The sequence below is a fragment of the Salminus brasiliensis genome, chromosome 2 (genome assembly GCF_030463535.1).
Source record: "Salminus brasiliensis chromosome 2, fSalBra1.hap2, whole genome shotgun sequence".
Classification (NCBI taxonomy): Eukaryota; Metazoa; Chordata; class Actinopteri; order Characiformes; family Bryconidae; genus Salminus; species Salminus brasiliensis.
This window is the reverse complement of record NC_132879.1, coordinates 36,659,247-36,803,425: the sequence shown is the minus strand read 5'-3', so window position 1 is coordinate 36,803,425 and position 144,179 is coordinate 36,659,247. Positions and strand designations below refer to the sequence as shown.

At 40.4% G+C, this 144,179-nt stretch overlaps 5 protein-coding genes and 1 long non-coding RNA gene across 17 annotated transcripts in view; 5 read left to right on the top strand and 1 right to left on the bottom strand.

Moving 5' to 3' along the window:
• Positions 1-36,677: 36,677 nt before the first annotated feature.
• Positions 36,678-38,468, top strand: lepb (leptin b). Its single transcript, XM_072673842.1, has 2 exons — positions 36,678-36,904; positions 37,792-38,468. The coding sequence occupies exons 1-2, from the start codon at positions 36,761-36,763 to the stop codon at positions 38,125-38,127; spliced, it is 480 nt and encodes a 159-aa protein (XP_072529943.1). The 5' UTR covers positions 36,678-36,760; the 3' UTR covers positions 38,128-38,468.
• Positions 38,469-52,732: 14,264 nt separating this feature from the next.
• On the top strand, positions 52,733-92,254 carry prrt4b (proline rich transmembrane protein 4b). Of its 2 annotated transcripts, none has more exons than XM_072673841.1 (4): positions 52,733-52,961; positions 58,375-59,606; positions 75,687-75,779; positions 89,261-92,254. In XM_072673841.1, exons 2-4 carry the CDS (start codon positions 58,460-58,462, stop codon positions 91,321-91,323), a joined length of 3,303 nt encoding a protein of 1,100 aa, XP_072529942.1. In that variant the 5' UTR covers positions 52,733-52,961; positions 58,375-58,459; the 3' UTR covers positions 91,324-92,254. The 2 variants fall into 2 exon arrangements, with proteins under 2 accessions (XP_072529942.1, XP_072529941.1); XM_072673840.1 differs by having other exon boundaries at positions 75,684-75,779.
• Positions 92,255-92,342: 88 nt separating this feature from the next.
• Positions 92,343-116,903, bottom strand: impdh1b (IMP (inosine 5'-monophosphate) dehydrogenase 1b). 11 transcript variants are annotated; one of them, XM_072672554.1, is made up of 16 exons: positions 116,868-116,903; positions 110,425-110,523; positions 110,267-110,344; positions 101,979-102,027; positions 99,169-99,270; positions 99,008-99,082; positions 98,573-98,779; positions 98,257-98,344; positions 97,589-97,788; positions 96,887-96,977; positions 96,687-96,782; positions 96,336-96,479; positions 95,684-95,828; positions 95,368-95,511; positions 94,512-94,595; positions 92,343-94,071 (listed from the first exon to the last, which is right to left on the bottom strand). In XM_072672554.1, exons 2-16 carry the CDS (start codon positions 110,520-110,522, stop codon positions 94,050-94,052), a joined length of 1,623 nt encoding a protein of 540 aa, XP_072528655.1. In that variant the 5' UTR covers position 110,523; positions 116,868-116,903; the 3' UTR covers positions 92,343-94,049. The 11 variants fall into 11 exon arrangements, with proteins under 11 accessions (XP_072528655.1, XP_072528664.1, XP_072528656.1 ...); XM_072672563.1 differs by having other exon boundaries at positions 110,267-110,341; XM_072672555.1 differs by lacking the exon at positions 116,868-116,903 and adding an exon at positions 111,655-111,914.
• A 4,584-nt stretch (positions 116,904-121,487) lies between these two features.
• LOC140550043 (uncharacterized) lies at positions 121,488-122,324 on the top strand. Its single transcript, XR_011979047.1, has 2 exons — positions 121,488-121,608; positions 121,710-122,324. It is a non-coding gene; the product is annotated as an uncharacterized lncRNA (long non-coding RNA).
• Positions 122,325-130,117: 7,793 nt separating this feature from the next.
• calua (calumenin a) lies at positions 130,118-133,804 on the top strand. Its single transcript, XM_072673839.1, has 7 exons — positions 130,118-130,194; positions 131,017-131,253; positions 131,358-131,551; positions 131,770-131,936; positions 132,121-132,181; positions 132,406-132,605; positions 132,714-133,804. The coding sequence occupies exons 2-7, from the start codon at positions 131,033-131,035 to the stop codon at positions 132,816-132,818; spliced, it is 948 nt and encodes a 315-aa protein (XP_072529940.1). The 5' UTR covers positions 130,118-130,194; positions 131,017-131,032; the 3' UTR covers positions 132,819-133,804.
• A 3,854-nt stretch (positions 133,805-137,658) lies between these two features.
• tnpo3 (transportin 3) overlaps positions 137,659-144,179 on the top strand; it is a 16,143-nt gene continuing 9,622 nt past the window's right edge. The window contains exons 1-6 of the mRNA XM_072672565.1: positions 137,659-138,088; positions 140,293-140,493; positions 142,151-142,224; positions 142,418-142,574; positions 143,409-143,552; positions 143,949-144,124. Of these exons, the coding sequence (XP_072528666.1) occupies positions 137,969-138,088; positions 140,293-140,493; positions 142,151-142,224; positions 142,418-142,574; positions 143,409-143,552; positions 143,949-144,124 (872 nt within the window). The 5' untranslated portion in view covers positions 137,659-137,968. The remainder of the gene's footprint in view (positions 138,089-140,292; positions 140,494-142,150; positions 142,225-142,417; positions 142,575-143,408; positions 143,553-143,948; positions 144,125-144,179) is intronic.

Below are 144,179 nucleotides of genomic sequence, written 5' to 3'. Positions count from 1 at the left end.
TCCTAAAATGTTTACCATTAGCACACTCAGCATTTCAGTAACTGTTCAACTCTCTGAACTTTTTTTTACTAAATCTGGACGTTGAACAGTCCAGGTGTAGCCGAACATGTATAGCCAAAGCACACCTTAAACAAAAACTCATTTCAGGGGAAACATTATCACCCTGCACATGGGTAGGAAGACCACTCCTAATCCAGTAATGCTATCATCAGAGATGTCAATTGCTATAATACAGCTATAACCATGTGAACAGTGCCATTCAATTATCATAGTCTTAATAAGGTCTTAATTGAACTATGATTAGACTAATTAAACTTGATAGGAGTCCAAAGTTTCAAGAGCCCAAAAGTGTTTTGTTGTCATATTCCACCATACTGGACCACTGTTGGTGGGCAAATCTGTAATGGAAATGCACAAATAGTGCAGAAATCAACTCATTTTTTCAACTCATTTTTGGTTTGTTATTTGTTTGCTTGTATGATTTTCTCAACTGACATGAGTCATGAATATGGCAAGGTTATTAATGTTAGCTGCCTTAGCATTTGTATTATTATTTAAAACTGTCTAGAAATAAGGGAAGAGAAATGTTTTGTCGGAACTGTGCTTATCTGCAAAAATGTTTTCATCTTTTTTGCTGCACAGTGGGACACAGCCCATCATGTACTGCATGATATGGCAGAACTCTCCAATCAAATTAACAGGATGCTGCAAGGCAAAGTCACAAGTGGATGTGTACCCTTAGATTGGTTCATGGCGTAACACTTTTGTGACACTTTGTGGAGTTTCTCACAAACTTTCAATGACCAATTGGAAGTGTGTTGCATTGATGGACTACTTGCAGGTTGTGGTGGCAAGCATGTAAATAGTACTCTGAGGATAGACTAAGAACCAGGCTGGACAACTATGTTGGGGTTGGGGGAGTTGCTCAAACAAGTAATTCATTAGAAAATGACTAATTAAGTCTCTCTTACTGTAATCCCTGATTACTTTACTTATTTTACTTTCTGGAAAAAACTAATCTCAATACTCATTATTTGACTTCTCTGTTATGCACTAAAAAGGAAACCAAAAATAAACCCAGTGCTTATACATAAATAGCTGCATGGCAGGTCACCTACTATGATCTTCCATACAATGAAAATATGGTCAGTGCAATATAAAGCTCTTTTTTGCTCACTTTTTCTATTTTGAATGTAAGCATGTTCCCACCAAAAAGAAGAGAAATTTTCAAATTGGGATTAAAGTAAAAATAATGACAAATAAAGTGAAAGGATGTGACTATTATCAACTATTATCAAAATATTTCTTTTTGTATATTTTTGAGGCCACTTTTAACAACAGTGTAAAACCATTATTATATTAGTACAAGCAGGCTTGGCAGGTAAGCAACATATTTATGGCTAAATACTGCATATGAAGTCTGTGAAGTCTAATGAAATACTTTGTTCACAGTTGACAAAGCCGTCCAAGGGCATGAAGGCAGTCAACTGGAGTTACTTTGAAGTTTTTACAAGCCTGTTTTATATAGTGTCTAAAGTGGCCCTGTAGAGATTCCAACACGGTATTCATCTTTCTCTCCATATTACCCTGTCCCCAATCTCTCCTCTCTTAAAATCATTTAACTTACAGCCTAACAAGCTGCTGGGTGGAGCTGCTCTGTCCTGGTCCCTCTCTCAGATGACACATTGATCTTTAAATCTGTCATCTGGCAACACTAAAAGAAGGAGAAGAAATGATACAAGAAATGCAAAAGTGATGGAATGTCCTTATAATGGCTGGTAAAGCAGCACTTAAAATAAAAAAAAACAACAGGCCACATTCAAGATTTTGACTCATAAACAGAATGTCAGGCAGTAAACAGCAAAAGCACACACTGATAAGACCTTTTAACCCCTTTCAAACTGACTTCCACACCCACTTCATTGAATGGTAAAGTGTTATTCCACTTAGGAGCAATGTTCACTGAGCCTTTTGAAAAAGAGCCCATATTTTCATAGAGACACTCTCCCCAGAACACAATGACATTATGTACAATAGAGTAATTTGCATTTAAAGAGCTCATGCATTTGTACACTGGCCTGAGTGTCTGAAAGGTCTAATGTTTAGAGTGCATATATATATTTCGAGTGTATTATGGGCTTATCTACGCTCGTAAACTTAAGTGCTGTGTACATTTGAAGCACTAGAGAATGTACTGGCATTTAGCCTAAAGCCACATACATCTGCAGTGTATAGGAAAACTAATGCCTGGCCATTTTTGGAGGAGACAGTTGCAGTACAATGTTTGGTTATGAATATGCATTGATATGGAGTCAGTAGTGGGGGCTCTAATTAGCATTTAAATGTGATACACTATAGGCTTCTAAAAACAATTCTGAAAGCAGCAGTAAATAAATATTGGAGAGTGTTTATATTTCAAAGTTTGGTTCTCGGGCTCCAGACCAAAACAGAAAATTATGTAGTTTTGTTCTTAATATGATATGTCTTAGTTCATTAAGTGTTCAAGCCAAGCCAAGTCAAGTCACAGTGGAACGAAATTACGTTCATCCAGGACCATTGTGCAACATATTTATGCTACATATTTACACTATATATTTGATATTTAAATAAAAGACAAATGTCATGTGAGTAAAAATGTCAAAATAATTGGACAGATTTAATGAAATATAAAAAATATATATGTATTTGGTAAGAAAATAATTGTGATAATATCTGTCAGCCCCTTGGTATCGCGCCCTCTCCCTCTGAGCAGCCGCCCACAGGCTCAAATAAGGACTTCCGCCTTGTTTGTTTTCATGTTTGGTTCATTGTGTTGAGTCAGTGTCATGTTTCATGTTGATCATGTTCATGTGTTTCACCTGGGATCTAGGGGTACTTAAGGAGCCTCAACACTTAGTTTGAGGCCGAGAATTGCATGCTTGGAACCTTGAGGTAGCCCGAGAGGTTCCCATTACTGTCCACAGTGTTTTAAGGCCAGCTTCTGCTCGACTTCCTCATTCGCGAGCAGGCCACCCGGTTGTTCAAAGACTCAGTGAAGCTCGTTCGCTCTCTGCCAAAATATACCCACAATTCTCGTTCCAGCTAGGCGACCCATGCTCACGCAGCAGTTCCAGGTTGGGTCGGCCTAGCCGTTCTTGCCTAGTAGCTGGTCCCCCAGCAGTTTGTTTTCGCCCTCTGGTTTGTCAAGTTTGTGTTGTGTTCACGTTTATGCCCTGTAGCTACTGCCTTTTGCTTTATTTTGCTCCTGTGTATTTTCTTCAGTTCAGTTCTTCTGTTAATAAACTACTTGCATTGGACCCATCTCTGTGAGTGTTCATCCCTCTGTGTCTGGCCTAACCCACCACAATATCCAACAAACTTTCTAAACAACATTGTACTGTTGACTCACTGAGTGCATGTCTTTTCCTGTGATTTTCATGCAACACCAAGCAGAGTGACTGGTAACTTTTTTATAAAATATTAAAGCCATGGTGCATTAATATATATTCCTAACAATTACATACAGTCATGTGTATGCACAGTCAGCCTGATCTTCTAATGGTCATTTTGTCAGCATGATGATGCACCATATCACAAAGCAAAGGTATCTTCAAACTGGTTTCATGAACTTGACATTAAGTTCAGTGTTCTTTAGTGGCCTTCCCAGTCACCTGATCTGAATCCAATAGAACAATTTTGAGATGTCAAAATTCAGGACATTTGCACCATGAAAGTAAACCTGAAAAATCTGCAGGAATTGTGTTATACAATCAAGTCACATGGACCAGAATCCTAAAGGAATGTCTCCAATACGCATTTTGTCGTGGTTTTGAATGTGGCAGGCTTGTTTTAAAAGCAAAACTATCCATTCTGTAATTACTAATTCAGAGTTCATGAGGAGATGATCACTCCCACATTTGACATTAGAATTAGAAGCTTGTCTTTTGCACATTCCAAACAACGTAGGTTGAAAGAAAGCAATGTGTTAGATTCAGTGTGCACCATTGGGAGTGCACCATTTCTCAAGACACAACATCTCCCAACTCTTTGTCTGTAGCTAATCAACATTCAGTTCTATCAACCAGACCAGCTGGATCTGGGGCCTGAGCTTATGCTGGAACATAATGCCTTTCTTATGAGTGTTAAAGACCAATGCCTGTCCCGTCAGTATCCAGATGATAGTCTGCATCATAGAATTCTGCGGTCTCTCCCTCCAGCATCCACTCATATCTAAATGAACTACATTTCCATTAGTCTATGAGCTGTCAGACACTTCAGTCCAACAGTGGCTATAACCATTTCATCTTTTTAGCAATCTAGCAATTGTAATAAGAGCTGAGGTACAAGTTGCATAAGCCTGTGGTAATAATACAGAGGTAAACTGCCTTAAACGTACAGTCATAATGCAGTAGGTTGAAATCCCTTCGTAGTATATGAAAGAAATTCCTGAGTACTCCATCACTACTCTGTCAAATAATGTGCAAGGACATTGACATGGGAGGATGCATTCATTGACTTTTTATGTATCGTCTGTGAGAGAGCTGTACCACAGGGGTTACAGGCATTACAGGCACAAGCTAAAGATCAATGCATTGCTTGTTGATGTTTAAATGACTGCAGCTTGCTGAAAACCTAAAATTCTCTACCAAGAAAGGAATGACTACGCCCGATGTAGTGGCAGGAGATGGACATATAAATAACACGGGGATGGGGACATTGCAGGAAGCACACTAATGAAAATCAGCAAGGAGCTAACACACTGTGTCACGACGGCCACAGTTACAGATCAGTGCCAGTGCTGTAACCATGGGTACAGAAATAGCATACTAACAGTAAAGCACTATAGCAGAACAGTGGTCTTGGAACAGAACCCTCATTGCCAGGTCTATAGAAAATGATTTCCTTTGCTCCCTCGGTTACAGACATGTCTGGATCTCTGAACTGTGGTCACAATGCCGTCCAGCTGTGCCTCTAAAACTGTCTCCCCTGTCCATCTCACAGCAACCGGGCAAAGGCAGCCAATAAAGAATACAGAAGACACTGACTGACAGGTTCTCACACAGTGGCACCGGCGAAGAGTGCAAAGTGACAGAGTGAGTGAGGCGGTGATACATAGAGACAGAAAGTGAAAAAAAGAAATGAAAAGAAACAAAATGAAAAAAGAAAAGAAAAGAAACCGTATGTTTGAAAGAAATTGTGAATTCTAGAGTCTAAGAAAGCCTGTTCCTTACACCCTGCTGTATAACATTATAACATATATGGTATAAATTGTCATGACAACAGACATTATAGCATTTGTTGTGACAATTACCAATAATGATGTCATGATTATACGATTATATTAATGGATATTGGACGATAAACAACCAAAAAAGCACAATTGAGGAGTCAATGGTTATGACAGTGTTATGTAGCAGGCTTCAAAAAAGGCATTACATCCTGTTCTAGATCTTGTGCTCTTTTGCCTTGATGCTATTGTCTTGTCTTCGGAGCTACGACTGCTGTGTTGGATGTGTGCTGGAACCTTTTGGGGTGTCCAAGGGGGAATATAAGCAGTTGGCACCTTCTTACATAAAAGCACATATCCCCATCCCCCACAAAAACCAGCAGGCACATTCGCACAGTTACACCCAGCACCCCTCCATACATGGACATACAGAGATAAAAGGAGGCAAGCAGTGTCAGCTGCACTGCCACAAACAGCATAGCTAAACACTATGAAGCCCTCACACATGTCATAATCATGGCTAAAGGCCAGCGGTGGTCCCCTTGAGCTAATATGTTCTGCGGCTTTGTATAGTGCTGCAGAGCTATGCATGCATCAGCAGGTGACAAGCAAAGAAAAAAGAGAGAGAAAGAAACGAGAGAGAGAGAGGTGGGTTGTGTTTGGAAGTGCAGCAAGATGATGCTGACATTTCCTTTGGATGTGCACTTTTTCAGACGGCCTGGGGGAGACGGGATTACCCGCTACGACCGCCACTGAACAGGGCATTAGCGCTGACGCTAACGACAGGAGACAGGCCAGGCGACGTGATGCAACACATTACACTTTAATACCTGTCCAAAACGATCTCGCTTTCTCTCTCTCTCTCGCACACAAACACACACTACAAAAATCTCTCACTGACAAATCCTAAACAGTGGCACTGGAGAAGTGGTTATTATGTAGGCTAAAGCAGGCCCTGACTCTAGCTGCGCTAGTTCATGTTAGCAACAGAAGATAATCACCACTGAAGAATGCCAGATCTAATGTCTTATGAGCTTTATCTTTATGATCATTAAAAATTAATGACCCCATTGAATTGTAATAGAATTTCAGGGGTGAAGTGGATTCCAATTTTAATGGAGAAAATCTGAGAGATATCTCATCGACAAAGTATCATTTCTTTATCGCTCTGTGTGAACTGACACGAAGAACTCCCAAAACACTCAATTTGGTGTGTACATCTCACATTAATGGAGTGAAAAAGGTTGCATAATAATGAATTATGACATATCTTGGCACAATGAGCCTCAGTCCCCAATATCTTCCTAAGAATTTCTTACATTTGTCATGGGAAAGTGTACAAACCCCAAACAACAATGTCAGAATCTTCATGAAAACTACATGAGTAGCCTTGAAAGGACTGTTGGTCCTAAGAATATAACTGGAACTGTATATTGGCCTTTTAAGTTGTCTTTGCTGCTTATAAAGCATAGGTTTAAAATGACATAAGGGGTGCAATAAACAAGTTAGATGCACCACTGGACCAGTGCAGGAGTCCTCACCAAATCAGGACATCCAAGAAAGAACTGTCCTGTTTAGGAATACTAATTTTTTCCTGATTTGCTTCATGTCCCTCCTTTACCCTCCCCCCACCAGCCCCAACCCCCCTTTCCTATCAAACCAAGGGCATGCTCACTGCAGCCCTTAGTTCCACAAGATCAGGGTCCTTTTTCTACCTAATCCCGCAATTAACAGGAATTAATTAATAATAGAAAAAAGGAAGTTGGTCGCAGAGGGCCTTGCAGATATAGTTCTGCCTTGTAAGCATTCAATTCCCCTCTCAAGGTCTTGAAGGTCTTTTGCGCCATGTTTTCTGATCTTTGAGCTGAGGGAGGCTGGAAAGAAGGAACTTTGATATGCTTTCTTTTTTTTCTCTCTCTCTCTGCCCTCTCAAACACATTAACGTACAACCTAACTGAAAAACCCATTAGAGAGGCTTTGAAGGTTGTGGCATAGATATTAATTATTGCACACTAACAACTTGCTCCTTCTCTAATGAGATCAGAAGAGATCTCATGATCTTTGCATCCCATCAGAAAAGATCTCATGATCTTTGCATCCCATGTTACTTTTTTGCTATGCTTTGAAAACTCATAGACCTATAAATATTGACTGCAGGACTGGGCCTTCTGGTTGAATGTGAATGTCACTTTCTTCCTGGTCAGGGTCTTTCCATATCAGTCATTAAAAAATTTTAAACAATATGAAATCCTGAAAAAAATGAACTATTACATTCATAGTTAAGAGTTCAGTACAATTATTCTAAGAGCCTTATAAACTCAAAAACAAATTTTGGCCACAGTGGGATTACAGGAGTTAATGAACACTGTTTTGGATCAGAGTCGTAATGCATGAGCCAATGTTTTTAGATCACAGATAGATCATCTGTTATATTTGCATATCATTCTTTAAAACTTTGATAATTATAAGCTATATAGGTCATCCATTCAAACATTTCCTCTGTATGAATATTTTATAAACACCAGTCTTATTCAGTCAGGGGCATTACTAGGCCAGTTTTACATTAGTCAGATTAAATGCATTTTCTTATCCTTTCATTATTCAGTTGGAGCCATAGAGCCTCCTAGGTCATGCTGTTGATAGCAATGATATTTTTTATTGCCCAACAAGATCTAAGAAATGAACCAAATCTGAGTTTGAAATAAATGCATAGCGATGTGTTAGTGTTAGTGAACACAGACGAGGAGAGGAGGTGAAAGAAGCTGACTAATAGGACTAAAACAGGTCTGATTAGGAGTCTGTGTAGCTGTGTATTTGAATAAGCTTGTAGAGAGGAGCTGCAGAGAGGATAAAGCACTCCTTAGTACCTTTGTTTTTTCTCCATTGGAGGTTGATTTAGAGCATTTAAAGTCATATTGGATCTGTGCCTAACATTTACTATAAGGAGTCAGATCTACAGACTCCTGATTAGACCTTTTTTTCAGATCAGATCCTCTAGTAAAGGCGTAGTTTCCATATCCATAAATGTCTAGTGGTAACTCTAGTGGTATTCAGTGATTTTCTTCTAGTAGATTCACTGACACGAGTGTAAGAGATCCTGCCATATAGCTGTTTCTCTGGAGTTCTGTCACTTGTTTGAGAACTGTATTGCAGATTGCAGATGCTCTGACCTTTACAGGACCCCCACTCCCAGAGGGTGCAGCAGCATTGCTGAAATCCTACTGTCTATAAACTTCAAGAAATAAAGAAATCTTGCTTTTTGAGATTTTTAGCTTTAACAGCTTTTCTTCTGTGGTTCTCTCGATTGGACTGTATTGCACTCTTTCTTAGATAAAGGTCAGGTCACATTATAGGATCCATTCAGATAGAAATACAATTCAATCTAAAGGGTTTGCTAACCACTTTGCACAGCTGTAATACCCTAAAAGAGAGTCGTCAAAACCTACTAAAGCAGTATTATATTATTTGCGGTGTCTTTTTTTATGTGTGTTTGAAATATGAGGAGAAAAAGACAGAAATTCAGGGAGAGAGAGGATAAAGCTGCTTCACTGCAGAGTATGCCAAGATGGGAGTTTGGTTGCGATACAGAAACAGCAGGCACACTGCTTGATGACCTCTCCTGCCCCCTGGTGTTCAACTGTGAACATATCCTTGTGCTGGATAAGAGAGAGAAAAAGAGAGAAAGGGAGAGAGGGAGGTAGAGGGCTTATAGGTTATGATGTATAATACTTTAGTTCCGCACAAACTCACAGTTAGCTGATTTTCCTGTTCAAACACACATGATCCAACTTAGCAGTACCTTAACAGCTTTAGTATGACCGTTTTATCAGAAATGACCTAATTGTGCAGGACTCTGTACATTTAGTACACCTACGACCTTTGCCTTCTTGACCTGCTCATCAGTTGGGCTTCAAACCACATCAGCACCAATGGCTCCACCCACCCATGGTCTCTGTCATTCGTCAAATGCCTACAGTACTCGGCAGATGCCTTTGTCTTGATCAGTCATGCTGAAACCAGAAATGGATTGAAGTTATTAAAATATTATTTTGCATATATAATAATTATGATTATAATTGAATTGGGAGTGGTTTTAGGCCTCAGTCACCCTTAAGGTTACAGAAAATGGTATTTCACTGGTTCCTAGACATCTTAGTTCATTCACCTCTTATAATGTATGTATTATAATACATAACAGAAGTTGAAAAACAGTAGATGTTTAAAAGAAGAGTGGTGTCAACAATAATGTTAGTTTTGTTAGATAGGTGCTAGTGAAATGTGGATCCAGCTACTAACAGAACATTGGGAATGCTGATAAGTGGCCTAAATACTACTCTAGTTTATATAAAGGAAACTTTGCAATTGACAATTGGACTAATGACTGTAAAGAATCCGGAGCAGTGTGAAGATGGTGATGCTGAAATGGAAGGGATAGTCTTTTAGCTTTTGGATGTGCAGTTTCTATCTGCTGCCAGTAGATGGCATCAACAGTTAAAAAGCAGAATACAGACAGCCATACAAAGCATACAGTGTTACTGAGAGCAATGTCTCAGCAATGCCACCCCCCCCCCCCCCCTCTCTAAAATTGCCATTTTCAGCATACAAGAATTGTTCCAATGGGGACAATATGCATGCAACGTCCCATGTAATCTAAATCTGCAGTCGTATGTGCGAGAACATGCAAATGAAGAATTTCTTTGTACAGGACAAGCTGCTTGTGTATTTGACAAAACTCCTTAAATCTTGAATATTTAGAATGTCCAGATTTTGTAAGAAAATCAGAATTACCAACAAACAAACCCAGCAAAGTGAACAAAGCAAGTTTTGTTGCATGCTGTATTAAAATACAAAACCATTTCTTTTTGGATGCTGTTAAATCTTTTTTTACTGCACAACAACTGGGGCAGCACTGCTCCTTAAGTCATGTCAAGTTCATATCCATTACTCTTCATTTTCTGTAGCTTATCATCTTCTCATGCGGTGGTTTCTAATAAACTTTAATTTATTATAATGACTATAATGACAGGAAGGGAAGGTAGCCTATATGCCCTTGGTCAAACAGTTAATTGCTATGCCTTTCTACATAATATTATCTATATATAAAATTTGCTACATAAATATTATCTGATTATTTTGCATTGGCAATATATGTTTATACTGATATGATAAAAATTAAAACGTATTAATGTATTAAAATCTATTTTAACTAGCAGAGAGAGTGCTTATTGTGATTCTCGCTCTACCATTTTATAGTGATCTTTATGCTAAGAGGCTTTTGGGAAACTCAGGCTTGGAGACATTACTCATTGGTCATTGTAAGAAAGCTGAGATGTGGACTAAATTGCTCTGGGGGAGAAGTGAAGTTCGGGATTGCTGCTTTTTTGCAGATGTTTGCCCCTCCCCCGTTGTGCTGTAGCCCAGGGATTCCTAGAGGTTTTCGTGCCAAGATCCACAAGTAGACACAAGTAAGTTTTGTGACCCACCAAATATTGTGTGGAGAAAAACTACGCATAAACTTTTATGGGGTTATGCTTCCAGTCCACTTTTAGTCAGTATAGACCTATAGTTTTTTTTTTTTTAACAAGCACAAAGAGCAAACCATGATGAAACATGCTTAGGCCTGCATCAATGCACAGTAAGGAATAATAAAATAAAAATGAGACATAATAACAATACTGATGTGTTCTGTATTTCAATGTGATCCATTCAGCTATAATCATCAATAGATCACTGTTAAATTGAAGATCAAGCAACACATGAACCACTCTCTCTCCCACTTAGTGGGACTATTAGAGTGGCGTTATAATTGCTGTTAACCACCATGTATACAGCCACTATGCAAGCAGCATTGATCGCATACACATCTGCATATTTTTTTGCCAAATTGGAGGATTAAAAGCTACATCAACATCAGGGGGACATTCAGGGCTATTAATGGAAAGGTTTTGAGTTGGAACAGTAGGCTACCCTGCACTCTGATCACCATAAGACCTAAATGGCCTTTTGCACAGATATGCATGTAGAATTTGCATTATGTGCAGTAACTGTCTGTCAATTCTGTCATGGCTTGCATTATGTAAAAGGCCGCATTGCTAACCTAACATGGGAGTTTTGATAGTGTGATGAATCAGAGTATTATTGTGCCTCATCATGAGCCTCTCAAAGAAATCCACAATGATGGGTATGAAAGCAATGCAATGGGAAACACTAAGGCAGGACACTAAAAATTTTAGAGTTACCATAGTGGTGGTCTTGAAGCATGTTGGGATGACTGCACTGGTCAGAGAGATGTTGATGATGTCCATGAACAATATTGTTGGCAAATCGTGGCAAATCTGAGCACTCAAGTAGGTATGTTGCCTGGTCCATTGGTTCACTCTATGTAGAGTCCTCATAACATCAGCTGTGGTCATGCTGAGTACCCAGTCACATTCCTCAGCATCATGCTGTTCTGAGCTTCAAACCAAATGTAGAAGTCTGGAAGTCCTGGATACCCTGCCACATGTATCACAGCGTCCTAGAAGTGCGTCACAATGTCTTTTCATGTTTCACAGTGTCCTGGAAGTGTCCATGGAGTTTTAAGTCAGTATTTAGTATATTTACATCTGGCCACAGTTGTAGAACTGAGTCTGTGTGGATGGGTCTCATCAGGCTTGCACATCTGGACACTGCAATTTTACTCAATTTCTCAGCAAATCTGGTCAAGCCCTGTCAGGTTACACAGGGATTGGGTGTGATGAGCCCTTTTCAAGATCCTACAGGATCTTGGAAACCCGACGCCATGCTTTTAAGGATGAGGTACAAAAGATGCTTATCGTGGGCAGAATCAAGTCATCACACAGCCCATGGTCCAATACCCAAACCCAAGCAGACTGAAGTTTGCAATTTTGCAATAACTAATGGTGACCCAACAAGGTGTCATGGTTTGACTTCTAGCTTCTGCCTCGAGTGGATGAGCGAGTTGGAGAGGCGGACCTCCAATTTACCATGCTGGACCTCACCAACAGCTGCTAGCAGGTGCCCCTCATGCCAGAAGCCCAGCACTAATTCACCAAAAAGGACATCCATGCCTTCCTGGGGTTAACCAGCTATTCCCAGAGATTTATGCCTGGCTTCTTCTTGATAGTCTCTTCCCTCTCGAACCTCCTGAATAGGAAATCCTGAACAAACATTATCTTACCACTGACCTGATCTAGTGTAACCCTGACTGGGATGCCTCTATTAAAGGTGTAGGGGGTCCTAACCCAGGAGTTTGAGGGGAAGAGTATATTGTTCTCTACAGCAAAGGAAAATTATCCCCTGCCTAACAATGCTACTTAGCACTGAACCGGAAGGCTGTTGAGAAGGCAAATTGTACCTTTGAGGTCTGACATTGGTGTGTCCTAGGTCAACTCATGGACACATATATTATATATATATATATATATATATATATATATATATATATATATATATATATATATATAATTACACCGCAGACATTTACATACACCCAGCCCTTTGCCTTCAGCATTGAGGGTTTTAAATGGGTATGTAAATATCTGGGCATGTTTTGCTTTGATCAATCACATATCTTCAATATAAACATCTTAAACAACAAAGCTCTCTATCAAAACAAGGTAAACCTCTCCAAAACCAAATGAGGAAAAGTTCATCCATTTGACAGAGGACTGTGAGCCATGTGGCTTTCAACTATGATGGATTTAGGCATGAAGCGACATGGATCATAGAAAGAGGAAGAGCCTTCGTGAAACTCCTTCTGTCTCAGCTCTGTATTTCTGGTAGTGTTTCCAATGTTGTTTTCATCTTGATTACAGTATCATCTGTAAAGTTTAAATTAATTTTGTACTTACATACTGTACTATGTAAATAAATGACAGCATATTAAACCACCTGGATGCGGTTTACCCCACATGAAGTTAAGCTTTCTAAACAGCACTGATTAGATATACTAAACTGCAATTAGAAGTATAGTGCCACACAAAGTCTTACTGCTCTCTCACTTCTGTCCCTCACAACTGTAGATCAAAGAGACAATGACAATAAGTAGTCAGGTTTTTAGGCTTTAAATCAACTACCTTGTCAAACTGTCATCTCCCCTTTCCATCCCATTTAAACTAATGTCATTATATCCCCTAAGATATCTGCTCCCTTTATTTTAATCTCATACATATTTGAAATTTACATACCAACAACACTGCACAAGGTTGTTGTAACATTTTTATAGCCAGCAGCAGTTGATAAATTAAAATGGGTAAGGGCTAAAAAAAAAAATAAAGTAAGTAAGCCTCACTGTCTGTTATCTCTAATACTTACTAGTAAGGCCATTACAAGGCATGTCTTTATCATCTGCTTCAAAAGCATCTGAACATCTAAGTCAGGTGCATAGAAATTAAACTCCAGGGCACCCTAACCCTTGAATCTGTGGAGTCTAAGCAGTTCTGTCTTTTCTAACACTACATAACTCACAGCAGGATAACTCATATGTTGGCAGAGCACAGATTTGTTTATTCTTTCTGATTGGTAAGAGCTTATTATTGTTCTTTTAAATCAGCTGAATGACAGCTGATGTTTGGAGCTTATTCATTCATTAACAGTAAACAGGAAAGTTAATATAAGGGCAGAATAGCTACATGTGTTTCAAAATATTGCTTTTTTTTCAAATTGGAAGAACAGTGTTATTAGTATAACTATAAAAAATCCTTCTAGGATTATATGTACCACATGTGAAACATTATTATAACATGTTTTATTCACCTCTTTCTGTTGAACTTCAAGGTAGTCATCATAATTCTAGATGCATGTTTGAAGTGTTGTAAATCTGCTTTCCAGTAGAGACCATAAGGAGATGGTCTGCAGAAGATTTGATTCTAACCACATAAATAATTACACATCAAATTGAACAACTATAATAATAAAAAAAGTTTAGTTGATGATTTTGATTATTTATTATTATTTTTATCAGGTATTTAAACAACATGTAATATTAGAAAAAATACAAAAATGGTGTCCAACACCAACTGGCACTGTATGAAAAAGTGATTACTTAACCTACAAACCAAAATTAGTTAATTAATGAAATTGATTAAACCAAACACACCTATTCTTGACATCCCTGTTGAATCTAAACATCATTCAAAAAAGCCCATGTCTAACACTTTCCTTCCTTTTAATATTTTTGTGTGACTTATATGTTTCAAAAATGGTCATAATGTAATTGTATGCAACCATTTTCCAACCTCTCCCTAATGCTTAGCAATGGCTGTTTCTGCTACTGTGTCTTTAAGACTGTTAGGACAAATGAGCTGGGTTCTGTTTGGTTGTCCTCTATTGTGAAAAAAGTACTCAGAGCTAAAACTCTCCTTAGAACTGCAGTGTGAATAAGCAGGGCTAAACTGTGGCAAGCAGAATAATTGGAGATACAGTGGTTATAGTTTTAAGTTTTAACCTTCTTGGGTCTTTTACATTTGTATTGATTATAATATATAATATATATTGGATTAATATATTCTTTTTTCAACATAAAAAGTGATGTCAAAGTAAAGACAGTCCACACAACTGAGTATAAATCAGGGGATATATATATATATATATATATATATATATATATATATATATATATACACAAAACAATTCCAAGTCATTGAACATCCCCTGAAGTTCAGTTAAAGCCATTAAGATTGGAAAGAATATGACACATGTATAACTTTACCTATGTCAGGGCGTCTTCACAAACTGAGCAAGAAGGAGACTAGTGAGGGAGGCCACCCAGATACCTATGACAACTCTGAAGTTTCCACAGCTGAGATGAGAGAGACTCTTCTATGAGAACTGTTGCCTTGGTTTTTCACCTGTCAAAGCTTTATGGAAGAGCAGTATAGAGAATACAACCTGATTACAGTTCACCTCTAAGACATGTGGGAGACTCCAAGGTCAACTGGAAGAAGGTTCTGTGGTCTGATGAGACCACAATAGAGCTTTTTTGGCCATCAGACTACACAAACACTGCACATCACCACAAACTCACTATCCCCACTGTCAAGCATGGGTGGTGGCAGCCTCATGCTGTGGGGATGGAAGGCTTGTGAAGATAGAAGGTAAAGTGAATGCAGCAAAATATAGGAAAATTCTGAAGCACAATCTGATTCAGTCTGCGAGAGAACTACAACTTGGGAGAAGATTAACTTTCCAGCAAAACAACGACCCAAAGCTACAGCTGACAGTGAAAGCTACACTGAAATGGTTTAATGACAACAATGTGAATGTTCTGGAGTAGCCAAGTCAAAACCCAGACCTCAATCTAAGAGATAATTTGTTTGCTGGACTTAAAAAGGGCTTGTCACACACAGCTTGAGGCGTTTTTGCAAAGAAATTGAGTAAAATCACAGTGCCCAGATGTGCAAGCCTGATCCAAGACCTATCCACACAAACACAGGTTGTGGCCAAAGGTAAATGTACTAGATACTGACTTGAAAAGGGGGTGGGTATTAATGCAATTCCAATTACTTTGCATAAATCATCTGTTTTCACTTTTACATGAAAAAGTAAATTCTATAAATTCTTGTCAATAATTCCTTTTTTTTTCATTTTTTACCATGATTTCTTTACATCCACAGCAAACTTAAATGAAAGGGAAAAGGGTTACTCGTCTGGGAGAGAACCAAGACAGGCATCTAAGGATTTGCAGGCCTGGCTCACCTGGATAATGTCAGCAATTATGGTTCCACTGTTCAAAAGATAAAAGGGGAAAATGGCATCCATTGAAGAGTTGTAAATTCTCACATTTCGGATAACATAATACACCTTGATGACCCCAAACCTTTTGAAAAAGCGTTCCATGGACTGATAGCAGTGGCAGTTCTAGCTTGTATGGCACCCTGAGCGAATTCCCTGGAATCCTGGCTGGAAACTGATAACACCTGGATACAGCAAGGTGAAGGCAGGAGATGGTCCAGTTATCAGTTAGAAGTGATCTGCAGCCTAAGAGCAGTTTGGTTATGCAGCAGGACAACAATAGCAAGTCCACCTAATGGTTCAAAGAAACTAAAGTGAGGTTTATGGTGTGGTCTAGTCTAAGTCCTGCCTTGAACCTCATTTGAAATGCTGAGGAAGCCCCTTAAATGAACCGTTCATTCTGGAAAAGTGTGGCTGAATGAAAGCAATTCTGCAAAGAATGAGCCAAAGATTTTCCCCCAAATAATCTGAATGAACGATCTCCAGTTATAGGAGATCGTTAGTGTTTGGTTGCAGTTCTTGTTGGGAAGAGTGACACCGTCCTTAAGTGAATAATGGAACGTGTGTGTGAACGCCATAGCTCACACATCCAGCGGTTGATTTGGAGGGGGGGTGTTAATGCTACACTATCTGAGGATCTTCTTCTTTAAACACACTCCACCCTTTCTTTAAAAACGTCCATGTGAAGCCTGCAGTTTGTGTGTGTGTGTGTTAGTGAGTTGGTGTGGGTCGGACGAAAGACGTATGTGCAGACGGGTCCATCTCGCATCACGAAGAGGCCAAACAGTGCGCGTGCTTATGTGTTTCACTCATCATCCTAACCCTGCATGGAAACACACGCTGCGTGACGGGAGACCTTCGCGCGCAGCTGGGATTCACGTGCCAACAGCGCGTTTCAGTCACGAGGCAGGGAGGGGCAGCATGTGTGCGCACGCTCATAGAGGAGGATATGCTGGAGAATAAGAAATATCAAAAATAGATGCACAAAGTATATATATATAGATAGATAGATAAATAGATCATGTATTAAATAATACATGAATAAATGTTAATGCAGCCACAGAGCAGCATCTGCGTGGGTGTGTGTGTGTGTGTGTGGTGGGTGTGTGTGTGTGTGTGTGTGTGTGTGTGTGTGTGTGTGAATGAATGAACGAGCCGAATAAATGAATGAGTGAGATCTGAATGACTGCTGGAGCTGGAAACAGTGCAGCACTGGGCGATGAAGGGGGGGGGGGGGGGGGGGGCGGTGGTGTAATGGGGTATCAAACAAAAGGCATGAATGGTGTGATGCTGAACAGACCACAGTGCGGGGCTCCACCAGGGTTGCCAAGTACTAAAATATCCCTCTCTATTCTTGTGCACGCTTTCATTAGTGTGTGTGTGTGTGTGTGTGTGTTTGACGAGGGGTGTGTGTTGTTCTCGTTTTTGTCCGGTCAGTCCACAGAGCAGCTGCAGCTCCTTCCCTGCACACGAACACCAGAACCTCGACTGCTTGTCTCGCGATTTTCCCCGCGATCACCCCCACCTTCCTCACGAGCGCCACTTTCTATTTTAGTCCCCACGCTGCTCGAGCTCTTACAACCGCCTCTCTCTCTCTCTCTCTCTCTCTCTCTCTACTGAATAAAAGCAAACATGTCTCCCTCTCATTCCCTCTCTCACTGCTAAATAAAGACAGCCTCCTTCTGCTTTCCTTCTCATTCCCCCCTTTCTATCTCCTGAATACCCCCCCCCCCCCACACACACACACACACACACACACACACTCTCTCTCTCTCTATCCCTGTTCTCTCTTTAACTCGGCCAGCTTCTTAAAATAGCCACGCGTGTCGTGAGCTGCCCGTCCTTGGGCGCTTCATCGTTCTGGAGAAGAAAGAGAGAGGAGGAGGAGGAGGAGGGTGGAGGAGAAAATGGATGAAAAAAGAAAGAAGGGTCGCTGGGCGAGGGTGGGCGGTGGGTGGGTGGTTGGTTAGGTGGGGTGGGGGGGGGGGGGGGGGGTTGCGATGAGAAGATCTTTCGGTCTGATCCATAGTGCGCGCGCGTGCGCGTGCGGGGCCGCTCCATCCCCGGCCGAAGAGCGGAATTAAACGGCGCTGCTATTTTTGGCGCCGCCGTGTTTCCAGGGGAAACCTGATGACGCAATGACGTCAATGCGGGTCAGAGCGGCGCGGCGCCCCGCGCGCGAGCACACACACTCCGGTGTGTGCAGCATTTTCCAGAAACCGCGCGGGAAAAAAATAAAAATGGGCCGGAGAGCGAAGAAACAGAAGTGGACATGGTTTTGCAGAACATAAACAGAAATGGAGGAGGATGAAGAAGAGGAAGAGGAGGAAGACGCAGTAGCACGCGCGCCCGTGCCATGCGCTCGGTCCGGTTCACGGCAATTGTGGTTAAAAATGGCCAAATAATGGTTAAAAATGCCGCCCCCACCCTCTCTCTCTTTCTCACACACACACACACACACACACATACGCACACACACACGCACACACGCACGGTGAAACCCGGGCTGGGTTCTCTCTGAGATCCTCGCGCCGCGCCTGTGGATCCAGGGTTGCTGGACGTTTTGCGCGTGACGTGACGCGATGGGTCCGTCTCTCTGGCGATCTCCATCACGGCAGGGACGGAGGAGACTCCTCAACTCTTCTTCTAGCCGGAGTGTGGCTGTGGGGTATGTGAGCAGCGGTTTATAAGACTCTATAGACGAGGTATAACGCGCGTGTCCGACCCGAAAAGGGTCTTGATCGGCGTCGCTGGGTCGTGATGTGTCCGAGCAGTCAGGTGCCGTGGCTGAGATGCAGCGCGCGCTCGTTCAGTGCTGACTCGTGACTGAATGGTGTGCCTTGAACTTGGCTAGATGGAACAGGCTCCATGCGCAAAGCCCTTTGGGTATGTGGATGGAGATGGAGATGGAGATGGAAGGTGGGAAAAGAGCCTAGCCGGAGTCAACGGTCGTGTTGGTATTTTTTTTTTGTGTGTGTGTGTGTGTGTGTGTTGGGGGGTGAATGGCGTTTAGCACGACGAGAAGGTAGTGATAAGCCGGTGATAAGGCAGGCATGTTTATGTTCATGCACCGTGACATGAAGCACAAGGAGCAGCAGCAGCGGCAACGCCGCGGGAAGATCGCAGAAGCGTTAGCAACAAGTACCGTGAGAATCTGCGGTGTGTGCCGACAAATTCAGAGGCAGTGCACGCACACAAACAAATGTCATGAAGAGCAGAGCGATTACACACCACACACATACACTATATTTTTGCATATATATATATATATATATATATATATATATATATATATATATACATACTTCTCTATCCACCCACCCACCCATATATATATATATATATATATATATATATATATATATATATATATACACACACACACACTGTGAGTGAGGTTGGACAGAGGAACACAAGTCATTACTATAAGTGACCTGAATGATTTTGTGGGAAGGAAACAGAAGCCTGTTAATAAACAGATCCCCCCCGTTTTACGTTCACTTCTCTAATCGGCACCAGCAGCTCGAGTGACAGCCCTTCTCCTCCACGTTCCACCATGTAAAACCATGAGCGGCTGGGAGGGCGGCAGGGCGTACACCGCGGTGGGTGGAGCGGCTGCTTTCAGCACCGCGGACAGTCCTCAGCTCCATCAGCACCGCGGACAGCTCCACAGACAGCTCCCACTGCCATTCAACAGCACATTCAACGGAGCCTCCAGCTTACACTCGTCTTTCATTAAGGTGCGAGTGTGTGTGTGTGTTTGGTGGGGGAGGGGGTGGTTCAATCACCAATGGATGGACAAACTGGACACAATTCATGGCGATTAACAAAAATCACAACAAAATAACAGTAAAGACGAAAAGGACTACAGGGCATTATGCGCAGGAGAGAGAGAGAGCAGCTGTTAAAAAGAAAGAAAGAAAGAAAGAAAGAAATAAAGAAAGAAAAGAAGAGAGATGTTGGCCAAGGCGCGTAGAGGAGGAGAAGGGAGGGGATTTTACACACATGACGCACTTGATGAGGTGAGCTGAACTCATGCCTACGTCTACAGAAGGCCTGTGTGAGACCGAGGGGCCGCTCAGGGCTCAAACTGAGGAACGCCTTTTACACACCAACACAAAAGACCTGAGACAAAGCGCGGCACTCTGCCCCGGTGACCTTCGTAAGTGAAATCTGCTCAAATCCCCAAAAACATGATTGTTTAGACTGAAAAAACGAGAAGAAACGAGAAGAAACGAGAAGAAACGAGGACACCAAACCTGTGTGAAAACCTGGTCCTCAAACACCCACTCTACACACACCTTCCGTGCCTTGTAGGGCCTCGCTGGTCTTACCACACTTTATATGGATATATATAGATGCAATAATTTGGTCAACCCTGGTCAAATTACAGTGTAAAAGAGCACAATACACATACTTTTTATTTGCATGATATTACAAAATGACATTAAATCTGCCATATTAAATAGACCTTTCCAATATGTTCAAATCATAAGATAAATTAGATTTATGTCTACAAGGTGCAGAAAAAATAATAAGTCAGAATCAGTTTGTTTGATGCCCAAACATTTGCATAAATCATCATTAAATAATTATATTTTTTTAATCTACAGCAATGATCTGTCCCCTCCTGAACACCTGTGTTTAAACAACTGGCAGGAATTCTCTCTCCATGTTGTGATCTGTGTATTACACTCTTAACAATAAGGATTCCAAAAAGACGTCTTTGGAGCTATGTCATATGCCATGCACTCTGTAAGTGACTTGGGTTTGGGGCTATATGGAAGGATGTTGCAGTTTTTTAAAACAACCCTATTCTGTAGGTTTTCGGGTTGTCACCATTCTGTATAGACCCACTGCCTTTACTGAAGAACCCTTCTATGACTTTAAAGGTGTAGAAGAAGCATTTTCAAAATTCAACACCTGTTTATGTAAAGGAGATATGGGAGCATACTGAAGCTATAAGTAACCTCCACATAATGGAAAGGTTCAGCATACTTCCAATCCAAGAACATTGAAGGAATTTTAAGGGTGTGTAAAATTATGCTGGTGTTTAACTCTGGTTTTCTCTCTTCCTCTATCTCTCTCTCTCTCTCTCTCTCTCTAACTAACTAACTCTGTTTATGTATCTATCTAATTCTCTCTTTCCTTCTCTCTTTCTTTAGATGGGTGAAATCCAAGTCCCTTTTTGTCCTTTTCAGGTCTTTTTGCGGTCTGGGCTTGCTGTTCCTTAAACCTGTAGCCAGGAAGCCCTTACCCCAAAAAGTATCTGCAGGGGGCCATAACATCCAAACAGATTGTCTCACAACATGTGCACAGTAAGAAAAGTGGCCAATATCTTTCTACTGTGATCGCATCCAGATAAGAGAAACCATGCGTTTAAATAACGTCAAGCGTAGGTCTACATAGTTTTCTTCAAGGTCCCTTAAAAGTTAAAGGTCCCTTTAAGAGTTGGCTACACAATCACAGAGAGCCTCAGCGTCTGCTAATTCACGTAAACAGTTAAAACTCCGGTTAGTGCAAAAGAAAGCATACACTATTCTAAGTTGACATGCTGCAGTTAAGCTTAAGCAGATATTTTCAGTTGTAAGATTAGAATGGAAAATGCGGTAGATGACATGCACAAAGGTAAAAGTCTGATTTAGAAAACTCAGTTTCATTTAAATGAACAGGAAATTATAATTATCCATTATCCCCTTAATTCAGAAAGGTTTATTACACACTAAGGTGTATTATTCAGTAACTACAGGGACTTCTGTACAAAGTGGTGGGGCTATTCCTTGGTCATAGAAGTTTGTCATAACACTTTCGGCCCACCGGCGGGCCATAGGCTTTTTAAGGGTATAAAGCAACAGTATTCACTGACCCTGCCAGAGAGAATAACAAGTTTACTTTCACTGCTTATCCTGGATTTAGAGATAAAGAGGCCTGCACTGTTAATGTTTCTATTAAAATGTAAAGAGTGTGAGGAAGGTGTCAGAAGATATTGAGTAAAAAAATCTCCTGTGCTATTGGACATAAGCTGAGCATGTAACACAGCGCTTAGCACTTGACAGACAGCAGTTGCAGCATAACAAAAACTGGATGGTTTGCTCCATGAAGGCAACTCATTTGATTAGTTTCTAGAATACCAACGATTTATCATAACTATCAACACAATTCTAAAACCAGCAGTGGATCAATAACTTATAGCATCTATGTAAAGTGTGCTCTAGTTCTAAGAACATAACCATGCTAAAAATAGAAATGTTCAGAATTTAGGTGATTCAAACGTGATGCATTGTGCCCACATGAATCAAATGTGTGACATCAACACAGTTAGTCACCTAAAGGACCAAGCTGGGTTGGTGTATGTTATTCATGTGGCTATGATGTTCACGTTTCTATCAAATACATTTATTGCATTAGTCCTTTCAGTGCACCAACCTTTCAAAGGGTTTATATTTGTGTATAATGCTCATACACACACACACACACACACACACACACTGCCTCTATTCTCAGTCCTTTATCTCCATACATTCCCTTATATGCAGCTACATGTTAAAGATATGAATGGTTCCATTTTGGGCCTTGAGACAGATGTGCGTTACGCAAGCTCAGTATCCATCCAGATCTTTAGCCTTCCAGCTATTGTTGCACGTATGCCTGGAGCAGTCATCCTTATTGCTTCCTGCCCTTTCAATGGGACACCAGCTGAGTGCTTTCCATCATGTGACCCTAATGTCCGCAGGCTTTCCTCCACATGCGTGCCCATCTGCTGTAAAAAAAAAAAAATAGGAGGACAAAAAAATAAATAAATAAATGAATAAATGCTAATGCGAATAATTGAGAATAAAATCACTGCAGCCTCTAAACTTTACCCATCATATTAGACAAACAAGCATGAGTGGTCATCTGAAGGCAGAAGTGTGCTCGCAAGCATGATCAAATTTACTCTGTTGTGGAGTGCCTATGAATTATGAACTATGAACATGGGACACAATTTATGTGTCACCATGTAGCCTTGGGAAATGGAGCAGCACTTGGTTGATGTCATCAGTGAGGGAGGTGCCATGGCAGAGGCAATTTTTTGGGGTCTCCATGTTGCTACTGATCTAATGTTGCAGCTGCAGTATGTCAAAGTAAGGCAAAGAGCATAACATGAAAGTGCTTTATGTAGCTGGTTGGGGATTTATGCTCATGTGGTTTATTTAGGATTTCAGTCTTTTTATGATAGAGATGTGCTCAAGTGTGCAGTCACATGCAAAAGACTGGGTCGAATCACATGTTTTCTAAGTGGAAATAAGTTATGCAACCTCTATGAAGACCACACAGCTGCATATTTACTGTTTGTTTGCTATTGGAGTGTGGAATGGATAACATGTGTACAGCACAGTATGTTTTGTTCCTGATCTGTTAAATTCAGCAAATAAATCCAGCAAATTTTTTTTTTTCTGCTCAGACGTGCAGAAAATGCCATATTTAAGTTAGATATTGTACAGGATTTATTCACTTATTTTCACAGAACATTGAAAATTGCATTAGACTGTACTTATAACAAAGCTAATTCCGTATATCGATTTTCAGATCATAGCTACACTTCTATTAAAATTCCTGCCTACTACTGCTGAGCATTTAGTCATATAACAGGCTACAACTGTAAGAAACAAACATTTGCATATGATATATACATGCTACCAAGGGGAAGAAGGCTTCTTTGTTCAGTAGTTGGAAATTAACCACCTTAACACTCCGAGCCTTATTACACACTAAGATGTATTATTCAGTATCTACAGGGACTTCTGTACAAACTGATTGGGCTATTTTTTGTTAATAGAAGGGTGTAATAAAACTTTCATTCTGTCGACAGGCCACTGGCCATTTAAGGAGTTAACCCCTTAGTTTTACAGCATATTGTCTTACTATAAACTCTTCAATAATACGTTAGTTATGCAGTTATAAGAGTCATAAATGGAAGAATGAATTCTAACGTTGCAGGGTTACAGTAAAATATGGTGAACTTATACTGAAAGTCGTTCAGAGTGCCGTTATTAGGATGCCCTAGCACTTACAGAATGTCTATCGGCCAATCACAAAGAGAGGTTAGAATCAACTGTGGTGTAATTATTCAGTAATTGGTGGAGTATGCAGTTATAATAGTGAGAAATAAAATACTGAATCCCAACAACAAATCCAGACACAGTGTAAAGGGTAATGATGAAGTGATCCACTAATTTCAATTAACTGAGAATTAAAGCATTAACATCTGACATAAGAACATATTCATTTCGACATTTGCTTCACAGGATTCACGTCCAAAAGCTCATTAAACACATAAACTCATTTTCTGTAGATTTTGCTGTCTATGCATTTGTAAAAACAATCAGCATTGACTCTATCAGTGCTGAAATTTGATTTCGAAATTGCTGAAAGTCATAAATCAATCATTTCCACAATGTCTTTAAGCTGTGAACTGATTGGTCAATCACTGATTTCATCTAAATGTACATAAATTGGAATTATTGAAAGTTGCACTTTGTAAAGGAATCCATACAATCAAAAACTGGACCAGGTGCAGGCTGAAGTTCTGAAGTCTGAACTGAATCAGCAACTGAAATAGCAAACTCAGTGCAAATAGTAAACACGTGCACTTGCTGTATGTCTGAAATGCCAAAAGTGTAATCTGCACTTAGTACATGTGAATCCCAGGAAAAGATTTTGAGGGAGTAATTTAAAGGAAGGTCAAAGGTGTCAGCGAACAGCAGAAACATAACCAGTATGAATGGACTTTTCAGTGATTTATTCTAAATGACATAAACGTCTCAAATGTGTGGCACTATCTGAACAGTATACTCATTGCTAATTGTGTTCTAAAATGCTTAGATACATTTGTACTGGTTTTGTAAATGTTAGAATCAACTTTAATAAACTTTAGTAAAGGCTTCTCTATTTTTTTGGCCAAAATAAAAATTCTAATAAAAACAATATATTTAAAAGCTGTATTGGTGTATCTTTGTATTTTCTATAATCCACTACATTAAATATGTTTTTCAGCTTATGTATTTATAAAAACATATCTGTAATAATTCTTACCAAAATGAAATCATGGTTAATTTGAAGCTTTTAGACACAAAAAAGTAAAACAATTAATTGTTTGAATATGGTGGTTAAAATTGAAGGAGCGGATGATAAGTGAACAGTTCACAATGAGACCAACTTTGTTAAAACAAAATCAGATTTAATGTTTATATATTGTAACCGATAAGATTACAATATATAAACTGAAAAGCTTTAACTTTGGATTCCCAACTCATCACAGCTACCTATCTGCCCTCTGCCGCATCACAATTGTCTATTTCTCTGTTTTTTCCTCCCTCTGTGTTTCCTCTACCTGCTACATTTATTCTCACCCATTTTAACCCTGAGCTACTGGATCCTCCTACAGGTCAAGCTGGGAACTGCACCCAAAACATGAGCTCTTTCTTTCTTTTCTCACTTTATGGTCTTAAGGTCTTAAAGACCAGTTTGTTTGTTCTGGCATCTACTATGCAAGAACAGGGTATTCTGCTGCATATATATATATATATATATATATATATATATATATATATATATATATATATATATATATATGCAGCAGAATACCCTGTTATATTATTTATTTTTGCTAAGCAAAAAAATAGATGTTCAGTTAAGGTAATATTTTTGCATGGATTTGTTTTTTTTTATTTTGTTGTTGTTGTTTTTTGTTTTTGTTTTTTTGCATTGCTTATTGTTTTTGCTTTTTTTTTTTACTTCAAAAGAACCCATATAGAATACAGTCTGACTGCCATACTGTTTGGTAGAGGAAAGTGGCTGTTATTGAAGATTCATTAATGTTCCAGCAGAAGTTACAGCAAAGCAGTAATATTAATAAATGATTATTAAGGTATTGCAACATTCAAACACGTTTGTTTTTAATAATAAGTGACGCCTTTATTTTCTCAAAAATGCCTTTATTTGATGTTACCAGCAACATAGGCTGGTAGCTTGTTACAAAAACAATCACATGCAAAGTGGATCTGATCCTTTTTATGTAGAATGTACAGATTACATGTTCTGAACTGATAGAAATACAAATATGAATAAGAAGTTTAATTAAATTTTATTTTTTTTAATGTGTTGGTCTCTTAATAATTTACAGCTTGTATTTTAAGATCAAGTAGCTCATGATCTCAGTAAATATACAGGTATAACTTGATTAACTTATGGATCCACATGACTACCAGATCGGACTGTAAGGACATTTCAGTTCAGATATTCAGTAGTGATCCAAACACTGCCTCACTGAGCTCCACAATGAAACCATATTTCTAAACATACAGACTTAAGTACTACAATATGCTCTCATTTACTTATGTACTGACTGTAATACAATTTCAGTTGAATATTTTTATGTCCCCCATCACCTGTTACAATGCACTGTGTGTTTTTCTTTATATAAAAATCTATATGTACTTGAATCTTTACAGATTCACATTTTCCACCATTCGTTCCTAATGGAAAAACCAGACAGGCATAATGAAATGTCATTTTAAAGACCTGTTAAATTTGTAGAATGAAAGGATACTTTAAAGGCCTGTTACATTTTGTAAAATGAACAGATCATTTGTTATGAACTGATACAAATACAAATATGAATAAGAGATTCAATATTAGTTTTTCATTGCTAGGAAAAAACTAGGAAAAAGGCTTATTACACATCAAGGCTTATTATTCAGTAACTAAACAGACTTCTGTACAAACTGTATAAACTTTAAAGACCTGTTAAATGTGAAGTCTTGACGACACCCACTTCCGATTCAAATGTAAATACAGATACAGGCATTTTCAGCACTAAACAAATACAAATACAGGTATTTTCAGCACTAAACAAATACAGATACATGTAATGGCATTGCAATATACCTCTAAAAAAAACATTTCCATAAACCGAGCTACATACGTTACAATAACAGTGAAGAGATATGAGGTAAATGAGGACACACGTTAAAAACAAATGGCTCTAAGTATGGGTCATACATCTCATCAAGCCTGAAGCCCCCATCATCACCAAGCATTTGCTTTTAACACATGCCTTTAGATTCATGGTTATAATAATCTAATGAAGATAAAAGGGGTATCAACAAGAAAGCAGTAAACAATGTGGGTGCTGGAACAGCAATTTGGAACCTTTAAAAGGGAAGGAAGAAACAGTGTGTACTTAGCAAATAGAAATAACAATGGAATATGTTTAGGACAGGCAACCTACCAGAGCTGTGAATAACAAAACTACAGTGATTCAATTTACAGTGGCAAGTAAACATTTGGGCACCCTTGGTCAAAAAAAATGTTACTGTGAATAGCTAAGTTGAACTTACTTATTTTACTTACTTAACTTACTTACTTACTTAAATTACTTATTTATTTCCATTTTACCATTTCAAAGAAGCAAAAAGGAAAAGAGCCCAGAGCAAAGGTTTGGGGACTCCGCATGGTCAGTACTTAGTAACACCTCTTTTGGAAAGCGTCACAGGTTGTGTACACTTTCTGTAGCAGCCATTCAGTTTTTGTTTGGAGGTATTTTCACCCATTCCTCTTTTCAAATGGCTTCTAGTTCTATTCTATTTTTAATGTACTGCTGTTTTAAGGTTTATCCAAAGATTTTTGATAATGTTTAAGTCAGGGGGCTGTGAGGGCCATGTCAAAACCTTCAGCTTGCACCTTTTCAGGTAACCCATTGTGGATTTTCACTGTGTGTGTTTGATCACTAGTGTGTAAGTGTGTGTTCACTGCATGGATGGGATTAAGGTGGAGGCCAAATTCCATCTGTGTCCAACGCAAATGGTGAATATGGTTGTCTTGTCTTGTGTTAAGGCTCCAGGTTTGCTTTCAGAATGTGATGCTATTTAATTGAACCCATTCATCCTTGTATCACTGAAATGTTCCACTGGCTACAACACCAGCCAAAAGCATGATAGGTCCACCCCCATGCTTAACATCTGGATGTTCTTTTCACTATATTCCACACCTTCTCTCAAATTAAATAGTAGCTTATTTAGCTTATTGCAGCAAAAATATATATATATATTAACTTCTGAAAATATATCAGTCTTTTTTATATGTCCCTTTAAAAAACTTTGGATACTGTGTTAAAGCTGCAGGGAATGTTGACTATTCCATAGCGGTCATATTCGTGAAGGTGTCGTTGCACAGTAGAAAAGTGCACCACTACTCCAGTTTCTGCATGAAATATTCATGAAGGTCTCTTTTAGTCTAACAGGGGTTCTGATTTGCCTTTGAACAACTCTTATGAGCGTTTTTCTGAGAAAATCTTCCAGAAACCTTGATTTCCACCATTCCTGTGAACTGCCATTGCTTAATTGTATTATACACAGAGAAAACAACTACTTGAACATGATTTGTGATCTTCTTATAGCTTTCTCCTGCTTAGTGAGCATCAATTATTTTAATTTTGAAAGTGCTGGGCAGTTGCTTAGGAGAGCCATGGCTTAGTGGCATGATTTAGTTTTAAAAGCTTTTCAGGCTTTGAAATTTGCATCGTCTTGCCTTTTCTCATAATGTTTGTAAGCAGAAAAAGATTTTCCTAGTCCTTAAACCATAAAATCATACTCTATTAATGATCATGGTTTGACTATAGGAGTAGGACAGTAGGCATGTTTGTAACAGTTATAGTAGTGACAGTTAAATTATTTTTCCTTGGCTGGAGAGACCCTTTAACATCAATGGACATCAAACCTGGAGAAAATCTACATAAACAAATGCACTATTGCCATACAATATAGTTAGGGCCAAAGTATTTCGAAAGTGACACAATGTAATTTGACACATTTTAAATTTTGCTTCTGTATATGACCTCAATTAACTTGAAAAAAAAAACAATCAAGAGATGGTTCAAGTGTAAACATTCAGCTTTAATTTGAGGGGCTTAACAAAAATATTGCATTAACTGGTCAGGAATTACAGACATTTAATGTAGTCCCCCAAAAGTGATTGGGCAAACTGAAATAATTATAAAGATTATACTGATACTTGGATGTAAATCATTTGCAGTGGATGGCATCCAAATGTCTGCAACCCATGAATGTCTGGAACCCATATACAGATTTCTCCCTTGAGCTGCTTTGTCGGGTCTTTACTGCAACTGGTTTCGTGGAGCAAAAGAAAAACCATGACATTTGATTTAGGAAATTAATAAACTGTGATAATTAATTTGTTAAAGCTAATTCACTACCATTTTGTGGATTACAGTGTATACTTGGGGATACATGCAATTGTCAAAAGAACAGCTGGACATATTTGTTTAGATGAACAATGAAAAAAGTAAACATAAAAAAAATGGGGAAAGGCCAGAGTTTATACCCACACAATTAAAATATTAGGCAGCCATAATGGCTCAGCTTTTCTTCCAGTGCTGCCCGTAACCTGGGCCTTTTGGAATGCTCATTTAACATTAAAGCAGGTCAAACATCAGACTGAATGATCAGAGATCACAGCCAGCTGTAGCTACAGACTCTGATGGAAATCTACTGCCAGCCCTTTCTTCCTGTCTACTGCTTAACCATTCCCAGATGGGATTAATACCTCGGTGAAAGTCCAACTCATAAAACAGCTCCTGCGTCTAAGCTGACTGTGCAAACTTTCAGTTCACCAAAACTGAAAAAAAGTTAGGACAACGTCCAAAAGCCAGACAAGTGAAATCATGTGAAAAATTTTGCGATGTTTGCTTCTTTCCTGGTGTTAAATCTGAATGAGTCGAGTGGTACAGAAATTGCATGCTCTAAATCAGTGGGATACGCACCATGGCAGTTTTTACATGAAATCTCTGTGTTCTTCCCATAACATTTTCAGTGGGGGACTTACATTTCTCAGCTATGATGCGTCCGTCTCTTCAAAATCATCCAATAAATGCATGTCTAATAGGCAGTTAAAAACAGGAAATTGCTGCTACTTTCTCTGCTTTTGTTGGCCAGTACACCAGTTGGTTAACAGCAAGGTAATGAGGGCCGAAGGCGTCCTTGAGGAATGAATAACATATTTGATCTCTTGTGAATGACTGCGCTAATTCCTGTAGATTCCACATTTGGTAGTCATCCCAAGACTGAGGCACTGTAAGCCAGTCTGTGAAAATGTAAGTTGGGCAGGAAGCAAGCGTGTTTAGAAATGGAAAAAAAGCAGAGGCTTTATGAAGTATCAGCTTACGAGAAACGCTTGAGACGTGATTACCATCAGTGACGTGATGTTACAGCAGTCAGCCAGAGCTTTGGACTGCCACACATGAGCTCATACACATTATATACACACAATTTAACAAAAAAAAAAAAAACACATGAGAAATACATGTTTCTAGTTATAAGCAGTATAAGCAGTTGCTTGGGGCCTCTGAGCCACCAAAGACCCATGACTAAGCTTTTTGTTAAATTATAATGATATTTTTAAAAATTATCATTAGTAGCTTTGCCCCCAAATCAATAACAAAATTACATACTTAAAACAGGCATTGTAATTTTTTGTTTATTTATTACTTAATAATACATTCTTTACTTATTTATTTATTTAGAGAAAATTATAATTTTATTTCCTCTTTAATTATGGTTTTGCTGTGTATTAAACTGAAACTATTAATTATGATATTTATTTATTGTTTTTGGTTAACATTGTTAAGTATTTACTATTTTTCATTCTTGTATAAAAAAAGCATTTAACTGGGGTGGATGTGGGCTAAGATGCTGGATGGTTGAACAGGAGTTATATGTTGCTCATGATCACTAAAGTTTAATAAACTGCCCTGGTACAGTAGAATGCTTCATTTAACATTCAGAGTATTACTGATAATAATAATAATAATAATAATAATAATGTTGTATTAAATATATTTGTTTTATTTAACAATAATTCTAAAATGAGAAGATTTAAACATTTTAGAAACCAGCTCTGGTTTTACAAGCTCCCACTACACTTTCACACTGTGGTCCTATGCTCTATTTGATGTTTGTACAGCTGTTTTAAGTGGTTTGAGTAGCCCTTGGTAAAGGTTGCAGTCCTTTCATACTGAATGTGCTACAGAGTGAAGCAGGAGTAAACCACCGAGCCTGAAAAATGAATCCAGGGGAAACTAAAGGCATGATACCCATTAAGACAGGATTCCAGAAATCAAAGCACTCCATAGCAAAAGGTAACTGTGGTAATTGAGATCGGCACATTTCTGGTGCAAACCGTGTAACTGTGCGCAAATGGAAGTGAGGATGTGATGTACAAAAGTATGTTTGTGCTGGTTTGGATTTGGATTTTACATACCGTGTGAAATGCCGCTGAGCCATGTGCATGACAAATTATGACTAGACGTGCACACAGACTCATCCTCACTCTCACTCGCTCACTTTTTCACTGGCTCGCTATACTGAGCACAAAACAAGTGACTAAGCTGAGCCAACTGCCTGCTAAACTGGTCAACATCTCTTTCACGTAACTAGGTCTCAACGAGGCATGAATCCATGTGAGAAAACACTGTGCCAGGCCGACTTACCGTAAGAGAAAGTAAAGGGTCAGCGCTTACTTTCTCATTATCAGGGAGATGATATTAACAAGAGCCCTAAAAAACCCACAGAATGGGGAAAAAAAGGGGGGTGTGGGTTTGAGCTGGTATCAATTAGATAAGACTAACTCATCAAGCTATTTGTGCAGAGAGGGCACATCCCATTCCAATAAGCATTGTCTGTGTGTGCATGCGTGTGAAAGCATGTGTGCGTGTGTGCAGTCATAATTCAGCCTGCATATGGCTCAGTGACACCTTACAATTGTCATGAGGGACATAAAGTCTGAATCCAGATCAAAACACACGGATCCCAAGGCCCCAAAAATCTCTCTAGCTTGAAACTGGTTTCCAGTAAAATAGCAGCACATGCAGGGATGTAGCCTGCTGCCTGACTGAATCTTTACAAAGGCAGTCGTGACCCGGCTTCTTCCAGTAACTGTTCTGATGAGAAAACATTTTGTTTGGCTTCAAAAAAAAGTGCAGAGTCATGCTTGTCTATCTAGTATAACTGTGAGTGACTCTTTTTTATGAATAGAGGGGTCTAATTTCTGATAACTGAAGCCCATCACAATCAGACCCATACTGTTAATAAGTAGTATTTATTGGGACTATGTATGGGACTATGTATTGGGTATGTAATTTTTACATTCACACCAGTAAGTAAATTAATTAGCTTTGGATTAATCACTCTTTGTCTTGTACTCTGGAACCCATGGCCATAACCAAATGCTAAGCTTCCTCGCAAATTGCTTTGCTTTGGGTCTTTTTGCTTGTTTGTTCTTCAGATAGTAAAAAGCGACGTATGATATTAATAGTCAGACCTACTCAATGTTAGGCAGGTGGCTGATCTGTATATATATATATATATATATATATATATATATATATATATATATATATATATAGGCAGGTGGTACTAATGTTATGGCTGATCTGTATATATATATATATACAGATCAGCCATAACATTAGTACCACCTGCCTAACATTGAGTAGGTCTGACTATTAATATCATATGTCGCCTTTTACTATCTGAAGAACAAACAATTATATATATATATATATATATATATATATATATATATATATATATATAAGGTCACATTTTGGGAAGGAGGTATTTTTAATTGCAGGAGGGAAACTATGAAAATGCAACTTTAACTGATTGGACTTGGCCTGGTTTTGTCCTGCAATGTGCAACATGTTTAAATTTTAACATCAAAAAGCTAAATGTTATTTTATTTTTTCTTTTGTTTATTAGTAAAAAGAAAAATACAAAGATGTTATAATATAAGTCCAGCAGATTGCCATTGTTACACTGCCATGTGATTGCACTGCATGTCATCATGCTGTAACTCAAACTGAAAATAAATATTATTTATATATATATATATATATATATATATATAGAGAGAGAGAGAGAGAGAGAGAGAGAGAGAGAGAGAGATTGACAGGACAACAGATCTTTTTTATTTTCAATAATGATTAAAGTGTTGAGCTTAGTTTACCATACCATATAGAGCTTAGTTTTTAACATATTTTAATAGTACTGGCCATGTACACCACATTAAACAGGCAGGCTTCCCCTTAAACCTGCAATGTAGTTTTATTAGTGTAGTTTGGCAGAGAGGCATAAACACTGACTGTGCAGGATGCAAAGAGTACTAGTCCAAACGACCAGTCAGCATTAGTCACAACAGTGATGTCCTTAAAGCTATGATTCAAGTACAAAGCCATCTACTCATGCTGTTTAAAAAAAAAGCCAAAAAACGTCATATACCTCACATGTACCTAATTTCTTCGTCAGTGTCAGAGTGCCATACTGAGCACCAGCATCAGCAAAGGGACCGTAAAGAGGCACCTTTCAGACACAGAGAGAGAGAGGAATGCAGAGCAGAGCCAGTGAAACCCAACACCATTTCCAGGATCTTACACAGAAGACTAACGTCGCACTCACCCCCCCACACACACACACACTTTATCATGCTGTATGTATAACCATACAGTTGAACATTTGCATCATAAAATGTAAAACATCACAAAATTCTTGGAAATCATCTCTCTAAAAAACATTTTAAAGATATTTAAAAGTTTTCAGACAGGAAAAATCTTTCAAGAATTTCAAAGGAAAATTCTTTCAACAACAAGCCCACCCCCCACACGCGCCCTCCCATTCCAAGCCAGTTTGTTCCAGTTTTTGCCTGCTGCCTTCATGTTCATATTTCTCCACATCACCCTTTCATATGCTCAACTTGCCTAACTTTCCTATTGAAATACACAGAACTGTCACACTAAATCACACCCGTAAAAAAAAGACAGCTCCCTTTGCGTAAATCCAATGAATCACTAAACACTAAATCAACTGCATTGCATTCAACAATGGGGCATCACATAGCATGCATTCACAGAAGATGAGCAAAAACAGAAAGCGTTACTGGATCAAATTCAACAATGAGGAATCACATAGCACGCATTCAACAGGGATGAGTAAAGACACTGTCAATGTAAAAGCATACAGAATTAGATCGCCTACCGATAATAAAATAAATACCCTCTATGTTTTGTTTTTATGGTTTATGATTTTATTATCCTTGCAAAAAAAGCTAAAGAACAACCTTAATATGATGATGAAGTCTCCATATAAAACCTAATAGTCTTTGCTATACATTCTTTATTAAATAAAGGACATTGAATTGTTTAAATCCTACAATGATCAATAAAAGATTCCATACATATCTATTATTCTACTATCTAATATATATTATTATTATTATATTAGATATTATATTAGATATATATCAGATATTATTATCTGAATTGATCTGCACATGTCTGAAAACCATAAGTGTTTGTCCTATGGCATTTTTTCCACAAATGTAATTTTAACTTATTTAAAATTAAATGGTTTTAAAAACAGAAAAAAAATCTAGAATTTTATTTTTTAAAAATGAAAGAAAAAAGAAAGAAAGGCAGAGATCATTCACGTACTTTCTAGAACATGTAAAATTGTGTTACCTCTTCTCCATCCTACTTCTGGTGTTATTTTAAGGGGAATGGCTGTGTGAGAGCGTGTCTGTTGGTGGGTGTTCTGGGGGAATAATTCCAAAAGGCCTTGCTAAGATTAATACTGAGCACTAAACAGTCTCCTCTGTCTTAAAATAAATATTTTCAGAACTAAAAATTAATATTTTGCATTAATACTCGATGGACTGATTTAGTCGGGCCCACATTCGTCAGTCTCATAATTACATACTTTTGAAGGCTAATTGCTGCTTCTCAGTCAGGTAAGGAAAATATATCTGTAAAACAATCTTCATGTTAATCAAAGTGTCTGATATCACAACAAGACAGCATCATAAACAATGCAGTGCTGTTTTAAATACTATAATAATGTTTATGTGTTATAATGAAATAAACCTGATTGGTCTTAAAATAGTAAATAACTCTTAAAACTAACCTGATTAGTCTTTAATATGTTATCATGCAAAAGCATTTTAAAAAGCAACATTGCAAAAAATACTGATGTTTGTGAGGGTGAAAGGTGATCAGTTAATAGCAAACTCTAATCAACTGTACATTGTCTGAGCACCCCTGGTCAAACTTTCTGTTACTGTGAATAGTTAAGTGAGTAGAAGATGAACTGACCTCCAAAAGGTATCAATCTAAAGATGACACTTTTTTAATAGCCTGAGTAAGCTCTATTTGTAGATTTATTTTTATTCCATAAACATTTATACACACATACTCATTGTAGCATTTTGTTAATGCTTGTTATTTTTGTTATCTGCCCAACATTAAATTATATATATATAACTTTTCCTAGTGCTAGTAGTTGCACCTCAGCTGATCAAGAAATAAATGTGATTTTCCCTTTATATTTTAGTGGTGGGCGGAAACCTTTAGAATGCTACCCTTGGCTCCCATTCTCTGCCTCCACATGTTGTTAACGACCTAAGGTGCATTTTTCAAATGGGCTGATCGAACGGGAGACCCACCGATATTGAGGGTGGACATACTTTTTAAGGTATACCTTAAAACACCTTTAAAATCATTGTGATGTTCCATTGACCTGAAATAGGTAGAATAGTATACCTGCCATAACTCTGGTCTTAATAAGCTGCTAAACATAGTATTTAACGCTGTTTAACCCTGTTTAAGTCAAATTTGTAATATTACTGTACCACATCAGTCCACATGCTTCTTTCACTTTCAGTGATGGCTCTGAATCTCTCAGCTTGTCTACAAATGCTTGTAGAATGTGCAGAATGTCTCTAACTGTCAAATACAAAGCATAAACTGGATCCTCTGACCTAACCATAAGTAAAAAATCTGTGGATAGACCTTAAAAGAGCAGTGCACACAAGACATACCAAGGATTTCACAGAAGCAAATGGTGAAAATCAATCAAACAAGAATTGAAAGCTTTTACAAGTTGTAATTTCTGGGGGTATTATTGTGTACTGACCCTACAGGGTGCCAAAACCTTTACTTCAGACCCTTTTCTTTGTTGCTATTTGGAAAACTGTGAAAGATGGAAAAAACCTGTTAAAGAAATCTTTAACGTTATGACTTTCGGAAATCATCTTTTACTCACTTAGCTTTTCACAGTAAGAACAAGAACTTTTACACACCACTGTTTCAGAAATCCATTCAATAAGCGGTTAACCTATGTCTTAAAAAGAGAAGCAAAAGAAAAAAAGGACACAATAATATCCATCAACTTCTTTTGATCCTATGTACAACTGTCTTGGCTCTTCTCCATCTTAGTACAGGTGTGATTTTACCTGCAGACTTGGGGAATGACTCAGGGAGGGTGTCTGTGGGTAGGTGTGTTGGAAAGGGTTAATCTTTACGCAGCAAAAATGGTGATTCCAAAAGGCCTTTCCTGGTGCAGGGGGTTATGCTGATTCACCCAGGCCGATGAGTCAATCACAGAGGGCTATAAAAGAAGGAGAGCCTGAAGTTTCTCCATGTCCCGTGTCCTGTTGCACAAATGAAGAGGTAAGCCGTTTTTCACTTACGCATTGTCAAATAGCACATGTAGGCTGAACTTGCACTGATATCTGAAGACTGATATTAGAAGTTAGACTTTTCAGGACGTAGTGATTTTTAAGTGATTTATTTTATTTTTATTTTTTATCGTTTTGATTTATAATGTGACTGCTCCCCGTTCAGAGGACTTTGCAGAATATTATGAAGAATTTAGACATTAGTGATTTAATGTTGTTACAAGTTTGATGTGAAAGAATGTATTTCATTGCAGAATGCAGCTCAATTCTTTGGCTCTTCTCTGCACCTTAATGGCAGCTGTTGTGGCTCTGACAGCCTGCTATCCCACAATCACCACCGACATGGTCCGGATCATGGCTAGAACGGCTGTGGGCAGAATCAAAAAGATCAAAGATGAGGTAAACCCTCTCAGATCACAGGAATCTCACCGCTTGTTCCTGTTGCATAAAAGAAGCACAGTTATTTATTTGAGGGTTTTCTACTTGCATCACTTGCATCTAAAGCATATTTCCTCACATAAACTTTAATACTGATATGTGGCTGCTGTTGCAATTTAGCTGATTTTTATAATCACTGAATATCTAGCTAACACAAGACTGAACTCTTTGATTAAGCATTTTTAGATTAGTAAGACCTTTTATTTACATTTTTTTAAGCTGTTCCACTCTGTATTTATGTTCGGTGGTTGTCTGGCGACCAGCATAAAAGGATGGAAGTTAATTCCCAGTGATCAGTGATTATCAGCTGTATTAGAACTTTTATTTTCTGTGGTTAAATATAAGTCTATGTAGCTGCTGGATGAGGTAGATTAACACTTTTCATGGAAAATATCTTAAACGTCTTATAAGTACATGGTACATGCTGTTAAAGTTGAGGAGGTATATATTATAGAATGTAAGAAAGTCTGTAAGAACAGACATAACGTCTGGCCAACTAACTAGGTGCGTCTGGTAAGCTTTATTAGCGGCTTTAACTGATCGATGCCAGGAGATCAAACGAGGCGTAAAATCAGAATCAGACACCCATATAATGCTTCATATTTGAACTCCTCATATGCTGCTAATTTAACCATATAAGTCTGATTTCTGCTCTTCCATATATGGAACACAAAAGGGCATTGTTCATTTATGCTATTATCATTCAGGGTCCAACGCAACACTCATGACATTGTAGGAACATCACAAATTCTCACACACAATGTCTAACAAGTGCACAACTTTTCATAAATATTATCCAACACTGATGTCATTTTTTTACCTAATTTCTCTTTGCATTGTCTCCTCAGCACTTCCAGATGTCCCCCGAGATTGACTTTGGCCCCAACAATGACACGCCTATCGAGGGCTTATCCTCCGTTCTCACACATCTCGGCTACCTGCGGACGAGGCTCCAGGTGCCACCGGCCCACCACCTGAGGCAGCTCCAGGCAGACCTTGAGACTCTGTTCAGCAACCTGGAGAAAATGGCCGTCTCTCAGGGATGCCCACTGCCCGAGCCTGGAAGTAACCTGCAAAAAGACGAGACTGCGTTCCCCATCACCTCCAACTACCTGTACCTGCTGGAGCTGCAGTGGTACCTGGAGAAGCTCTGCCTGAACCTGGACAAGTTAAAATCTTGCTGAAAGTCAAATGAAATAAAAGTAGCAGAACACAATGTTAAGCTTCGGAAGTACTCGAGGTACGCATAGATACTTGCACATGGCATGAATGCACAAATGCACACACATTCTTGCATACTGTAGACTCACACACACACATACACACACACACACACACACACACACACACAGACTGTATGCATATGCACACACACCACAGGATTAGTTCTCTACGTTGTGTGGTTAGATTTCTCCTATTGTGTATTTTTTTTTTCATATATTAATGAACATTAGCTTGTAATGCTTTACAAGTCATATCCCTTCAAGATTTCATTCTGAACTACATTCTGATATTTTGGCACTGAGATACGATTTTTTATATAACAATGTTTACATATAAACTATTGCCTTATTTTGTAATTTAAGACATATTTTTGAAGAGGTTTTGAGGGTTTTTTTATAATTGTTGAGGTGTGTTTCTGTGTTTGCTCCTAATATGAATTAATCTATGGCATGTTATGAGTATTTAAGTTGCATATTTTGAAAATGTATTAATGCTATCTAAATATTTTGGAACAGTTTTCATAGTTTTGTAAGCCCTGATTTCTTCTGAATAAAACATATTGATATGTTTCTTAAGAATTCTGCTATTCTATAAGATTTGTTGCTGACCTTCTTTTTAATGACCTTCATTTATGCTGGAAAACGTTTCCACAGCTGTCAGTGAAGTCAGTGGTCAATACGTTTTTTTTTTTAGGTTTTATGCATTTCTCATTATAATCACTATTGATTAATATTGAATTAATATTGTTTTTAACTAATACTGATACTTTTTTTCATATTAATGGGTTTAATTAATGAAAAACAATACTAAGAACATATGGTCACATTATTCTTATTGTTACTATAAATATACAATTAGGTATTACTAGTATTATTTGTTTTTTTTTAGTATTATTAATATTCTTTATTAAACTAATAGTGATATTAGTAGTAGTAACAGTACTATAACAATATTGGAGTAAGATCACTGCTTTCTGTTATTAGGTGGAGATTTGCAATTGCAATGTCACACCATGAAGATTCATATTCATATTTTTATATTAAGCTGTCTGTGAACATAGTCAGTGAATTACCTATGCTAAATTGGGTTGGGGGTACCCTGTCCAGTGACCAGCAATGAGTAGATCAGAAGAAGAAGAGATGGATAAAAAAATAAACAAAGAAAGAAAGCCTCATCCCTTACGCGGGGACTTGCCAATACCGGCACTTCTCCTATGGACAACTAATCCCTCTCAGGATTTGTCGGAAATAAAGTGGAGAAAAAAAATCTTATATATATATATTATATAATTATATATAATTACCCTTGATTTCAGAAAAAAAAAACACTGAATGAGCACATATAGTGTTTCTAAGGTAGCGACGAGTGTCGAGTGTATTGCGCCGCTGATGATAAAACAACAACCTCAACTGGAAAGCTGTTCATTCTCCATGTCAAATGTGTTCACTACTATTTCTGCTTATTACAAAAGACACATTATAGGGCAGAGCTGGCCCCAACAGTCTGTAGTACATGTGGGGGGATGTGTACAAAAATGTTATTACTTCAGTTCAGGCGATTTTTTTTTCCATGAAAAGAATAATCAGAATTCTCTCTCAAAACACTGGGCCTTATTCACCAACCACTCATCTGAAGAATTATTTTTTTAAACACATTTACAAAGACTTTGACATTTACCATTTTTTTTTCTCCGGTGGGTTCCATCTATATAAGAGCAATTCTGTGGTTTCATCATGAATCTGACATAGATTTTTCATTAGGACGTTTTTTTCAAGAACACATTTAAGAAAATTCATAGGAAGATATAGGTTAATGGGGCCCATTGGTACAAAGTGTTTTCAAAGTGGGTCTGTGTTTTTATAAAGGTTTTTATAGAAAGGTTTTATACCCAACTAAAAACATAAAGGTGTAGAATAGAAACTGTTTTTCCTTTTGCCTTCTCATTCTGCTTCTTATACACACAGACAATTGGTTTATATTTCATTTATCTACATATTTACCTATTTAAATAATTGTTGTTGAGATTTATTGGTTGTCATGGTTTTTTTATGGATTCATAGATTCTCCTTTTTACATGCACATACAGACGCTTAAAGATATTGATATCTGTGGGCGACTCCTGCACAACAGTCACCCACAAATGATCAAGGACTTTTTTTTATTATTCCAATCAGGATTTCTCAGTTAGCCAGATAACATAAGCTCAAAGTAGTGGATTAGTTTAACAGGACTTGAACTTGGGTCTGACTTTGGGTATAAGTTATCTGACTGGACTGAAAAATCCTGCTAATCTTAAGGTTTAAATCATGTTATGAGGCTTTTCTTCCTCCTTACCATACGGCTCTGTTGTGCCCCAGTATTGGAATGTGTTTTTTTTTTTTTTTTTTCATTTAATGACAAAAACACATGCACTATGGCAGCCTGTATTTCCTGAATACCCAGAAAAGGCCTTGCAGTTTGTTTTTGTCATTGCGAACGTTTGTCAGCAGAGGGCATTGTAAGCCTATTTTAACATTCATAGAAAGCAGAACATCTTCATAGAAAGGGTGCTTATTTGCCAGACTAGTCAAGTCAAGTCAAGTCAGATTTATTTGTATAGCGCTTTTTACAACTGTTGTCGTCACAAAGCAGCTTTACATAATTAGTACTTAATAAAGGACAGAGACAGAGAAGAAAGAAGAAATAACATGAAGGATCAAAGACCCCCTGTGAGCAAGCCAATGGCGACAGTGTCAAGGAAAAACTCCCTCAGAGCTGGAGGAAGAAACCTTGGGAGGAACCAAGACTCACAAGGGGGACCCATCCTCCTCTGGTCAGAACTATTTAAACATTAATGATAAAAATTACCAAAGCAGATACAACAGAAAGTTAATAGTGGTGATATTAATAGTGTCAGACAGGCACGAGTCCATCTAGGTTTCAGCACAGCCACCAAACAGGCATCAGCGGAAGGGCGGGAGAGCCACCGTTCCGCCATGGGTGGTGGCGGGTGGGTTGACGCAGGTAGAGGGGACCTCAGCGGACAATCTTCCAGCAGGTCGGGCTGGGTGGCCATTTACTCGGAGCTGTGCTATTAAATGTTAAATAGACCAAAAGGACTAAGAGATTAGCCTAGTTACAGACTGCTGCAAAAGGTTTTTTGAATAATGCCATAAAACAACCACTTTTGGTTCCATAAAGAACCATTTTTGTAATTGAGATTTGACCTCCAAAATTGATTAAGAACCTTTGCATCAAGAGACACTCACACATCTCTATGACAAACATGCTTCTTTATGGAACCAAAAGTGGTTCTTCTACGGCATCACTCAAAGAATCTTTTGCAGCACCTTTATTTTGTAGTTTTGGCTTAATCTTTGTCTGGGAAACCAAACCTGCATGTAGTAATCCCACTACACCAAACACATGCACAGTAATTTGTAACTGTATATTGTAACTGCATGACTGCAGCTGGTAGACAAAAATGAACTTGTATAATACTGCAGATGGAAACCACTTCTGGCATTCAATACAACACAGCTATTACAAGAAATCCTTGTTCTCCATGTTCCCAGTTGTTGTTCATTAGATGCAAGCACAAAAAAAACCTCTCCATTATGCAACATTTCAGCAATGCAGCATTTGAAGCAACAACAGTCATGTGACACTTCTTCATTTTTTCCACAATATTTCAAAACCAGAATGTTGTTTAGTTCATCTGATGATAATTCACGATGCTTTGCTGGAAGACTACGAGAATTATTTGGCGAGCTGACCTGTGTGTGTGTGTGCATGAGGTCCGCTTCAGCAATTTGACGGAATGAAATCCAGAACAAACGGCCAGGACTGACCTGAGGCAAACAGTAGACATACACACACACTTTGCCAAGGCTGAGGAACACAATGTCCACAGTGCAGCTAATAAAGTATGCTGGTTTAGAGATGATCATTATAAGCGGCCAGTCTATAAACATACACATTCATCTGAATCAGCGCCTGTTACCAACAAGGTAAAGTTACAAGGTGAAGGCCAAGACCTCCACAATGGCATACACCCAGTGTAAGACTTATTTGCACTGTCACCAGAGACAATTGACCTTTGTCAATATATTAGCAGGAACCACAAAAACATTATACTAACTGGTCCTGACGCCACATCAAGCCAGCACCAAACCCAATAACTGCTCCTTCCAGACCATTCCTGTCTAAGCAGCAGACATAGCTGCGAAACTAATATCCAATGCAATGCAATGCAGACTAACAAATTAGGAGTGCAAACAAGAATGAGGTGTGAGGAGGCAAGGTCAAGAACATCTCAAGTCACATATTTACTGACTCACGATTTGATTCAACCTGCTTCTAACCGACTCTGAACTTGCCTTGGACTTGAATCATTTACATCTGTAGTAATTAGACAACAATCTTCTCCCTATTGACTTCCAATAGTGCTTAGCCATTCACTCAGAAAAGATCCCTAGCTAGTGTGCATATCTGAGAGTCCAAAGTTACGCAGATGCGATACTGCCAGACACAAAGGTCAGTGATGATAATTAGACACAAAGATGCTCAACACCTGACAGCAACGCAATACCTGTAACCACACCTGATACAGTATGTAGATGCAATACAGGAAATAAGACATTTTTGTCCTTGACTTGGGCTCATATACAGGGACTCGACTCTGACTCACATTCAGAGGCTCAGACTCATACCCAGAGATTCAAATCTCAACTTGGGCTCATATCTAGAGACTCAAAACTCGACTCAGACTCACACAGAGTCTCAGAATCTCAAGCCTGTGTCTTAAGCTTTGACTCAAGAAAGAATCAAAACTCAACTCAGACTCAAGACCCAACTCAACTCAGACCGGCATAAGGCAACTTGCTAGCATCTCTGGAAAACAATAAGACACCATAAGGTAGATACTCTGGATTAGACAGTAGATGTTCACTTTAGATGATGAATATTCAACAAAAATGACTGAATAGTTTGTAAGTTGACTGTCACTCCAATTCTAAAATACTGAAATATTTTATTCTAAACAGAAAACAAAATGTCCTCCTCACTGCTATGTCATTATCCTTCTTATCCATCCCACTCAACTTATAACCAGGCCCCTTCAGAATAAAAGACAGGCCTCAGTCCGGTAAGCTAAAAAATCCTGTCCTTGTGTGTTTACACCTGGCTTTTCATGTCAAGTGAAATATATACATGATCCGATCACCAAAAATGCTAAAATGTGGAAAGGTCTAAAATGTGAATTTCTTCTACACCCCAAGCTTGTACATTAAAGTGAATTCTATCATTTTAACAAGGCATTACCAAAATAAATCATGCACTCCTGGAGTAATTACTCCTGCATGCCGCATGAGGTCAGCCGAGACATTCTCCTGTTCCTTTTTTCTCTCCATTTTTCCACACTGACGAAAGTGCAGCCTTGGCAGTGCATTGGATTCTAATGTAGCAGTCAGCAAAATCTACTGTGGAGCCCAAGTCTGATGTATGTTTATTTGTATTTGTGAATGAGGGCGTAAAATCCATTAAGGTGTATTAATGCAGTTTTTTGAGAGATGCTCCACCAGCGAGTCTCAGTCCCTGCTTTGAGTCAAAGTGTGTGTCTGTGTGTGTGTCGGGGGTTTCGTTCTTTAAGAGAGACAGCACTTTGCTTTGCAAGCAGGTTCACGTTGAGAGGCAGTGAGGCAGATTAACGTGCATTACAGAAATGAAGAGCCCCATGCTCCCAACGCTGACCCTGGGTCCCCTCGACCATCCCACAGTCATTGTTCTTCTTTCGGCCTCCATTGTCCAACACTGGGGCCAGAAAACGAGGGTGGGGTCAATCTTCCTTCACTGCTTCCTGCTCTCTCTCTCTTTTGCTCTCTCTCTGCTCTGATGATCAAGAGTTGTGGGTTTATGTTTAGGACAGGTTTTTGGACTGGGCTTAGGTTTATGGTTTGGTGTAATATGTAGAAATTGTCTCAGTCCATTTGGTACATATGTGGAAATTACTGTGGAAAGAATTTCTGGTTTTGGATACTTTGTTTTTGTGACATGGAAGTCATGAAATCCTTTAGTAGATACTTGCAAATCATGTGGCAAACCAATGGCTTCATTAGTTGTATCAAGTGTGCTTGAAAATGCTTCAATATAAAACAACTGGACTGGCTAGATGTTTGTTCTGTGTGGCATTTGCTTGCATGTTAGAAACATGGCCAAGTCAAGAAGTTGTCCCAAGAGAGATGACTGCCTTGCACAAACAGAGAAAAGGGTACTCAAAGAGATCAAAGGCACTGAATGTTTCTAGAGATACAGTTAAAAGAACACTGGCTACACTACCTGGACGTGACAGAAGGAGGAAACTATCACCAGATGCCACCAAATTCCTGAGGAGGCAGGTGGTCAAAAACCCTCAAGTGACTGCAAAAGACCTGCAGCATTCTGTAGAGTAAGGAAACAGAACTGGACCTCTTCAGGCCTATGGACCAGTAGTATGTCTGGAGGAGAAAAAATAAAGCACTGGCTTTAACACCCTGTCTACAGTGAAGCATGGTGGTGACTCAGTGATGCTCTGGGGCTGCTTTGCTTCCTCTGACTCTGGAATCCTGTCTGGAATGTCTGAAGGACAAGATAGATATTGAAAATCATTGGTTGGATTTAAAGATAACCCTAATTTTCTTTGAGGGTTGAATAGTTTCGATTGCAACTGTACGCCTTTAAAAAAAATCAATGTCAGAAATTTACATACAGCACATTTTATATTTGGTTAAATGTCCCTTAGCAAGATGCACCTTGTCCAGGCACTTCTACAGCATTCAGGCTTCATTCCACAACCTCCCCTGATGTGGGTTTGTAGTCATTGTTCTGTTGGAACACTCAATTGTTCCACCTTTTTCTTTATTTCCTTCACTTTGTGCAATGTACTAGTTCCACTGGCAGACCCAGAACATGATGCTACCATGCTACCAGTGTCCTTGGGTTCGAAAGGTTAAAGCTGGAGCTTCTTTTGTGAAAAGCAGCTTTTCAGTACATTAAGTTTACCTAACTATAGACACTGGTGTTCAGGCAGCTTCCAGTTAATGGGTGGCCTGTGCCCTGGTGGTTCTTGATTCCCTGGTGCCCTGGTGGGTTGATTCTGACCATTCAAACCAATTTTTCTATCAGCTGAAAGTGATAGTTTGGGTCTTCTTCCAGACCTTGGAAAACTGGATATACCTCCTAATAACTTGTACTTACATTTGCCAACTTATGTTTCAACTGATTATCTTGGATTCTGTAATTATTTAGAAAAGGCTCATTCCTGACATCTGTTATCATCCTTCTCAGACCTGCACCGAGCTTCTTGGCATTTGTTGTTGTACTTTGTGTTTGTCAATTCAGTTGTATGACAACCTGCAACAATTGTACATAATACATATATTCAGGTTACAGACATTTTACACATAATTTACAGCCTGGCAAATCAGTTTTTGGTATCGTCATATGGACTACAAGGCAATAAATCGAATACATGACAAGTTTATGTGCCCGTTAATAGATATTTAGGTGAACAACAAAGTATCTACAAAAAAGCTACAATGGATCATCTCAATGAAGTGTTACCCCCTCATTGATATAGAAGAATCTCCACCAAACATGATAAAATGGTTAATGACAAAAGAAAGTAAGTAGCCATGAACTGGCATGATGTAATTATAATTATTCTAATTGCTGACCATACTATTTCATTTGCAGCACTTTTGACCACACCCTTTAATATAACACATCTCTCTCACCTATGAAATTCTTACACATTACAAGTTTACAGAAAGTCACACCTCTGTGTAATGTAGGTATGTGTTCTCCACATTGATACTTGCTCATGTGTATATTGATCCTGCACAACCAGTATGGCTGTCAACTACCACAGACAGCCATCCTCATTAATATTAAAGCTGCAAATGCATGTTTAAATATAACACATAGGTACAAATACTGCCAGTGTCGCCTCACTCCCATTTATGCCTAAAATATGTAAATATATAATATAATTTTTTGTTTTTAGTTTTTGAGAAGTTTGAACATTAAGTACATAAAACCTGTGAATAATTGCTTTGTCTGGCCTTTGTTGTAAACCTGTGTTGTAGCACATTTATTTTTCTTGTTTTTAGTCATGTAGCCTTTAGTACATTCAACATTCATCCAACATTTTGGGGGATTAAAAGGGAAATGTGGAAATATGATTTCTGGAAAAGTTCTGCTTCCAAAGTTGTGACATTTGTGTTCACTAGATCCCTCCCCTTTTTAAGGGTCCATATAACTAACCTCACTCCATCTAATAAAATAATTGAATGGCCTCTCAAGAACAAATGGAGTGGCTAAGTGGACAAGCTAATTTTATAACCAGCATTGAAATGCAAGGCTAGATTTTTATTGTCATTCATTTAGGCCTTTAGTTTGATAAGTGTTTGTTATTTTAAGCACCAGATCTTCAACCTCCATGTTGAGTGTTCCTAGTGAACTAGTGGAGTGAAGAGGTTCTGTGCCTTACAGTGGATCAATACTAGTGATATTCTTGGAGAAAACTTAAAGTACTGCACGTTATGAGTGTGCGTAATTCTGTAATCATCAAATCACTAAAACCGATTGGTTTTACTGTCTTTAATTTAGGCACACAGTCCTGGCAGAAAGCTGCCGCAGAACTCTCTAGGGGTTTTCAGATGCATTAATACAACATTTCCACACGCCCACTCATGAAAAATGTACACGGATGCACACAATCACATGTGAGATCACACAGACACTCAGGTTTTACACTCACCAGCTGGTCGCCCACAGGCATGGTAGTGGTTACATATACATTCTGACATTCAAATGCTGGGGGTAGAGGTCCATACACACACATAAGGAGCGCACAACCTTCCCTGGAAAAGCACCCACACACACACGCATTCAGCCTCTGCTTCAAAGTGAGCAGACCATCCAGGGATCATGCTGGATATTTTTAATATCTCAGCTGAAGTTGGCTGCTTTTCTTCATACTCCATCTGCTGTGAGTGAACAGACAGCAAGAGAGAGGGAGAGAGAGAGAAGAGAGGGTGATGAAAGTGAGAGAAAGAGAATTTACTCTGGGCTAGTGGCTGATGTCCAATGAGCTCCTTACTCTTACTTCACAAGAACTAAAGAAAAAAATATGTATTTTATTTCCAGCCAGAACAGCTCATTGTTTACAAGGTATTCAGTAAAAAAAAGTGAAACGACATATTTAACAGAAAAATTAAATAGAAGCCTCAACAACTAGACAAGGTTGCCTTTACCTTTATTACCTGTATTTCTTCTCTTCTTCGCAGAAGACTCATTTTCAGTTTTTCTGTTCAATTTTTACACACTTCCTTAGAAAACAGTCTTTGAAAATTGGGGCATTTTCTGCTTCTCACCAACCAAGTGATCCCAAACGTAGTCAACAGCGCTGACTCTGATGGGGTCACTCGATTGTTCTGAGAACAGCAGCAGCTTCAGTTCATTGATTTGATCAGTTTCTTGATCAGATCCTGTAGAGAGTGTAAGCTTGATTTTTCCTTCTCTCAAAACTGGGACAGTGTTGATGGTCTACCAGGTGTACGGTTTCTAGGGGTTCCATTTTCTCAGTATTTTTTTTGGAAGTGTCTTATATTTTATGTCTTTATATTTCTTTTAACTGTTTTAAATGTACAGTTTAGCAAGAATTTTGCTATTGTGAATATTAGTCTTTTTCAAGTTTTATGCAGTAATTGTCAGGCCCTCGTTATCGTACCCTCCCCCAGGGCGATCCCGAGCCGCCGCCCACAGGCCCATATAAGGATTTCCTGGTTGTTTGTGTTCATTCATTGTTCATGAGTTGCACCTGGGACTGGGAGCATTTAAGGAGCTCCACAACGGCCACTCCTTGCCGTAAATTGAAGCTCATTGAATTCTTGGATCTCCAGGTATCTCCTTGACTCCCCACGCATTGGTGGCGTGTTCAGGTTGGCCATTTGTTCACAGAGCGTGGCTCTGGATATTTGTGTTCTGTAATTAGTCAAGAGATATAGTCTGGTTCAAGCGTGTTACGTTCGCTTCCTGCTCATGCTCCTAGGCGACCCCGGCTCAAGGCAGTTGCTACATACTCAGGTCAGGTTCTCTAGTCATGCAGCTGGCTCCACAGCTACCCCTGTACGTTCACAGAGTGCGGCTCTGGGTATAGTGTATCATTACCCAGTTGCCCAGGCTTGCAGGCAGCTGGCTCTTCAGCTTATAGTCACCCCTGTTGCCTGGCTTTACATTCTAACCCTCCTTAGTTTACCCTCTCTTTATTATCCCACTCAGCTTCCTGCTCCTCCCAGTCCCAAGTTTGTTATGTTCGCCATCTTGTTTGCCCCGTTCTGTTGTGTTCTCAGTTTTGACCCTTAGTTGCTGCCCTTTGTTTTCTGTTAGCACCTGCTTTGTGTTTCTGTTACATTTTAATAAACGTTCTTGCCTTATTCCATCTCTGCAAGTGTTCATCCCTTCTTGTCTGGCCGTACAGTAACATGACCCATGACAGTAACAACTTTCGAGAACATCTTCTGTGGGAGGAAACAGCTGGGAGATTAAGGTTAATAATTTTTTTTTTTTTTTTTTTTTTTACACTGTGATTTTAAAGCGAAATCAAATTTTGTGTAGTCCAAGACTAGGCTTGATCCCTTAAATTATTAGATGTAGTTAAAACAACAAACACCAATTCAGAAGCAATATCTTACTCTTATGTTCTTAGATGAAATGTTGAATATCAATAGGAATTTTACACATAAAACTCAGTCAAACTTAGAAGTCCAGCAAATAAAAGCTTGCCCTTACAGCCTTCAGCAATGAGGCCAGGCAGTTAAACCTTATATAGAATATAACTGAATACCTAGAAGAAGGTAGCCTGGGAGGAAAGAGTCCACACTGATGGTGAGTGAGGGAGGAGACACAGCAAGAGTGCAATTTGGTGGTGCCAGGAGCCAATGGTAAAGGTGTGAGTTTTACTCAAAGATGTTGTGTTGCACACTATCCATTTGCAACTAATATCAACTGACTAAACTCAATTATCAGTAGTTAATTCAAAGCGAATATCTAGAAAATGATCACAAATATCCACCTAATTCAAAATAGATGAACAATTTGTGGTATACATCTAGTTTTGCGTACAGCCATTAATCACAGTGTCAAGCTCATTACAGTACTGGTCAGACTTTTTTGGCCAGATGTCTTGATAATGAGCTTAGAGGATAAAGTACCAACATACATTAATGAAGTCTTTTAGATAGCAGTGCTTATGTAAGTGGTCAGAGGCCATTGTTCCCCACAGACAATGCAATGCAAGTGTCCATTGTCAGCATTTCTAAAAGCAAAAGGACAATGAGCACAAGGTTGTGTAATGAGGACAGAAGCAGCCATGATTGTCCAGCATAACTCGCCTTATACTCTACTTATACATAACATACCTGCTACATTTGGTACTCATATATGGCGTATGGGTGATGCAAATAAAAATGCCTTTATCAGCTCCGCAAGAAAAAAAAGGAAACTCTGGACAGTCAAACAGATCTACATTTTAAAAAGATGTCACTGTATGGAGTCTGTATGGAGTATGGAGTCCCTCTTATGCCCCACTCCAACTCCCACTGTCCAACTACAAAAATAAGTGATCATCAAAGAAGCTCCTGACACATTAAAATTTCCGTTTTATGTTGGACAAATGAGTGAAAGAACTGAGCTAGGCTTTGTGCTCTGTTGTTGAGGAAACACACTGAGGGGAACTGGAGAACGTGCAGACAGAAAGTAGGCATGCAACACGCTGCCCCATGGGAAATATTCAAATATTCATCAGAAACAGCAGGGTTTGTGCCGAGCTGCGCTTAATGATAAACAATTTCCATCAGCCCAGGCACTCTCTGAGGTGCCATCTCATGTTCCAAATTAACGTCCTCGGTAAAGGCTTGTGGAACAAGAAGATGTTTGCTCTAATGTGATATCAAGAACAGGCTGTGGGTGTCTAGCTGGCAGAATGATCATAATACAATGATATTAGCTTTAAATAATAAAACGGGAAGCACTGTCAAAAGCTGTGTTTATTAAGGGCTTAATGCATTAAGGTGTATTACTCAGTAACTACAGGGACTTCTGTACAAACTGGTGAGACTATTCTTTGGTAATTGAAGTCACTTTCAGTCCACCGGAGGTCTATAGGCTTTTCAAGGGGTTAAAACTGAGGGCAGGCCAGATTTGTCCTCACTCAAACATGAGAAGGTGGACATTAATGTGAGCAGTGGAGCTGTGTTCTCTGGAATGATGGATGGAGCTCCATCCAGTACTCTTAGGATGAGTTGGGGAGTTGGTTGTGAGGTGGGGTGGTGATCACCCAACATCCTGACCTCACTAATGATCTTGTCACTGCATTCAATCAAGTCCTCACAGCAATGTTTCTCTAAAATCTAGCAGAAAGCCTTTGCTGGACAGTAAAGACAATCCCTTCAGTGAAAGCAGGATAAACTCTTTTTTAACACACAGTGAATGGGGATGTGTCCCAATACTTTTGCCTGTATTGTGTATCGAATTATTCAACCTTATTATAGATTTTATATGGTTAAATTGTGGAAATGATTATTACATACAAATGTAAATATTTCAAAGAAAGGAGACAGGTTAGACTCAGATGGACTGTCAGGTGACAAACTGTAAAATAGATTTAATAAATAATGTTTAATATGTCTACTGAGGTGCATTGCCAGAAAATTAAATTTACCCAACCCATGTTTTCAGACAATACCCACCTAAACACTTAAAGCTCACAAAGTACTCTTAGTCCAGCGCCTTTCCTGCTGTCTACTGATCTAAAATTAAAAAAAGAAGAGGTAAAAACAGGTGTGTGTATCGACTGTGTGTGTGGGTGTGTGTGTGAGAAAGATCAAACTAACCCACCAGCCTCATCTAGTTGAACAGATGAGGTAGGAATTCAGCCTGAACGCAGCACACCCAATCAGGAAATTACATTTCCTTGGGCTGGGGTGCTTTGGATTGTTTCTAAATGTGGAGAATTCCGGGGATCACAGATTCAGACATGATCTGCAACTTTCCCTTTCAGTGGGAACAAAGTGAGCTAAACGTGAGATCTTTGAAGGCCCAGAGACAAGCCTAACTGGGACTTAACTGTGGCAGAAGGGTAAGAAAGACCATGGTATGCAAATCTTAGTGGGTAAAAGTGTGTTGTTTCTTGTTACTCTGGCTCTGGTACCTGGTTTCCTTAGGCCAGCCGTTCTCAGCAGACCAACAACCTGTTTACTGAGGCGTAACCTCTGCTATAGGAAGGCTGAAATCAATGCTAGATTACAGATGCAAGGGCTAAGGGGAGGGGTGTAGAGACACGAGCACTCAGAATGTCAACAAGCATTGCTTGAAACATTGCTTTTTGTAATGATCACTGATCCGAACAGATAACTATGAGTGTCTTATCAGCATCCTGTAGGTCTTCTGTCTCGATGACTGCCTCAGACTGCTTTGTTATATATCTTGGTTTCTTAAAATGATCTCAGTGAGATTCTTCTTCCCACACACCCTCCTGTAGTGGCAAGGTTTTTTTCCTTCTCTACACGTTTCCTAACACAGTCCTACAAGCTCCCAGTGCTGTTTAAATCTGGTGGTTGTGTTCTTCTTGACCTTCATCACCTGGATTTCCTCACTCTTCAACCCACGCTTTCACTTGATGAGCAGTGTTGGTGTTTTGCATTGTCTTGTTGGTAGATAAAGTCATTATTTATAGTGGTGATATATACAGAAATACCTTGTGGCTTCAATTTCTGCCATTTCTCGTACTTTTTGACATAATCTTTAAATAATTGTGACACACTTTAATGACAAGTGGATGAATAGAAATATTCAAATATTACTGGATTAAAATCATTTTACATTGAATTCCAATGAAGGTTAACCTTTTAAACTTCTCTAAACCATCAGTGGTTCCTAGCTTCCCCACACTGTTTAATACTGTTTAATAATCCTTAGGATGTAATGGAAGTCACAGAGCATAAAGGGGTCTTTTCCTCCTCCTCCTGTAAAGCTGCCATATTGGAGATATTGAAGTTTTTTGCAGTGACCATATCGTCATCAGTGCATATATTATACATTGTGTGTGCCTGCACACATTTTCCCACACAGTATATTTACTATATGATTCATTTTTTCCAATGAATGAGAAAGAATGCGTTCCTAAAATTATTACATTATTAAAAACTACATTATGACAACGTTATAATTACTATGAGTTACTTATTCAACACAGACCTTTTCATGATGAATGGATCCAATAAACAGGCTCCAAACATTTTGTTAATTTATGTACATTTAAATTATGAATTTTACTTCAACCTGTTTTGTGAGTGTATCAGTGTGTGTGTGTGTGTATGTGTGAGCGAGAGAGAGAGAGAGAGAGAGAGAGAGAGAGAGAGAGAGAGAAGGCAGGCAGCACAAGCACAGCTCCTGCAAGGGGGAGAGAGCGAGCAAGAGCTACAGATAGGGAGAGGAAGAGGGAGGCGCAGGCAGTGAGAGTGAGCAAGGGAGAGAGAGAGAGAGTGAGTAAGTGAGTGAGAGAGAGCGTGCGCGTGCGAGAGAGAGAGAGAGAGAGAGAGAGAGAGAGAGAGAGAGAGAGAGAGAGGGAGCAGAACTGAGGCTCAGTTTCTCTCCCACAGGCACAGGCAGACTGATCTCTCCTGCAGCTGAGCTGCTGTTGCTGCTGCTGCTGCTGCTGTTTACAGTACAGGACTCCATATTCCCTCCTCTGCTCCTTCTTCTCGGCTTGGAAAGGGTGAGTGACCCACTGTCTTTCTGCGCTTTACTGCTGCAGAAGATCTTGTCACTGGGGATGGTAACACACAGACACAGGAGAATATAGAGAGACTTAGATGGAGAGATAGAGAAGGAGAGAGAGAGAGAGAGAGGGAGCACAGCCAGCTGATGTGTTCCTCTTCTCAGAATGATCAGGTAGGGTTAAATCTGCAGATGTAAATATGTACTGGCAGCAGTGTATAAGCATGTGATTGCACCTGCTAATTGCCACCCACTGACATGTCTGTCAATGTTATGTCTATTATAACCCCTGCACCTTTACGAGAAGCAAAGAAAGCAGATAATAATGCTTGTGTAGGAGTATATATATATATATGTATATATGCATTAAGAGAGGCAGCCGCATGCTTTAGCCAGACATATTCTGCTCTGCCGGTAACCATGGTGAAGGCAGCCAGTGGAGCAGACTGGCTTTGGAAGAGAGCATTTAAAATAATCAGGTGATGCAGAAGCATCGAGCAAACGGCCAATAAAAACATTAACGTGACAGTTCATTAATCACACTTTCACAGCCAGGCATAATTGACACACTTGCTGTGCTGTGGCACTGTGTGGCTTCATGTGTATGTGTGTGTGTGTGTGTGTGTGTGTGTGTATAAGGTAGAAAACACTACATGAGTATCGGGTAGAGGCTCAGCTAAAGCCTGCAGGGTTGGTGCATATTAACACAGTCACCCAGTCAACAGGTTACTCTGTACCACTAATGTATTGATGCTTTAAAGTCAATGGTGGATGTTTGGTCAAATGTATTCGGTCTCAGTCTAGCCGTGACCTTCGGGGTCCGTCTATGCACTGTGACGCTGCAGAGCCCAGTGTGAGATAAACAAGGACAGCCAGCATCAGTCGATGGACTGAGGGCAGTTTGGGCCAGTACAATATGCTGCCTTCAACAACACGCATTCAGAAACAGACACAGAAACGGAGACATAATTGGATTCTATGAACAGATGACGTGATTGCCAAGAGCTTACGGGTGCCCAAGTCTTAATGCAGTGTAAAGTACTGGTACTGGTAGCTTCTAAAATCTGGGACTGTAATCAGACAGATAGATGCCTCCTAAGTGATGACTTAGTGTCTTAGAGAGGAGGTGTCTAATGTGTAGACATACTAATATGTTAGCCAGCAACAAATCTGGTTGGAGACAACCCTGGGAAATGAAATGATGCTAATACCTTTTGCCTGTGGAAGGCAAAACCTGTTGAAATGCCAGTGGGTTCTGTTCTTGTCAAATGATCTCAAGAGGTCTCAGCAACACCAATCACAAACGCAGTGCGTGATTTAAATATTGCGTCATGTCAAATTGCTAAAAATGAGGGTGAGAAAAATGTCATTGGCTCTTTTCAGTGGATGGTTTATTGATAAACTACACTCTTAACAAAAAGGGTTGAATTTGATTGGTTGCCATTCATTTAATCATACAATCAAAGAAGGAAACAAATCAAGCAATCAAAATTATTCTTCGAGATGCCATTGTCCACATATTGTGAAGGCTATAGGCAGGAAAGCCATATTGGGGGGGGGGGTCTGTTGTTTAGAGCAATTCTAAGAGCCTGTGTAATACCTTTAATGGGGCCCTGGCTCTACAAAAAACCCTAAAGCGTTACATTATGTGAGGGTTCTTTAAACCTTCCTAAGTTCCTTTACTCTAATCTCTTTTTCATACATGGAACCAAAAGTAAAAATGGTTTTATAGAGAACCAGAAGAGGAGTTCTTTCATTCGTAAAAAATAGTGAAACCCTTTTTGGTGAAATATAGAATCATTGACCAACCACCTGCAGGTTTTCCTATGCCTTTGCTCAGAGAACTCTTTGGGGCACCTTTATTTTTAAGATTGTGGAGTCTAAACTGAATATCAGTTTAGGCCGAAAGGGGAGCCCCCTTACACGGGTATTGTTTAGGCCGTAAATGTCCTCCTATGCCTGCATTTATGAGCCAGAAGCCACGCAAAAAGAAAGACTCGCTGCCCATAAATCAACCCATTACTGAGAGGCGTCAGCCATTGATTGCAAACGCCTCCATGCACTTATAGAAACACGTTAGAAGTAAGCCGTGTTATAACAAGTCAATCCATCAGCATTTAAGATACACCTCAGTGTTAGAAATTCATTTGGAACACTTCACATAGTGGAAAGCCACACTTGAATTCTCCCAGATGCCTCCGTCTCTCTCTTCTAATGATTCTTTGTGGTATGCGTTCCCCTTTTTTTTCTTATTGTGATCATCATTGATCGGCCCATACTCATTAACGATTCCCTCAAACCCAATAAACATTGATTGGCCCTCATTAAAATGCAATTCAACAAGGATGGTGAAGCACTGAATATAGCAGCCACTCCGAAGTTAGAAACTGAAGTCTATGACTCTTGCCAGAACAGACCACATCATGCACTGAAATCACTGCAACCGTGAGGCCGTTTTTTTGTAGGCAAGAGAAACGATACTGTAAGAAAAGAGCTGCTAATTCATAACACAAGGAGATGACAAGGGTAAGAAGGGAATCTAAGACAAGAAAAAGAACAAAAATCAAAGGATACAGATTTTCTGAGGACAAAGACTCTGCTATGCAACATAAGGAGACAGTGTGAGGGATTACATCTAAGAGTTCATGAAAGAAATTTCAGTTCTCTCTCTTTTTTTGTCTATTCAAGTTGTTTTGCATAGTCTTTTTCTACACCACTGTTTCTACACCCCCCTCCATCATGCTCTTCTTCTTCGGACTGTCCCTGTTTCTACTCAAGTGAACACATCTCATTATGGCAGGGCCGGTGACACTAAATGACAGTGAAAGCATGAAAAGGCAAGGAAGAAGGGAGGGAGGGAGGTTGAAAGATGCAGTAGTAATTGTTACTCATTCAGACTCTATTTCCTCCGCACCACAGGCAATATGATATCGTAATCCAAAGTGTTCTGAAGTCATCCAGATATCATTCATACCTTTCCTGAAGCGCATCCCATAAATATTACGCTTCCTACAGTGATGAAAAACTCTCAGACCGCCGAGCTCCCTGCTATACTCTATGTTTCCGGGTTTGAGAGTCAATAAGTAGAGAACTACAGGGAGTATCTGACTCTGACTCACCCAGTCTGGCAGACATAGCACTCAAGCATTATGCTGTGGTTTAACAACACTGTATCTACAGGTCTAACATTACAACACCACCCAAAATAGAAAATGACACCCAGCTACTCCATAGACTAAAGCCTCATATTTTAAAGGCTGTGACTATTTATTTGCTTAAAGAAACACAAATATTATCAAAAATACAAAATAAATTGAACACAAAAAGTAGTGATTGTATGTATGTCAATTTTGTTGCTTGACCATTTACAAACCCAGGGGCCTGATCATTGGAAAATCAACTGTTTGGTCCCCTGTCATGCCACAACTATTCATGGCCAGGAGTCCCAAAGAGCACAACTGGCCTCCCTCTATCTGAGTAGGATATGGCCCTCCCTCTCCCCTCAACTCCCCTAAACAGATGCTAGTCAACAGGATTTGTCTGGCTGGCTTCATGTAAGGAACCACTTCTTAGTTTTTGCCCTCCAGCACTGGTAGTAGTGTGAAAAGGGAAGTAAATAGAAATCTGATTGGATTGGAATTGGAAAGTTCATCAAATAATTTGTGTAAAATCTGTGCAAAGCCTGAGGGCATTTAGAAGAATGCCAAAACCAAACCTGTGTTCTAAGTAACTTACTTTCTTATTGTAGTAATGTTTGTTTGTACACAAAAAGGTGCCACAAAGAGTTCTTTAAGAGATGCCGTAGACAGACCACATTTTTTCAATACACTCACATGTCTGAATTATGAAAATGGTTATCTAAAGAAGCATCAATTGAATGATTTCTCTTTGGCATTGCACAAAAAACCCTTTGTGGTTGAATCTGCCATATTTACTCTAATGTGATTTTTACAGAAATGCAAGCATTAGAACAATCATTTAAACGAATGTTTTTAAACCTTAGGTACAGATGCACGGTTCTGTTTATGGACACACCGAAAAAGAAAGAAGAGAGATACACTTTAAATATGTACTAGTTGAATTGGCATCAATTGAATCTTTGAACTACACAAAATTTGTCTCATCCATATATTAAAAAACAAATGTAGGCTTTGTAGCAGTATCACCTTGAACCTTGATAACTAAATAATTCTGTTTTAAGCAGAAAGGAGAAATTTCTAAATTTCTGAATTTCTGAAGGGCATATCAAAATGTTTTATCTAAAGGACTAAATATCCAAACACCTTGAACTGTTCCACTGAACAGCAAAGTGAAGCCGTCGCAAAACCTTATAGCAAAACCATTTTGGGACAGTTCAGAGAAAAACAGAACTCCAATCTGTTCAACCAAATTTGCCTCAACCTTGCTAGAGCCTTGCAGGTTTTTTAACCAGAGCTGAAGCTTCATACATTCACAGTGATCAAAAAAGTTTAAACTTTAAGGCGCTTGAGGAAAGTCATCTCTGAGATGAGGAGGATGATAAGAACTAGATTATCCATCCATGCCATAAAAACAGTGGAATTAAGCCCAACGGTGCTGGCTGAATTTCTATTAGTGAGGCCACCGAGGGAGCCAGAGAAAAGAGAATGAGACGGAAGGAGAGACGAAAGGGGTGGGGGAGAAGTGAGATTTAAAATGGCTACTCCTGAATTGGCAGACTGAGCACAAACTGATGTTGTTCCCACCGGGAGAGTTCTACAGTTTATCCTGGATTAAAGAAGAAATCAATCATGGCTTTTTAAGAAAAAGAGAGGAAGAAATAGAGAGCACAGAAGATGGAGGAGGCAATTTTGGAGAGTTGGAAGCTCACTTTAGCACCCAGGTTTCTCTCCAGGTTCTGAGAGAAATTCCATCAGTGCTCCACTCACTTCACTGAGGCAACAGCCTCATTGGCTTTGAACCCCTAAATTACCCCGTCACTCCAAAAAAAGCCCCAACCCAACCCAACCCCCGAATTCACATAGGAGCCTCCATTCCCCATTCACATTCTCAAAGAGCTCCCTATAACTAGAGTTTCAATGGAGCACTGGGGCTGCTCTTTTGTCAATACAAAGCAGTAAGGACGATATAGTCGTCCTTACTGCGACCAAGCTCTAACTGAAAAATGTAAGATTACTGATTACAGCCTGAAACAAACAACCAGAAAGGAACCTTTTCCTTCATACCAGTTACATAATGACATGAATTTAACGGCTATATAATTTTCAAATGACAGACCAAACAATAAATAAAGGATAACATCTAGACTCACATCATCCCTACTCATTCAGTGCGGGGCAGCAGGTTAAGCAGTGAGTTTATAACCCATTTCACTCAACGATCCAAGACTGCTAACTAGACTTCTCTTTGTATTTTCCATATCTATATTTTAGGTCACTTTGAACGCCAGTGTGCCTGATGGGCTGCTGGATGGAGGACACCATGTGACCTACAGACAGCCAGAAAAAGGCAGGCAGCATGCTTCTTCTGCGGGGGGCACTGGTAGTTTGCTTCTTATTCTTATTCTTCTGCTCCGCCTGTGGTGGGTTTTTCAGCAGAAACGGGTCAAAGCCCACTGCACAATCAAAGGAAGCCTCAGGCACATGGGGAGTGTCCTACTTGGGAAAATGGATGCCGGAAGTGAAATTTCCAATTCCGTCTTTGGGATCTTTGGGACTGCCCTTAAATTTTTTGCCAGGGACTGTGGAGGCACAGGTTGCCACGCCTATTCATAATCCAACGACGCAAAGTCCGCCAACAAGTGCAGACATCATCACCATACAAGATTACAAAGTGTCTTTGAATTCAACAACGGAGAGTCCACCTGCAGATATCATCACCACAGAAGGCAACACAGGGTCTGTGGTACGACCTAGTCCCTCTTACCAGTCAATCACAGTCCAGCCAGAAGAATCTTCAACCAGCCCAGTGCCCATAGGTTCTCTGCTTCCACAAAGGGGTACCAGGCCACTCAAAAATGATCTGCTCAGGGCAAGACTGCAAACAGACAAGCCTCAGCCTGTGCTCGAGTCTTACCCAAGCTATGACCTTGAGTTCTGGCCTTCCAATAGAGGTAGACACACAGAAAAAACTCCACAGACTACACCTGCTCCAGGTTCTACACAAGATACCAATGGATACATTGTTATAACATCCGATTCCTCTACACAGGAAACAGTAACCTCCTCGACACAGTCTATCAAATTACAAAATGCAAAGACAAAAAGCCCCAAAAACAAACATATTACAACGACTGCTTTCCGCACACTGCCATCATCAGAGCCCGGGCTGAATTCCACTCCACCAAAATTGATTGAGCCAGCTACTATAAAACAGCAGCCAGCTGCTTCTACTTCACTGCCAAGTGAAGGCACCACTCAGCCACAGCTTAGTCTCTCCACTACCCTGGAGGGTTCTATCAACACCAAGCAAGTTGTGGAGGAGGAGAAGGACGTTCCAGCTATAGCAACTGTTCCCAACTGGACTATTGAGACTGAAGCTACTGATGGGGATCATGAAAGATTTCCATGGATGGTGCAATCTACAGTCGTGCCAGAGGGGGGGAGCTTGGGCAGCATCCTGGATTTAACTCGCACTCCCTTAACCATAGAGGCATCAGCAGGAGGTAAGCCGAAATAATCCAGCTATGTCCAAGCCGTTATTGAGATACAGCCCAAGTGAACACTGAATCAATATAATAATGACCCATGAAATAGTCTCTGGCAGTTTGATGTGAGAATGTATTGATTGCTGATGGTGCTGAAATATGACAGTGTTTGGTTATTTATATATTACACAGCTGATTTCAGTTCATTTGTGCTATCACTGGTATACAATATTGATGCATTGCTTGTTATTTATATATTGTTTATTTGTTACTTTAAGAAAGTATTTGATCTTTGCAGCTTGAAGTGTTATTACACCATATTTAACATATCTTGACCTGGAAAATGTAGTATTGCAAATATAATACTACAAATTCCAAAATTACAGCTCACAACATATTGGAACATTGTTGTATTAATAATATAGCATAGTTTGAAATTATTTTGATGAAAATAACTCATCTTTGACCATGATTCATCAAAGCACTGTAAAGTTGATCACAGCATACAATAAAATGCATTGTGGTTAGTAAGATATTGTAGCATTCCATTGATATCACATACTTAAATTTACTAAATCACTATAGCAATGAATAAATTATATTTTGTGTTGTAATTTGCTTTGATGTTCAGAATTTACATCTAACGTTGTGTGCCTGTGCTGGTTAGAATTCCACAATCATTTCAACCTCGAGCTCATCCAATCAACAGATCTTGGAGAAGTGCGAAAAGTCTGAGTAGTATGTCAATCAAATGAGGTATCTAATGCATAATTTATGCGATATTATCCCCTTCCTCTTCTGCTCTGTACACATCCCATCTGAATTGTGTATGCATGATGGGTGTGAGAACACCCTTCCCCCAAGGAGACCAATGCATCACAAAATGTCTAATGATGAGACAGAGCACCTTACAGGAAAGGATCACAGTGGCCCGTCCTTGGTGTCCATAGTGTTCGGTGTGCACAAAGGAATCAAAAATTCTATTTTACATAGTTGTTATTTATCTGAACTCCGAACGTAGTCAATGAGACAAGACGTTTTTGGTGTCTAATGTTTGCTATTTTAGTTTCGCACTAGAGCTTCAGTAATTTCCCCATTTTAACATTTTTACCCTAAAACAACAGCTTTAAAATCATTGTGATGCTCCACTGACCTATAATAGGGAGAACTGCATCTCTGCTGTTGCTACTCTGGGCACAGTATGGCAGAAACTGCACCATGTACCTTAATACTGTGTAACCCACTTCATATTAGTGTAAGATCCTGTAATATTACTCTACCGCATCAGTCCATACGCTTCTATCTTTCAGTGTATAGCACAAATGACACCTCCCAACCTTAGAGGAAGACCAAGAAATACCAATTCTCATATAATGCTGCTTTAATGTATATTAAGGCTAGCAAGTAGGATAGTCGAAAGTTAATCCACACTGTGTGAACTGTATGCCTAAATCATTACACACTTGCCTCTGCCACTGAATGATATCCATACAATTTGACAATTTGACCACACGATGGTGGCAGTCATCTTGAAAAAGTATTTCAGTATTTTTACTTTTGTTACACTTTAATAGATAATAGGATGTGGAAATTGTGGAAATCTGTAATCCTGTGCTGTAATCTTACACTGAAGATCAGTGGTACGCCCAGTATGATTGAGCCCAGCAGGCCTAGGTATACCCATTCTTACCAATGGCCCACCCAAAATGACTCAAGCGTACTTTCATAATGAAGTCTTATTAATACATGAAGAGAAATGCACCTGAAAATGCACTTGCTGTATCTCACATGCAATTTTTTTTATTATAACATAAGATAAAATTCCACAGTCGGGAAATTCACAAAGAAAGGAAAAGGTAGTAAAACTCAAAAAGGAGCAGGAGCTGCTCAACGGTGCCATCTTGAATCCAATTACAATCCTGACTTAACCATAGCCATGCCGATAAGGTGTAATCCACTCTCATAAACACCCAGCTATGGTCTGAGGACATGAATAAAAGAAATTGAACCTATGTCAACCTATATATCTATGTATGTATGTATGTATGTATGTATACATGTTAGATATTGTAAATTACATCTATTTATTGCCATATATCAGATTTCTATGGGGGGAGACCCAAATATGTGTATGCTCTTAAATTCAGCCCACCCACAAATTTGACGTGCCCATCTTAAACAGGATTTTTGTAACTCATGCCACCAACATTAGCAACGGTTTATGCATTTAGCTGCAGTACGTACAGTGTGTTTTCATCACTAAGAGGCACTTGAGTGGTAATTGTAGTTGTCTGTCTCTGTGGGGATATGTCAAACAGGAGTGTGAATATACACAAAGACAGGAAACATAGTAAAGTAGGCAGCCGGGCAGAAGACCAGTCGTCCTCGTTGCTGCGTGTGCATCTGTGCTTTCTTGTGTGGATCTGTGGATAGCTCAGCAAAAGGCCTATCATCAGTATTCAGATGGCAGAGCCAGCCATACAACAATGAATCCTGGGGGACGATCTGTTTCCCCCCCAGCCTGTTCACACATGCTGAACATGCCGCTCTCGCCATTTAGTCTCTCTTTCTCTGATGCTCTCTCGTTCTCACCCTCACTCGGTAATATACCCTTCTTGTGATTTAGTTAGTATCCTTCACTCTTGGTTGTCTGGCCGTGAGCCTCTGCTGCCTCTCCTGCGTTCTTATTCCCTTCAAGCTTTGTTACCTCCCTTTGAATTCACAGCCCATTCTGTGCTACTCTCCTCAATTTATTTCTTCAAGCTTTTTATCACTCCAATACACTCTCTCTCTCTCTCTCTCTCTCTCTCTCTCTCTCTCTCTCTCTCTCTCTCTCTCTGGCCAATACCATTTAATTCTTCTCCTCAAACACTGCAGGATACGATTTGTGTGTGCGTGTTTGTAAGAAATTACTCCAGGCTGAAAGAGTAAGATGGGGATTGAAACATAAAGCTGCTCTTCTGTCTCACAGATTTCATCAATGCATGCACGCAATGCAATGCAACACCCACACAAAAAGTATGCATTCTCAGGTACTGCACTGAAGCTAAAAGGGCAAAGATAAGTAACCACCAGTGTGGGAGACTTTGAACTTCAGATCCAGTTTGAAGAAAATTGCTCACTGCAATTATGTCTGATACATGGCCAATATACCTTCCACAAACCTGATGAACATTCGTTCCATGTCTTAAATATGGCAGAATGGTGATCATTGTCCAAGAAATGTCTCACACACTATGCTAGGCATGTTAGCATCCAACAGAAATATGTGATGCTATTTATCATTATCATTTCCACACATGCCCCCACACTCTTAATACAAGTTTCTGAATGCTTACATGGTTTGCTGCCTGGATAAATGGACCATAGGATTAGTTCTACAGTATATTAAAGAAAAACTATTCTAAACTATCATTCTATATATCACCAAAATCAATTCTTTTATTTGTCAATAGAAGTCAAAGAACTAGTACTGTATACGGCCCTCCTGGACTGTAGTTTAATATGTTCACAGCTGATTTCAGTTCATTTGCGCTATCACCGGTATACAATATTGATGCATTGCTGCTGCCTACTGGATATATTTTGAACTGCAAGAATGAACATAATTGAAGATTGGTTATGGTTCAATATGAAATGTAATTAAAGTGAGTAATATGCTGTTTGGAATAGCCATAAAATAAAAGTCAGTTAAATGCCATCTCAGTGACGAACAATTCTATCATACTGAAGACTTTTGGTCCCTATAAAAAGCTAAATACATGGTCTCACACATCCACACGTCCACCACAAAGGGGGGCTGTCTAAGGCAATGCCGTTACGGACTCCTTTCAACGGTTTGTTCTTCAAACCATTCTTGTCTTGTACATGAGGTGTGTGAGTTTAAAGAACCTTTGAAAAGTTTACCTCCACATCAAGTAAAGGTTCCATAACTTTTAAATGCTTTCACAAGAGCCATACATACTTGAGTAGATCTAATCAGGAATCTTGTGTTATCAAAATGAGGAGCACAGCGTTACATGCAATGAGCCATGCGGTTCAATCCCAAGAGTAGTGCTGCAATATCATCAGCAATCAGTGCCCAGGACATATTCTCCTGTATGTGCATTCCTGTGTCTGCGAAACAGCTATCGACTGGCGCTTGAGTCACCTTGTTCTTCAGAGGTGCAAGCAGAAGCACATTGCATATCCCCCCTTCTCCAAGGCACAGTCTGAACAAGGTCAATTATCACAGGGGAGGAGGGGAGAGAAGGAGCCGGCATGGGCGAAAAAAGAGAGGCGTCTGGAGAAGATGAGAGATGGAAGATGATAAAAAGAGGTGGCCAAGAAGGGGGATGTGTAGGAACGAGATGAGGAGGAGGGGGAGAGGAGAAGAAGGCCGACTGGTGCCCTCTTTCCTGTTGTTTTCATAGCAGTGTGCAGTATATTTGCATTGCAAGTAATGCTGTCAGAATATTAATAGACATACATATCGATTCTAAACCTTTCGGACAGTAGCAACACTCATTTTCTACAGTATCAATACTGTCCATATCAGGGCGAGTTAGCAGGTATCTCTATTAAGCATTGAGTTATTTGAGTTACAATGAGGCAATTTGGCTCTCATTGTAAACAAAATGAAAACGTGAACAGGTGTTTCAGATGCTCTAATTCGAGACTAAGATAATCTGACCCGAATCTGATCTGAGTTGCTGTTACTGTTGCATGTGCATTACCTATTTTGGATGTTGATTTATTTCTTGTGAGCACACTTGGTATGAGACTGAGGGCCTTATTTTAGCCATCTTTAGCTGTCAACCGGGCACCGCGCAGCTTTTTTTAGGGCATGTCAGTGCGTATTTGCTATCATAACGATGAGAAAAGTATGCCTGCCAAAGCTCGAAACGCACAAAAGGCATGTACTAAGTCTCTTAATTAATCTTGGGTGTGTTTTTGAAAAATAATGTGCAATAAACCAATCAGCGTTTCACTTGCCATTCCCTTTAAGAGCCGGGTGCAGACTTTGGCAGATTGCTTTTTCAGTGGCGCATCGCACACGGTCTGGGAAAGCTTACTGAAGCAGTGGAGCTCCCCGCCTCCAGAATAATGTTATTTTATTTCGTATTCTTTTTATTGACATGCACTATGAGTTTGTGCACTGCTGTGTGTCCATGTGTGCATAACAAGCAGGGGTGTATGCATATTGGCTACGCACCTGTGTTGACAGTTCACTGCCGAAAGATAGCATGAACATCTGACTTTTGATGTCTGCCAGTTCTCAGTCAGTGGCGCACCTATGTTTTCTGTTGCCAAGATAACAATACGCCAGAAATGTACCTGAACGCACCTCATTTCAAGCAAGCCTCATTGCTATTTAAATGACGCAGGCGGAAGGCGTGAAAATAGACTGTTGGAGGGGTCTAAGATAGCAATGACCATCGCGATGCGCCTTGCGCAGGGTGTAAGACAGGGCCCTGAGAATTACTGGACATCCCCCTCTTCCAATGTTATTAAAAATGCATAATTTTCCACATATTGTGTTAAAGTTGGAAATTCCAGTATCATGACAACACTAATCTCAACAAATCCAAGGTTTAAAGTGACAGTTTTGGCAATGTATCAAATCAAGCTACAAATGCACTGGTGCTACAAGGCTAATGTAGCCAACAATGTGGGGAAATCAGATCCAGTAAAAATCCCCGCCCAGGATTTTGTTACAACTGTTTGTGCACCTCTACTGCAGGTTCACTTTCTGAACCTGAACTACCCACCTCTGCAACTAATAGAAGCTTATAGCCTTTAGATTCATGCAAGCTGTATACCAAAATCATTACACTCATGTTGAGTTGCTAAATTCTCATGTAGACTTGCTTATGGTGTTTCCACACTTTTTTAATTCTGAGAGTGCAAAGAAAATATTCAAGCATCAATATGACTGCTACTACTGTGCATCCTACAAACGTTTGTCAATTTAATAAATAACAGTTAGTCATACGGGGTCAAAAACCGTAGAATGTCTATTATTGGAGATGACCCTAAAGTCTGATGTGGTTTGAGGTTGTGTGTTCATGTAGGTAGATGTAGTTTCCAAAGTGTTAATTAGTATTCAAACACCCCTATTCCTTATTAGCCACATTAGCATCCTAGCTGCAAAGCAAAACTAAAGAACGACATTTTAGGCACCAAGCATGTTTCAGATTTTCAACTGCATGTGTAGTGAGAGAGAAACAGCTCTTATTTTATTGCTGAACTATTATTTTAACATAATCTAGGCCATATGTAAAGTCTGGGACGGAAAAATGCTAATAACTGTGCAATTACAGCAGTGTTGACAGCAGTCATGACACACATTCTCACACACCCCTGTACTGCTCTCCTTCACATGGTAGGCTACATAACTGGTGGTATCTACAAGCATGTGACAGTATGGCTGATTGGATTTACCACACATTTTTTCCACAGCCGTTCCTAGTCACTGCATGATCAACTGTCACCTGATTCCTTCAAAATCATCCGAACTGACACGGATACACTGCATGTATGCAGGCTTTAAACTGAGAGGGAATCAGAGGTACACCTGTGTGGCTACTGTGAGGTTGTCATGACAACACTTACGACAGGGCCGGTCGCAGTGTAAGTCAGAGTGGGAGACGTTTCCCTTTCTTTCGTTTACTTTCTTTCATGCCAGGGCTGCACAAGTAGTGCTGTGGTTGTATTATTGTCATAGATTGTGATACATCTTACAATGGTCAGTCAGTAATGCGACACGGTTTAATATTAGCATGCAGTAACTTCACTCACAATATCAGATTTATTCATATTTCATGAATAGTCAAAGGATTTTAAGAAAACAGGAATACTCATCTGGAGCTGTGATTGCACAAGATGCTCACAGCACACAAAAACTCACACATTGATAAAATGCCCTGCCAGATTCATACTGAGGAGAAACATAACTCCGTTATGGTGCATTTGCTTATTCATAACAAACATTTCTGGCCTGTTTGGCTCTTTGTGTGGTATTTGACATTACTGCTTCTTCTTTTCCTAGCTAAAATGTGACATCAGCGATTCACAACACAACACCATCCTGCAAAATAATACCACCTGCACCTAAGATGTGTTCGAGTGGTGTCAGAAACATGGGATTCCAGATGATGCATAATAAAATGTGATTTATCTAGTGACATTTTACATTTCCCTTATGTTTTTATGATATGATTTTTGGCATTACACTAAATATAATTTATAAATATAATTCATTACACTAAATAAAATTCATTTTGTCGGATATTTCACATATCTTAGAGCTCTCCATGCTCAGTGGGCAGGTGAACCAGCAAGCACCCGGTTAGAAGTTGTATTTACTAGTAAACCATCTGGTATTGACAACTTTCTGATGAGCAATCATTAGTCTGATGGTAAATTTCCTGGTAAGAAGCCGGAAGGGTTTAATGATCTTTAATATATTGCTCTCAAATGTTTTTGGTCACACACATGCAAGTCTTTCATTAGTTCTTCTCGGCTGATTAACCAACATATTTTAAGGAATGATTCACAACTGCCATTGAGAAGAACATGCCTTTCAGACTTTCAGCTATTCAGAATTCAGTGTCAGGTAGTTTACAACATGATGGTAGGTCAGCCAATCAGAGTAAAAGTCAGATGTAGACTGGGAAGGAATACATGTTGCTGTTCTGGTCACATTTCAAAAGAACAATGAAAGCATGGAGTCTTGCTGCCACAGTTGACGGTGGATAAAGGTTATAATCACATTTACAGACCTCTGTATAGCCCATCAGTTTGTCTTGGTTATTGGGAATCCAGAAATTACATTAAAACATACCATATCAATTACAGTAATACATTTCAAAACAGCTAAATCAATCATTATATGGCACTTAAATATCTGTGCGGTCAAAACAGCATTGAAATAATTTACAAATTTTAGATTTGAAGCACATATGCTCTGCAATTAGGGGTGAAATGATACACAGAATACAGAATATGATACAATACAATATGGTGTTTCGATTTTATAAATTTTTAGAGCAAAAATAAGGAGTTTTTAGCGTATTAGGAGGAAGGTGTAAAAGTTTGTCAGTTTAAAGCATTCAGGATTATTTTAAATGTAATATTATATGACAAGATCATTTATTAGGCCTGGTCTAATGCTCATTGAAGGAATGGACAGTAAAGGCAAAGGAATTAGCATGATCTAGATGCAGTCCATGTCTCTACTAAAGAAGCACACATGAGATGTCAGACATGTCTTGGCTGATTCCCATCTTATCTTTTTTTTTAACCTTTTTTTCAATGGACAAATAATATTGTCTAGGATGGACTTATATGATAATAAAATAAAAATACTTTCTTATCCTCACTCCAGTGTTAGCAGAATTGATACCTATGTGTATGCACTGAGAGGCTTTCATTACATACGATGGTACAATCTACAACTATAGTATGTTAAATACCTGGATCTAGTGGAAAACTAATAAAATAAATATGAACTGACCAAGTCTTCCAGGCCTAGAGGATGATGTGGGATTGCAACATGCTGAAATAAAAAGGGCATTTCAATAAGAGAACTAAGGAAAACTTCAGCAATAGGGGTCTAGATCAAATTTTCATAAAGCTCAGGTTATGAATATCTGTCTCTGTCATCCAGCTCTACTGCATCACTGACATAGCGATTTCGGACATGGAGAACAGACAGAGTGATTACACGATGTGCCTCTTGCAGTACAGGAGACGTAATTACACATTCTGATCTAATCCCCACTTTATTAATGAAGAGGAGAGAGAGAGAGGACATGGAAGACAAGAGAGAGAGAGAAGGTTGGGAGAAGGGAAAGGGTGATGAAGAGAGGAGATAGAATAGTGGAAGAGGAGGAAGGAAAAGAAACGAGAGGAGAGGAACAGGAATGACAAATGAGCTGGAGAGCACATTCTACATCCTCTAATGATGCTCTGCTGCATACACAGTGTCGGCACATGGCAGGAGATAATGCCTCATATGAAGATGGTTCATTTTCACCAAGACATGAACAATAGATTTCTTTCTCGGAATATGAACTGGCCTGAAGTGAGCTAGCAGATATAAGCTTTTAATGACGTGTTTCACTGTAACTTCCATAAACTGTTGACTTATTAATCAGCAAGTACCATCAAACTAATAAGTAATGCAGCGTTTAGATTAGAGTCTTTAAGTGACGATGGCTACGGTGAGTGGACATAAATCTGCATTAGCATTAGCAGCGCAGTCGTAGAAACCACATTCACTAAGCAAGAACTTTGAAGACCAGGCTTAGACAAACAATAAGACATCAGACATCATGCAAAGGCTTGTCAGAAACTGATTATACACTGTGTCCAAATGTTTGTGGACACCCCTTCTAATAAATGCATTCATCTACTTTAACTTTACTTCGGATGGTGATCATCCAACATCCTGACCTCACTAACACTCTAGTCACTAAATGCAATCAAATCCTCACAGCACTGCTCTAAAATCTATTGTTAAGCCTTCTTCCCTGGACAGTAGAGACAGTAACTCCAACAAAAGCAGGATTAACTCTTAATAATATTCTTGATTTTTTAAATAACAATGAATGAGTGTCCCAATACTTTTGTCCATATGGTGTATATGTTACAGACAACCTTTATATTAGTAGTTTAAGACACTACAGACTAGGCTATGCATTTTTAAATGGGTTCAGACTTTGTTTTGAGGTCACTGATGTAAGGCTTTCTAATTCCGCTGCTACGTTTAAGAGACGGCTTGAAACCCATTCAAATTCTGAAGCCTTTTTCAGGTTTTCTGGCGTTTTACTGTTTCTGTGGGTTTTAGGTGGGTGTTTTGTAAATGTTACTGTAGTCTTTACGAAGCACTTTATAGGCCTGGCTTAGAAATGTGCTCTAGAAATACGGATTTTGATCATAACTGCCTCTGGTAAATTGTTATGGGCTTTGAATGATTCACAAACAATAAGATTTTAAAGCCTCTGTATGTGTGGTAATGTCTTTATCAATACAAACACAACTGCCAAGTCTAATAGCGCTCTAGTCCTCCTATTTAGTTATATTAGGCCCTCACAAACAAGAGCAGAACACTGAAATATTGCTTCTGCTTGGAGAGAGCCCAATATTTTTTTTTATTCTGGTTCCAAGCAGAGCAGAAAAAGGAAGACACAAATGTGTTATTCCACCATGACCATCTATACACTGTGCTTTCATAGGTATTCCGGCAGTCAGAGACTGCAGACAAGCATGTTTGTGTCACATGTATGTCTGCACATAGAACTCTATGGCTATACAGACTCGGATCATCATTGAGCAGCCTGTGGGCATGTTTTCGCTAGCTGTAGCACTTCCTTTGGAACAGTATACCTGTGTACTAGATGTACGCAAATAGCAAAGGGATGGAGATGGATATGAGGAGGTGAAAATATGGCCCCTGCAAAAGACTATACAGGCAGGCTTAAGCAGAGTGTGCTCAGTCAGAACATTGCGATGGGCCAGGACTGTCACATCTGACAGAGCTAAAGGGGCAATGTGATGTTTTCCAACCTGAATAGAAATTCTTTGTGTATTTCTGCTTCTGTCACAAGCGCGCACTCACTGTGTGAGGCTAAGCTGCTGATCCGCATCCTTTCACAGTCTCTGTGGGCCCCATTTAGAGCCTGCTGGAGGAGACCATGTTACACTCACGCCATTCCTGTTAGAAAGAAGACACAGAAGCAGATTTTCTATGCACATTCATGGACATGTAAACAAAATCAGTCATCCACAAATGAAAAGAGGAATACAGTGAGGAAAGCAGACATGCACTGGCCTGTTTAGCGTCACTAACAACTTTAATCCTTTAAGTATGTGACAGAGTGGTTCAGAATGTGTCCTTACAGTGCATTGTAAAATCGGGGCACACTACTAACGGGCTTATCAGCTAAAATGCTTCAGAGGCTCTTATTTCAGTGCTAGAAGCAATGCAGAAATCGTGCATTAATGCATAATGATGCAAGTGGTGCTGAAAAACCATTTTAGTGCCAGCAGGAGTGAGTGAACTCCTCCACAGCTAATACAGGACGGGCCTCATTACAGTGTACTTTGCATAACTGAGAGAGAATTTCTGGACTGTATCACTCAGGCGATGCATTAAAAAAAAAAAATCAGATGCAGTTTTCATGTTGCAATACGTACACACATACATACACAATGAGAAACCTCATGATAACCACATAGAGTATATGGGCAAAAGTATTGAGACACCTGCTCATTCATTGTTTCTTCTGAAACCAAGGGTATTTTAAAAAGTTTATCCTGCTTTTGTTGAAGTAACTGTCTCTACTGTCCAGGGAGGTTTTTCTACTGGAGAATTACATTGCTGTGAGAATTACATTGTATTCAGCCAAGACAAGAGTGTTAATGAGGTCAGGATGTTGGATGATTACCACCCCACCTCATCCCCAACTCATCCTAAAAGTATTGGATGAAGCACCTTCCACATTCCAGAGAACACAGCTTCTCCACAGTTCAATGCTGGGCAATGGGTGCACCTTAAAGTAGCTGAACGCATGAATTAGAAGGGGTGTCTACAAACATTTGTGTGTATACTCTAATAGCTACCTGGAACACCATAACAACCATCTAGCACACAGATATGCTGTAAAAAAAAAACACCTGCCAGCACTCAATCAATGACCTGGAATACATTATAAACCACTTAGTGACACCCAAGAAACCAGATACCATTGTAACTGCCAAAGCAATTCAATAGCATTTATAGAATTTTATAGCAAATTTAGTGCTAATCATTTAACTATAACTATAACTATAAACCAATACCTGAGTGCATCTGTATATGGCAGGTATTTCTAATAAAATGGCCAATAGAGGTGGGCAATGTGATAATATTGATTGCTGTTACATCATGCTTTTCTGAACATTACGCAGATATAGTCAGTATTTAAGAAACATTGACCGACTGCATAATTAGGCCTATTTCGTTGGATTGACTGCAGTGCAAAATGTGTAATGCTTAACAACAACCAGCACAACCATACCATAACATTAATTAGATTTACATAGCATAATGTTTATTATATTTATCCTGCTTAAATTAGTGCAACTTCCTGTATCTGACCTCACAACAGTTAAATATTCTTTTGCTTATCATTTATTGTAAAAATGGCCAATGAGTGTAGGTACAAGTCAGGTATACGTAATGTGAGTGTGGGTATTGGCCATAATATTAAAACCACTGACAGGTGACATTGATATGACACAATAATCAATGACATTGATTGTCTTATTAAAGTGGTATCTGTCAAGGGGTGGGATGTATCAGGCAGCAAGTGAACAGTAAGTTCTCTAAGAGTTGAGATGTTGGAAGCAGGAAAAATGGCCGAGAATAAGTATCTGGGCCACTTGGCAAGAGTCAAAATGTGCTGGTTAATTGACTGGATAATCCTTTAAAAAAAGGCAGGGCTTATGGGCTTAAGGTGCCAGTGATCAACACCTACCAAAAGGGGTTCCAAGTAAAGACAACCGGTGAACCAGTGAAAGGGTCCTGGCCAATCCATGGACGCCTTACCTCCCAATTTACAGAGCCCTAAAAGACCTGCTACTAAGGTCTTGGTGCCAGATACACATTAGAGCAGTTTTGTCAGCACAGGAAGGACCTACACATTAACATGGATGTAGGGAGGCTGATCGGTGTGGTTGACCTCATCCTCCATTTTAAACCTGCTGCTTTCATGGATCCTCTCTTTAAAAGTAAAGGTTATACAATATGTCAGACATGATTAAAAATAAGAAACAGGGGTTTAATAGCGTTCTGGGATGTTCAAAGCTGTGCGAATGTTGCTGTGTTTTGTGTCTTACATCCCTTCTCACTGTTCTTGGTGCAAAAAGAGAGAGGGAGAGAATGAGAGAGAGAGAGGGGGGCTTCAAGGTGCAGCGTTTGACAGTATAGCTGCTGTAGCATGGAACTTTGCCAGGAAAGGATGAGCAGAGAAAACCACATAGAGTCTGACACACACACACACACACTCACCCACACACATGCACTTGCAGGCCCACATACACACACACATACAGCAGCACCTTGTTAGCACCATTCCTGGCTTGGTGCAGAGCTTGTTACTCATGCAAATGAGAGCTAAAGCACTGAGAGAAAAGGCACAGCAGAGGTGAAAGCTCAGACTAAACACATCACACTATTTACAGTGCATACCACAAATAGACTTCCACACGGAGCACATGTATGGGTAGGCATGTACAGCTATTATATGCTTGTTACTGTATGTGTGTGTGTATGTGTGTGTGTGTGTGCGGAGTATGTGTTTTAGGAGTGAATGTACGGTAATGTAAAGGTTAACACATGTTATGAGTGTTTATTTGCTTGAAATAATAAAAACACAAATACCAGATACATAGATACAGTAACACTTTTTTTTGGAAGCTACATACAGTACCAGTCATAAGTTTGGACACCTTCTCATTCAATGTTTTTTTTTTTTTTTTGCTTTCATTTGTATAATTTTCTACATTAAAGATAAAAAGGCTTTCTAAATTGAAGATCAGAACTGTGAAGGGACACATATGGAATTATTCAGTATCTTCAGGCTATGCTACGCTTGCCCTATGTCATGATTGTGGAGCTTGGAGGCGAACCAAATAAACTGAAGAACAAAACTAACACAAGAACCAAACAGGCCAAGCAGCACACAGTAAACTGCAGCATAACACAGACATGCACAAGACCAGACTAGGAACACTGAAACAAAGGGACAACTTATCCACAGACCAACAAGGAAAACCTAAGACTAACAGGAGGACAGGTCTTCAAAGGAGGCACAGGTGGAAACACTAATGACAAGGCGGGGCTACGTCTGGAACAAGCACCAAACGCAGAGCCATGTGCTAAGAAACACAGTGGGGAAACCAAAACAAAGTGACAGACAGGCACAACACCCTAAACCTAGATGAGATGGGTTGGGGTGAGTTGGGCCGCAGAGTGACGGCAAAGAGGCCAAGAACTCAGCACCTCTGGGAATTGGGAATTGTTGGAAAACCATTCCAGGTGACTGGAATCTAATGAAGCTGATTGAAAGAATGCAAAGTGTGTGCGAAGCTGTTATCAACATATGGAATCTGTTTACTTCCAGTGTTCCTTCATAGCTGTGATGTCTTCAATATTAATCTACAGTGTAGAAAAGAATAAGAATAAAGAAAAAGCTTTGAATGCAGAGGTGTTTCCAAATGGGTACTTTACATAAGAAAATGCAGAGTGTGTTTAAAAAGAAATACTTGACAATGAACATGACTATGAAATGATATAAGACCCCTTTATCTAAACTGATAGAACAAAGCTTTATAGTAGTGTTATGGAACAAAGACCCATCACTTTGATTTAACCCCTTAACACAGAAAGGCTTATTACACACTAAGGTGTATTACTGAAAAACTACATGGCCTTCTGTACAAACTTGTGGGGCTATTATTTTGTAACAGAAGAAAGTAATAACACTTACAGCCCGCCAGCCTGCCATAGGCTGTTTAAGGGGTTAAACTTTTAGTCTTTTGTCAGAGCACTTTGTCATTTCTTCTTGAGAATACTGACAAAAGCTCCAAAAAGCGTGTACATTTGTCATTGCATGCTTATGAATGTGTTATGAAGTTCACATGTTGGCCGTCTACAAATAAAATGTTATGTAAAATATCAAATATATTATCCAGTACCTAGTTTATCAAATCAAATCTTCATTAAATTAAATTAAGTGGTGGAAGAGAATATATCAAATTTCAGTTTCAGCATCCAAACCTATTGACTACGTGGTTTGAGCATTGAATTATGACTATGCCTATGTCTATGACATTGTACTTTCAGTACTAAGCACTCTTAATACTTTGAAATGATTTCTACGGTTGCCTAAGACTTCCATACAGTACTGTCTATACAGATCTGTCTACACACTCACACATGATGCAAATAACAGTATATATATACAGTATGTTAGACGGTAATCGAACCGATTCTCAATCGGTCATGTTGGAAGTGAAGTGTAAAGACCTGAAAGTTAAATTGTTAAGGCCAGACGACTCCAAAACAGTGATGCTTCTCTGCTCCAAACCGAGAGAAGGACTGCAGTGGCACAAGTCTAAAATAAAGGCTACAGGAGTAATGTGTCATAGTACACAGTGCACTGTTGTGGACTAGGTACATGCCATCATGACAGTGATTTCCCTTGATGGCAGTGTCTTCTTTTAACAGGGTAATGTGCCGTGCCACACTGCACATACTGTTTGGGAGCTCCTCATCCTAACCTACAGAAACTGAAGGATCTGCCACAACATGTTTGTGCTAGATACCACACGGTACCTTCAGAGAGTCTATGCCTCAATGGGTCGGAGCTGTTTTGTATGGAGGTCAGCAGCCAGCAGGTAGTTACACAGTACTGTGTTAGGATGGTACCAGCCTGCTCATCAGCGTGTGTGAGCTCATCTAAATTTGGAAGCGCTGCCATGTTGAACTCAAATATGAGCTCACCATCTATGCTGAAGTAACATTTTCAGCATATTTCATTGGAAAATCATGAGAAAATCATGAGAAACGTCATTTTTGAAATAGCATAAGCATGCTATCCCAAAATGTAGTTAGCAAATGCTGAAATAAGCCACTTCAGGCACGTCCAGGGGAACAGAAGAAACAAATCCACAAACTCATGCCATCCCTCAGACTTTTTAACTACCCAGCATCTCTCCTTGTTCCAGTTGCCTGTTGGGCAGATGTCCTATATACATCTGTTAGTGTTTACAAACCCCTGTTTTGTCAGTATAATGAAGAGCCGGCTACATAATGATGTCCGACCACAGCGCAGAACACGGCACAAACGCGTAAGAGCAGAAAAGAAGTAGTAAAAGTAATTAGGCTGCTACGGATGGCAGGATGTCTTCGAGTGCAGAGGAGAGATTTCTTTGACAGAACTGGGTTAGAAAACATACCCATCTCGTCAGCTGTACTCTCCTACAGACTCTCCTGCATGTTACTGACATTCAAATCAATTGTCACAAAATGCCACGTTTTGAGCCACGTGCCTTTTGTTTTCCCAGCAGCTTTAAAGCCAGAAGAAACAGAGGAGCCCACTGACCTGACAGCAGCGGAAAGGGAAAAGAAAACATCCACCAGCCAAACAACATTGTCTACAGGTGATCTAGCTTTCCTGATCTAATTTAATAATGTAATATGATTTAATTTATGTATAATTACATTTTATTTAAACTAATAACAAAACCTCAACAACATGGGAACTTTTCAGATGAAGAACAGTGCTGTACAATGAACAGTGCTGGATCTGTTATCTTCACAAGTGGTCCAAGTAGTGCACTACAAGACCTAGATGACATTCTAACATCAGGGGGTAATCACACCCCCTTTCCTGTGGCAGTCTAGGGTTCGATACCCAGGCCTGATTAAAACACCACTCTATGCCAATAAGATTCATTGGACAAGACTCCAAACTCTACATTTTCTTACCTGTGTAACAGGTGTCCTTCTGGATAAGAGCTGTGGCGGATTTAGGTATGAGTGACATGGCCAGCCGCTCAACGCAGCATCTTGCTGGAGGCAACATGAGGCCTCACAAAAAGATGGAACAGTACAAATCCACTTTTCACATGAACAATATCATAATGTTTAACAGAAGAAAGAAAGCATCCAACACTTTGCCAGTTGAAGTCCTTTGTTGAATATTAGGAGAGCATTAGGAGCTCAAGGCTGGAGCCATCACTGCTGGCATCACCTCTTGAAACAGCCCTGTGGCATTACCTCAGTTTAGTTGAGCTTAGTGCTTACTCAAAACAACCAACCAACCAACCAACCATAACTAAACCACTACTAAAGGTTATTTTCCAAAAAAGAATTATGGAATAAAAGTGGGAGCGGTAGCGCACTTAGCTAACTTTGTACATCATACCTGCAGTTGTACAAAATCTGCCACACTACAAAATCCCACCAGATAAACCATAATTCATTCATAATACAGACATATTGTTGCATTTGTATAATATCAAATAAAACCCTGAACACTGTGCACCACCAGGGTGAACTGGTTTAGCCAGTCTGCAGTTTGTACACATCACCAAGGAACATATTTCACACGTTGCAGTGAACTGATGATAACCTCACTGGCACGCTATTGATTTGGTCATCGTTCGTGACATTTCCAAATACTTACAGTGCATAATTTGGGGTAGGGGACTAGTAGAACCAGCGTCAGCAAAATGTCATACATGTATGCCAAAATGTCAACCTTAGGAATGAGTGGTGGCCAAGGTCAGTGCAGGGGCTCAACCGTAGAATCCTTCTAGCACGCTGCCAATCAGACAAGCTATTGAGGAACTTAACTGAGCGAGTTAATCTTGCCTAAACAAAACCCTGTATAATTACAACTAATAATTCTTTAAGAAAAAATTCTTAATCCCGCTCATGAAGACTCACTGTGCTGAAACTCTTCCCTACCCCAACACACTTGATAATGACCTGATCAACTATGAGCAGGGAATACCTGACACAGTGCAGGGCAGTAGGTCCCCCAGGAGCAGGATTAATTTACACTGCTGAAGGCTGTCAAGCTTCTGGCTCACCTAAATGAAGCACAAGGACAGAACAAATTGTGTGTTTTCAAGCTCCTGAATTGGCAGAACATTGGCATTAATCTTATTAACCCTAATCTGACCACTACAGTGTTGGCTTACATTGGGTTCAGTGATGATTCAGACATCTCCTCTAATGAGTAAAGTCAGCTACTTTAAGCTGTGCCTTCAAGCTTTGCTGATGCAGGTGTTCAATTGCACACACACAGTTTTTAAAATCTCCATAGGAAAGCATCAGTAATAAAATGGGACGCTCTGAAGCAGCTGCTCATAAGCCTGAGGTTATGAGAGTCTCCCATTATCTGGGCTGTAGAGCAGTGTGGTACTGCATTCTGTGGAGGCATGGAGCTCCATTCAATACCTTTCAGTACCTGACCTCACGAATGCTCTAGGGGCTGGATGCAATGAATTACTCACAGCTAGGTTACAACATCTGGATAATCTCCTGCATGAGCAGGTCTCTGTGGACTTTCAAACACTGTGGGCTAGATTCAGAAAACGCACCACCAGATTTACAGAGACGTTAAGAGCAGCTAGCATCACACCAGCACATGGATGATGATTACTGGTGTGTTTTACCATTTGCAGGAGTGCAGGACTGACACACTTTTCCATTATTTGTACTGTTCGGATTGAGCACATGCATTCAGACTACACACAGTGTTTTACAGTGGTTTTGAATGTAGAGGGGTGGGGCTGATCTGTCAGAGGAAAGTTTAAAGACTCCCTTATATCTGGAAGCCATTTCTGACACCATTAATTCTTCTTTTTTTTGTTTCTCGCTGTTCTGATTTTTATTTTGAAGTCAGTTTGGTGAGTTTCGTCTTTCAGCCACAATTCTGACAAGAATTTCCTGTAGATTGGGATTTTGAGCACTGCTGGTAGACCCTTATGCTTCCATACACCTGCAAATTCAGCTACTTCCTTCACACTACGGCCTTTTGCACGTCCCTTTTTGCCACTCATGAACAAATGCTCTGTGACCCATTTTCCACACATACAGCGAGTCATTCACTGCACTCTTCCACCTCTCCTTAATCGATGAATCCCGCCACACACTCCACAGACTGCACCCTGCACCCTGATCATCCCTGTGCACTGCCATGCAAGAGTCAAAAGTTACTACCACTTTAAATGCGCAAAATGAATCATTTTGTGTCTTATTTGTAAAAACACTACAGCATTACATGAGAATAGCCCTAATGAATTAGTAAATAGGGCTTCATTAGGGTTTGTGATGAGTTTTATGAATTTGTTTTATGAACAAATTCTAATAAGTTAGGTATTCTTAAAAAAAGTCAATTTCTTATTATGTTGCATAGACATTAATGAAGGGCAGCATTAAAGCCACCTACGAATGCCTTTCAAGGGACAAGCCTACATAGACATTTATAAAGGCTTTTTCCATTTATAGTCAAAGAAGGCGTTATCATCATTTTATGTTCCTTTAAATGTTTCTGAGGAATTCTAGGACAAAATGCAAATTATGACTGACACTACAACCAAGAGAAGCTAAAAGTATGGCATAGACAGGATTGGTATGAGCATAAAACCTTGAAGAAAGCCCAGAGCTTCAGACTGTGGCGTCATAATCACCGCTGGAAAAAGGGGCCTTGTGGAGCATAGAAATAAAAAGAGAAAGCACAGTTAGTTCCAGTTCATGTAGAATTCCTCTCAGCCAAACATATATGGTTCTAAAAAAAAAGGTCATTAGGCTTAAAAAGAGCTCATTTATCAATAATGGAATAATGTTTTGAAGGTTCTTTAAAAAAACATCAAGTGTGTTTTCTTGCATATGAAGACTAGCAAAGAACCATTTACACATTCAAATGGTTTACTGAGTTGTAATGGTTCCATATAGGGTATTTGGTAACAGGTAAAGGGTGTTTTAAGGACACCTACATATGCTACATCAGTTGTTATAGCTTGATGAGGCGAAATGACTTTAAGATGGACAAAAGCAGCCTATGACAACTGATGCTTCTTGGAATAAGCCTGTATAATGTAGCGGCATAGGTCGTCTTCAGCGTTTCTAAATTCAGCCTTGTCACTCCTCTGCTGCGTTCTCTTCACTGGCTTCCTGTAGCTGCTTCCCGCATCAGATTAAAAACCTTGACGCTGGTCTACAAAGCCAAGAATGGACCATCCCCTCTGTTCTTAATGGCAATGTTCAAATGCCGATCCGCACCAAGAGCCCTTCGAGCTTCAAGTACGGCTCGGCTCAACCCGCCATGGACAAGGCTTTTTTTTGTCCTGGCACCAAAGTGGTGGAACGAACTTCCTCTGGGTGTCCGAACAGCAGAGTCCCTCGCCGTCTTCAAACACAGACTGAAGACCCACCTCTTCTGAGAATACTTGGGCGAATAGTAGAGTGGTCACCTTATTGACTTGTGTAAATAGCAAAGCACTTTTGTAAGTCGCTCTGGATAAGAGTGTCTGTTAAATGCCCTAAATGTAAATGTATAAATGTTTCTGTACATTGATGTCAGTGCTCTTGATAGGCTGCATAACCCTAAAAATGCTGTCCTTCAGTAGTATTACTGGACATTGTCCAGTGTTCAGTAAAATTTGCCCAATCTTGCAATGAAAAAAAAGTACCAAAACCTGAATACATCAATTTTGTGATTCATTTAAAGCAGCACTACGTTTATCTGCAATGTTCACGTCATGGCCTCATTATCTAGATCAGTAAAACACGGTCTGGCTGAACAGATGTCAAATGAAACAAAGCGTAATATTATTACGCATAGTAACAGGTGTTGTGTTAATTCTTCACCCATCTGTTAAAGGTAAATATCTGTTTTCGTCACCTCTACCTGCAATCTATCTGTGCGATATGGCTGACTGAATCCAATTCCACTGCTTCTCGTCTGACTGTAATTGCTTTCAAAGGGAGCAGAAGCAAATCGCCGCACATCCTGGTTACTTTAAGCAAGGAGCAAAGTGTTACTCCAAGCATCAAGCTAAAGGAATCGCCCCAAAGCTCTGAGCATACAGACAGAAGGATGGTGCTTTGAAACGCCTCCTTCTGAGGTACCTCTCAGACCCAGTTAGTATGTAGCGACACCTAACCCACTTTCTCGCTCCCGCATTCAGTGGGCTAACCTCAATTCCATTTATAGGCAGGCTTATGGGCCTCATGGACGCAGCATGAAGGCTTAGTGATTGAATATGTGTTTATTTTAAAGAGAGTCATAAACAAAAAGTATTTGGGAAAAACTATGGTTATGTCTTTTCGTTAAAATATCCCAAGACAGCTTTTAGACTAGTGTGCACTTGACCTTGCTACAGCAGCTATCTTGGGTAAGGGAAGGGCTGATTTGGGATTAGATGCTCTGCCTGTCTTCTTCAATGGCTCTTGTAAGCTAACAGAGCGTACGCCTCCTCAATATGTATGAAGCTGTCACACTGTCCACTCATCCATTATGGAGAGGGGGAAATTGAAAGCGAAGTCGAATAGACAAAAACTAAATAAGGCTCGTCCTGGCGGGATGCCGCAGCAGTGGATGCCTCAACGAGGAAAGAATGCTGTCAATATCGCATCAGCGAGGTTCGACCGCTGCGTTTATCTCCCTGTGAACCACCCATTAGCTCACGGAAACCGCTTAGTTACTTTCAAACAATGCTCTGAAAGGAGCAGTGGTGAAGAGCAATGAAATTCCATACTCCCATATTCAAGAGTACTGATACTGGTGATGGTTCATTTGAACAAAAGAGACGTAAAACTATTAAATGGACCTATCATAGTACATCTAAAAGTTGTAGTATCTAACCATTGTTTGTTTCAAAATGTAGCACTCCAGGGGCTATGTGTGAAAAAATAGCTGTGAAGAACAAGGCCGTATTTAACCCATCTGTGCAACGTACACATACATAAACACTAGTGATCAAACACACACAGTGACTGAGCCGTGGGCAGCCTTCGCTTTGGCGCCTGGGGAGCAGAGAGGGTGAAGGGCCTTGCTCAGGATCCAACAGTGGCAGCTTGCTGAGCCTAGTTATTGAACCTACAACCCTGTCATCAAAAGCCCAGTGCTATAACCGCTGAGCCACCACTGCCCTATAAAAAAAAAAAGCCACTTACCCGCCCAATTAGCCTAGCCTAGCCTAGAGAAGTTCGGATCCACCGATGTCAAAAAGAGTGTTTTAACCTGGAAGAGGCACATACTAACTGTCATCCTCCAAGCACGGCCATGTGTCATGTGAGAGGTCTAGTGGTGGGAACTGGTGGGAACGGGAAGTGACTAAAATTGAGGGGGAAATCATAAAATCATTTTTTCATAAAAAAAAAGGTTGCAAATAGTATGTAAAAATGTAATGACATTATTAAATACAAGAAAAACATCAACAGATATGGGCTACAATCATCAGGAATCAGGAATCTCAGAAGTGAATGTACATGAGAAGCCATGCTAGCGATCTGTTGATGCTGGTGGACATGGAGAGATGCTACAGATCAGTCATAGTTTTAGGCTCAACAGTAAACTTAACATGAACATGGGATTGATGCAGAAAAGAATGACATAATCACTCAACAACAGCATATTAGCCACTTAGCAACTGCCTAGCAACCCCCTAGGAACCGTTGATCCTGTAGAACAAGTGCAAGCTGCTTCCTGATTCAGAATTCAATTGAAACATGTTTTCAAAGCCGATTTAGTAGATTTGGTGAATTCATTATACAGTTGCTGTTGAAATTATTCAACATTTCGGCCAACATACATTTCTAATGTTCCATAATATCATATTACACAGAATGAATAATGTACTGTTTACTGTAACAAGGGATTCTAACAAATAAAAACTGACATTTCATCTTTATTTACAATTATCTATACCTTCAAAAAGCTGTTGACTTTAGAAATAAAAGAAATGGCTTCAGTTCAAGAGCATAAAAGGCTGGATTAAGGGCTTATTGAAACCTAACAAGAGGTTTTCTTCATTTAAAGGTGGGGGCCCTGATAAGACACACCTGTTTACTGGTATCAAAGTCTGCATTTTGGTAGAATGGGTGTCAAATGTGGCTCAGAGCAAACACAGCAACATAGAGCTAGCACTGTGTTCATACAAAAATGTTCTGGAAAAGTGGAAACGTGCTGTGTGGTTATGTAATGTGTCATGTAATCCAATGCCTTCTGAATCTTGCTTTCCTCAAATAAAATCTAAATAAAATACAGCAATGTCCCATTAGGTAATGGTTTGGCTCTCGCGTCATGCTAACAGGAGGCAGACCGAGTCTGTAATGACACTTTGGCCAATGCCAATGCTTCCAATAAGAGCCTAATCTTGACTCCTAATCCAAAATCCAAGGCTTTATTGCCTGGGCAAACAGCAACAGCACAACACAGAACCAGTTCTGTCACTTTTGCGTTATAGAGAGCGTGTTCCCAGTCGAGTTGAACCGTTTTCTTCCAATGAGTGAATTCTTCTTGAATCTACTTCTTGATGTGCTGCATGTGGGGCTGGAGGAAATGTCCCAGACCCAGACAATACTGTATACATCTTTTCAGATTGGCTAAAATTTATTTCACAGTGAGATTGTGTCCAATCCAGACAATACTGTAGAACTATTGCAAAATTACAAGCCTGTAACCCCAAGTAATGGAAACGTGTGCGTACCTGTTAGCCCTGTGCAAACCGAACACCAAATCATCACACACATCAACACTGTATTTTATACAGTTAAAGTTGTTTCCACGATTGCAGCACCATTTGTGTCCAAGGGATGTTTACAGTTAAGGTAAAAGATAGCAAGCTTTTTACCTGTTCCAGCCTAAATAATGACATTCTACCCTGAAATCTTATCATTGTATTAAAATGCATGAATTCATAATGTGTGAATTGATGTAACATCTCATGCTAGAAAACATCATTTTTGAGTCATCTATTATAGGAACTGAACAATATACATTTTAGTATATTTGGTGCCCCATAACATCCACTCACCCCTGTTACCTGAACACATTCAGCCCTTTCCACAAACCATGTGTTCAGCAAGACGTTTTTTCCTGAAGATTTATAAGTAATTTCTCAAAATAAAATCTTTTTTTCAATTACATCGACATGCTGACTGTCAACGTACAGCCAAAAGTATAGCTGAGAGTAAAATATCCATTAAAACAAAAAACGTATTCATTAAATAATCATTAGAATTAGAATTAGAATGCTCATATGCCATTAGCATTAATGCTTGTTAACCATATTTTATGCATCTGCTGACTCTATGCTAAAACAGCTCAACTCCTTAACGCAGATACGCTTATTACACACTACAGTGTATTACTCAGTAACTACATGGATGTCTGTGCAAACTGATGGGCCAGAATTGGTAAAAGAAGTATGGTTTGTAATAACACCTTCAGCCCGCCGGCAGTCCATAGACTGTTTAATTAATAGAAGTTAACCCTGTAGCCCATTCTTCTGTCATTCTCTGCAAATGTGGGTTACCTAATTTCAATGGTTAAGATAGTAAGACAGTAGAAAATAAACAAGTTTTGTTTCATTTAAAGGCCCTCAATCCTTTAATCCCACCCTTAAATACACACTAAAAGAAAAAAAACAAAAAACAAAAAGTATATGGAGACCCACCCAGGGCAACGCTGCCAACAATGGTGCCTATGTATACATTGCATGGAAAAGCCCACAGAACCTCCTGTGGATAAGTGGAGACATTCCCCCACTCGTTTCCTGTCCACTCCCCAACTACGTCCTGTCCACGGCAGCTCTGTAGAATCATCTAACAATAACGTTGGCGGGAAAGAAAACATGGCTCAACCCTGATAGCAGCTCATGTGACACTTGGCTGCGCCTCATGTGATTCACGACTGCTTTGATTGGTGTCCCGAGGCATGTTGTCCTCATCTGTGTTTCATGATAGATAAACTGGTGGGGCGAGCGGACCGCACTGTATGTAACTGGCACCCATATCCTAATAATTATCAGAGCAGTGAGGTTTGATTGATTGCTAGGCTGAACCTCTGGCCCGTGTCCAGGCGCTGGTCATGTTTTCCACATCACTGCGGCTGATGGCCAGCAGTGAACGAAAGCAAACAAGGAGCGAGGCAGCAGCGAGCGCTGCGTCTTATCGGTGCCCTGCCTCCACGCAACCCACTTCTGGTCAGTGCCTGCTTGGCAATCTCTGTCCACACTGAAGACCGATGTGGTGCTTTGGGTTTAATTACTTCCAGGCTGATTAGTCAATCATAGAGTACAGAGCACGCACAGAGTAATTATTCATCACTAAGACTGGTAAACAAGACAGCTTTTTCCTGCAGTGGACTAATATGATAATCACCAAGTTAGATTATGCTTTCGTAATTAGATAAGAAGTGAAATCAATATCTACATATTTTTTCATCCCTGTCTTTCAATTTCATGCATACTTTTTTTCATGCAGACCTCTTTGCTTTGCTATTCGACCCTTTGGCTAGAATAATAAAACAAATCAGCAACACAGTAATAATGCTGCTGCTGCTGCTGTGTCAGGGGACTGATTTCATGCCGCCTCATTTGTGATCATTAAAAAGTATGGTCGGCCATCAAAACATGTCAAGCACAAAACGTCTCCACAAGCCACCCTTGGGAAGGCCCTCCGGAGTAGAAATGCTTTATATATGCTTTACAAATGCTAGACAACATCAAATTTTGGCAAAAATTCTTCCATAGGCCCTTCCCCAGGTAACAGTTTTATGAGCATAGGAAACCTAGTCAGTCATTCACCCATATTTAAATCTGCGTTGGTGTCAGAAACTGGGAAATACCATTTGTACCACTTACAAATAGCACCGGAACAGCCAAGAAAGTGGTGTTAACAAGCGGGAAAGTCTGGATTCTAAATGATGCATGAGTTTACAACCTGTATATCGTAACCTTTTACCTTTCTGTACCTTTCTTTGATCTCTAGGAATAGTGGCAGATCTTCCGACAAGCACCCAAGCGGAATGAAGTTGTATTTATTGGTTAACCATCTGATATATACAACTTTTTGTAGCACTTTTTGTAAGTGATACAAATGGGGTTGGACCATGGCCATGTGAAAATAAACTGTGGACTTCAGGTGAAAAAGTAAAACACAAGAAAAGGGCCTATTAAAGACTTTTCTTTTTACAGACTGAAAAGCCCTGAAGCACTCTAGACCGACCTGACTATATTTACTATGGCATACAGTGCACCAGCTGATGAGATCTGCAGATTTGAACCTATATTTAAAAGCATCTAACTTGCATCTCTGATGTGCACTCTGGTTAGGAAGTGTAGGGGGTGTCCTTGATTAAAGAAAAGCCACTGTTTGGCCAGATTTGGAGGCGCGTCTGTGGTGCGGCACACATTCACAAACCAGCCCACGCTCTCATGCACAAGTGCGGACACGTGCACGCACAGACTAGCCATTAATCACAGCCGAGAAACGGCCCGACTTGATTATCCCTACTCTGCCCTCCGAGCATGGCACTCAGGCATTTCTCCTAACAGCAAACCCACACTGCATTCTAATGCATGCTACTTTTTACCACTGACCGGGCACAGGGCTTATTTTGGGGGAAAGTGGTGGTCATCAGTAAAGGAGGCCAAAGCCAGTGCAAAAATAACAAACCCACCTCTGGGAGGGACTCTGCAGATGGTTCCTTTTTTGAGAAGAGAAAAAAAGGGGGGGACTTCATAAACAAAGCAACGTGTTTGGCTCTGGGTGTAGCAGGAAGTGGCTTGCTAATGGATGTGAGTGTAAAAAACAAAAAAATCTAAATGAGACAGGGTCTCACCAGAGCACAATAAGTCCAGACATGGTGTATTCAGCATTCTTTGCATGTGGGAATAGTACAGTATGTCCTATTTGGAGATGTTTGTTCTGTACATTAGATCTTCCATCCTTACAAATAGGGGATTCTTCAATAGTTCACTGGTAAAGCCAGCTTTCTATTCATCATGATGCTTTTCTTCTCCATCCTCACCTTCTTTCACCTTCCCATATTCAGCTACCTCACATTTTCACCCTTAATTACTACTGACTTCCTTTTACATTTACATTTATGGCATTTAGCTGACGCTCTTATCCAGAGCGACTTACAAGGTTACTCGTATTACAGAGGTGGGCCAATGTAGTGTTAGGAGTCTTGCCCAAGGACTCTTATTGGTGTAGCACAGCATAGTCAACCAGAACCCCAGTTTCCCACGTGGCGAGGTAGCTCACTAGCAAGTAGTGGTGTTATCTGTTGCGCCACACCAACCTTTTTTTTTTTTTTTACCTAACCATTATTTAATTAAGGGCCTAATTATGCTATGAACTGCTTACTGATACCTTAAATGCTACCCTCAAGTGGGATAAATCGCAATGGTTATTTTAAATGACTCAACACAAACAACACTTCACCTCCTGCATATATCAGACATTGAATTTGGGGATCCAACAGTGTATGTTTTTATATAGCATTGCTCAATTGCTTTTGGCATCTAATGATGCTAATAACTGAATCCCTGCATACATAAATACATATCTTTGGATAAGTGGCCTTGAGGGCCATCTCTGTGTTTTGACCTAATACCAACTTTAGCCTAACCAGCAGGTCCACTTGTTGAAGAAGAGATGCTCTTTTGGGTCATCCTACATTTGTGCACATTCATTGTTTGGGATATGACCTCAAGCTGAAGATGGGGAGGTGAACGAAAGTGGCCCATTAAGCTCAATACAGAATACAGAGTTCAAAACAAGAGAAAATTGTAGATTAACTTAACATAACATACACCACCTGGATTTAACTAAGCAAATAGATATGAGCCACATATTGGATAATTACTGCATGGGTGACTGTGTTTCAGCTGGCAACAAGTTATTTAACCCACACTGATGCAGTGAGTAGCTTCTCATTTGTTAAACAACCCTGTCGAAAGACGCAGCCTGTGGTCGTAGGAAAAATGCTAATTGGTTTCAGAAGGGTCACATATTTGGCATGCATCAAGCAAAGAAAACATCTAACTAAAATCAGGTTAAGAACTGTCCAACGCATTATTAAAAAGTGGAAGGACAGTGGGCAAACATGATCTTTGAGGAAGAAATGTTGTGGGAAATCTCGAACAATGAAAACATAGAAGGTGATAGGAACCGGTAGTCCGAAGTGTTTCATGCCTTTAAAAGCTAGCCCTCACAGAGACCTCACCTGATGCCTGAGAACTGGTCTCAAATGAGAGCTGCGTCTCCACCACCTCGTCTCCTTTCTCTTAGTCAACTAGGGCTCCAGCCTTCTGGCTCAAAGCAGAATCCACCCAGAGTTCTATACGTTCAATATAGTTGTAGAATTGAGATGAGAATGCATGATTGTAGGAGACTACAATCATGCATTCTCATCTCAATTCTACAACTATATTGAACGTACACTCTCTACCACTGTATATTGGAGTACTTTATTAATAATATAAGCTGAAGTGCAGACCTTCAGGTTCAGTTTTCAGCTTTTTATAAGTGAAGGAATAAAAGATTAACACCTGGCAGAGCAGCAAATCGTCCAGTTACTTTTGAACACCTTAACCGATATAGGGAGGGCTCAAAACGGCAACTTTATAGGAGAAGTAAAAAGATCTTCTAAAACAAGTCATTTTGGAGCGTTGCTATTGGTCCATTCATTTTGACATATGCAAAAACCTTGTATGTCAAATTGTGCCATTTTTTTGCTTAGACAGTGGTAACATATATTTGTGTTCTTCACATTTTGCCTGCTGGTCCTCCTCACCACCTCTGTAAAGTACGGCAAAATGAACCATTCCACACCAGACCACCATGCAAAAAAGTTGAATCTGTAGTATTCCCCTTTAAGCACACAGGTATGGTTTTCAAAATAAAGGCCAGTAAATATATTATGGTTCTGATCCGCTTTGTTAAGGAGGTCACTGGACGTGTCACTTTCTGTGAGGATTACAGCCCATTGCCATCACCATACACCATGTAGAACACCTGTAGAGTACCGTCCGCTTAAAAACACACATATTGAAGTACGGCATATTGATTAACTTGTATCTGTGCATCTACAGAGTTTGAGAAGACCCCCTAAACTGCAGGAGACATTAGATGTTAGCTCAGAAGAGCATCCATCGAAACATTTTAAGCACTGTCGCATACAGCTCAAAGCATTTGTGAGCCATAATATATGCAACGCTCCCCAGCAACTGAGCCAAGCCACCAAACCCAAAACTACAACCTCTTTCCACAGCATTCTGTCACACGAACAATATGATCGCAATTACATTTCTATGGAAAGAGCAGATGTTGTGTCTCCTGTTCTCTAAGTGCCTGCCTAAGTGCTTGTGGTCTGCGAGGTCTGGCTCACTTCACTCTCTGCTCACTCTACTGTCCCATATCTCAGTGTAGAGCAGCCCTGCGAAAGCTTTTGCCTTTAATACAGAATTAATACATTAGACAAAACACTCACTTTTGAGCCTTTGCCAACCTTTAGCAGACAGTCTTCATTTCTCAGCAAGTTGTTTCGTAATGCCTTTTAAACCATTGCCTCAACACTGCCTTCAAGAGCTTTAGATTGGATGACTAAACAGATTACTGATAGTAATACACCTAGTCTCAGCAGCACATGCCTCCAGTACCACAAGAATTACTGGTTATTGACTTATATTTTTAAAGTGGAACTGAATGTTGTGGGATCAGGGTGGGTGCGACGGCTCTTATAAGAAAGTACTGCCTAGTCAATCAATAATAAGCCCCTGTGGCATACACTGTTCGCTATAAGCAATCACAAGACAAAGCTGCAGAAGCTTACTGACTCTCACTTCTCACACTGGGGGTTATGGTGGTAGCAGTGGTCAACATTGACTTATTGATAAATGTTAAAGTAGTGGTAAATGTGTCTAATTTGGGCCATTTTATCCGAAACCTTCTAAAACTATCCCAGCGTCTCTAATTTATGCAGCTGTAATAGGAAACTTTACACCAGACCACTCTAAACTACAAATTAATTATTCAGAAACATTTATTTGAAGAATAAATATTATAATATGGAGCGTTCTTTTCTAATATTTGGTTTGTTCTTTTATTCTAGAGATGCCCACCACCGTGTCGGATGACTGGCTGACAGATATGACCCAAGAGTCTGCGCTCCCAGACTGTAACGCAGAACGCTCTGGAGTCTGCAGCTCAAACGGCACTTGGGCCCCCACCTACCCCACCGACAAAAGCAACAATGCCAGCGAAGCCACCAGCGAAGCCACCAGCGAAGCCACCAGCGAAGCCACCAGCTTCACGAACCAGTCACAGGCCCCGGTTCTGTTTCCATCCCTACCTATGTTTGTACCGCTGTATTCGGATTGGAACAGTGCCATGGCAGTCTGGGGTTTGGCGTGGGAGGCACACATTTATGGCCTGGGCACCGTGTTCTGTCTGATCTCCCTGGCCTCCGCCCTTAACCTACTCTGTCTACCCCTGTGCTGCCCGTCAGGATGTGGCTACTTTGCTCTGGTCAGCCTCTTCCTGCTGGCTGCTGGCTGCACCAGAGCCTTTGCCCTGCTCTACGATGCTTATGGACACCAGGATCGCATGGCCTCCACAGAGGCGTCATTGCTGTTGTACGAGGCCCCGTTCCCTTGCATGACCGCAGCCTTCGGTCTGGTTTTCCTCCTCCTGTCGATGCGCTCCCGCATGCAGCTCTCTTACTCTGCCTTCCAGAGGCCCTGCTTCCTAGCCTGTCTGGTTCTGCTGCACTTTGCTGCCGCCTTTGGTCCAGTCACATTACTGCGGGTTGACCAGCAGGGGGCACCACTCTGTCTCTTCCTCTCCTTGATCTCTAGAGGTGCATTTGTGGCTCTAGCAACTTTCTTGTCTGTTGCCTACTTTGTGTTCTACTGCTACGTACGTGCCGACTCCAAACATATTTATCACTTAAACAACACTTCACCAACACCGGCTGAACGCTACAACCGCTGCCCCTTTGCAGAGAGCCAAGACTGGGACCGAGCTGCAGTTGCAGTATTCCTTTCTGCCATCTTTTCCCTGGCCTGTGCTGGCCTCCAGCTCTATGCCATGCTGCATGCGCTGGGTGTCGCTGGGGGGGCTGAGGCCTTCCACCCCTGGCCATGGTGGGCTTTCCAGTTGAGTTGCAGAGTATGCGAGGCTATTGTTTGTCTTACACTGGCCTTGGTGGTATCCCAACCAGTCTACTGCTCTGAGCACCTCCCGCAACCTGGCAACTGCTGGATGGAACTCCTAGCTGCCAAGTCCCCCATCATTCCTGGGAGCTATCAGTGGACGCTGGCACAGCAGGAGAAGCTGGCTATCTGCGACCCAATCGGACATGGCGAGACAGAATGTCTACCCCTCTACACACTCGTGGATGACCGCATGGGCAGCCTTAATGGACTGGATCTCTTGTACCACAGTAACCGGGCCCTTGCATACCGAGACTTAGACCTGGATCTACCTGAAACCCTGCCAAACACCGGAGCTCCATCAGTGGGCTCCTCCTGCACCAGTGACTCCACAGCAGACCTGCGGCCTCCGTCACCCATCAACCTACGCCGCAGCATTGACGAAGCACTGTTCAGCGAAGCACTTTTCCCAATGAGCCTCTTCAGCCCCATGAGGCCCTTTACTTCCAGCAACCACTCCTTGGAGGACAGGGATACAGGTTCTAGCAGTGAGCAACATCTCAGAGACACCCATCCGTCTGATCCAGGCTTGTACAGGACCTCCTCCTGCGTGGAAATGCTGCCCCAAGCCCCTCTCCCAGTTCCAGCCCAGCAGGAAGTACCCTTCACCGCCTCCCCATCTCCCTCTCTAACATCCTCCTGCTGTTCATCTCCAGAGCGCTGGAGAGGCAGTTCTAGCTCTTGCTCCCTCTACAGGCAATCCCTGGCAGGCTCCTCTCTGGTGCTCTGCTCTAGCCCAGAGGGACACAACCCTCCCTCTTCTACAATCAGTGGCAGCTCTGGACGGACCGCCCCAACTGGCCCACAGGGCGCCAGCCAGCAGAGACATTACAGAACTCCGAACTCCCAGGAGAGTTTAGAACAGCAAAAAGAGCTCGATCAGTCTGTGCAAGAAGAGTTTATCAGTGTGTGCAGACAGATAGATGCCCTCAGCATCTGCAGCGAGACTATTGACTTGTAAAATAAGCCCTCATGTAGAGCACATAGAGAAAAGAAATGTTTGATAGCAATGGACTGAATAATGAAGGACAGTGGAAATATATGAGCAAGAGGTTTGATGATTGTCTGTCAATAAGGTGCTGATCGCTGATCTTGCCTGCTCTGGATTGTGGCCTGAAAGCAGTGGTTGACCAGTGAGATGAAAAATGTGCCAAATGTTTGATATGTTTAAAGTGTAAGATTTATCTAGAATGATAAGCTACCTTTTTGGGACGATTCCATTCTAACTAAGTGCCATCAGCTTGTCAAAAGCTATGAACGTTTTTGTAGAATATTTCTCAAGATTATTGGTCAAGAACATTTGTAAAGATTTTATGGATTTTCTCAAGTACTTGTGGCAAAAAAGTGGCATTTGTACAAGGTTTGTACAATCCTTGAGTCTTTGTCAATATGGATACTACTGTGAGTGAAATGAGACTACTGACTACCATACTGTAATACATGTAATTCCAACCGTATTAGCACTTCAGATGTTAAACATTAAATATATTTAACAAAATATATTTAACCAGTATTCTTAGAAGTTGGCCTTCTCGGCATAGGCCTTCACTTGTACAGCTCTTTTTCACTGTATTTTTCTGAGGCAGAGATATGTGACCAAATTTGGTGTGGGTTAAGCGTTGCAGGTTTAGAGGGAGATAAAACAGGTCCTGTATCTTCAAGAGGGACTCTACACTGCCAGTGCAGCAACCTCTGCTGGTGCCTGGAGGTAAAAACTCATTTTTAAGCTTTTCTGTAGCATTAAGTTGTTTAAGCACTTGAGTGAGTGACTGCCATCCATCTCTCTCATTTGAAATGTTTAATATAAACTACAATTAAGTAAATTATTTATCTGTGAAGTCTCAGGCCATCACTTCCATGCATTTTAAAATAAAGACAAATAACTTTTTGTACATTTTTGTAGTTTTTTTTTTTTTTTTTTTTTTTAACCCACCCACACTTGTATTAAAACAAAAAAAAAAACAGCAGCAACAAGATCTGTTCATTATTAATTGTTTCAATTTATTTCTTAAACAATGGCATAAGCAACCTCATTTGGATACACTGCAGTAAACAAAGTTGACTTCAGCTGTAAGGGCTAACTGTGGTCAAAGAGTCTAACAAGCAACATCCAAAGAACTCAAGGACACAGATTTTCATCTTTGTACATGATTGTAAATTGTACTTGCATCACCGTTAACTTGTGGGTGGCTATGCATGTCAGACAGTGATTTACACAGACATCTCCACTGGTAGTCTACAAAGACCAAAAGCCAGATAAACCAAAGTACACTGTAAATGACGCATATTACACTTGTCACACATTTTCTGAATTCCATAGTTCTATCTGAGAGAAATGTGACGCTGTACAGACAGAGCAAGCGGATCGAACGAGTGGCGCTTTTTGGAACAAGTCTTCGGGTCTGAGCATTCTGCAGCACTTTCCCTGCTTCAAGGCATATCACTGGTTTTTCAAACAGGCAAAGCTGTGGTTGATGATCAGACACAGCAGGAGCATACATAATCTTTGTCTGGGGCCCTGACTGCTCAAGAGTGCTGACGTTTATTTTGGCTTCAGTAAGATCACGAGAAAAAAAAAAAAAAAAATGCAAATGCACTTGGCAGTACGTAAATCGTAAAAAGAGAAGTATAAATATAGCCACGCTATGGCTTAAAAAAAACAGCATGCATATCAAAACCCTTCTTGCAAGCTTAGCACCCGGAGTCGCACTTGTATTCTGTACAAAACCGTTCGTTCATTTCATTAGTTCGAATTCCAGTCAAGACTGACCAGTACTTAGTAACTGACCTCACTGCTCCATACCAGTTCCACCCTTTGGTCCAGATTTATGGTCAAATGAAATGCTAGGAACAACAGCATCAGGTAGTAATGGCTGTTAACATTAGGTGGTATTTGGGACATCCACACTAAATAACATCCATCATTTACAGTTCCTGGGTCAGGAACACTAGCTGGTAGAGAAAGGGATAGTTTCTTCACATTGTAGATATTATGCATCACATTACTAATATGGGTGGGGATTCAGTCATGAGGAATGGAACTTAAAAAAATAACAAACAAATATCTCATTTATAGATTCTTAAAAAAGTAACTTTTTTTTAAGTAACAAAATCAAATGGGGGGAAAAAGGATTAGTTCGATAGTTCTACCGCACTTTTTCTCTTGTCTTTTTTTTGGGGGGGGGGGGGGGGGGTCTTTACTCAAGGAGTGTGGGTGGATGTTGGCTTTTAGTCACAGATTTGCTGACAGAAACAGGGTGCAGGGGTACAAGGAGACAGCATAATATCACTGCTGCGGCAGGAGATATTCTTGTACTTCTACTCTGCCCATATACCTTCACTGTGCATAAGCACATGTTTACACATCGTGCATCACACAATTGGAGGTGGAGGGCATGCTGTGCCAGGCTTTTTCGGTAAACCCTGATACTCCATGAGTGCAAATACTGTGGTGGGGTTTTTTTGTTTGTTTGTTTTTGTTTTGTTTTTGTTTTTTTACTTTTTAAAACTTGATCAGTTGTGTTAACGCTACCTCGCTCTCCCCCTTTCTTCCTTATCTCTCTCTAACTGAGTGACAGTGCAGGACGGCAGGGCAGAGTTGAGCTGGCAAATGGGTTGTTAGTTTGGGGTGGTCAGTTGAGTCAAAAATGTTTGGTCACTCCACTTGTCCGAGCTTGTAGCTCTCCTTCAGTAAAGCCGCTTCTCATATCTACAAAAACAAAAACAAAAAGAACGGTGCACTTAATCAGACGTTGCAGACAGTCGACATATAGGCAGATTAATCGTTCAAAATTCAGTTCAGTTTGCTCCAATCAACATACTTTTCACGCATGTCTACAATTTATTTTTGATTGTGGTTAAAAGTTGGGGTATTATTCCGGAACTGTAAGATCCTGTAACTGGAACTGTAGGCCTAATATAACTAACTGTTTTGCAAGTTATAACTGTTTAAATAAGTACATTTTATCCATTAAACACATATTAATTAAGCCCATACTAAAGTACCAGAGGATGTAACAATCAATATGAGTCTATATGCTTACAACATAATGGTTCCTGCATTGTGGAATGAGAGGGAAAGAACACAACAGATAGATAGATAACCCAGTAGGAACTGTGCCGTTGTGCACTGGCACCTTGTTTACTTACGAGTGAAGACCATGGACTCCTCCTTCCACTTGTGCGGACATGGTCCTCTTTTCAAACTTCAACTCTCCAGAGTACATCATGGAGCTAAACAACAAACAGATACACACACTTAAAGTACATACTAGTCACATCACCACAACACTCTCCCCCCTTCTATGCATGCAAGAGAGCCATTTTATGGCCACCCTAAGCCAGAAAGTGTGATCTAGACTATACTGCTGCTGATCTTGCTCAAGTTAAATCAATGCTTATTAGCATCTGCACAACATGTCGAGACATTCATGCATTGCACTGCTTGTGGTGAGGTTCAGGTAATCACGCTGCAGGAACATAGTACTAATATACAGAACTAGAATTGACCAAATATAAACAAAATACACATAAACCAGGCACCTAGCTAAGGTACTCTACTTGGACATCCAGGTGGCGCTAGAAACTGTGCACAACGATGATTGGTAAAGCGTGGTCATGATTTAGCACTCGAATCAGACAGCTGCTGGTTCTGCTGAGTGTTTACTCTAGATACCGGAGCCACGTTTTGCAAAATATATTTTCTCATTAACTTCAAAACAGGAACTGCTCTGCGCTAGCATTCTGCCGCAAGCCGTTTAGCTGATAATCAATCAGAATTAAGAAACCAGACATCATGAAGCTTGTGCTTGTTGAAGGTTGAAATTTGGCCCAAAACATAAGGCTTATAGAGCTTAGTAAGCCCCTCCTACACGGATGGATATTGTTCTGCAGTGAAAGTAGACACAGTATACATTACCTGGTGAAAATGCACCCTAAGAAACAGCCACAAACAAAATCATCATGCAAGTGAAATTCTGAACGGAGCACAGAGAGCGACACTCACCGAAGCATGGACAGACTCTTGGCTCCTATGTCCTGGCAGCCATGTTGGATTCCAGCGATGAGGTAGGGTACAAATTTATGGATGGAGCCTTTGTCCTGCACTGAGCCTGATACTCCCTGAGCCACCTTTACTTTGTCCCCCTCGCTGTCAACCGGATCCGCATGAAAGAAACAAAAATCACGTTCATGCTGGTCCATCAAAAAATGCATCCATTCTTTGTTCACATACAACAAGTATAACATTTTCCTCTGCTTATGTATTCATGCAGAAATTTCCTACAAACAGATCACACACACACACGTGCACGTCCACACACCTGAAGTAGCGTTTCTGGCTGCTGGTGCTTTTCTCCATGGCGTCCAGAGAGCCCATCCCTCTGTACTTCTTCAGCCTCACACCATCAGAGAAGTAGTACTCACCAGGAGCCTCTGTGGTTGCTGCCAGCAACGACCCCATCATAACTGTGGGAAAGAAATGGGGATCACTTTAGACTGATGCTAGTACTGGCTATTCTGATGTGGAAGAAAAAGAAAATTAGACACATTTAAGTAAGTAGTTGGTATAGCATAGTGGATAACACTGATCTCCCCAGATTAGGGTTCGACTCCCTGGCCAGGCAAGTGCACTACAGCCCTATTTAGATTAGATTAGTTTTAAGGGGACGTCAGTAAAACTATATGTTTACATGTCCCCTCAGTGACAAAATTCTCACATCCGGCTGGCAAGAAAACTCCCAGAAAACATTTTGTGTGTTTGTTTCATGCTGTGACATGATCACTTTCACAACAGCTGTGTCCCAGTGTTTAAAAACACGGCAGCTCTCATTTCAGTTTAGGAGAAGCTAAGTTCAACAATTTGATTTCATTTTCAGCACGGGTGGGGGCGGGTATTGGGGGTTAAGCTTTAAAATCCTACCGTTAGTACAAATGCCTGTAAAGTAAATGCAGCCTTAAAAATGCACTACATACCTGTGGATGCTCCCAATGACAGGGCCTTTACGATGTGTCCCACAGTCTGAATGCCCCCATCAGCAATTACTGGCACTCCAAACCGCCGTGCATACTCTGCCACCTTATACACCGAGGTGCCCTGAGGTCTTCCACAGGCCATCACTTCAGACCAAGACAGACAGACAGAGAATAAGACTCGTACTCAAACAATAAGAATTTACTACACTAAAGTCAAAATAGTATACATGAATTAAACAAACAAAAATATATATATATATATATATATATATATATATATATATATATATATATATATATATATATATATATATATATATAAATATAAATAAATAAAAGCTTCACACGGACCTTCCTGAGTAATGCAGATGGAGCCACAGCCCATGCCCACTCTTAGGGCATCTACTCCGGCATCAATCAGATTCTTCGCCTGCGCTGCGGTCACCACTGCATTTAAACAGACACAAACGTCAAATTTATCAAACATCAGTAAGTAATAATGGCGCAAGCAGGGCTTACATGAACAGAATAAACAAGAAGGGGTGACCCACCGTTCCCACCCACCACCTGCAGCTCGGGATGTTTCTGTTTGATGTAGTGGATCATATTAATCTGATACACAGAGTTGCCTTGTGAGGAATCCTGAGAATAAGAAACAAGACATTAAGTTCACTGAATGCTGAAAGAGAACCACCATAGATCCAATATCTACTCACACAACAAACACAATCAGTTCTCACAGAAGCAAAGATCTCTGGAGTTTTAGAGCTTTACATTTAAAGTGGCCAGGTCATTAGGTAAACCTACTTTGTAGCTACACTCATTTACCAAGTGAACTTGCCATACAAAAGACCTTTGCAGTTTGATGCTCTATTGCTCAGAAATGTTCTGATTGAACATAGACAACTTGTATAATCTAATAAAAATGCAGAGTTTGTATTCAAGAACCAAGTTATCCAAGAACGGGGCCTGGCCTCACTAATGCAACATTCCAACATCTAGTGTTAATCCCTCCCAGGAAAGAGTGAAAGCTGGAGAAATTAGAGGTTTTTTTATTTATATTTTACTTATTAGAGTTTAAAAGGCTATAGACATTGGAAAATACAGCAGCATAGGTGTACCTAATAAACAGGTGTATACATGTAGTTTTATAAGATAATATGAGATACTCAGAAATTTCATATGTGAACTCTGTATACAAGATCATAGATTAGCATTGCGAAGCACATCTCATGAATCAGTCCGGAACTCACCAGGACCACCATATCCACACCAGACTGCACAAGCAGGTCCAACCGGTACTTATCGTCTTCGCGGGTCCCAATGGCAGCGCCGCACAGTAGCTGCTTCCGAGAGTCTTTGGAGGCCAGGGGGTAGTCTCTGTTCTTTTTCAAGTCAGTGCGGGCAATTATAGCCACCAGTTCATCGTTGTCATTCACTATGGGTAGTTTACCTAAGGGCCGGTAACAGAGATTTCAAGTTTTAATACATTTTTGGCTCCTCATGCAGTCATGCTCTTGTAGTTATTCAGGCAGATGTGCGTATGCTAGTTTCACAATTCACACTTGTATACAATACAAACATGACAGCCGGGAGCTGATGTATGTATAGGTACTTAAAGCACCTACATAAAAAAAGACCTACCCTACTGTACTTAAGCTAAACGTTTCATGTGAAAGAGAAAGTAAAAGAATTAGCAGCTTTGGTGCTGGATAGGTAAAAGGCTACTTTAATTTAAAAAAAGTTTTTTATTAGCTTTTTTTGTTTTTTAATTAAAGTGAAATGTGCCACAGGCACACATGCATAAATATTGAGGGGGAAAAAAACCCACAACTGAATGCATGACATTTGGCATGAGAATAGTGTGAAAACTGTGCTTTAGAGCTGCATGTAGACACAGTAAGGACCTTTAGTCTCTAACCTTTTTTGCTGCGTTGCAGAATGTCATTTGCCTCCTTGAGTGTTACACCTGCAGGCGCGATCACCAACTCATCCCTTTTAGTCATAGCCTACAGAACAAACATGCACAACTGGTCAATTTAGTCACTTATTTCATAAATGCAGTACAATGTCTTCCTCGGGAGACTAAGACAGTCAAAGCAAGGGCACAATCAGACCATCAGCTACAACAGTACTGCACTGTATTATTGTGCACTAAACAAGTAAATCTGTATCATCGAAATTACATGACATCAAAAGACATGGAGTTCAAAACAATAACACACAGAGAAACACACCTCCTCCAGCGATCTGTTGTAGTCCTTTTCAGAGAGGAAGTCAATGTCTCGTGAGGTGACGATGCCCACCAGCTTGCTGCCCATCTTTCCCGTCTCAGTGATGGGGATTCCAGAGAAGCCGTGCCGTACCTTCGCCTCAAACACATCTCCCACCGTGTGGCGTGGGCTCATTACCACCGGATCTGTGATGAAGCCCTGCTCAAACCTCTACACCACACATACAAACACAAAACAAGTTACACAAAACCATGTACGCGTCTTGCAGAGATATGAACGTACCAACATAGTCTGGTTTATAGACCTGACCCATGATCCCCTTTATCTAAACCATCGGTCATGAGGAGAACACAAAAAATGTTTGCGAAGAGACGCAAAGAAGCAATTTAATAAAAAACATCAATCCATTTTAACTGATTAAAGTCTGTGCAGTCATACCTTCACTTTGCGAACCTCATTGGCTTGAAACTCAGGAGTGCAGTTGTGGTGAATGATGCCAATCCCACCCATGAGCTAAACAACAAAACCACAGCAGTTAGTCTCAATAAAATGTTCACTTAGTCATCAAGTGCTTGAAGAAGAAACCTAGCCGAACCTACCGCCATGGCAATGGCCATTGACGACTCTGTGACAGTGTCCATGGGGGAAGATATAAGTGGTGTTTTCAGAGTGATCTTTCTGGTCAGGGCTGAGGTCAAGTCCTGCAGATACACAGCAAAGACAAAGCATAGAATACATTAACAAAGTGACAAGCGCTGTACTGAACTCTAACCACCAGAGGGCAGTACTGGTTCAAGCTCAAGACCACAAAAAAAAAACAACCTACAAGTAACTACGGAAAGAACAAGACTAAAGGTAAGCGGGCTCATTAACTTGTATGCACAGGTGTGCATTCATGCTAGCACTGCCAGTCATCATTTAGGTCAGCTAGGGAATAAAATGGAATAACTTTATTCAGGGATCAAAACACAAGAGCATTGCTGGGTGTGTGTGTCTTGCTCCATCCAGACATTTGAAAAGAGTAGCAGTGTTTGCATTCTAGCTGACAACAGATGGTGCACTGACGTTGAGGCCTTCTCCTAATCATGCTTAGCAAATCTGGAACTGCATCTGAGCAAACACCTGGACTTTATTTGTAAAGAGACATCTTCATTTTTGACAGCACTTCCAACAAAGTGTCTTAATCATCATCCAGTCTTCATTATTTGATGCTTATTTGGTTTGAAAGGAATTAATGGAACCTTTAGGGCAACAAGTAATCGACAAGTAATTGCCAGTAACGGCCAACTTATATCATGTGAATAAAAGCCATAATAAAGGAAGTCAAAATGAGCACACTGTCCACTTTCTTCTGTGTTTTAGTTTAGTATGGCTAACAGGGCTAACGACCAGACTAATCTTGTAGAACCAGCCACCCTCCAGACACTGCTAGCTCTGTCATAAGCTTTGTTTGTGTTGTTCATTTATTCTTTCTGCTCTGTTCACATCAAGTAAAAACAAGGATAAGGCGAAGAAGAAGATCTGCATCTATGCCCTTAAGCAAAGTTCACATTAATAATGAGGCCGAAGCTTCTGTTTAATACCTTGCAAAAACCGCCTGCTGTTTCTCTTGGTGACCTTCACAGAAGTACTGTGGAAGGCCTGAGAAATGCTCCCTTCTCGCTCAGATAAGCTGAGAAACATTCAACATTCCCCTCACAACCACCTGCTTTTCACATTTCTGTCCACAGTTCCCAAAACACAACTGTCTACAGTCAGATGGAGAGGGCTGCGGTTCCCCAAACTGACAGCCAAAGTCAGTCGACTAAGATTCAAGCGGTTATTTATTTACTTTTGCAAAACAAATAAAAGCTTACAAAAACACAAAGATTTTGTTTTAATCAAAAATGATAAATAACATAAATCATACAAGTATTTTTATATTCTAGCGGTGGCTTATATTCTGACAGGCTTGTTAAAAGAAAAATGTACATGACAACATGCACTGGTGGTTCACTGTTGAGCCAAGCTGAAGCGAAGATGCTGATACGAGGTTTTGGGGGGAAAAAGGTCATGGGGGCATTTTAAACCTTTGAAGGAGAATCCAAACAAACTTGATAGCAAGCTCTGTCAGCAAGTTTTCGCTTAACATTCAACAACACGGCAAATCACTTGAAACGAGCATGTCGCCTTTCATGTCTTCCAATTATCTGGGCAGATTTAATGCAGGCAGTAAGTCAATTTACAGGGCCGATTCAAAATACATGCTCTCTTGTCTGTATCTTTGCTGGGTCCGTCAGAACACAGGAAAGTATGACCACGCATCTGCCTTGTGATTTATAAAGGTCAGGCCAGTATTTCGTATAGGGCCTACTAGCCATTTGTTACGCACAAAAACCTGCAAACAAACATTTAATTTTTTTATCTTCACTATTTCTGAATCTAAATCACAAGTGATTAGTTTGATTGAGTTTAATAATCAAGTGTTTAGTTTGTTTTTCTATACATATATACATACATTTATTTATATTAAATGAAAAACCTAACAACCTCATAAGACAGAAGACAACGACTAGAAATTAATATTTCTGTTGGGCATATAATTTGTCTCTTCATCTAAAAAGAATTCAAATCTTGATTAATTTCTTTTGATTCATTAGGTTTTATTTATGTTTAAACAGAAATAAAGAAGCGGGCTGCTCCTGTAGAAGCAACTTTAATGTTTAAACTAAAAAAAGTAGATTATTTTAAATATAAATACATACTGCTTTCAGTCTAAATATTCCACAAATATTGCAGTCCGGAACTAAATGTCAGTAATTAAAACACTTTTACTAACAATCTAACCCACACACACCCCAACAACAACAATGACAACACCCATGTTGAGAACATATTGTTACTGAGACACTGTTTGGCAGAAATTCTCCTCTGTGGAAAAAACAAATCTACAATAATGAGTCCCTCCCCTTAAACGAGGCCAGAACTGGTCCTGGGTGTGGACTGAAGTACTCAGTGTGAGAACGCCTATTTGGGATCTCTGAAAAAATCTTTGCTTTCTTATTCAGTTCTTCACTCAAAATAAAATGTAAAAGATTACTAATGGCTAAAATACACCAACTCAAGTTCACTTAACTACAAATACCACAAAACGCTGCATTTTGGAATTAAACAATAACAACTTGTCATTTTTCCAGTAATCTTGTCCCACAAAGACTCTGGATAAAAGTAGAGACAGATGGGCGGGACTAGAGTTAAGCAGAGTTAAAGTTAAGCAGGCAGCTATGTAGACAAACACCCTCTCAAGCCACAGAAAGTACACACAGAGCTAAATATACTTACACACCACAAGCAGCTGTTTAACTCAAAACAGTTCAGTTATTATTCCTTTGGAAAATCAAGTGAGTATACTGGAGAGGAAGGCACTCACCACTTCGTCTGAGGTAAAGTCAATGAAGCCTGGCAGAATCAGGAAATCACTGGAAGGCAAGCAGAGGCAGAACATCACTTTATTTTACTGACATTACATTCAATCCTCAGCTGCGTTGGGCTTTTCACATGGGCAGCTTTACACTGCATTAATAACATTATCCAGACAATGAACAGAATTTTGGGGCCTTAAGGAGTACCTGAATACTCATCATAAAAAAAATTAAAAAAAAACATCCTCACTGGTGTGGAAATTGCAGAGTTTTGTTATGTGCATGCATAAGCATGGTTGAGAACAAGGACAAGATAATGGCAGGACAAGATAATGGCATTCAGCAGTACAGTAAACTGGAAGCGTCACAAATGCTGTAGTCAGAGGACTTTAGCACAGCAATGGCGGAAGGGTCTGCTCTGGGTTTTCATCTGAATAGAATAATTGTACAGGGTTACAAATGCAGTAGTGCAGTATTCTAATGTAACCTAGAAATTCTAAAGCCCCCCATAGCATGTCTAAATCCCATTATTGACTTAAAGTATAATTTACAATAATAAAAAAAAATATACATTTTATATATTGATTAAACATCATCTTAGTGCTAAAATTCTTCCTAATGCCAATAACACACACACACACACACATATACACATACATATATATATATATATATATAAATATTATATATCTAAAGCACCCAGAAAACCATATTTTACCCATCAATATGGCCAGAGGTAAACTAAATTAAATTAAAGGTAAATTACTGCCAGAAAATTGTTAAAACACCACATTCACAGTGTGATTTACCCCTTATACACACACTGCATCCTAAAGAGAAGCACATGGACAGTGCAAAAAGGTTTGTGAGGAGCACATGAAAGGACAAGTGGTAACCTGGCTCTTACTGTGATTTAATTGACCTTAGACCATCTGAAAGGGCAGTGCTCTCAAGTAAAGCACAAGGAGGGAGAGTTTAAATAAATAAATAAATAAATAAATCCCTTATTACTGGAGGATCTGACCAATGAGGAGGTCACGTGTGTCCAGCCATGTTCAAAACTGGCCCTGGTCTGACTTGGTCTGCCTTTGGGTGCATTCCATATAAACATGAGACCAACTCGCTGCAGTCCCCCGAAACCCACAAAGAATGCACAGTTTAAATTCAGCAGACCTCAGTGAGGACATCATATAAACACAATACTGGCCAGTGGTGGGGGAAAACAGACAGACGGAGAAATAGAGGAAAACGAGAGAATATGGAGAGAGCCAAGTGTGCTCCTCACCCAGACGAGCAGCTAAATGTGGTTTTGCGGACGGGTGCAAAAACACAGCAAGGGCTGTGATGGAGAATAAGTGTGTTTTTGTCTCGTCTGAGCCAGAGAAGGGAAAGAGACGGGCTCTGTATGACATTAAAACCTCCCGATGACTTTTCTCCTTTTCTGCTTGCAGTAAGCAGAATGAGGCTTATTTGGGGGTTTGTGGCATGTGGGTGTTTACATTTTCTATGCAATGAAAATGAAATCTGAAACACTGTCCTTTAACAAAGTTGATAAAGCTGTAACCCACAGGAACAGCTAGAACAGTGTGTGGTGATTGGCTACAGGTCATAAAGAAAGCAAGTGTTAACCCTCGTCCTGTAAAGTCAATTGCTATCTTGCAAATCCAGGACAAGGACATGAACACTGGAAAAAAAATTATTTTATTACAGGATAAAAACAAATGAATATTTTAAATGGGTCCTCTATGAGTTGCGGCACTAGGCTGGAGCTGCAATAGAAATGTTTGATAATTGGACAAATATGTAATCAAGTGCAGAAATGTCTTTTGAAGTGAGCGGATCAAAGTTCATCTAAATCAGTTGTGTAGGTAAACAGTGTTGGCATTTTCCACATTCCCATAGCAGCTTTTTACATGTCTATACAGTGAAAGTAACTGAACTTCACTCAGTTACCAAGTTGTGTGTCAAAGAATGCTATGAAAAAATACAAATTGTCACAATGCAGAAACACGTGCAAGTAGGGAGGCATAATCTTGCTAAGCTTGATCAAACAGCTTTTAAAAAGGTTTAAAATTCACATTTCAGAGCAGTGGAAAAAATAAACCAACAAAAATGGCTGTTTAGAAACAAAGTGCTTATGCGGTAAATTTACATTCAAGTACACGTCTCTATGTAAAAAGCTACTAAACTTCAATATGTGGCCTTTAAACAAGCTGCTGAAACTCAACTTTTGGTTTCAGAACCAGAAAAAAAACAACAACTATTAGCTAGTGCTAATGTAATAGTGCCATTAAATGTCTGCTTAATTGTAATAACTATTTATGACTGGCTGTTACTGGTTGTTTAAACATAATGTATGCAAATAAAATGTTTTGGTTTTTTTTAAGGCATTTAGTAGACGCTCTTATTCAGAGCGACTTACAAAAGTGCTTTGCTATTTACCCAAGAATAACCTCAGCTAATTTGAATAGGCTAAAAATTCAAAAGATACCTCTAAGTCAAGACACTACTAAACACAAGTCAATAAGGTGACCACTCTGCTATTCACCCAAGTATTTTTGGAAGAGGAGGGTGTTCAGTCTGCGTTTGATGGTGCAGGACAGAAAAAAGCCTGGACGCTTGTCTTCTGTGGATTTTGAGGGATGGCGGGTCAAGCAGAGTCGTACTTGTAGCTCGAAGGGCTCTTGGTGCAGATCGGCTTTTGACCGTTGCCATTAAGTACGGAGGGGCTGGGCCATTCTTGACTGAACAAGCACCTGGGTGGCCTCTCTAGAGAGGAAGGGTTGAATTCTCTGGATGTTGTACAGGAGAAATCTGCATGACCGAGTTACGTTTGCGACATGACTTAGAACAATAACTGATCATCACCAAAGTTATAGTGTATTTTATTCCATTTATAATTCGCTTATTTTCAAAGGGTTATTGCTGGTTAACTTGTCTCGCAGTTTGCAATATTACAGTTTCTACACTTAATTTTTTTTTATTCAACAGATTTTTTTTTGCATAGTAACAAACAAAAAACACCACAACAGCTCTTCTTCTAACAACAGCAAGATACCATAGCATCCACTTAGAACACCTAAGCAACCACCACATAGCACAGCAGTCACCTGGACTCAACCTAAGCAACACCATGGCACCCACTTAGCAACCATCTGAAAAACAATAGCAACAACCCAACAACTATCCGGGAAACCACTGCAACCACTACTACCTACCGAGTAGCAACAGCACGGAAGTGGGAACTATGCGAGTTAAGCAACCAGGCCGTGGTTTCTTCAGGAAATGCTCCTTCACTTTGCGGTCAAACAAATTTACCACTTTTGACGTACAGCCTCTTTCACTACTTTTTACAATCATCTGGATCAAACAACACAGAACCATAGGGAATGGAAGCCACTAAAAAGTTTCCATCATTTTACAATTCTTTTGCGCAAACCAGCCTATAACTGTGGGGCTTGCTTCCAGGCTTGTGCCGAATTCCCCCACCAGATCTTACTTATTTGGTTTGCAAAAAAAGCATGATGCTGATCAAGTCACATATTCATTTCCACTTCCAAAAGTCTAAAGAACCCCAGTTCCTCCTTTGAAGTGTTATTGTGAATATGGTGCAATACAGTCGTACCTTGCATGGAACTGTGGTAAAGCACCAGCCTTGCAAGACGGATGTAAACAAAAGCATAACCTCCCTATTTTTGTATTTCAGTGGCTTCAAATTCACACTCAGCAGATGTCATTCTTAAAATTTATTTTTCTTTTTTTAATTACTGTGTAAGCAAGTCTACAGACTTCAAAATATCTTTGGTCTGGCTGGTGGGAGAAGGCATTTTAAGTATAGCGTTACCTAACCTGTTATGTCTACTGAGGACCAGACATAAATCCTAGACACTTTGTAAGAATTAAGAGTAAGAGTTAAAAAAGGATGCTTTAAAATGACCCCAATCTACCTGCAATCTCCATTAGGGTGAAGAACACCCAAAGCTTGAAGTAGCATTCTTTACAGTTCAGCAACCCATTCAAAGAAATATGCCTGCAAAACGCCTGCAAACCAACCCATCCCAACTCAGCATTTCAGTCTCACATTCATTATAGGGCTTGTCACAGTGTGGCAAAAAATAGACTCCGTGACAGAGCAGGCCATTAGGATTTTAAAAGGTGTAATGAGGTGAATCGATCAGTGGAATGGCTACATTTGCAGTCATCACTTCCTGCCTCATACCTCAGTTTACATTCAGGGCAACTGCTTAGTTTTTAATTAACATGTTCAATCTCTATAAGGATTTTCAATACCATTCCTTAGACCACCTGAAAAGTACTTTTCTATTGCCTAGGTCTATTGCCTTGGTCTAAATGGTTTTAAGAAGTACCCCAGTGTGATTCTGCCACACACTCAACTGGATCAATCCAGATTCACAGAAAGTAGAAGCATTTTCATCTTTCCCTTATCTTCACAAACTTCTACCTTATCTTCTCTGCAACCTTAACATTCGGGGAGCCACAGAGACAAGCAGCCATGTGTGAACGTACTGAACAGCTTACTTGAAATACTGCAGGTTCCACCAGGCTTTGATTGGTTACTGCGGACACCTCGAGCAACTACCCTTCAAAGTGTTTTGCCTGTGGTTATGAAAACGATGCCACAACTTGCTATTCATTTATATTTTTCCATCATCATCTCTCTTGCCTGTGGTTAGACCCCACTGGCACATGGCCACACAGCTATGGATTGACTAGTTAGTTTGTGTTAGCTTTGTATTGAAAGTCTTATCTAGTCATCAGTCACCAGAGCACCATGAAAGCCTCAACTAATCACTGGCTTTCTCACCTCATCTGCTTTTTTTGTGCTTTGTGTGCACTCCACGTCAGCACAAATAGAAGAAAAAAAAAAGAAAAGAGCCTGGGGAACATGCTTCAAAAAAGCACTAGCACTCTATAATCATAATAGACATTACACCTGCATGAGACATTTAACAAGGGTACTAGTCATCTACAAATACCATACGAGGTAAATATATATCGCTAAATAAACCTCCAACCTCTACATATAAGGGCTGTGGTGGTTTCAATGTGCATCACAGAAACTTTTGCTCCTCATACACAAATATTTTTAATAGAGCTCAAAAAGCACTTGGCTTTTTTATTTCTCCAAAACTAAAGCGAGTAAAACATACAGCTGCGTTTCCCCTCTTTGCGACAGATGCCAGGTTTCTGAAGGCTCTCTGTCCCGCTAGATTTGGTTTTGCCCCATAGTATAGTGAGGAGGATGGCATCAGTCCTTGTCTCTTAGAAGCATATAAGATTAATATTCCAGTATATATTTGAAATATTCTGTTAGAACCCTCTCTTTACCTGCCATACAGCAGCAGGCCCATGACGGCCGGCATGGCTGCAGCTTAGAAAGTAAAACTTTTGACATAGAAGAGGCGAATGAAATGGTTTTTAATTTTTATTTAAAAAAACAAAGCTTTTTAAACAATGTGAAAGAGGACCAAGTTGATGCTAGACCCTGTCTGACCCCCCCCCCTCAACAAACCTTGATCTGTAGTATTACTGTTGGTGTTATTGTATGCCCTTATTGTTCACACCACCACCCCACACCATTGAGCTGAAACACTCCAAACTGCAATATCAACAGGTGAGGCTTAACTGAACTCCGGTCACAAAGTTTGTCTGAAACAAAATATTGTGGGTGTGTGTGTGTGTGTGTCAGAGGGTAATTTATAAACCTACCATGTAGGAACATTTAAGCAGGGAAAGCAGGACTAACTGGTGTTTCAAAAGGTCTGGCAAATTGATACACAATTAGTTCAGCAGACTAGTTTGGGCCATGTGAGTAGTATTTCCAAACCTAAACAGATTAACTTAAACATGATTAGTAAAAGAGGCCGTGATATTTTTTACTACAATGCAAAAGACCATTTATCTATAGTACACTTGGTAAACCTGTGGATCAATATCTCCAAACAATGAACCTCAATCAAAATGGTGCCAGAAGTATGATTACAAGTGTGTGTGTGTGTGTGTGTAACAGCACTGCCTTCCCTGTGGAAGACTCTGGTTCAGTTCTCTGGTCAGGCGAGTACTTCACACTACACCAGGCCTTGGGCAACAGTCCTAACGCTACATTTTCCTACCCGTGTAACATGATTCATAAGTCACTTTGAATAAGGGTCAGCCAAAAACATTCAAAACACTTGATTGAAAGTGTTGCTTTTCGGGAAACTCAGCCCAGAAAGCACCTTCGCACAAAGATGATTCTTAAAATGTTGGAACAAGTTCCCCACAGAGCACTCTCTCCAAATAATAACAGGCTTTTTGGAAACTGGGCAGTGGACTTCATGGTGACTCGTCAGAAATATCTGTCAGGATAAGGTCAAAATTCACAGATGTTGCTGCTATACTACGAGAATACGACCAAAACCAAGTTCTACTAGAACCTCATTTAATTCAGTTACTCGTTACTCTTGCCTCTTTTACATCTCACATATATGGGTGTGCATGTTAACGTTAAGAGGGACCTCCCAACTATTCTCACATGACCCAGTTTGAGGAGAGTCATGAGGCCCACGCTGCATCCCCACATGCGATTCATTATAAACCAAGCCAAATGCATCACCTTCCGCCTTCGATTCTCAATCAAACTCACATGCTTACGCTGCCCCTTTTCATTCAGTCAGTGCAGATACAGTAACATACCACTTACTCACTCACTGCTCCATGCGAACACTAACTTGGCATATCTCCATGTTTCTGCCTGATCATTAACTGTATCCAGAAAAATAGAAATGATCTTGCTGTAGCTAATCATTTCTGATGTAGAACACATTCATTTACCTGCTAAATCGGGTCACATGCTGATGCCTGCCTAATACAAATCTCATTAGGTAAAGAAACTCGAGTCATGCAAAGTAGTTTACGTCTATCCTGAAATGCCCAACTTTTTATCCTGTTAAAACCCAGACCTAGAAAGCCTTCCATTTGGAAATGGTTTCATAGCAGACATCAAAAACTCCATCACATGAATCTAAAAAGTTTTGCATCACAATGCTAGCAGTGCACAAAGAGCTACAAGTCGTCTGCATTCGGTTTCTGCTTCTGCTACCAAAGCCCTCCCTTTGTGAGCAGGTCAGTACATCTTAAAATGAAGAGAGATTAGTTATGCAACATGATACCTAGTGAGTCCTGTTATTTATTTTAAAAATAGCTGCTAGAGTATCGCACAAACCTGTGCTGCACTCTATTGTTTTCAACATAGCATGCACATTTTATTGCACAACCCTACTTCCCACTACTGTCTCAATCTCTGTTTTATTTATTTACACTTTCTAGTCTGCACTGTCTGCAATGTGTTGTAATGTCTGTATGCACTTGCCCAGTGTTGCACCATGGTCCTGGAGGAACGTTGTTTCGTTTCACTGTGTACTCTGTATATAATTGAAATGACAATAAAGCCTCTTGACTTGAAAGTCTGCAAATTGCATTCATAAAGGTGGTTTAGATTAGGAATTCTGACAAGAGGAGATCTAGAAAATAATGATCAACTTAAAGAATTACTGAGAAGAGCCCAGTAGTATTTCATGCACTATAATTCTTCCTGACAATCAGGGCGCAGTCATCACTGGAGGTTTTAGAGGAAACTGTAAGCCTCGATGTGGTGTACATATGGTGTCCAATACTATTGAAATATGGTGTATAAGCCAAGCAAGTGTTTGAGACAAAATTCCTCTACCAGTAGGTTTAGTAACCTATTTGTTTACAGTCTATAGAAAAGATAATAATCATGGGACAATAGCGACCTACCAGTAGAGAGATTTTGCCTCTTTGTAATGATTGATTTAATACACAAATATTTTAATTTGCTTCATATAGCATACTGTAGTAGTACCAAACACAGACAGTATTTGAAGGCATACAAGTCTTATTAGGAAGTGTTAATTATGAATCACCAAGCAGTGGTAAAAAGCAAAGCTAGCAGCGCAGATCAACATGCTAGAACATGTTAGATTTCACCAACAGACTCAATGATTGGAAAAAATGACCGATTCTTTGACTGGGCAATGAGGCTTTACTAAATAAGACTCATAAATGACAGACAATGAGACAATCAGTATCCAATATTGGTAGACAGCTGTTTAATTACTTGCAGCTTTTAGATTACGACCAAAAAAAAAATCTTGCTTGTAAATTATCCACAATCTCAAGCCCACCGAGTGGGGAAGATGGGGTCATCTGTGTTGAGGCGAGAACTATTTGCTTCACCATATGACACAAGCAAATGAAGGGCCGTTTTACTCACTTGTAAGTCAACCCGTCCCCTTTAGAGCATAGCTCTTCCGCTGTGAGTCCGTCTCGGACAGACTGCTGGTCTGGTCTGCTGAAAACGTAACACGTCAGCCCATTACCCGCGCCGAGGCGCCACAAAAACCTCACTATGTGGAGATAGACGACACTTACTTGTAGGTGAGTCCATCTCCGACTGAGAAAAGCTGCTGGGCAGACAACCCGTCTTCTGGGACGTAACCAGTCCCTCCACTTATCAGGTAATCTGCCATGCTGGAAAATATTAAAAAAAGAAAGTAGACACTTTATAACAGTGCTGAGATTCATCAGTCCAACATTTGTGTGAATCATATTGAAATCTTAACCTAGAATATTTGGACGAACTTCAGCAAGTAATTTTTACTGATACAGAGAAAGCTTCTGCACAATAATAATACATTACAAACCCTTAAAGTGTTTTGAATAAACCCAGGGGCTGACATGCCCAGTCTATGCCAGGATCCACCCTTTCAATCAGCATGAAGCTGGACTTTTCATCGGAACTATCAGTTCCACCTTAAACCGTTGCAGAAGCAGCTATACTCGGGCGCCTGCTCAACATCTCACTGCTATACAGTTTAAGGTGGAACGGAAATTTCGACTGAAGTCAATTTTAGCCTTAAAATTTCTACAACCCGCCAAGTCTTGTCATCTAACGCAACAACACACACATACATACCTTATATCACTACACTCGCCATATTCACACCAAAATGAAAACACTGTTTTGCACTAAGTGACGCATTTCCTCCCTCCCTCACTGGCCTGGTGACCTACATTTTGTAAACACACTAGGAGATACACACGCATTTTGGCTCTGTTGACAATCGATGAAACTGTTCAGCAGCGACACGAGTGTGAGAGCAGTCAGAAAGCCCTGCGGACAGACACGTCCTCTCTGAGCTGATCACAGCTGTAGACATGTGGTCGTACAGCCGAAAGCCCACCAGTGTTATGAAATGAGCAGCGGCGAGCAGCGCTGCATCGCTGAGGGAGGTCAGTTCTTCAGGCTGAGGAGCGAAACAAAGCTGGGAGTCCAAAGCCCGACCGAGAGGCTAGACTAACCGTTAAAACGAAACCCCAGAAACTGGCCCAGGCTTCACGGTCAACGCTTAGGTTTAGGTTTCTGCCTTTGAGTGTGAACTCAAGCCATCCCTTCATTCTGTCAGTGGTACCGTTAGCTAATACCTGCCGTTCACAGCAGCTAAACGATGACGCCGAACAGGAACCCACACCGCACGCGCGCGCAGACCGACTGCACGGTTTCTGACGTCCTCAATATTCACGGCTCTGTTTACTTCATTTTTTTTTTTTTACAAAACATATTAAAAGCATATTCAATCCAAAAGAGTGAGAACTTCAAACCTCCAGTGAAGATGAACACCGTCTCCAACACGTTTGTCTGGACTGGAGCTGAGCGCCGGACACACAGACTGGCGTGTCAATAAATGTCACTTTAAATAGGCCAACACTTGAAGGGGGGGGGGGGAAAGCAACCACGCTGTCTTGAACGGGCTCTTTGTTGCTCGGCTGACTCTTCTTGTAGTTTAGCTAGCTAGTAGTTCTCCGAGCTCGTTTTCCACACCGTGTGTTGGTCTTTATGTGCACAAACGGTTGAGGCTCGCGTCACATCCTCTGCCCGCGTGTTAGCAGCACGGTCGCATCCACGTGGTGAGGGGCATGGTTAACCCTTCAGTAGCCGCGGCGGTGCGCTTTCCCTTACCTTTACACACAAACGTTTGCTAACTTTTCACCAGCACGACCTGCTGCAGTCTCACATTGATTGCACACAATATCGAGTCTTTCTCTTGCACGTGTGGGACTCTTACGCTTTTTGTAGCGTAGCTCTTCCTCAAATAAATGAAAGTGAGGTCCTGTCCCAATTCTCGCACTAGGCACCTCCTGGAAGTGCACTTTAATGAAGTTGCAGAAGGGCGGGTAAAAGAAGTGTACGTCTTCAAGGCGACGAAGAGTTAAGAGCAGAATTGGGACAGACTTCAGCCTCAGCTCCCTTCACCTGTATACGACACTGCTGCTTCAACGCGAAATGCAGCATGACTCTCAAAATCATACCAGTCTTGATCAAGAAACGTCTAATTCCACAAGTGTTTCCTTTTCTCCATATGTCAGAGGAACGTCATGGGATCGCATGGGTAATATGGGTAATTGATGATTTCATTGGTGATTTCATGCAGACTAAGAGGGCGCATCAAGGGCTCATAGGGAACGCGCGTGAGCAGCCTAATCAGTGAAATTGAAAGAAATGAGACACCCTACTGCCTTGCATACCTATTGGGCATGCGCAAACATGGGGGGGGGGGGGGTTCCAAGGGGTCCAAAGGGGTCCAAGTTTAAGTAATAGTACAGGGCTATTATAAAACTATTGGTTAGCACGTGATGTGGTAGTTGGGGATCCAAATCACATGACCAAAATCAAATGGCCATTTTTAGATTTGGGTGAGCAACCTTTAAACAGAGAGCCCATGTAAAGACCACTCAAAGGTCAGGGGCATAGCATTGACAGTCCTGGTAGTTGTTTTGCTTTGTGACGTTTGTTCATCAGAAACGTTTCGAAAAGTGGGATTTGCCAAATGTGGAGTGAATGGAGAGTGACACTTTTTGAAAACCTACATAAAGTGGATAGTAGATACTTAAAAAGCAAAGTAAATTACATTTTCTATCAATATGGGTCATATTAACTCATTCAGTGCATAGACATTGGTTCCATTTACTCAGTTACGTGCACTTAAGTAGGCTTTAATAGATTTCCAGAATATTTTCAGATGGCGTCAGAATACTTTAAGCCTATCTGAGCATAACAATAATAGTTTTGGTGGCTTACCTCCCTCACTTTGGAGGTTTCCCATTATAGTTGAGAGAGGCATACGTATAGGATAGTACCCTTATGCTTATGTTGCACATTTTGTGTGTATTTTTCCGTCAAGTACACAATGCAAGCTTCCATTAGGTTTGTCTTAGTTTATGTATCAATGAGCAGGGAAACCTTGTAATACAGTAAGGTTTATTAGACACTAAGGGTGTATTATTTAGTAACTACATGGAATTCTGTACAAACTGGTGGGGCTATTCTTTGATTTGTAATAACACTTTCTGCCCACTGACGGTCCATAGGCTGTTTAAGGGGTTAAATGGCTGTTAGCTAAATGGCTGGTCGTATGTAAACTGGACTCAACTATGAGGACAATCTCATAATTTACAGGTTCCAATGATGAGCAATTCTGTTTACCACATTACCACCGCCATTCATTCACCTCATTAATAAAAAACATTTCAGAACCCGAGATCAGTATATGAGCAAGAAAGCAACTAAACTAATGTGCCACAGTTGAGAAACTACACTGTGTGTCTACACTGTGTTGCGGAGCTAGTCAGGCCACATTCCCTCATGCTCATGAGTTAGAGGTTCTAAAATGGGAATTCCCCCAGCACAAATGCTTGTGTGGGGCTCACGTAGGTGAAACATGGGCTAGTGGGTTCTAGGTGGGTTCCAGGTGAGCATGGGCTCACCCACGTTTTAACAGTATCCCAGTAGGGCTTCCCAATTATAGCCATTACAGCCAAACCTTAATCTCACACATCTAGGTCCATCTAGGTCCTGTATGCAGATGGGGCCCATGTTTAACCACTCCTGGTCCAATCAGTGAAACTTGTGGATATCCATATGTGGGGCCAACATGGAACCCGAGGACAAAATGTTCTGGTTCCCAGTTGGCCTACCCATACAGGCCCCACATGCACACGTTAGCTTAGTTCCTCTCAGCTACTGTCCGTCTCCTGCTGGATTAAGCTTCATGTCCCACCCAACCCTCTGGTTGTTTTATGGAGAACGTCCTACTTTTTTTAAAAAATGACACAATAGGCCTAATAGGCTGTCGTGGACTGAATGTTTGCTGGAGAGTAAAGAATCACTGAATGAATAATCACCATTAATCATGCAATTTAGTCAAGTACTCAGCTTAATCTGTGTCCTGAAAGCCATTTTCTTTTACATGTCATGTGACAGGCAGCTAAAAGGGATAGTAAATGTAAAGGTAAATGTATGTACATATAAAAAGACACTTTTCAGTGCTTCTTTAAATGTGTGTTGTCCAAAATGTGAAAGGAGCTTTTGCCCAAAAATGGAAACAGTATGGAGTTAGTATTAATGTCAAACTTGTGAAAACATGTAAGATGAGTTGCGTAGCATGAGATGATTAGCAACTCACTGGGGTCTGAGTTTACTGTGTGGCTTTTGTGAATGAAAGCTAACAGGCCACAATAACTATGGTTGGAATTACCAGAAATCCTGGTTTTGGCTGGCCCATAAAATGAATAGGCTAAAATGTGTTTTTTCAGATAAACAATTTCTTCATTGCTAGTCCTCTTACTGCTTCTTAACCTTTTGTTCGCCTAGGACCAAACAGATTAAGTACATGAGTGTTCTAGGCCATGGTCTCCCTGGCCGAGAAGCAGTGCACCAGACAAAGCAATGGACATATACACAGAGCCTTAATACAGTTATATGCAAAGGTTTGGGTCCTCCTGTCCAAATGATGTATTTTGTTGATATTTGATGTAAAAAGAAGTACACACAACCTCTACAGCACACAATTTTAGACATTAATGCTAATGCACAGGTACTTTTTATATTTGCTATTAACTATTTTAGATTAAATATTTTATATTTGCTATTAACTAGCATTCAAGAAAATAAAAGAACACATGGAAAAGTTTCAGAGCGTGCCTTAACGGACTTATTTCGACTTGTGAGATAGTGAGATTGGCATTAGGAATTATCAGATGATAACAATTCCAGAGATTCAAGAGTCAATTTAAGGCTCTTGTGCTAACCGTGTGCTAGCACTGAACAACAATGTGCTCCTCTAAGCAGCTGCTGAGGATCTGAAAATGAAGCAAACTGATGTAACAACACACCGGAAAACTACAAAAAGCTATATTTCAAAGCGTGTCCATCTCAGGCTGTTCTGTGGAACTGGGGAAGTCAAGAAAACAGATAGAACTGCTTGTATGCTGGCCTTGCCATATGACAGCAAAGTGCCAGTGGTGTTCCACTGTTCTACTGTGCAGCATTGCTTCCACAAACCACATCTCGATCAGCCAGAGGCATTTTGGAAACAGGTGCTGTGCATTGATGCTGTTAAAACATAACTCTGTGGTCGCGGTTGCAAATGTATGTTGGGAGGAAAAAACAGAGAAGCATTTGATGAAAAGAATCCCATGTTTAACAGCTGGCGAGAGGGTTCTTTTCAAGTGCTGCTCTTATGTTCATAAGTAATTTGCTCATTATTGCAATCGCTCATATACTTATCTTTATTAACGGCAACTGATGAAAGGTTTTTGAAATCTCTGTGCCCTGTCTGAGAGTGGTAACCATTTGCACTTGCCATAAGAGATTAGTCAATATCCTGGTTAATAACATTTCATAAAACCCCTGACAAATATTGTTTCCATAAGAATGTAACAGTTGTTTACTTTGTGATAGGCTATCGCAGAAGGCCGTTTGTGCGCACAGCACTTCAGATGGATGTCTCTGCTGGACACAGAATGGAAGGAAACCAAAAAGCAGTTGCTCAACCCAGTAGCTGTTGTGCTAAGTATCTCCACCTCCTCTTTCCCACAGTGCACCATCACCCCCGCAAGGTGACACAATGCACATTGGTTTGTGTGTGTGTGTGTCTGTCTCCACATGTGGGTCAGTAGATATATGGGTCAGAAATTCCTCTATAGCACATGGGGCTATTTTCGGCATTGATTCTGACCCATTTGAATTTGCCCAGGCTTTGCGCTGTCCTGTCTCCTACCAGTAGGGGCAGCTGTGAAGCGTTCGCCCGAAAATAGCTCACAGGCTCCTTAAAGGCCAAGTCTGTTGTCCCAGCATCAGATTTGAAGCCACTCAATTATACATGACTCTCTATGCTGCTGTGATGCCAGGCTGTGCATGCGCTGGCCACCTTCCTTAGTGTTTTGAATCAGTGGCAATTATGGAGACTCAACATGTCATTGAAAGTGAGCCCATGACTTGTCTTGAAGGCCACTTACACTTAAAATATACTGGAAAAACAAGGTGCCAGGCAACCTTGAGGATCGGTTGTACAGACTGTTCGCGATATCCTGCAGAAGAGAAAGAGCGAGGAGCTGCTAAACACAGCTGGAGAAGCCTACCTGTTTATACACTTACTGTGTTTACTATGCTGGTGATGGGGTAAATGGGGGGCCTGATAAATTATGTAGTAATTGATGAGCTGTAAATGTTTCCAACCTGAACATGTAAAAATGTCTATATCAAAATAAATATGATGGGCATATGGGCTTATCTCACCATTGTTGTAATTGACTCATTGTTTTCAGTGTTAAATATGAACTTTGACAAATGTTTCACTGTATAAAACTAAATATCATGTGGCAAAATACAAGATGACCAAAAGCAAGTGCTGCCCAAACCTGCTGAAGTACATAAACAGTGCATGTTACATTTCACCTTGCGTTAGTGAGTGTCCCATGCTCCCTGGTGTGATACTAACAACTGATGTATGTAACCCCATGACCCTTGGACACACCTGTTTGGTGGAAAGCCGGCCTGAATGCGCGTGGCCGTGTAGCGCTGGGCTGCCGTCTCGTGCCGATGCCCGTGCCAGCCTCCATGCGGGAGCCCATCGTAACAGTGGTAGTCCAAAACATGCTCCGTGTTGTCCACCATGCTAGGACGGTCCACCGGCTTGAGGTCCCCTTCAGAAACCACCAAAGCAGTGTCGATGTCAGTCATGTTTCTGGAAGCACTCTGGAGACCAGCCTCCTGTAAAACGCACTAGCTTTCCACCACCGGCTTGCCTGAGCCTGCCTGGTTGGTCTCGACACAGGGCGAATGCAAATGCTAAAAAAAAAAACCTCTCTTAATCTTATTCAAATCAGCCCAGCAGCAGTGGATTCAAACTGCACAGTCAGGCTCTGGTGGGGGGAACCTCTGAGCACAGCTGAGCCAGTGCTGATACGCGTCAAAACAGAAGTTGATCGCTGCCTTTGATTCCAGAGCAGTACAGCAGTTATTCATGACCCATTTTCCTGTTGAATGAGGCAGGCCAGTCAGGTCTAAATCTCAGCTCTCGGGATTCCTGCCCTGCGCACCTGTTCACACGGAGACGAGGGAGTCGCTGTGGAGACGGTTCCACCTCCACAAGCCTCTGGCCGCAGTGGGAGCAAACGCTGGGTGGTATAGGGTGGGCCTGGGAAAGAAGGGATGGAAAAGAAGACTAACTAGAGATAGTAAAGGACCCTGAGGGAGCTGTAGAGTAGGACATGGGAGAACGAGAGAAAGGAGGAGACTGAGTGTTTTTGTCCTGTTGAGTGCTCACTTGCGGGCTCTCTCTCTCTCGCTCTCTCTCTCTCTCTCTCTGGCTCAGCTTTGATTATGTCAGGAGCACACGTCACTCTCACAAAGAGGATTGGAGAATTAATGTAAAGAGTGGTGAACCTAGAAAGGGCACTTAAATACACTCACTCCCTACAGCCTCTGATTGTGTTTGTGTGTGCCTGAGGGGATTTGTGGATGGACAGAGAAGAATTGCACAACGGCGCCAAGGCTATTTCCAGCAGAGAATACTTGGCAGTGGCCGTGAGTGGTCTAATAGTAAACTCAGAACTGTCCTAAATGGTGTAAAGCTTTGTGCGTGTAGCCACAGACTACAGCGGCAGCTTCGTCTCACTTTTGCAAACTACAAGACGAAACAGCAAGCTTTTCACTCATAGATTATAGTAGGCTGCTAAAACTGCTCCCCCTCACTGTCCTCATGAATAAGCTCATCTGTGGGTGACAGCAGACAGAGCCATGGAAAATCCTCTTAGCCATTTAGAGAGGTTGACACTGCTCTGCTGCTCAATCAACATTACAAAACTTGGTTCCAGACGCTGAGTACCATGAAACTGTGTTTAGGGGAAAACCTGAAAGATTTTGATTTGTGGTTGGTAACCTTTACTCCTTCATGCTTCATTCCTCGTGCACAGTAATGATAATGAGCCTCATGTGAAAAACAGTTCTCTAAATGGAGCGTGTCAGATGCAAGCATATGACATGGAGGTCCTGACCCACTGAAAGAAAGAGAAAAAGAAAAAGGGCGAAAGACTGCACTGGTATTAGCATGTGTAGGCATTAACTACCCTCACAGTGTGTGTGTGTGTGTGTGTGTGTGTGTGTCATTTGTAAATTCTGCAAATACAGTTAGTATTTAGTGGTCAGCTATTTAAATTTATTCGTGGACATGAATGAATGTCTTAACAACACTAGGCCTTCAATGAGTTCAACCCCAAGAATGCTGTGCTGACTGTTAAACATGGTGGTGGTAGTATCCTGCTCAGGAGCTGGGGTTTTGCTGCCAGTGGAACATTGCACAAAGTGGATGGAATAATGAAGAAGGAGGACTACCTCCGAATTCTTCAGCTAGACAGGTGGAACTTGGCCACGACTGGATGTTCCAACAGGTCAATAATCCGAAACACATCAAAGGTGGGTGTGGACTGGATAAAGTAGGCAAACATTAGGCTTTTAGAAGTGACTTCCCAAAGTCCTGACCTGGTGTAAAGCCATTTTGTTTTACATTCAATCTTTCCACATAGTTAGAATTAAACCACAGGTCGTTGAATGTGGATGTGCATGGATGTAAAGTACTTACATTAGTATAAACATACCTATGTACGTACAGACTCCTCGCAGCCTGGTCACAACCTCTTTCAGCTGCTCCCGTCTGGCAGACGCTACAGAACTATGTCCACTAAGACATAAGTTTTTAGCCTCAGGCCATCCATCACCTTCATCAACAGCTGATCACCATCATCAGATACAGGTCATAGATACTACTGATAAACTCTGATCACTCTTATCCTACAGTTCCTCCATTACTGCACCATTATTCATTTCACATATGTGTACACTGCTGTGGTTACACATTATTTAATCTGTATAGTGTTGAATACTGCTATTCTGTGAATATCACTGTAAAGCACACTGTATGGAAATGCCCTCGTTTAGTCTATTTATACTGTGTATACTGCTGTTTGTAAATTATATGAAGATTAGCTGTATATTTTTAATATTGGAGAGACACTAACAGCTGGAATCAAATTCCTTGTGTGTGTGAACATACTTGGCCAATAAATCTGATTCTGATGAGTCAGGTGTATTGACAGTGATGGAAAGACTAACCAGTATGAAATGCGACCTCTAGGTCAGACAAAGAAATGGTGTTTAGCTGGCTGGCCTTCTGCACCTGAAAATAGGAGATAGCAGAAAAAAGAAGGTGAATTTAATGGATTAGATAGAATCCATCTTATAACACAATCAGTACTGATGGAAATACTAACTGACAAGAGTTGACAACCTACAATGCTAAATAGATGAAATCATTTGCCAGAAACCTACAGTTACATGCTGTGTCATTTCGTGGTTATGATTTCACTTCAAATACTCTGATACAGCTACAAAACTATTATACCGTTCTAAAATAACTTTTAAATTTGCCCAACAAAAGTTCAATATTTCCATTAAAAAGAGGAGCCCAGCTGCCGAAACGTAAAATGCCTCTATAAATATTATTGCTCATAACAAATGTCATTCTTTAATGTAAAGAGATTTTGTTCCTTGCATTTTTAGACTATTTCTATGCATTCGTTTATCATTACATGTTCTTAAAATGCAGAAGTTTCAAAAATGAAAATCAGAGAAATATAGATATACCTATTTTTAGTAGTATTTCATCATTCTTTTTGATAGTGTCAGTCCTGTCACTCATTTTCCAGCTTTCCAATATGACACTGCTATTTATCTAGTGAATCCCAATTGGTTCATGCACTGTATGGTTGTAAATGCAAGGATAGAGTGTTCTATTACAGTCAGCAGAGAGCCACTAGAGGTTCAGCAGTTGTCTCCATCTAGTGGTCCACTGATCATATTTCTCCTGTTTGACTTACAGACATGAACTTTTTTAGAGAGGTAAAATGTTTACATGTTGTCCATGGTAGCTGATTCTTACCTGCTGTAGCCATTAAACACATTTAGACCAATGGGTACAAAAAAACAAACAAACAACACTATGGCAGATAAAGGTTATTAAATATACATTGAATTGAATCCCAACTTTTGTCTCCTTGGTTTTATTGGAGACTGTGAGCCTACTTTATAAAAAAATATTTTAAAAAGTACATTAACAATAAAAAAAGACCTTCCAGGAAAACATTTAATGGTCAGATGAGACAAAGATTGATCTGTGTGGCCACAATGACTAGAGGTATGTTTGGATGAGTAAAAGTGAGGCATTCAACCTAGAGGTGGGCAATATGACAATATTATATCGTACTGTGATAAATTGTGTTATTGTGATACACATTATGCTTTTCTAGGCAAATCGAGGACACTGTCAGTGCCTAAAGAACATTGATCAACTTCACATTGGGTTACAGTGTAATTAGTTTGGTTTTTTTGTTTGTTTTTTTTTAGATGAAGTGCAGCGGACTTTGATTAGAGATCCCTGCGCTAAGTATGGGACAGTATTCGTACAGTAGTTTTCAAAAATCTGTCGCTACATATACATTTCGTCAGCATTCACAAGTTTCATGATAAACGGATGTGTATCGCTAAAATGTCCTTAAATATTGTGATACAATATTTTTACCATATCGCCCAGCCCTAATTCAACCCCCAGAGCACTATACCAACTGTTAAACATGGTGGTGGCCGCATCATGCTCAGGGATTATTTTGCTGCCAGTGGAACTAGTACACCCCAAAAACAAATGTACAATTTTAGTAACCAGTGTTAGTGCTGTGTCATTCCAGCTTCCTGAGGAACAGCACGACCTTTTCAGAAGAAATGGGTCTGTTGTGTTCCTGTTTAAAGGATATTTTAAAGAAAATGGCTTGAACGAGCTACTCCAGCATTCCCAGTATCTGAAGGCTGTAGCTACAGCTTTTTCTTGAGCTCTCTCTTGAAGGACGCTCATCGTTTGTCACAGTTAATCACTTTCCAGAGAAAAAGTTAAAAAAAATTATTTTGTCACTTTTTTCCATATTTGGGTGAAAGTTGAGATAAAAAATTAAGCTTTTCTTCGTGAAACGAGAAGCTTTCGTCAGTTCGCGGAAATTCCCAACCACGAGTGAGTTTAGCTCAGTCACCAAAGCGAAAGCTCAGACATTCCCAGCCCACTTCAGCCTGAGGAGCTGTGAGACTGGAGACACTGCACCAGCTTCCTCCCCCCCCCAGGCTCCTGACCACGGTACTGACCACACACTGAAAACAACAGGCTCTGGCAAGAGGTCAGTCTTTATTCACTTTGTCTGGAAACGAGTATCAGAGAATCACGCCGTGAGAAACGCTAGTGAAACTAGCTACGTTTGTGTGTTTTGTCGTTTTTCAGATATCTTAGCCTAGCCATAAGCATGGCTGCGGTTGACCTCCTGAAAGTGTGCTTCTTCGGGACGGCGTTTTCGCTTTTGGCGGCTCTGTACGGTCTAGTTGACTCTGTCGGCGGCCTGATGTTTGTCCAGACTCCTCACCACAAGGACGACGAGTGGACGGTGAATGTGAAACAAGCCTCATCGTCCCCACTCCGGACCCGGAGCTCGGCTAAAAAACACATCGGGCTGTGATGGCTGTAGTGACCTCGTCTGCTCTGCCGTTTGGGGGAAACCGCTAGATGAGCCAGACTCCCAGATGAGCTCTGAGATGAGCTGAGACGAGACCCGTTACCGAGCTACTGCAGATGCACTGGGAGCTACCTGCTGTAATCAGATCAGTGAATCCACTCACCTACTTGAACTCTAGGTAATGTCGGACTGTTGTTGCTGAGTTTGAAAGGCAAACTAAGAGCCAGTGTTTTGTGGTAAACCTGTACAGAAATGTCCATGCTGTCTGCTGTCTGAGCTGTACACAGGCCGCTGCTAGTTTGGGGGGCACCTTTGAACTGTCTCTGTTTTAAGGACTTGTTCAGATCTTTATGCTTGGTTGTAGACATTAAATATAATTTACTGCAGATGTGTGCCTTTGTGTTTATTTCAAAACATAAACCCAGGGAGAGAAGATCCAGATCAGGGCTTTTTGTGATCTGGATCTTGAGATTCAACAAACGATATGGCCTATGGTATGTCTCGGTCAAGATCATCTCAACATGGCTGTGAAATTTCCATAAAACAAGAAACAAGAATATGTAAACATGCGTCACACCACTAAGTAAACAACAGAAACACTGCCCTGGTCCAGAAGCTTGTAAGAGCCTCAAAAGTAGGGCAACACATACAACATATAGTATTATTAAAATGTTTTTAATGCAAAAGAATCACATCAATAAGACCAAAACTGAGTTATTAAAGTTACAATGGGGAACCCCCCCCCCCTCCTGATTAATAAGGCTTTTTCATAAATCACATGTTTCTATAGTTTAGATGACTCAGCCCATGACTTCATCCTGCCTACAGGGTGTCATTAGGTTTAGTCACTTGGCAAATGCTCCTATTGAGAATGACCTGAAAACAGCAGCAGCAGCTTTACCTTCGTTGACCTCAAAGTAATAGGAAATGAGACCTAAATGACCTAAGGCTTTATCGAAGCATCAGCCTCCCGAGACTGCGACCCTATTTAAAGATATACTGTATTTAATATTTCTGTAATATGTCTTATACATTATTACATGACCTGAACCAGGATTCGTAGAATAGCTGTGGCAACTCCATTCCCAGATTTGTTTAGTAAAAGTGTGTGAAGACTGAAGACAATAACCAGAGGTAAAAAGTGAGGCAATCAACCTTGAGGTGGGCAATATGAAAATATTGTGTCGTGATAAATTGGTCGACGGGGGCTGACGGGATACACCGGATGTGTATCGTTAAAATGTCTTAAAATATTGCGATACAATATTTTTACCATATCACCCAGCCCTAATTCAACCCCAAGAGCACTGTACCAACTGTTAAACATGGTGGTGGCCGCATCATGCAGCTATTTTGCTGCCAGTGGAACTGGTACACTGCGAAAATAAATGTACAATTTTAATGACCAGTGTTAGTGCTGCGTCATTCCAGCTTCTAGAAGAAATGGGTCTGTTTTGTTCCTGTCCCGTTCCTGTCCCGTCGGCCCCATGCAGTTATGACCACGTTTGAAACTCTGGGTCTAGAAATTTATTGCTAATATACTGCTAGAATCCCATACAGGGCTAGCAGAAATGAGCATGTCATTTTTAATGGACTTTTGACATTTATAGTCTGAACTGTAAGCCTAGGTTTAATAGTCCCTGTCCGCCTACAGGTCGTACACTATGGGCACTTCTACCAGACGAGCTGAATGTTTTGGGTTTTTAATGCCCACTACACTTCCCTCATCGTGTTTATTGCTTATTGCTGTTAAGGCCTAGCTCTGAACACTGCATGGAACCCTTCTGTGTGGAGGCTGCACTTTAGCATGGCTGTGGGTTGTTTCCATGCTACAGAACGATGCCGTGAAGATAAGAGGGTGAGTAAAAAAAAAATACTGGTGTAATTTCTTTAGGGTGGATCTTGAGAATTATTTCTCCAGCAGCTTTCAAAATGATGCTGCTGTGAGAAGAACATGGCCCCCCAACATTAGCCGATGCACTGCTCTCTCTTACACGTGTCATGACTCATGATCCTTCACAACTTACTGGCCAGATCTCAAAAGCTATGCACATGGCCTTCTCCTACCTCGAAAAGAAAAAGGAGCAGCTATCTCCACGATTACAGCTCTGCCTTATAGCTTATAGCTCTGTCTCTGTCCCAGCCCGGTGCTCTACACATTCTTTACCCATGACTGTCGCCAGCCATTCTGAACACTGTAAATAACAACTAAATTCATAGACAATAAAGCAGTCAACAGGCCTGATCACAGGTGATTGATAATCAATCCTCCAGAGGAGAGATAAAATGCCTGGTACTGTTGTAAGTACATCAGCCTCAACATCAGGAAGGCAATGAAGAGATTACCACTGAGTTTCTGGGTGTGCACCATGATGATTTACCTTGGAACAGAGTACACAGAGCACAGAATTGCTACGTAGGAAAGCTCAACAACAGCCGTACTTCCTTAAGAGGTGGAGGGAATTTACATGCCACAAGGAAACCCAAATAACATCTAAAGGGGCAGTGTGGAGCCTGTTAACCTTATCCATTGCTGACTCAGATGACAGGAAGTCACTGCAGCTCCCTGTCCTCTGCAGTACAGTTGCCAAACCATGAGTCAGGGATTGAGAACGTTAATAGGCTCGACACTGCACCTTAAAGGCGAGGCTGGGTAGTAAGGGACCACATAAAGGCGTTACCTAAACAGGATAGAAAAATTACAGTGAAAAAGTGAGTAATTTTATTACAGCTTATAAACATTCATCATTGAACTTTTCAGCGTTAAGGACGCATTCGAAACTAGGAAAATCGCCACAGAAGTTGTGTAGATACGATGTAGCTGACTGCTGTATTAGTTAGCTGACTGCTGGACGCACTGTTGTCTATACTTAATGCTTCAGCATTAATAGTATTAATCACAATAAGTTCAATCTTATATATCATTGCTGACATGATACCTTCTCCTATCCATTACAGAGGCCCATTCCTAATCTGCGTTCCTGTCTGTACTTGTGTTCCTGTGCACTTGTGAATCGCCATCGGCTGCGGCCCAAGTACTAAGCTCACATCTAGCAGAGTACAGTCTGAATGTGTTCTTGTTGTGTTCTTGTTCCGCCGTGTGATCGAGAATGCATCAGGGCATGACTTGTGTGGGCTTGGCACAGCCACATATCCCAGAATGCATTACGCAACACTGCTGTTCCAATTACAACATTTCCAAACAGTCAAACTTGGTGTACTTTGTACTGACAATCCTCTGTAATCGAAAATCCAAAGAACCTTTACATTAACTTTGAACATGTAGGATTTTTACTTACCCTGTGAAGTTTCCATTTTGGAGATACGGTTTTGCTCCATCAGTGATGGCATATATAATTTAGTAGACACAAAATAGTTGGATATGGACATGAGATTGTTTGGTATTTGGTGTAAACACAAAACTGTTTGATTGTGACTTTAAATGTTACGTTTTTCATTTGAATTTGTAACGGGAAGTAATCAGATTATGTGACTTAATAATATTAATAATAATAATAATAATAATAACAATAACAGTAATCCATTGGATTATGTAACAACTACATTTTTGTATGATTTCCTTGTACTTTTTATTTTGTTTGTATTTGTTTGCATCTGTCTCTGTTAATATGGTCTGTATGAGATTTTTGATACAATTGTATTATTATTTCATTTCATTTTAGGTTGCTGTTTTAAAAACTGGCCAGGGACTACAGATGAAAATGAGCCCTTACAGTTAACACTTTCTTATTTACAGTCATATACTTAATTAACAAGCAAGACAGTCATTGGGACTCATTCACTAATATTTTCCTAAGAAGGTTCTTGAGAAAAGTAATAACTCTCTATGCTCTTATGATGATGGTTCCTCTCGTCCACATAAACTGAAATATTATATATATACGAAAACATTGGTGAAAGTCAAAATCTTGGTGAGAACTCTGTAAGTGGGTTTTAAGAAGACATTTCATAATTCCTATACATAATTCATGTATAGGCTGAACTCTTTATTATGCAGAAATGTAAATAGCTTTTATCAGGAGGTTTTTATATTGCATATATTAGGTTCAGTCAACAGAACCCAGGTTTCATCAAGCAATTTATTAAGAATACTGTATGAACACTGGGGTGGTAACATTGGGGAGATTCTGGTCCATGTTGACTTGAATGCATCATTTTTCAGAACTTTCATGCTGTGAATCTCTCGTTGTAACACATCCCAAAGACGTTCTACTGGAATCAGATCTGGTGACTGGGAAAGTGGCTGAAGTACACCAAACTCACTGTCATGTTGTAAAACCAGATAGAGACGACTCTTGCTTTGGGACATGGAGCATTATCGTGCTGGAAGTAGCCATTAAGAGATGCACATGGTCAGTTGTGGCCTATTTGGACAAACAATACGAACCAAAAAACCATTACACCATCACACAAATACACCGCGTTCACCAGTCTGGACCGTTGACCCAGAGCAGGTTTGATCCATGGATTCAAGCTTTTGGCACCAATTTCTGACCCTGCCATCTGTGTGCCTCAGCAGAAATGAAGATATATCAGACCAGGTGGTGTTTACCCAGTCTTTTACTGTTCTGTTTTGGTGAGACGGTGTCCACTGCAGCCTCAGCTTTCTGTTCTAGGCTGACAGAAGTACAACTTGGCATGGTCTTCTTCTGAGCCCACCCCAATAGATGCTTTTCTCTTCTACACTACTTGTGATTATCTGAGTTAGCATTTCTGTAAGCCCGAATCAGTCTAGCCATTCTCCCTTGACTTCTCATCAACAAGACATTTTTGTTTTAGAGCATTTAGATAAAATAAATAGGTAAACTGGTGTTTCTTAAAAAATAGCTCAGTGAGGATATGAGATAAATCTTATCTCTTATTCATTGAAATGTGTGATATGGTGTAGGCTGGGAGTGTAGTAGTAGTAGTAGTAGTAGTAGTAATGTGCATTTAATATATGCATATTTCTGTCCTTGTTTCCCCAATTATTCTCTGAAATGGTGCAGGCCGAAGCTTTAGCTTGCCTAAGAATTGCCTAACCTTTATACATAACAAATTCAATGTGGCAGTGCTTCAAATACTAGGTTTAGACAAATAAAACAAACGAAAGCCACAAAAGATTCCAAAGATTTCATATACAACCATGATCATAACCTCGGTTTATAGTTGTTTACTATCTTACTGTTATTTTTTAATTGCTAATTGAATTACACATCTGTAGTTCCTTGTCACATCTATTCCACAAGTTAAAGCTATACATACAGCTATACTCTATACGCATTTGGAGAGGGACTTTATTATTGTAATTTTGCCTCTGTGAACTTTAAAATCAAGCAATCAAAAGTTCTTCCATTTTCACAGGCTCAAAAAATGGAATTGGACAATTAAGTAATAAGTAGCTTAATAGCCAGATGTCCACTGTTCCCTCATTTCATGAGAAATTATGGATGTTAGCCATTCGTTTAAAATCTCGATATGCCAAAAAGGTTGATGCAAATGAAGTATGCCATCATTAGGCTGAAGAAATGAGACAATTCTATCCAAGAGATGGCAGAAATAAATCAGAAATGTGGTACATTTCAAAAAGAAGGAATGCCATAGCGAGCTCAGCAACACCAACAACAGACCAGCAACATCAGCAACACCAAAATGAAGACCACAAGAGACAACTACAGAATATGAACATATAGTCAAGTCAGTACACTCTCAAGGAGGTAGGTGTACTGTTACAAAGTTTACAGCCAAGAGACGCTTTAATGTTTTCAAACAATACAGATTAGGCTAGATAACCTAAAGCTTGACCAGTTTGAGATTCATTGGACAGCTGAAAGCAAGATTAACTCGATCATGGAGAAGAAAGGCAATGGATGTTAATCTGAAGCATTCAACTTCTCCTGTCAAACATGGTGGAGGCACTGTTATGGCCTTATGTATGGTGGCTGATAGAACTCAGCAGTCATTGACTGCAAAGGATTTGCATTCAAGCATTAAAAATAATCGTTTCATTAGTAATTATGTTATTTTGTCCAGATACTTTTGAGCCTGTGAAAATGTAGGGAGTATGTAAAAATGACTGGAATTCCCAAAAAACTAATGCATCATTTTTAGTTAAAGCCCCTATAAAACATGTCAATATATTGTATGTAATAATATATGTAAATATATTATAAATAAATAAAGTAAATATATTATAGATTATGAAATTCTCACCAGATGTTGGTAACAACCCATCCAATCCACACATGCAAAAAAATCTAACCATAGATGTCCAGAAATTAGGTTATGTGTAATCATGAGAAATGACACAGGGAAAAAGTACTGGAGACATGAAGAAAGAGAGGTGCAAAAAACATTAAAAGTCACAACACCAGCTGAAATCTATCAGTAATTAGAAAGCAATCCTGCCACTTAATTAATTAATATACGCCAGTTCAACTCATGGCCTATAAAAATGTGTCTCAGCACCAAGGTACCACACAAGAAACATCTCATGATGGGTAAAAGCAGTGAGCTCTCTTCTTGCAACCTTCGCAACCTTTCACAACATACTGATGGCACAGGTTACAGAAGAATTTCTACTGAACTACTGAAGGTTCCAGCGAGCATTGTTGGGGGCCATCATTTCACCATAAACAGATCAGAAGAGTTGTCCAAGAGCCAAGAACCACCTGTGGAGAGCTACAGATAGACCTGGAATCAGCAGGTACAATTGATTTTCAAGAAAACAATAAGTAATGCACTCAACCGCCACGGCCTGTATGCATGCTCACCACGCAGGACTCCATTGCTGAAGAGCTTAACCACATTTGGACAAGCCTGTGAAAAACTGGGAGAAAATGAGACCAAAATAAAACTTTTTGGATGCCATAATACACACCATGTGTGTGTCATAAGGCACTGCATATCACCCTTAAAACAACATACCAACAAGTTTGAAGGTGGGGACAACATGGACTGGGGCTGTTTTTCAGCATACGGCACTGGCACACTTCATATAATTGAGAGAAGGATGAATGGACCTTTGAAACATTCTTGATAAAAACCTTCTACCATCTACCAGGACGATGAAGATGAAACGAGGGTAGACATTTCAGCAAGACAATGATCCCAAACACACAGCCAAGGAAACTCTCGATTGGTTTTAGAAAAAGAAAATAAAGCTGCTAGAACGGCCCAGTCGATCACCTGGCCTGAATCCAACTGCAAATCTATGGAAGGAACTAAAGCTCAGAGTTTATAGAAGACTTTTGTAGGAAATTCTTATAACACATAACTTCATTTATGGACACCTACGGTTTGATTTCTTTGCATGTGTGGATTGGATGCTACCGACATCTGGTCAGATTTCATGTCAATAGCACCTAAAAAACTAAAAAAACTGGTGATGTGGTCAATACTTATTTCACCCCCTATATTTATATAGTGTATTAATTCACTATAATCATGATGTCAATCAATATCAACTTCACAGGATAATTAAAAAAAATCAATGGAAGATTTTATTTTATTATTATAATTATTTTATTATTTATTATTATAGGTCATTTTGGACGGGTTTCAATTCCCTTTCCAAAAAGATGATCAAAATTCCAGTATTTAGTATTCCAGTATTAGCTATTATTAAACGTCAGGTGTAGAGTAACTACTGTCATTCCATATTATGTTATTTTCAGCTGTTGACTGAATATATAACAGGTAAAATCGGAAAGTTTAGAAACTTTATGCGCTGCATCATAATTTATAAAGGGAAAGTACAAACGTGTGGTAGAAGTACACGCAGACTAAACACCACCACTGTGTAAAAATACGAGAAAGATGACGAAACGGCAGGAGCACACTAGCTAGCTAGCTACCTGACGTGGAGCTCAGCCGCTTTACCATCCACAGACTCAGTCTGTCTCCATCTCAAATTTGGGGACGTGGCAAATTGCACCCAATCGGAGAGTCTGTGACCCTCCCCGGACGACTACCAATGGTGTGTTAACCACGGTGTCCTCTTTGGGTTCTGATTGGACACTCGAAACGCTTCGACCAATCGGGAGGCAGCGCGGAGATTTAGCGTTGCATTAAACATCTCCAAGTCGTTGCATCCCGGTGTCGTCATGCTGAAGTGGACCAATGAGCGAGCAGTTCTACACTCTCTGCGCTCTGATTGGATCTCGCTGTTTCTCCTGTGAGGAGACTCAGGGGTGTGTGATCAGGGTCCAGAGGGTCGGGATATCTCTGGGAATTGTGGTTCGGCTCCGCAGCTTCGTAAGTAATCCAGCTACATCCGTTTTCATTACATTGTTCGTGTGAAATGTGTGATTTTAAAGGGTTTCGCCGATTGTTAAACTGCTTAATCTCGGAAATAGCGGATGAACTAACGGTATATGCTAGCCGTTGAATTAGCTAGCTAGCTTTCTGGCTAAAGAGCGGGGTTAGCCAGTTTTGGAGGACTCCTCTTCATCACTCGATGAAGGGTTGTAATCAGTGTTTTCGTTTTGCGAATAAATAAGGCGATCTGTTTATGCCCTATGTCCCATGTTTTCGCACTGATCATATCTGACCAACCAGCTACACCTACTCTACTTTTGACTGAGGCCACTTTCGTTTCTGCTGTTAGTTTGGAGTATTGTGAAAGCTGTAGGAGATCAGTGTGTCCCTTTTTGGGACTTGTGATTAGAAAAGTCTTGAAAACATGTAAGGCATGGACAGGATGGACACGATCACCACGATTATATAGTCCAAACTGCTGTTACTATATGTCTCCAAAATGGCAAATTTACTGGAAAAACTTTGGAGAAAGAGCCCATGTACAAAGATTTAATTCCAGGTGTTTTTCTGCAGCATTTCTATTGGTCCGTTCATCACTATATGCCCAAAGTAAAGGAACACTGTCAGATTCATATTATGTCTAAATGTCCAGGCCAGTACACTGCTTATAACCTCCGCATAAATGTGTGGGGCTAAACTGCTGATGTTGTGGTGACGCCACATTCATAGTTTCCCCAGTTTCTTCAAACCTTCTTGTACACATTGATGAGGAGTAACTGTCACACGCTGTTGTGTTCATATTGACTGTGTTTGTTACAGGACGTCGGTAAAGAAGATGGAGATCAGGCCTTTGCTGATGTGCTTTGCGCTTTGCGTGGTCTACGCCACCAGTAAGCCCACAGAGAAGAAGGACCGTGTGCACCATGACGCACTACTGAGCAGCAAGGAGCACAACGATGGCGAAAACTTTGACTATGACCATGATGCGTTCCTTGGCGAAGAGGTGGCCAAATCCTTTGATGACCTGACCCCGGAGGAGAGCAAGGATAGACTTGGGTGAGCATTGTCAGGAACAGTGTAGATGTTGGCTGTGTTTTAGTAAGAGTTGGTCTGAGCATAGATGCCTTGTGATGCCATCTTTCTGCCTTGGGGTTTCCCAGCAAAATTGTGGAGAAGATAGATGCTGATCAGGACGGCTTCGTCACCGAGGCGGAGCTGAGGGCGTGGATTAAAAAGGCACAGAAGAAGTACATCTATGATAACGTGGACAGACAGTGGAAAGATTTCGACATGAACAACGATGGTATGATCTCTTGGGATGAGTACAAGAACGTCACATACGGCACCTACCTTGGTAAGTCTAGGAGTTTATGACCCGTTTCATTTCATTTTTGCCGTCCAATGAAAAGCATGTATCTCCAAATTGGTGACTTAGCGAGCGTTTCTATTGGTCCATGCATCCAGAATTGTTTACACAGTGTACATAAGCAGCTACAGAGTTCAAACCATTGAGAAAACTAATCACAATGTTGTACTAGTAATATTTATAAAATGAATAATGTGCCCTTCCAGATGACCCAGAGCCAGACGATGGCTACAACTACAAGCAAATGATGGCCAGAGATGAGCGACGCTTCAAAATGGCAGACAAAAATGGTGATGGTATTGCAGATAAAGAAGAGTTCACTGCCTTCCTTCACCCTGAGGAATATGAACACATGAAGGAAATTGTGGTGCTGGTGGGTCTAATGCTTTCTCTCTACGTCTTTAATAGCTATAATAGTTCGAATAGCTTGTTTGTAGGTGATCTTGGGGTGCTAATTTGCCTTGTGTGAAATTCTGCCTTCCAGCCTTGTTATAACCTCATGTCTGCCTTTCTAATGACACTTCAACCATTGCCTCTCTCATCTTTATTCCTATTAGGAAACCATGGAGGACATTGACAAGAATGGGGACGGTTTTATTGACCTGGAAGAGTATATTGGTGGGTGTTTTTCACATTTTTAGCAAATCATTTCTCAAGCAGGAGACAAACTGGAAGAAACAGCAGGCTCTTTCCTATTGAACCGCTTCCTCGTCTTCGTCCAAGCTATAGGAAGCTGAATTTCTCAGGCATTGTTTGCAACAGGAAAAGGAAGGCAATGGCTAGGAAGCTCAACATAGGTGTACTCTTTTATTTATCTATCTATGCTTGTTTCTAAATGGCAGGTGACATGTACAACCACGAAGATGAGATGGATGAGCCAGAATGGGTAGCTACAGAGCGTGAGCAGTTCTCTGAATTTAGGGACAAGAACAAGGATGGAAAAATGGACAAAGAAGAGACCATGGACTGGATCTTGCCTGCTGACTATGACCATGCAGAGGCAGAGGCCAAGCACCTGGTTTATGAGTCTGATTCAAACAAGGTGGGTGTAGTAAAAACTCTGAAATTCATGTCCTGTTTTTTTTTTTCTTTTTTTCTTTTAACTGTAATCTGTTTATTTTAACTGAATTTTATGCACTTTTTCTTTCAGGATGGGAAACTAACCAAAGAGGAAATACTCAATAAGTATGACTTGTTTGTGGGAAGTCAAGCAACTGACTTTGGGGAAGCATTAGTACGACACGACGAGTTTTAAACAAATTTGTAGTTTGATAGCTAAGAACTTTTTAACTTGAGGTGGGAAATAATATAATTTATTTTATAAGGCATCATTTTCAACACTAAAGCATCAGATTAACATTGTAATTGATGTGTATTTTTTTTTGTTTGTTTGTTTGCTGTGCACGTACATTTATACTTGTCCTTGTTTTGTACTGCTGGATTCTTGCCAAAACGGAAGATTTTGCTTCTGTCTTGGATTCACAGCCTGTGTATTCAATATTTGATGTATTAACTTCACACATTTAAAATTGTATATTGATTTGTACCGTACAGAGGCACAACCATAGAATGAGCACCCCCAGTCATTTGCTTTTGCTCACTAAAAGCAGTGAGTGGAATGTGGCATGTGGCATGTGTCCTTTTCACACTAATGTTACATAAGGACACATTCAGTCTGTACTCATGTACCTCATGATTTTCTCAGCCCTCTATATCTCGGAACATTTAGTCAGATTGGTCTTGTGTTTGGATACATTCTCCCTTACAGTTTGTGCCTTTTATTCTACTCACTTGCCACTTGTTTCCAGTTTGCAAAAGAGAACTAGGACTTGAATGTCTGCTGTACTGTTCTGTTACTTCCTGTTACTTGAGTAACCTAAGATTTGCTCACATGGACTGAGGGCTGTTGCAGAACCAAGGCCAGCTTCTGACTTGAGTTCATATGGGTGAAAGGATGTATGTAATAAACCCTTGCTGCTTTTTTTATTATTATTATTTGGCTCATCCCTCCCTGATTATGCTTGCGTTCTGTGAGCGTTCTGTCTTCACTGTTTCAGTTCACAGTTCAGTTTTGCCTGTTATGTTGGAGGTTGTGTTGAAAGCAGCTCTAGTTTTTTTTTATTTTTTATATAATTTTGATATAGATATATACAAGATATTGAGATATAAACACCATGCATGAGCACCTAAACATTTCAAATGCCCTTGAACAATTTCTCAATAAAACATCAGCACAGCTAACAGCCTTTCAATTTTTTCCCCCCCTTTTCTCCTCAATTCAGCACTACCAACTAACCCACCCTAACGCTAGCAATGCTCCCAACACTAGGAGGGTGATGACTTAACAAATGTTTTCTCCGATACATGGGAAGCCAGTCAACACCTATCTGGCTAACACCTAGCAGTGTTAACACCTAGCAATGGCTAACAGACGCATGTGTCGAGCAACATTGCTAAGAGTGATGAGGGGAGGGAGCACTGTTGTAATTGTGCTCTTTCAGACTCCAGCAGCTGATGGCAAAGCAGCATGGCTTGGGATTCGAACTCTCGACTCCCGGGCCATAGTGGAAGCACATTAGCCTGCTGACCCACTCTGAGAGCCTAGAGTTTTTCAATTCTTGGTAAAGAGATTTTTGCCCATTTCTTCTTGGAAAAAAAAAAAGCTTCTAGCTGTGTGGAGTCTTGAGCTGTTTTAAGGTATATCCACAGATTTTCAGAGGTGTTTAGTTCAGAGGGCCATGGGAACGCCTTAAGCTTGTGCCTTGTGAGGTGGTCCATTAGTGTGTTAAGGATCTTTACAGTTATAGTTCTCAGAGATGTCAGCAACCAAACCTAGGTTCTCCTACCAAACACATCAGCATTCTGTCACGACCTGGTCTGGAGTCGGGCTGTAACACAAAATGAGAGGTGGCTCTCACCCCAGACCCTCTGCCAGACTGAACACTGGACACGATTCAGTTGTATAAACCGGTAGCAGTTTATTGTTAATTGATGAAGGAGAAAACTTCAGGGGTGAGCACAGGCCAAGAGAAACCAAATAACACAAAATCTGGGTTACCCAAACGTAGGAAAGTAAGAAAAAAAGCACTCAACCCTTATTTCCACCACAAAGAATTATAAGCGTGGTCAAATCGTGGTAACAAAGCTCCTAAGCTATCAGATCTAAAGTGGAAAGTGCTGGGTTAGTCCAGGGGGGAGGGTCCCTAAACTACAGATGCTACGCTCCATACCAGATCATTCAAGCAGTGTAGGCATTTCGACACTGTCCCAATCCTCAGCCTAAGCCCCTCCTGAATGTGCACTTGAATGAAGTTGCGGGTAAAAGAGACGTGATCGTTCAAGGCGTCGCTCAGTTTAGTGCAGAATTGGGACACACCGTGCCTCTTCAACCTACATCCGACACTGCAGCGGCCACGATGCCGGGTTTCACAGAGGGCTTATGCGAGAAATGTTGCTGGATCGCAATGCAACATGGGTAATATAACAGCCTTCGCGTTCAAGTGCGCTAAGTGTTCTTAGGGGGCTCGTGAACATGCGTGTTAGGGGAAGTTAAAGAACTTTCACGCCCTACAGCAGGCATGCGCAAACGAGGGGTGCGAGTAATGGGACAGAGCCTCAGTGCTGTGAGTCGACACAATTAATCGGTGCCTCTGTCCAAAGACGAGAGTCACGTGATGACGGTCAACGAAGCTTCGTTACGTCACTGAAACCGTTGTAAAGATTCAAGATTCAGTTACCCCGAGCTTACATATACACCTCCTAAACTGGCTTATTCGCACAACGGGGTGAAACTGGAGAACCCAAAAAGATGTTTGTTTTTATTTATCAGATCCTAATCCATGCATAATTATATTTATTAATTATATTATAATTATATTTATTTATTAATTATATATATTAGTTTGAACCCCCTGACGCCCACTTACCTCGAGGAAGTTCAAACATGTGCTGTGAAGCAACTTCAAGAGAAACTCAAAAGATTCCCCAATTAAGTTATTTTTATTAATATTTTATTATTTCGACACATGTCAGTGGTACATGTATTTGTTGTTGAAAAGATCAACCTGTGATAACGGTTTATTAGTGTGAATGAGCTTCAATGGAATCATGATGATCAGAAGTAAACAGACAGGACAGTAGATGGCACATGAGGCCATCTACTGAACCATTTACTGAAACACTGAATCATTTTCCGATGCAGATGATTCATCTGTGTCAATGCTTCGAAAAGCTTCGGTCCCCTGGTGGCCACTCACAGGACTACACCACACCACAGACGCAGACGCAGTAGAAGCAACTGGGGCTCATAACGATGTGACCATATTCTGAGTACTGGAGTTATGTTTATTTGGGTTTATAGTAATGTTATATGGAATTTTAAGGACAAATCATTACTTCTGAGATCCATGACTTTAAACACTTCACTGCTGCCTAAAACATTTGTAACCATCTGTTAACATAATTTAACATAGACATTTGAGCTTCATTTTGAGAGACACTACTAAGAGATGGAGGTCATAAAACTAGGCAAATAAAATGCTGTCAAAAAGCATCGGGGCAAGACTCAAGATTCGCACCTTCCATTAAAATCTAAAAAAAAAATAAATGATGTAATGATGTAAATGATTTAGCGGACAGTGGAAAGACTGATTTCTAAGGGTTCTGAGATCTTTTTGCATGTCTTCCCAGACTCATCTGCATCTACAACCTTCTTCAGAGCCTCAGAGAGCTCTTTGGATCTGGCTATGGAGATCACGCTGACTTCAACAATCAGGAGCAAACCAGACTGAATGTCTGAGGTTTAAATACGACACACTCCACCAAAATCCCCTCTAATGATGTTTTAATTACCTGCAGCTAATTCTAATTTTAGGCTTCTGGAGTAGTAATAAATGTGTGGGTGTCTATTTTTGTCCTCACAGAAAAACTGCATTTCTATTCATTTACTTTTTTCCATTTTATGAAGAATCTCTATATGTTTAAATATGTTTAAAAAAATACTGACAAATGTTTTTTTGACTGAAAAGGTGCAGTACTGGATATTTTGATTTCATAACTTTATCATAACCTGTGGTCTTGTGATCACGGGAGTGGTTCTTCTTTCTTTCTTTTTACTGTGATTTTTTTATGTTTACCAAATTTTTAATTAAAGATAAATCAGAACATAACTACTGCTTTTTTAACATCTCAGGAAGCTCTTTTGATCTAAACAGCAAACCAGACTAACTGTCTGAGGTTATATAACATGTATATATGTAATGATGTGTGTGTGTGTGTGTGGGGGGGGGGGGGGGGGGGGATTTCCAATTGTAATACATTTTACATTTTCATATACTGTTCTATTTGGTTATTATTTAGTATGTAGTTATTACCTCTATCTTTTTTTAATAATGTTAACATGAAGATCAAACGTCCATAAGTTTAAATATGTTTTTTTTTTTACGGTTTTCATCCACTTTTTCTGACTGTATATATTTGTATTTTAATTTATTTTATTTTTATTTTTTAATATTGTATATTGATGTGTACTGTATAGAGGCACAACTGCAGAAGGAACAGTCCGGGGGTGTGCACTTTTTGCTCTCTATAAATCATTTTATTATTTAAAAGATAAACCAAAACAGAACATTCCTCTAACAACAACAACAACAACAACAAATAAATAAATAAATAAATAAATAAATAAATAATAAAAACAAATTCATCTGATTTGTTTCCCATGAACTGGTGACGCTAGTTCAAAAATAAAGAGAAAGCAAAATAATAAATGTTGTAATGGATAAAAAAAGATGTACAGATTACTCGTCTGACACTTACCATTTTTATTGATTGCATTAAAACGCTGCTTTCGATTAAATTAGACCAATTTTAGCACGCGAGCTGAACAGGAACACCTTATCTCGTGAAGCAGACCGCGCCTGTAGAGGAGATAACCACCATCCAACCCGAGAAGCTGGCGCCACCTACAGGGCGCTTAACGATAGTGTGGATGTCCTAAAGCGGTGTAGGGAGGAGTGTCCTCATCAGCCATACCCTCAAAATAGACCGCACAAATGTCACAAATGTATTTTGATATTCGCGGCGCTTTTATAGCTTTAAAGTCTTCCCCCGGTGAGGAGTGAGCACAGCGCGGGTGGAACGGAGTTACAGCTCCCTCTCTCCCTCTCTCTTTCTCTCTCAGCAGACGAGCTCACAAGTGTGTGTAACTTCAGTTCCTCTCCGTGGTTTCCACACGGACGGGTTAGTCGGGCTCCGTGTGTGTGAGTGTTTGAGATGGCGGTCAGACCGCAGAGCACAAGGGCCAAGTAAATATCAGCCTGTGTGTCCGTCAGCCTTTAAGGAGCGCAGTGCCGCGTTGACCGTTTCTGACCACGCTGAGCTTGTGGAGGGACTGAGAGCGCAGAGATGGACGGGGGCAAGCCGAGCCTGTCGCTGGTCTACCAGGCCGTTCAGGCGCTCTACCACGACCCAGACCCAGCCGGCAAGGAGCGGGCCTCGGTGTGGCTGGGAGAACTGCAGAGATCGGTGAGTGAACGGGCCTCAGTCATTCAGCTTTTCTCTCAGATTTCACCGCAAATGCTGTGCCGAAAACGGGCGAGGTAGAAAGAAAAGGGTGGAGAGTGGCAGCTAACGATAGCAGTGGGGCTGGTTGTCTGCTTCTTGTTTGGTCTGAACGGTCCGTTCCACCTTAAATGGTGCATCGCTTACAGTCCGGCGCCTGTACGGGACTACAGGATGTAGCTGCCGCACTGTTTAAGGTGGAACGGACAAGTTCAGCCTCGTAACCCATTGTGGCTCCTGCTTTGGGCACTGTTTGTCTATTTAATTTTAGAACCGGTTCTCGTAGCTATGTGGCTTAGTTTTAAATCTCAGGGGGTTGGTTTGGACTGTACGTTGAGTCGCATGAACACAGTGAACGACTAGCTAACCTGTACCGCTTACTAGCCGAGTTAGCTAGCTAGCTAGCTAGCTAGCTAGCTGCTTTAGCTTCAGTGAGTGAGTGAGTGGTGTTAGCGCGGCTAGCTGAGGCTACACCGCTGCCTGCGTCCCTCCCTCCGCGGTGCTGGTCCTGTTAGCTAGCATGTTAGCGGTTATGCTAAGCAAGCATGTACAGACAGCACAGTGAAACTCGGTCCAGTCTCAGTTTAATACTGTTGTCGGTCTGTGTTTAAGCGATGTAACCAGCAAGTGTGTTTGGTAAATAGGAACCGATTTGTGTGTAAAAATGCTTCCCGCCTAGCTGAGAAAAGGCCTTAGCTAGCTAATACATATTTGCGGGCTTAGCAGAGGAGTAGACCTTGGTTTCCGCCTCCTAGTTTTCATGAGCTACTTTGATTCCGTGTCATTTGATTCACGTTGTATTCGTCTCAGCGGCCCAATTTAATCAGGCAGCTGAGCGGTATGAGGTTTACACGTTTACAGCTTTATTTTTGTGCTTTAACAAAAGACCAAATTGCCCAGGTGTGGTAAAGTTCACGTTTGTTGGTAGTGTTAAGGTGGAAGGACTCCTTAGTCACCTACCAGTAACCTAATACTGACTGAAACTCCTGAATTTAAAATAGAGTCGAGAGATCAGGGGTACTTTTAGCATCCCAATCATACAAAAAGGCCTGTGTTTACAGGACCCAAGACAGAGACTGTAGCTAGCTCTACAGTGCAGTAAGACAAGATGGTGTGGGAGAGTTCAGTCAGACACAACAGTGAAGAGGTAATGTGAATCCTCCTGGAGTCACACACTTCATATTTGCAGCTACAGGGTTTAAATATGATTCAGAGAGTTAAATATGACCAAAGCCACTCTATAAATCTGGCTGGCATGCTTTTTCTGAAAGGACCAGGGAGACTTGGTGAGATTTAGGCCCCATTCACACCAGACATTTCCATACGTCTGGAGTGATTGGATTTAGAGGTGGACAGTGTTGATGATTACAGGTGTGAACGGGGTCTAAATGGGTCTTGGAGACGCATTGTGATTCAATCCCTCAAATCGGGAGTGGCCAGGGAAACATTTGACTGTTGTAGTATGAATTGCTAAAGGATGACTAGATGTCCCCAAACTCTGTTAAGGGCCATGTAATTAACAGCAGCAGCAGCAGCAGCAGCATCATCCTCACAGCAGATGTACAGTTTCTAGTTTTACTTGTAGTCCATGCAAGTGTCTGGACTCATGGGGCATTTTCTCATGTTAAATGCAGCGAGAGACTGTCCTAGGCAGTACATTTACATTTTACATTTACATTTAGCCAGGTGCATCGGTTTGTCTGCATGTAGAGTCTATTAAAGCCACTTCCAGTGTAACATAATTTAGGTTCCTAGTCCGTGCTATTTACATCAGTTGCTTTGTTGATCTCCAAGTGACACAACAGTCCTTTTGTTTGTATTTTTTCTGAAATGCAAATGATCAGGTCTGACTGGACTGAAGAGCCGCAGTGTTTCACATACAAGGAAGGTTGCAGACGGATAAAGTGTATTCCCATCACTTTTAATCACAATTCTCAAGATTAAGCTTCTTGTCTTGAAATGTGAACTTTTTTTTCTATCTTCATGTAAAACATGGGGCAAAGTATGCTACGTTTGACTGCTTCAGGCAGCTCATAGCTATAGATGTTTTACATGGTGCAGTGGGAAGTAAACTTGCTTACCCAGAATAATTATTTTTTAAACTTCTAGTGTGTGCATACCCCCTTCTGAATTGTCCTTCTCTTGATGATTTAATGTCACCCATGCAGATGCACGCGTGGGAGATATCAGATCAGCTCCTGCAGCTGAAGCAGGATGTGGAGTCCTGTTACTTTGCAGCGCAGACCATGAAGATGAAGATTCAGACGTCATTCTATGAGCTTCCTCAGGAGACGCACATCGCCCTGCGCGACTCGCTGCTCTCCCACATCCAGAACCTCAAAGACCTCTCGCCCATCATCGTCACACAGGTAGCATGCTAATCTGACTGGGAGGCTGGCATGAAATATCAGAGATCATACGTTTTGTTTATATATATATATATATATATATATATATATATATATATATATATAAAAATATAAATTATTACTAAAACATTTATAAAATGGGCAAATAGGACATGTCCTGTATGAGATTTTTTTGTGAGGTTAAATGTGTAACACTTCTACTTAAAATGTCTAAAATTAGATTCAGGTTCAGCACATCAGCTGGCATAAGTAATGCTTGTTCAACTGACATAACTCAATGTACAGGTGAACAATGTCAAACTCACTTTTTTACTGCTTTATTGAGGGTATGCTGAGTGTAACACTTAGCAGTTAATATCAGTTTAACAATTTGTTAAAACCTTTGCCATTTCAGCAGCTGCACCTCTTTGACAACAATGTCGGTCGTAACAGCAGCAAGCTTCTTTTCATCTAGGTTCCAGTTTGCAAGGGCTTTTTGCAGGGCTTCAGTCATGTGTGTGCTCTCCGGGTATTTGGGAAATCGGATAATTTGCAGACAAACATTTTAAATCTTCCAATTTCCAACAAAATGAATAGTCAAGCACAAAAATGGGGACTGGGGAATGCATGGTACTTCTTTCAAAACTGTGAGGAGATTTGTTTTTTTAATATATGGGCCCTTTAAAAACAGATTACAAGATTAAAGACTGAAGTTTGCATGTTTTGTCATGTGACTAGATGTCCTATATTCATCAAAAAACAACCATAGAAACTCAACATGAAAAATATGTGGGTTGGTCAGGAAGCATACAGCACACAATTGTATGCTGGCTTCATGATGGGGATGTAATTCGCACATTGTGCTCTCTGTGTTAGTGTTGCAGAAGTCAGTAGTGCAATTGTGATTAGGAAAGAAAACAGGACATTTTGTATAGCACTTTTCAAAGACCCAGAGGTGCTTCTTGAATACAGTTAGACTGAACATGTAAACCTTTAGTGGCAGACAACCATAGTGATGACGACAAATAACTATACATAAATGACAACATGGAGGGGAAGAATGATGGGAGTTATAAGAGACACAGAGACAGGTTGTATGCGTAAGAGGAAGGGATGTTTTAAGGTTGGGTTTGAACAGAGACAGAGACAGAGTCAGAGTTTCTGACTGTTGAATGCGTAAGGAGAGAAAGAGAGAGCAGCTCTGGAGAATGCTAAGCCACCAAAGCTGCAGAGTTTAGAAAAGGGAATGGTAAGCAGTTCATAGACTGTAGGAAGCCAGTTGAAGTTTTGGGGAACTGGTGTAATGTGGTGATGTGACGTGTCACTGGGGAGATGAGCAGCAGAGTTCTGAACCATCTAAAGTTTATGGAGTAATGGAGAGTTGCAGGAATCTCTGCGGCTAGAGATAAAAGCATGAATTAGGGTTTCAGGAGCTGGCTCTGATAAAGAGGAATGGGGAGGGGGGGTTTGCTTTGTTGCACAGAGGTAAGAACAAGGGAAAGTGACCTGTGGGTCAAGTTTAAGAGCAGAGTTAAGGATGTAAGGATGACCTCCAGAAAGGATCTATTGGGTAGCCCTACTGGCTTAAGTTTGTACCTTCATAAGTATTGGAAACAACATTGCCATGTATTGGGGCTTTAGCCATTTTTTTTCTTAACCCTTGCTCTTTTTCTCCTAGCTTGCTCTGGCAATTGCTGATCTTGCCCTCCAAATGGCCTCATGGAAGGGCTGTGTCCACACCCTCATAGAAAAGTAAGTATCCAGTGAGAGTTTGAGGATTTAAAGTGATCAAACTTGTAAAAAAAAAAAAGCATCCATGCCTGTTATGTTGATGTGATAAGGAGTTAAGACCTTGAGGTTCAAATGTTCACTCTTTGTTTACTTAATAGCCCAGTTAACCCCTTGTTTTCACCCCCTCCCCCAAACTCTCCCCATCTCCTCTCAGATACAGTAACGACGTGACCTCGATGCCTTTCCTGATTGAGATCCTCACAGTTCTGCCAGAGGAAGTGCACAGCCGCTCTCTGAGGATCGGTGCAAACCGGCGGTCTGAGATCATAGAAGACCTGGCTTACTACTCCACCACTGTGATCACACTGCTTGTAAGCCTCAATCTTCTCTTTCAGTGAAGCCAAGAAAATACACCTTTCCTCAGCTTTCTTTGCTGCAGTTTTAGAGTTTGGCATCTAGGATAAACCAACATGGGCAAATATAAATAATTTCAGTCCCTGCACACAGATGTAGATAGAGATTAAGGTACAGGTCTAGCCTGCTTAGAGGTCAACATATTAAAAGCCTCTATATTTATGAAAAGACATTTATTTATTTATTTATTTATTCATTTTTCTGAACAGGAAGGGCTCCTACCAGTAGGTTGTTTTATGTGCTTAAAATCAAAGCAAGCACCGAAACAAATGTGTGCTCACTACGTATTAATTCAGAGCTGATTCTGGGGTGGCACCATCATTTTATTTCTTACAGATAATTGTTTAATAGGCCGTAGTCACTTCTAGGAATGATAGTAGCCAGTCATTTCCCCGAATTGCCTAGTTAACAATAGTCAGAAGAAAGTGTGCTTTTATCAACCTTGCTAGTTTTACAAATGTAGATCTTGGAATAGCAGTCAAAAGCTATTTGACTCATGACTTTAGACATGTTTGCCTGAGGTTTATGATTTAGCAGCTGATTATTCATGTGTCTTCCTGGCTGTGGTATAGGGTACAGTTAGGTAAGTTCAGAAGATGCACCAAAATAGCATTTCTGAAACTGCAGATGCATGAAAAGAAAAAGTCAGGTGTGATGAATCATTTTCAGTTCAACTGTCAGTTTATGGACCAGCATTAAAATTGCAGTCTTTACTGTTTAACCCCAGAAATCAGGATGCCACCCTCTGATGATCTTAACCTTTTTTCTTTATTTCCCCTGTTCACCACTAGCTGACGTGTGCGGAGAAGTCGGGGCACGATGAGAAGATGCTTATTAAGGTGTTCCGTTGCCTGGGCAGCTGGTTTAACCTAGGCGTGCTGGACAGCAACTTTATGGCGAGTAACCAGCTGCTGATGGTGCTCTTCCAAGTGCTGGTGAGTTATGCTTTTCATGCCAGTCACAACTGTAAGAGAGACTCTCTGGCTCTGTCCATGTTTGTGTGGCAGACTTGAGGGCTGGGGAGTCACGTAGTAGTAGTGTATGTGAACTAAAAATAGGTTTTAACTCGACACGTCCTGACCGATAGATGTGTGGGTGGACAGTTTTAAATTACGGCCTGATTGAAAGAGAAATTTAGACCGGTTGCGGTTTTAGCTGAGCGCCCGTGCCCGGTTTGGAGAGTTTAGTGATTTGATGTTACTGTTGATGTTACTTGTTTTACGATCTCACAATCACATACAGTAGTCAGTCATCGTTTCTTTATCTCAAGTGTTCTGCTCTTGTTAAGCCGGTAAGATTTTTTTAAGCATCTTTTTCTTCTCTAATGGCAGCAAAGGGATGCGACCTCGACTAACCTACATGAGGCAGCGTCCGACTGTGTGTGTTCAGCACTCTATGCCATTGAGAACGTGGACACACACATGCCTCTGGCTATGCAGCTCTTCCAAGGAGTACTAACACTAGAAACAGCCTACCACATGGCTGTGGCCCGAGAAGATCTTGACAAGTAAGCACATGGACCCATGCATACTAATGATGCAGAATGTAGTTGGTTAAATTAT

What these genes read in the sequence shown, in the direction of transcription:
- prrt4b (XM_072673840.1), top strand. Translation starts at nt 58,460, where the DNA reads ATGCTTCTTCTGCGGGGGGCACTGGTAGTTTGCTTCTTATTCTTATTC. An exon ending in CATAGAGGCATCAGCAGGAG is followed by an intron (nt 59,607 to 75,683) that starts GTAAGCCGAAAT and finishes TTGTTTTCCCAG; the next exon opens with CAGCTTTAAAGCCAGAAGAA. An exon ending in CCAAACAACATTGTCTACAG is followed by an intron (nt 75,780 to 89,260) that starts GTGATCTAGCTT and finishes CTTTTATTCTAG; the next exon opens with AGATGCCCACCACCGTGTCG.
- impdh1b (XM_072672554.1), bottom strand. Translation starts at nt 110,522, where the DNA reads ATGGCAGATTACCTGATAAGTGGAGGGACTGGTTACGTCCCAGAAGAC. An exon ending in ACAACAGATCGCTGGAGGAG is followed by an intron (nt 98,345 to 98,572) that starts GTGTGTTTCTCT and finishes TTTGTTCTGTAG; the next exon opens with GCTATGACTAAAAGGGATGA. An exon ending in CATCTGCATTACTCAGGAAG is followed by an intron (nt 96,480 to 96,686) that starts GTCCGTGTGAAG and finishes CTTGGTCTGAAG; the next exon opens with TGATGGCCTGTGGAAGACCT.
- lepb (XM_072673842.1), top strand. Translation starts at nt 36,761, where the DNA reads ATGCAGCTCAATTCTTTGGCTCTTCTCTGCACCTTAATGGCAGCTGTT. An exon ending in TCAAAAAGATCAAAGATGAG is followed by an intron (nt 36,905 to 37,791) that starts GTAAACCCTCTC and finishes TTGTCTCCTCAG; the next exon opens with CACTTCCAGATGTCCCCCGA.
- calua (XM_072673839.1), top strand. Translation starts at nt 131,033, where the DNA reads ATGGAGATCAGGCCTTTGCTGATGTGCTTTGCGCTTTGCGTGGTCTAC. An exon ending in GAGAGCAAGGATAGACTTGG is followed by an intron (nt 131,254 to 131,357) that starts GTGAGCATTGTC and finishes GGGGTTTCCCAG; the next exon opens with CAAAATTGTGGAGAAGATAG. An exon ending in CACATACGGCACCTACCTTG is followed by an intron (nt 131,552 to 131,769) that starts GTAAGTCTAGGA and finishes GTGCCCTTCCAG; the next exon opens with ATGACCCAGAGCCAGACGAT.